Source organism: Phocoena phocoena, chromosome 19 (genome assembly GCF_963924675.1).
Source record: "Phocoena phocoena chromosome 19, mPhoPho1.1, whole genome shotgun sequence".
NCBI lineage: Eukaryota > Metazoa > Chordata > Mammalia > Artiodactyla > Phocoenidae > Phocoena > Phocoena phocoena.
The window spans coordinates 15,714,765-15,853,777 of NC_089237.1; the positions used below are offsets into that span (position 1 = coordinate 15,714,765).

At 39.9% G+C, this 139,013-nt stretch overlaps 2 protein-coding genes across 2 annotated transcripts; both read right to left on the minus strand.

Moving 5' to 3' along the window:
- Positions 1 to 19,982: 19,982 nt before the first annotated feature.
- On the minus strand, positions 19,983 to 29,689 carry METTL2A (methyltransferase 2A, tRNA N3-cytidine). The gene is made up of 9 exons (XM_065896785.1): positions 29,580 to 29,689; positions 29,282 to 29,373; positions 27,205 to 27,563; positions 26,058 to 26,107; positions 25,662 to 25,722; positions 24,064 to 24,203; positions 22,480 to 22,586; positions 20,993 to 21,058; positions 19,983 to 20,137 (listed from the first exon to the last, which is right to left on the minus strand). Exons 1-9 carry the CDS (start codon positions 29,687 to 29,689, stop codon positions 19,983 to 19,985), a joined length of 1,140 nt encoding a protein of 379 aa, XP_065752857.1.
- Positions 29,690 to 34,720: 5,031 nt separating this feature from the next.
- On the minus strand, positions 34,721 to 61,903 carry EFCAB3 (EF-hand calcium binding domain 3). The gene is made up of 10 exons (XM_065897389.1): positions 61,686 to 61,903; positions 60,311 to 60,397; positions 57,787 to 57,863; positions 51,794 to 51,937; positions 50,022 to 50,093; positions 48,819 to 48,939; positions 44,225 to 44,418; positions 43,691 to 43,875; positions 38,580 to 38,702; positions 34,721 to 35,184 (listed from the first exon to the last, which is right to left on the minus strand). The coding sequence occupies exons 1-10, from the start codon at positions 61,757 to 61,759 to the stop codon at positions 34,864 to 34,866; spliced, it is 1,398 nt and encodes a 465-aa protein (XP_065753461.1). The 5' UTR covers positions 61,760 to 61,903; the 3' UTR covers positions 34,721 to 34,863.
- Positions 61,904 to 139,013: the final 77,110 nt, after the last annotated feature.

The following is a 139,013-nucleotide window of genomic DNA, read 5'->3' on the forward strand; positions in this document are numbered from 1 at the left end:
GCCATGGCTCACAGGCCCAGCCACTCCGCGGCATGTGGGATCTTCCCGGACCAGAGCACGAACCTACGTCCCCTGCATCGGCAGGCGGACTCCCAACCACTGCGCCACCAGGGAAGCCCCTTACTCCTGGTTTTTATCCTGAGGACACTGCGAGTAGATAGAGCCAGGTGTGGACCCACACGTGCTTTCCCACCTCTTCTTGCTGGTGGGCATGGAGGAGGCCCCACAGGAGCTCACCAGAGACAGGGAGCAACTTAGTCCTGGGCTGGTGTAACAATGACCCTCCTCTTCCCAATTCCCAGGCCTCTCCGATGCAAGCTTACGTGGGAATTCCTTTTGATCTGTGAAGTTTCAAGGCCATCCATACCTAACCTTCCGTGCCTCACTCTCTCCTTTCCAAACTAACAGACAAACAGGGAGAAAGGACTCCTTCCCCTCCCCATCTTGATGTGCTCTGTGAACACTGCCCAAGGTCCAGACATTTGCTGCTCATCTAGACTGTGGTGCAGAAAGCTATGAGCTATGACCCAGTAACCTGGAGCACGTGAAGTTAGCACGGCAAGGGAGCAGGAGTGACCCAACTGGCTTAGAACTCCTTCTGATATTCCCTGTCCCTGCCACCTCGTTACCCCTGCCTGCCAATCAGTTTTGCATCAATAAACTTTATGTTCCAGGCTTTGCCAGATGAATGAAAGGCGAGCAGCTAAAGACTGATCTCTGACCTCAGCACGTAAACAGCCTACAGATTGGACTTGACAGTTAATAAAGGAAAGGCCTAGCAATTCTCTGATGCCTTTTTGCTTTAATTAGATTGAGCATTCATAAGCTTTGGGGAAATCTTCAATTTGAAGAGGAAGACCCCACAAGACAGGAATTCACATCTCTACCCATTCATCCGTTCAGATTGTCTGCCCCTCAGTCTCTACTCACTGACACTGGTGCCACCCTATTACCTGTGCTCAGGGCTGTGCTAACGGCTGTCGAGCACAGGGGCTGTACGAATTCCAGAAGTCCGCACCATACTCTCCTGGAAGACAGCGTCCAGCTCGGCAGTCAAGCACATGCTTCGCTTCAGACAAATCCAAGCCTGACTCCTGATTCTGCCGGGTGACCTTTGGCAAGTTATTTAACCTGTCTGCCCTCAGTTTCCTCTTGGGGTTAATAATACCAACTGCCAAGGGTTGTCATTAGGACTAAGTGAGACCATCTGTGTGAGGCTTGCAGCACAGAGCCTGGTGCTTTGCAGTGACGCCAGACGTGGAAGTCCCAGCACAGTGCTCATGGTTCGCTGGGCCGGCTCTCAGGGGCTGAGAGGCTCCTCCCCTTGCCCTGGCCTTCTGCCTGCCACTGGGGAGCCAGTGATGATAGGCAAGGTCTCTGCCTTCAGCGGCCTGAGAGGCCTACTGTTGACAATGCTTTTAGTTTCTTCATCTATAAAATGGGGGTAGTGGTGATAATCCTCCTTGGAGGATCAGGGAAGAGCCTAGCACAGAAGCCTGCAAATGCACTTTGCCGAAGGAAACGACTCTGGGAATATTAGATGCCGGTAGCAGTCTCTGGCTTGTCATTGGATGCCACGGCCCCTGCAGGCTGTCTTTAATAATAGATACTTTAAAATTCCTGAACCCGCTTCAAGCTATATTTGCTCACACACGGAGGTTTATTCAGTGTTAATCACATTAACGTGCTGTTTCATTTCATGCTGTGCAATGCCAGCTTCAGCGAGAGCCCAGAGACAGCAGAATTTACGCTCAAAGGGACCTCGTACTGCGTTTATCCAAGCGTCGTCAAGGCATCTCAGCGCCCCAGCAACCTCCGGGCCACCCCCCTGCTCCCCCAGGGGTGCCCTCAAGCCGTAAGCAGTCTTCCTTTCAAGTGTCTCTCTGTATCTCTTGGTTTTTACCCTCAATTAGAAACCTCTTAGGCAAGTGTCCAATTATTACTAGCCATCTTTAATCCTTTAACAACCCAAACACATGCTATTCAGTAAAAGCTCTCCATCAGGTATCATAAGGGACCCTGAGTGAACAGGAGTTTGCAGGGTCCTTTGAGAGCCCCCGGTTCAATCCCCTCATGTTACAGATGGAAAAACTGAGTAGCAGAGGGGTAAGGACTTAAATCTCTCCCCTGTTGGCTCTTTCCCTAAGCTGATGAATAATCGCCATTCAGATCTTAAACACCAAACAAATTTGCCACTTTTTCTTTGGCTCTGTGCCTCAATCTGCTTGAAACAACCACTTGCCCTCCTGACTCTTGTCAGCTGAGAGCCTCAGATCCTACTTCCTGAGGGGTTGGCCCCCCCACACTGATCCCAGGGCCCAGCGCAGCACCTCAGTGCGGTGTCCCCTCCAAGCTCGGGGCCACCCGTTGGCCAGTCTTCCCAAGGACTTTTTCCGGCACCTCTCACCCCTTTCTTACAACATCAATTTCTCCCTTTCCATGGGAACATTCCTGTCAACATACACTCTTGCTCTCATTTTAAACATTTTTGTGTAAAACCCTCCCTTGACCTCACGATCCCCTCCTGGTACTATACCATTTCTCCCCTTGAAAACTTGGCTGTTTCCACTTCCTCTACAGCTGCCATTAACTTCTTTTTTTGTTTGTTTTTTAGAGTAAACGGTGTTTATTTTTTGTTGAATTTTTTCAATCAAATGGAATTGCTTAATTTAAAAAAACTTCTCTCTTTTCTCTTTAAATACTACAGACAATTTCATTTTACCTCAGCAGACACCTAGAAACAAAACACTGGACCCACCAGAGAAAACAGGGCAATAAAAGCATCAGAAATTCAAATCAACTATGGAAGACCTACTGTTAGCTGGCAGCTCTCAATTCTAAACAGAAGTGTCCCAGAACCTATCAGGTTTGACAAAAGTTTCTTAGAACTTGGGATTTGGGAAAGTTGGACTCCAACTGAATTCTATTACAAAGAGGGAAATTAAGGTCGATGCATCAAATGAACACCCGAAGAAACATTTAAAAAACGTGTTTGAGGGACTTCCCTGGCAGTTCAGTGGTTAAGACTCTGTGATTCCACTGCAGCGTACATGGGTTTGATCCCTGGTCGGGGAACTAAGATCCCACAGGCCGTGCGGCCAAAAAAAATAAAATAAAAATATTTTTAACAAGTGTTTGACTAAAATTCAGTACGTGAGATTATTAAGTAATAACGTGTCCTCCTAGTTACTTTGTCCTGGAATATATATAGGTTATTTGTAGCCATCACTGCTACAATATTTTCTGAAAGATGCCAAGCTGTATGCAAGATCTTTTTGCTAAAGTCCAGACTGTCGACACTGATCTCGTCTTTTCTCTGCTTGCCCCTCACGCACACTGCTCAGTTTTAGGATAGCTTGGGGTTTGCTGTTTTCCCTCGAGGCCTCAAGAGTAACATCACACTTGCTATTTCGGTCAAACATCCTGAAGAAGTTGTTGTAGGAGCCTGTTATAATGACACTGTCTGACCCATTCCACACACACTCAAATTTATCAAAAATGCAGTTATTTTTGTAGAGGGAGCACAGCCTGCTGCAGAGGTAGCTGTGAACCAGGTAAGTCTCAGTGGGCCGGTTTCCCATGTTGAGATCCCAAACTTTGATGGTCAGATAGTCTCTGGTCGTGATATACCTCCCACTGTGGCTGAACTTCACATCCAAAATCGGAGAGATAATTTCAGAGAATAACGACCTGTTGCTTGGATCTTCCGGCTCTTCAAAAACTGGTCATGGAGGGTCTCCGGGGAGGCAGGGGGTGTGGGGGGCAGCTGTGGTTCACTGTGGGGGCAAGGACACTGATGGCAGAGGCACTGGGGACCAGTCACCTGCGTGAGCTCTCTTGGAGGCTGCCACCCCCGCACCACCCAACAACCTGCAGGCTCTGGTGCTGGGACGCCTCAAGCCAAACAACAAACAGGGTGGGAACACAGCCCTGCCAGTTCACTCTATTTTTTTTTCCTTTTTTTTATTTTTAAAATTTATTTATTTATTTTATTTTTGCCTGCCTTGGATTTTTCCTGCTGTGCGCGGTCTTTCTCTAGTTGTGGCAAGCAGGGGCTATACTCTTCGTTGCGGTGACTGGCTTTCTCATTGTGGTGTCTTCTCTTGTTGCAGAGCACGGGCTCTAGGCACGCGGGCTTCGGTAGTTGTGGCACGTGGGCTCAGTAGTCGCAGCTTGTGGGCTCTAGAGCGCAGGCTCAGTAGTTGTGGCACACAGGCTTAGTTGCTCCGCGGCATGTTGGATCTTCCCGGAGCGGGGCTTGAACCCGTGTCCCCTGCACTGGCAGGCAGATTCTTAACCACTGCGCCACCAGGGCTTCTGCAGTGGAAGTGTGGAGTCTTAACCATCTGACTGCCAGGGAAGTCCCTAGGAAAAATTTAAGCCTACAGGAAAGTTGAAAAAGTGTTAAAACAGCCCCCCACCTATATTTTTCCAATTAGCATTTTGCCACATATGCTATCTCTCTCTCTCTAATAGATAACGTACCTATATATAAACTATGTATATACCTATATATAACATAAATACAATTTATATAAATATTACATATATTATATGTAACATATACAGATATATATGTATAGTTTGTTATTGTTGAACCACTGGAAAACTTTCAGGCATCTTGCTCCCTCACCCCTAAATACTACAACACTACAACATGTGTCTCCTAAGAACCAGACCTCTCTCACGTAACTGAAACTGCACAACTCAGATGGGACTCGAACCCATGGGCTGGGACTCGAACCCACTGTCTTTTGTTTTTGAACCCACTGTCTTTTAATTGAGATCACACACCTGGTCTCAGGACTTAATGAAGCTCAGATTCTTTATGTTTCAGTGTAGAAGTAATTCAGCAAGAGGCAAAGTGATAGGTAAAAAGTGGATTTATTTAGAGAGATACACATTCCATAGACAGAATGCAGTCTGCCTCAAAAGGCAAGAGCAACCCCAAAATATGGGGTGGTTAGTTTAGGTTGTTGGTTTTTTTTGCCACATGGCTTGCGGGATCTTAGTTACGCGACCAGGTATTGAACCCAGGCCAAGGCAGTGAAAGTGTGGAGTCCTAACCAGTGGACTGCCAGGGAATTCCCTGGGGTGGTTAGTTTTATGGGCTGGATAATTACATAGGCTAATTATGCAATTAACCAGCCCATAAAAGTGGGAGAATTATTCCAACTATTTGGCGGGGGAGGGCAGGGGTTTCCAAGAATTGGGCCACTGCCCACTTTTTAGCCTTTTATGGTTAGCCTCAGAACGATCGTGGTGCCCGTGAGTGTGCCATTTAGATGCTAATGTATTACAATGAGCGTATAATGAGACTCAAGGTCTACTGGAAGTGGAATCTTCCACCATCTTGGGCCTAATCAGTTCTAACCAGTTTTTGTGGTATCTTCAACAGCTATGTCATTCTTTTAAAGTTGTGCCCTGCCTTCTTCCCTCCTGTTTCTTGTTTTTGGCTGCACCACATGACATGTGGAATCTTAGTTCCCCCACCAGGGAATGAAACCCCGCCCCCTGCAGTGGAAGTGTGGAGTCTTAACCACTGGATCGCCAGGGAAGCCCCTTCCCCCTGTTTCATAACCACAGACCATTATCACACCCAAGAAATTAAATGCTGATACAATAATCTAATATAAAGTCCATTTTCATATTTCTTCATTTGCCCCCAAAAGGTCCTCCATAGCTACTTTTTTTTTTTTTTCTTTTTTCGGTACGCGGGCCTCTCACTGTTGTGGCCTCCGCTCCGCGGCATGTGGGATCTTCCCGGACCGGGGCACGAACCCGCGTCCCCTGCATCGGCAGGCGGACTCTCAACCACTGCCCCACCAGGGAAGCCCCGCAGCTACTTTTTTTTTTCTTCTTTTTTGCGGTACGCGGGCCTCTCACTGCTGTAGCCTCTCCCGCCGCAGAGCACAGGCTCCGGACGCACAGGACCAGCGGCCATGGCCGTGGCATGTGGCATCCTCCCGGACCGGGGCACGAACCCACGTCCCCTGCATCGGCAGGCGGACTCCCAACCACCGCGCCACCAGGGAAGCCCCCCATAGCTACTTTTTAATCCAGCTTTCATTCAGGGAAGAGGCCCACCCCAATTTAACTTTCAGATCCACCACTCCACCCAGAGCGTTCAAAGTCGGGTGACTTCTTTACCAAATCTAAAAAGCCCTCTCTGGCCTTGGCAGGGGGGTAACCCAGGGCAGTCTCCAATGTGGGCTTCTGGGTCAAAACACATTCGGTTCCCCCCCTCCCTTCCTTGCTCCGTCCCCTCTACCAGTCCTGTGAATGTTGGGGGACCCCAGGCCTTTGTGCTGGGGCCCTTCTCTCCAGTTCCCAGGTGGTCTCATCTAGGCTGGTGGCTTTAACACCAGCTGCATGCTGATGCCACCCATATTTCCAGCATCCAAGCTCTGACATCCCCCAACTCCAGACTGATGTACCCCACTGCTTTCTTCTCAGCACCTCCCCTGTGACGGGCCATCAACACCTCAAACTTAACAGGTCCAAACTGAGGTCTTAACGTCTCCCCTTCTTTCCCATCTCAATAACAGCATCCCTCTCATCTATCATCTGCCCCGATTCCACCCTTCCCTCACCAGCCCCCCAACCACTGGGTCTTGTCTGGACCCCTGCTCCCTGCATCTTCCCCGCCGCCTCTGACGTCTGGTCCACCCTCAGGGGTCTGCATAGCGTGGGAGCCTCCAAACTGTTCCTTACGCTTGCCCCCCCCCCCCAGCACATTTTCCAGCATTGCTAATCTTTTAAAATTGTAATTCAGGTCAGACCACTCCCTCTTTTAAAACCCTCCAACAGCTTCTCCTTGTAATGAGAAAATTCCCAACTCAGCGGGGTTTCTGAGGCCCCTGGTGGTCTAGTCCTGGCTTTCTCCAACCTACTCCACCATTCTTTCTGGTGACCCTACCCTGGCCTCCACTTAGTTCCTTAAATACCCAGGCTTTACCCCCTTGGGCCTTTTGTTTCTACAGGCTCTCCCCTCTGGCTGCTACGCCCTTACCCTGGGTCTCAAGGTCGGCCTGCCTGTTGGAGATCGGCCCCCCGGCTCTAAGCTCACGCCGCCCTCTCCAGGCAATCTCCTGGGGAGGGCTCTGATTGGCTTAGCTCGTATCACATGAACACCCTTGTCCAATCATCTGTGGCCAAGAACAGGTCACTGGGAGGAAAACACGGCTGACAGGAGTTGCACTGGTTCCCTTGGGGGTTGGAGGTTTGGGGCAGGGGAGCGGTTTTGGGGGAAGAAGGTGGGCAATGTCTCTAAGTCTGCTCAGCCTTCAGTGCGCTCGGCCTCTCAGCAGCGCTTAACCTATTGGGAACTACCCCTTTTATTTTTCCAATAAAATGTCTATTTTAGCCAAAAAGGGCAATATATACTTACTGATAAAAGAGTTTAAAAATACAGAAAATAACAAGGGGGGAAAAAAACAGGATTACACCAGCTGAGGACAACCACTGTTAGCCTCCATCGGCTCTGTTGTCGCCTCCCTGGTCAATCTCCAGCCATGAACCTTGAATGGATCCTCACCTTCCACCGCTTCTGCTTTTTCATTGTATATCTGGATTCTTTCTCCCATTTTTTTTTTTTTTTCCGTCTCTCACTGAGATATCACCCACTGCAATGGCTTCAACCAACCACCACGTTTATGCGGGTGATTCCCTAACTGAAATCCTTTCCCACCAATTTCTTGGTTTCAGATTTGTATCTGGCTGCTGGATGGCCCCACAGGATGGCCCCACAGGATGGCCGTGGGTGGCTCAAACTGGGAGGCTCTCCTTCCATACCCTGAAGTCTCTTCCTTCTTCTCTGGATTGAAGCCCTAATTATGGCATTGATGAAGTAAAATTCATATTCTATGGCAAGACGAGAAAAATTTAAACAAAATTCTTCTTTGCCTGTTTGGGCCTCCTGTCTCCCCTTTAGTGTGTATCCGCATCAACCAGACCTTCTTAAGCAATAACCTTCCTTCTTAATCTTGTAGGGGCCACAATGACCCATGACCCACTACTCACTGTGCATGTGTCGGTCTGGATTGTGTCAACTGTCAATACTACATCATTTGAGGTGGGACCCTTTGTCTCAAAAACTTATATAACTGTGCTTTGACCTCTAACTGATGGAACAGTCCTCAGAGTTTTCTGAAAGACTGTCTCCAGGGTTATAATCTTCAGGTTAGCTCCAATAAAATTTTCCATTTCTTTCTCGGAGAACTGTCCCATGTACCACCCTTCCAGAACAGCCATGATCCTGTCCATTTGCTGCTCTTCCCCCATAAATGGGTCTTTGTGAAATTCCATTTCTTTGTCTGGACACCATCATCCCATCCCCATCCACTTGGTAAACTCATCTTCCAAGACCCTGCCCAAGGGTTACCTGCTCTGTAACATCCTCCCGAGAAGTCCTGCTCTTCTGTGCTCCAGGAAAATGCCATTTATGGAAGTCATTTCCGTACAAATAAATGTAAAAAGCCTGGATTTTTTTCCTCGATGCCACGGATGCCACCGTCCCAAACTCCTGACCCACTGAGACTTTGCTCAACAGTTAGACTGCCCTATATGCATACAGAAATGCTAAAGACTTTACACAACAATTCTCTCCACAGATGTGTCCCTGAGACACAGTGTGGGCTGGGCAGAGGGGGAACGTAGAGTGAGGGGTTCACTCACATCTACCTCCATCAACTCTGCCCCTCCCTCTGGGAGGCTGATGCCACCTGAGGGGCCTAGTCACATTGTGACTTTCATGGGCTCTGGGCACTTTTGATTTCATGAGCCCTTTCCTCCATTCATTAAATTTTTTTTTTTTTTTTTTTGCGGTACGCGGGCCTCTCACTGTTGTGGCCTCTCCCGTTGCAGAGCACAGGCTCCGGACGCACAGGCTCAGCGGCCATGGCTCACGGGCCCAGCCGCTCCGCGGCGTGTGGGATCTTCCCGGACCGGGGCATGAACCCGTGTCCCCTGCATCAGCAGGCAGACTCTCAACCACTGCACCACCAGGGAAGCCCCCAATTTTTTTTTTTAAGAAATGTATTGGTATAAAAACAAACATAACCTAGGCTGCCTTCATTATCATATATTCATTTCCAACTATTCATTTTTTCCTTCTGTTTTTTTTTTTAATTTACTAAAAATTTTTTTTTTAAATCTTTGGCTGCACCAGGCGGCTTGTGGGCTTGTGGGATCTTAGTTCCCCGAGCAGGGATTGAACCTGGGCCCTCCAGTAAAAGCGCGAAGTCCTAACCACTGGAAAACCAGGGAATTCCCCTCTTCTGGTTTTAAAATAAATCAAATTAAAACGTTTTCAAGAGCCCCTAAAAGTATTGTGGGCCCAAGTCAATGCACTGTAAAGGAGATGGTGCCCTGTGCCTCATGAAGAAGCTGACTCTGGCTGAGGGCAACAACCTGAAATTCACTGAAAGCTCGAAGGTTTTATCTCCTCTTAACTGTTCTTTGAGACTTGAGAGAAGATGTAGATTAATGCTTTTTGCTACAATCTTATCAAGACTCAGGGACACATGGTTATTCTCTCTAGGCAAAAGTTGCCAAGGGACATACCATCTATATAACTGCTAAATACACAACATATGACAGAGCGTGCCTCGCGCAAACTAGCCTTATAAATACGTAACAGCCCACAGAGGTTGGCTCTCAATGCTGCCCCTCAAGGAGTTAGGGTGGAGTTACGGGGGCCGCTTGGGCTGCTGGATGATTATTATTGTTCATGCCTGACTGACAGTTGAGGAAACTGAGAATTAGAGGAATCTGGTAACTGAGCCATGATGATGCAGAGCACAAATGCATTAGTGACTCCAGGATTTCAATCCTGGTCTGTGCTCTTATGAGTTGTTTTGGACAGACAGACAGACAGAGTTTGAGGTGCCTGAGGGCCTTCTAGGGGAGAGAGACATCAGGAGGTATTTAGATAAACTAGTTCAAGGATCAAGTGAGATCCTTAGCTGGTGACATAGATTTGGGAATTATCCAAGTGCTGGTGGCATTTAAAGATTCAAAGTGGATCAGCTTGTTCACTCTGCTGCAATCTCTGTACCATGAAACCACCCTGAGTGGGCCCCCTCCCTTGGGGAGATGAGCAGCTTTGCTCTCTTGTGGGCTCTTACTCCCTACCCTTTCCCAGGTATGCCTGGCTCCTGAGAAACATTTACAGGGCAACTTCTGTCCACAGGCCCTGGGCTACCAGCTTGGGCTTCCATCTCCAGCCTCACTATTTCCTGCTGGATTAGATGCCAGAACTTGACTTTCCTCACTCTGATGCCTGATCTCTCTGTGGAACCAGCACCTCTGTGCACTCACCCACACAGTAAGTATTTACTGAGCACCAACTATGTGCAGGACACCATTGTAGGTACTGAGGACACAACTGTGCACAAAGTTGACAAAGTCTCTTGAACCCAAGGAGCTTATAGTCTAGAGGCAGGAGGCAGACAATAAACAAATAATAGTTCCAGGTGTCAGGAATACAATAAAGCCTCATAATGTGGCGTGAGTGAGGGCACGGGAGGGCTCTGAGGAGTGGCGGTGACACTGGGCAAGGTTGTTGGTGGGAAAGGAATCTCAGGGGGGGGAATTGCAGCTGAGCCCTGAATGAGGAGATGGTAGCGGCTGTGAGGAGATAGGGTGCACGCAGGGCCCTTCCAGCAGGAGCAGTGAGCTGTGCGAGTCCAGGCTTGGTATGCCTGGAAGGCCCTCCTGATGGGGGGGAGGGGCTTGGAAAGGCAGAAAGAGCCAAGGCAGGCAGGGGGTCCTGCCCTGGGTGAAAGGCCCAACCTAGGGCCACCAAGGACCAGCTGACGAGATGGGAAGAGAAGACCCCTTTTTCCTGGGGAAGGAGAAAGAGGGAGGAAAAGCAGCAAGGAAGAAGCAGCAGCAGGATCGGGGCCCTTGTTAAAAAATTGTTAAGAATTTCAAGATGGTGACAGCAGAGCACTGAACCTGGTGAGGGCCCTTCTGAGCACCGAGCATGGTGCCACTCAACAGGACACGGTCCATGACACTGGCCCCAACCCAGTGGAGACCCTTGGGAAGATGAGGCACGGAATCCAGGTCCTCCTTTCACCCCAGGCTGAGCCTCACCTCGCAGGCAGGGCCACAGGACACAGGGTAAAGGTGGTGGGTTAAAATTTTCTATTTTGATGAAAATGTTGCAAACTGTACAATGTTGCAAAACCAACATAATTTATGTAGCTGATTTCATGGACTTTTGATTACACTTCTGACAGTTGCAGTGTTCTTCTTTCCCTTGGGAGATTTGGGGCAGATGGGGCCCGGGAATCTCTCCTCCTCACAATAGGGTTAACCTCTGAGCAGGTGTGACATGTTCCCGGGCAGGCACAGTTGGTTGGAGCCAAGAATGTTTAACCCCCTATATTATGTCAAATATCATTTATATCAAACCACCCCTCCTTAATCTTAGGCTAATTACCTTATGATTAACACTAGTCCTCTGACCTTGGTAAACCATTTATTCTCCCCGAACTTCAGATTTCCTCATCTGTAAAAAGGAGATAATTATACTTCACAGGGGTGCTGTGAGGATTAAACATATGAAAAGCCTTTTTAGAGTATTAAGGTCTAAACAAATGCCAGGTAGTGTTACTACAGATCTGCTCAGTGGTTGCCTCACCCGTGCAGACAGGGGATTCGGGACAGCCACGGCTTGACAGAAGCCTCTCTTTGTGCCACTGACTCTGAGGCTCTGGTGTATTCTTAGCAATCAACTTCTGATCTTCAGTTTCTCAAGCAGCTTCCTTTCCTGGGGAGATCCCCTTGGCTTGTCAGGTATGCCTCAGATCACAGATCAATAATCCTGGTTTATATAAGAGACTCTCGTGAGTTGGGCTGCCTTCATAATTTTAATTGTCCCTAAATGAACCGAGAAGAATCCAGACCCTGGGCCTGAGGGTCTGAAGGAGACAAGTAATCATTCTAATTTCTTAGTGCACTTGGGTAATACTCTTAATTAGTTTTTTAAATTAATCGGTAGTTGCGGCAGGCAGGGCTCTCTAGTTGTGGCGCGCGGGCTGTAGAGCAGGCAGGCTTAGTTGCCCTGCAGCATGTGTGATCTTAGTTCCCCGACCAGAGATCGAACCTGAGTCCCCTGCATTGGAAGGTGGAGTCTTAACCACTGGACCACCAGCGAACTCCCAGTAATATGCTTATTAAAAGGTGCTAAAGGCAGATACTTTTATTACAAGAGTGAGCAATGGTCCCCTAAGCTTCTATTTGTGATGCAGTGTTGCCCATGCCGTGGGGTGGAGTCTACCAAGATCCTTAGGCCTTTGCAGTGGCCATTCCTTCTGCCTTGAAGGCCCTGCCTCCACACATCCCATGAAAAATGTCACCTCCTCCAGGAGATCTTCTCTGCCCACCCCACCTCAGAGGGCCCTTTCCCCTGCTCCCTGTCACCTCTCTATCCTCCCTACCCTGCTCGATTCTTCCTGGCATATGCCCACCTGACTCATGTTTTATAGGTTTACTGTTGGAATCGCCCCATTTAAGTGTGAGCTCCGAGAGAGCTGTGACTCTGCTCTGTCCACTGCGGTGTTTCCAGGCCTGGGGCTCAGAGCTTTTGACCAGCAATGGGATCCAAATAGAACTTATATTATTCTCTTGTTATCATTGTATTTATTTTTTAAAAATACTTTTGTTCAGGACAAATACTTATTTTACATTTATCACAGTGATATAAAGTTTCCTTTAAAAATAAATTTAAGAATGTAAGTAATTTTAAAAGAGCAAGTAAATAAATGGTGGTGCCCAGATGTCACATAAAGGGTGCTCTGTGGATGCCTTTTGGGGACTCTGCTTGGTCTGTAAACCCATTCTGGCAACTGCTTACTCCTAAATGTGTGTGCGCGTGTGCACACACGCACGCACGCACACACACACACACACAGAGAAACACACTCATATTACAGAGACATCAAGCCTTAGGGTTGATGGTCGCCTCCTACAAGTGGACCAAGGAGCAGGGAAGGTCCTTGGCCAGACTGGGGAGTGCTAGTGAGTACACACTTCCCAGGGCTCCTGAGGCCCCTCTACCTTTCTGCCTGGGTGTCCATGAGACACTCTGTGTCCTCCCACCTTCTGTTTTCTCCCTTAAGCCAGCTTGAGCTGCTGATACTTGCAACCACAGTCCTGTACACTACGGTCTTCTGAAGTTAAATACAAACTGTGTGCCAATGCATGTCTGTTGTCGGGGGTGGGGGCATGGCAGGAAAAAGCTACTTAGTCATTCAGTCCTCATGCATCGTGCACGACCGTGGGCCAGGTGCTGGCTACTCGGCTAAGTGCTGAGAATACAAAGTTCCCAAGGAATTCATCATTTCCTGAGCTCCACTGAGTGTCAGCCTTCATCACCCAATAAATGCTGAGCAATGGGAAGCAAGGCTGAGCAGGGCATGGGGGGCTCACTGGCGGCACAGGACGCGAGGGCTTTCTCCAGTCCTGCTCCTCCTCGTGGAAGTGTTTAAAGTGTGGCTCCTTCTAAGGATTTTTTTTTTTTTTTTGCTGCGCTGTGGGCTTAGTTCCCCAACTAGGGATTGAACCTGGGACCTCAGCAGTGAAAGCATGGAGTCCTAACCACTGGACCACCAGGGAATTTCTGGATATTTTAAGTTTTAATGGAGAAAGGAAGGTGGGGGATGAATGAATGAATGCAATTTGGGGCTTACCTCAGGGTGAAGATGCCAAATTTGAGCCCTTGGTCAAGGTTACTGGCTACTGTGTCTCAGGGCCCCCATTGGAGCATGGACTCTGACTGTGGCTGTTGGTCCTGTAACTTGGTCATGTAGTACAGTCCACTGACTACAGTCAAGAGACAATCGATATCCAATCTTGCACCTAGAAATTCACTGGAGTAAAGTGAGGTGGCTGTGATACACCATTTTGGTGTTTTTACTTGCAAAATTCATCACCAGCACCCCTCCCACCTCTCAACCCAGGCTCCCAAATCAACCTGCACACCGAATTAAGAAGCATATAAAAATGTGCAACGCATCGATGCAGCCCGGCACTGAAAATAGCAGCTGCAGCCACAAACCAAAAAAAGGCCTTTGTGAACAGAGTGAAAGAAGCGGTTTGTCCTGAGTTCATCTTTTAAGCCACAGATAGAACCCCCTACTATTACTAAAGTAACGTCTTTAATCAAAGATAGGAATCAATTAGAGGAAAGTAGGATGTTTTAGTACATTAGATTTTCCTTTTCCTACTAAGTTTCCAAGGCCCTAATTTCCTAGTCAGAGCCCAAGAGAGTATGAACTCACACGAAGGCAGGTAGTGGACCCACTGCATAGATCTGACAGCATTAGCAGAGGCCAGGTTCAAGATGAAGCACACAAAATCGGGCGATGAATCACTTCTGAGGTGTAAGAACCCATGGTCTCCAGGTGACAGTGTTACTCCCTGACCCTGGGCACCACCTTCAGGAACACGGCTTCTCTCTAATAGCTCTGGTGCACCTGTCTCAAATTAAACTGTCCCTCATGTTTCAAACAACGTTGAATTTATCTCCTCAGCCAAATTAACACCACTTAGGAAGATCAGTTTCAGAAACACTTCTCTACTAGACTCGAATCTAAACCACACTTCCTGAGCAGTTTCACATGTGGAGCTACCTTCCCAGCCAACACAAGCACTTTTCTTGCTTTAAGAGTATTGAGTCAGACAGATGTAGAGAACAAATGTATGGACACCAAGGGGGGAAAGTGGCGGGGTGGGGTGGGGTGGGGGGTAGTGGCATGAATTGGGAGATTGGGATTGACATATATACACTAATATGTGTAAAACAGATAATAAGAACCTGCTGTATAAAAAAGTAAATAAAATAAAATTCAAAAAAAAGAGTATTGAGTCAGACTGGAGTCAGACTTATAATCCAGGCAGTCTGTATTTTTTTGAGTGGCACTGAGGTCATACTTTAATCTACCCTGACCATATTTGTCCTCTGCCCCCCATTAGTGATTCCAAGGCTGAAAAATTATGCAAAGTCCCTTACAGAGTTCAAGTTAGCTTGACAGATAAAGAGTCAGAGAGCTTGGCAGGTGGCAGAGAGGTATAGGGAGCGGGAGAGGGGGAGGAAAAGGCTCAACTTTTATACCTAAGCCCAAAGCACAAGGCAGGTACTAGGATGATGGAATAAAAATTGTTCCTGTTGCTTTGAAATGCTTCAGCGATGCCAAAGGAAGGTTTTCTTGTTCTGTTTTTGAAAGCTACAAATCATTATTCATCAAATGAAGCCAATGATCAGGTGTACCAAATTAAGTGTCCCCAAACCATAACTTTTCTCTTGTGAGGAAAGCTGCCTTTACTGGAGTGCACAGACCAAAAGATAGAAAAGCCTTTTTGTGACTAGTTGAAACTTCTTATAGAAGTCCCACCAATTTTTTCATCTCCTGGCACATGGGATATGCTAATTCTTTGGCTTTTGCTGACCCACCTTGTAAAACCTTCTCTAAGTGGTCTTTGTTCATCTTCAGTTTTTCAATTTCACTCTTAATTGAAGCAAATTTCTCAATCACAGTATCTGCCACCATCAGCTTGTAGCGAGTGGTGTTGATGCCAGCACTGAGGCAGACCACCTCCTCCACTGGGAGTCCCGTCACTGCTGCATGGATGGAGACCTTGTTGGAGATGCCCCTTCAGCTGGCTGGGCGTAGGTGACCTCTGAGGTGAAGTCTATCACAGCCTTGCAGACTTCTGCAAGGAAGGTCTTTAGTGGATCATTTAATAAAGCTGTTCTTCATTTCAAAAGACAAATGAAATACATTCCAGTGACTCAGTGTTTTCATTTTATTTTTAAAATTTATTTTTGGCTGCACTGGGTCTTCGTTGATGCGTGCAGTCTTTCTCTAGTTGCGGCGAGCGGGGGCTACTATTCATTGCGGTGCACAGGCTTCTCATTGCATTGGCTTCTCTTGTTGTGGAGCATGGGCTCTAGGCACATGGGCTTCAGTAGTTGTGGCACGTGGGCTCAGTAGTTGTGGTTCGTGGGCTCTAGAGCACAGGCTCAGTAGTTGTGGCACACGGGCTTAGTTGCTCCGCAACATGTGGGATCTTCCCGGACCATGGCTTGAACCCATGTCCCCTGCACTGGCAGGCAGATTCCTAACCACTGCGCCACCAGGAAAGCCCCAGTGTCTTCATTTTAAATAAATTCATTACAATGGAAAAGATGGGAGCTCCTTTACTCCTACCTTTTAAAAGAGGTGAAACCAAGCAAGGTAGGTGTTAGTGCAGGGGCAGAGGGGTGGTGGTGGCTCTGTGGGGTGCTGAATCCAGGGCAGGAGGGTGTCTGGGTGAGGAGGGTGTCTAGGTGAGGTAATGATGGAAACAGTGGCTTGGAGAGGGTGTCAAAGAGCCCAAGAGGTGAGAGGGCATCCATGTGTGGTGACAAAAGAATGGTTACATATGACTGGATTATCCCAATATGTTGAGGATTGTGGGCATTTGGGATTGTTGGAAAAGAGAACAAGTACAGAGAGAAAGAATAAAAACTAGAATAAATCCTGTGGTGTTGGATTGGAATCAAATGTACTGGTTTGAAGTGGTTTTCTATATATCTATCTATCTATCTATCTATCTATATATATATATTTCTTTTTTTTTTTTTTTGCGGTACGCGGGCCTCTCACTGTCATGGCCTCGCCCGTTGCAGAGCTCAGGCTCCGGACGCGCAGGCTCAGCGGCCATGGCTCACGGGCCCAGCCGCTCCACGGCATGTGGGATCTTCCTGGACCGGGGCACGAACCCGTGTCCCCTGCATCGGCAGGCGGACTCTCAACTACTGCGCCACCAGGGAAGCCCTCAATATATATTTCACCAGGGAACCCTCAATATATATTTAAGTACAGAAATATAGATGTAAGTATGTATACATATACATATATCCCTGAGCTCCATCCACTGAGGGGGCCTGGGAATAGGCAACACAATAGCAATGAGCACCCTTGGCTTGGTTTCTAAATACCTTGCTCTATTAAAAGAAACTAGAACTCCTTGGGGGAAATAGCTGGTTCAGACTGGGGCAGAGAAAGTACAAGGTGAGCCTGGAACAACTTGTGCTTGGAAGTGCTGGAATGGTATTTCATTTGTCCTTTGAAATGAAGAACAGATATATTAAATGATCCACTAAAGACCTTCCCTCAGCATCTCTAAAGCATTCATAACAACAGGAACAGTTTTTTTTCCATCTTCCCAGCACCTACCTTGTGCTTTGCAGTTAGGTATAAAACCTGAGTCTTGGGACTTCCCTGGTGGCGCAGTGGTTAAGAATCTGCCTGCCAATGCAGTGTAAATGGGTTCGAGCCCTGGTCCAGGAAGATCCCACATGCCGCAGAGCAACTAAGCCCATGCACCATAACTACCAAGCCTGCGCTCTACAGAGCCCGTGAGTCACAACTACTGAGCCCACGAGCCACAACTACTGAGCCCGTGTGCCACAACTACTGAAGCCCGTGCACCTAGAGTCCATGCTCTGCAACAAAGAGAAACCGCCACAATGAGTAGCCCCCACGTAGCAACAAAGACCCAATGCAGCCAAAAGTTAAATAAATGAATAAAAAAAAAAAAAAAAAAAGCGGAGTCTTCCTGCTTCCTGCACATATCAAAAGGTCACAGAAGCATTTGAAGGGGCCCCCACTGGCCAAATCTGGGACAACATGAGCATCAATATCATAAAATATCAAAATGATAGTAATATATAATAATCATTGAGTAAAACAAACCCATGAGTCCATAAGCAAATGAATAGAGAAAAGGAAGCCTTCCTTATGGTAGAATGCCAACCAATAAGTACAGGAGGAATGTGGGATTCAAAAACATTACTGGGCTGCCATCATAGTAGTAATTCAGCCAAGAAACAGCAATAGATGCTTAAACTAAGGGGTAGAGTTTAATGAGGAATGGGATGTTTAGTGTCAAAGCACTACCCTACAAAATAGTTATTAGGAACTTTTCAGTGCAGAAACCCAGCAGGCACCATCCCAATTAAGTGATCAAAGTTAACACCACCACCACCAGGGTTCATCAAAATCATGGACCACAATAGCATCACTTCTGATATTCCTGCCCAAAATATGTACTTGAACCAAGTCATGAGGCATTAACAAACCCAATTTGAGGGCAGTCTGCAAAACAGCCTGTAATCTTCAAATGTCAAGATCATGAAAACAAACCTCAAGGATTGTTCCAGACTGAGAGACTGAGAAATGACTACTATATGCAACAGAAGGCCTTTTTTTTTTTTGATGATAAAGGATATTATTGGAACCACTGGGAAAACTTGGTTACCTGTGGATAGTAGGATTTCCATGTTAATTTCTACTTCCATGTTAATTATCCACTTCTGATGGATATATTCGGTGATATAGGAGAACATCTTCAGTTACACAAATTGCACAGTATAAAACATGCAGCAGTGTTGGGATATCACCTTGCAGCTTACTCTTAAAAATGATTCAAGGGGACTTCCCTGGTGGCACAGTGGTTAAGAATCCACCTGCCAATGCAGGGGACACGGGTTCCAGCCCTGGTCTGGAAAGATCCCACATGCCGCGGAGCAACTGAGCCTATGCTCTAGAGACCGTGAACCACAACTGCTGAGCCTGGGTACTGCAACTACTGAAGCCCATGCTCCTAGAGCCTGTGTTCCGCAATAAGAGAAGCCACCACAGGGAGAAGCCCGCGCACTGCAATGAAGAGTAGCCCCCGCTCGCTGCAACTAGAGAAAGCCCGCACGCAGCAACGAAGACCCAACACAGCCAAAAATAACTAAAATTCAATCTTTAAAAAAAAAAATGGTTCAAGGGACCTCCCTGGAGGTCCAGTGGTTAAGACTCCGTGCTTCCACTGCACGGTTCACCGGTTTAATTCCTGATCAGGGAAGTAAGATCCCACATGTCATGTAGTGTGGCCAAAAAAAAAAGAAAAAACAATTCAGAAAAAAGTTGACTATTCTCACAGTATTTCTGGTACTGTACTTCTCTGTAAGTTTGGAATTACTAAAATAAATGCTTATGACTTATATTTTTATAAATAAAATAAACAATTATGAGAATATTAAAGTTTGAGTTAAAAACCAAAAATGTAGGAATGAAGAATTGAAAATTCTTAATTCAGTAAAATGAAGAACACATCATATAGTTTGTGGACCATCAATGGGGGCGATCACATTAAAAAAGTAACAGGGATGAAAGGCTCACATTCAGAAGTGATATGGCTAAAATGTCTCTCAGTCAAACATTTAAGGGCACACACAGAAAGACAATTTGCTAAAAGTGAAGATCCTTTTAATTTTTTTAGATGCAGGTTACTTAGATGGGGAAACAGTACTTAAAATTCCATGGAACTAAGGTCAAGCAGAGACCATGTAACAAGGACACCGTATTTTGATGCTCTTTTTTGGAGTCAGGACAATATCCAAAGACAGGTGATTCTTCCTAATTTGCATCCCTGATGACCACTGAATGAGACCTTTAGTCACCTTTGTATCAATTTCTTAGTCTAGGCATTTGAATCCCCAACTAATTTAATGCAACTCAGTTATTCACTTCATCATATATAATACTTACACATGGAAATAAATTCTTTGATTCCCATGAATAACATTTCAACTATTAAGTTACAAAATGGCAAGAAAGGTTCTTTGAGATCTCCAAGTAAGAAAAAAAAATGAGAGAAGTATATACCACAGGGCTTCACAAATATGAAGCAAAAATGGTTAATCTTTTGTTGTTGTTGTTGTTGTGTTTTTTTAAAAACATCTTTATTGGAGTATAATTGCTTTACAATGGTGTGTTTCTGCTTTATAAAAAATGGTTAGAATCTTGATATAAAATAATTCTTCCTAGGTTCAAATCTGTTGGAATCCTTGAATGGTTTAATACCTAAAAGACACCATTTGTGGGCGTTCTTTTTAAAAAGCCCCAAAGACCTCGCCTGTCAGGAGCAGGTGCCTCTCAGCTGGTGCTGGACAGAAGAGGCTTACGATATTTGCACTGAATCCAAACTCGGTACATTGTCAGTTGTTTCCCTCGATTCACTTGCAACCGGCGATCCACCAGGTTCTGAACCTTTTCCAGTCCAGCAGTAGTGAAAAGTGCGTCCAGTTCATCTAGTTTGGAAAGAGATGTTTATATATTTTCCCCTGAAGAAAAAGCACTGTGCCTACCACTTCCCATGTTAAACGGCACTCTGTGAGATTGCTGTCCTTATTTATAGATTTTAAATGGCTTGAGCAGTATTGTTTAGTTACACATGCAGTAGTGGCTTGGTAGCAGCAAGTCCACATTTAGGTAGGGGAAGGCAAACCATGAGTGAATGGCAGCCTGGAACCCACAGGGAGAACCTCTCTAACAGTTAGCTGATGAGAAAGAATTTTCTAGGGTTCTATGTACACCTTACAATTATATGCAAAAATTGACATATATGGCATGTCGAGGCCATTTTTTTTTTTTTTAGGAGAGAGGTTCCATCACTAACTAAAGGTTCAAAAAAGTATGTGACCTGACAAACGGCCCAGGAATGAAGTATTCATAAGGCACTGGAGGAGGAGGAAACCGGCAGCAGGACAAGCAGCAGAGGAGAGCAGTTCTGAGTTATACCTAGAACCCAGGGGGCCATGAGTTCACCATAACTCAGGTGCTCCTAAGGTACAACCCAGCTTAGAGCCTGAAACAGCTACAGTGGAGTCTTGCAAAATGGGCAGGTTCCTGTTCTGGACAAAGTGATAGAGAGGAAGAGCAGCCAGTAGAAGAGCAAAGGAGGGACAGAAGGATCCGACAAGCTGAGCCTACTTGGAGCAGTGAGTGGTTCAAGGTGGCTGAAGGTAGGCTGAGAGGTGGGGAAGGGCAGAGAAGAGGCTGCGAAAGATAGAAGGGGCCAGATGATTTCACTTCTGAAAGCACACGGAGGAACATGTAATCTGGCCCTGTGGGGGCTGTCAGCATAAAGACGAGTGCTTTCATACCTTGCGTGAAGAAGTACACTCTGGTGCCATCGCCTCTCACATAGAAATTTTCAGACAGACACTGACCTGCAGAGTGATGTGGTAAAGACCAGAGAAACTTTAAAGCACTTTGAATTTCATTGCCAATCAAATGTGCATCAAGATATCGATTTCTTGGGCCAAGAATGGATCCTTTTCTTGGTTACACTCGTACTTTGCAGGAATCTGCAATTTCTCTCCTACAAAGGAATGGTGCTTTGGAGAAGAGCAGCCCAAGGGGAATAATCAAACTTCAGTGTTAGCTAACACATGCAATTCTCAGCCCCCTGTTCTACAGTTCCGTTTCATGATGAAAATAGCTTGTTTTTCCCTCCCTCCCCGATTAAATAGTGCATACACTTTGTTTAAAAACAGAAACAACTTTCTAAACAGCCTTCTGCCCCTCTAAAAACACGTTTAAAAAAACCTCAAGGAATATAGCTAAGTTTAAGGAAATCTGAGACAGCCACTATTCCTGTTTTAGTGACTGTCCTTTTGCATGTCTCTCTACGTATCCACATGCACATTCATAAATATGATCACATATATACTGTTTTTATCAAAGACACACACTTCCCCTCCTGCTGCTAAGCCCCCTGACCGTGTCAATTTAACAACCTGATATGTAATCAATCCTTCTATACCTTTTGAATGTCCAAATAATCTTATTTTTCCCCAGTTACTGTTATACATGGGATTAAGTTTAAAATACCCATGTGCACATTGCTTTTCTCACTTGGTAATATAGCATGGAACTCCCCCCAAGACCAGTGGTATGGGGTCTATCTCATGTGATATGCACAACATTCCCCTATCCAGAGGCAGTCACTTTGTTTCCAAGATTTTGCTTATCATACACATATTATGTGCTGTTTCTTGAATAAATCCCAAAAGGACTGTTGGATTGGATAGATAACACTAGGATGCTTAAAGAAAGGCTGTAACCATTTCTATTTCTACCAATAATGGAAGAGTGTATCTCTTTCTCTGAATCAGCCAGCAATAGGTATCTCATTGTTATTTTTATTTTCTTGAAATTTTGGTTTCAGCCATTTGGATCTGCTCTTTAGTATATCAACTCTAAAACACTTCTTGTCTGTTTTTTGGTGGGTCACTGATCTTTTCCCTTATCAATTTGCCAACAGCCCTGCTTGAAGAGCACTGACATTGTCTTTATCTGTTCCTTTAACTGAAAATATTTGTCCTCAATCTGTCATTTGTCTTTTAACTTTAATGGCATCTTTTGCCATACCACACTTAAAAACTGTTTATGTAATCAAATGCCTTTTTCTAAAAAAGACCTCCCTAACACCTAGATTATACAAGTCTTCAAAAACATACCACCCTTATCATGTATTAAATGGCTTTATGTATGGAGCTATATAATTCAAGAGTCTCTATTTTATTCCACTAATTTGTATGACTATTCTTATGGCAAAACCGTTGTTTTGATTATAGTGGGAAAATACCTTTTTTAAACCGAAGCTGAGCCATGTCATAGCGGCCATAATCTCGCAGAAGCATCATCCCTCCAGGCTTCAGAAGCCTGCTTAGCCTGTTGATAGCCTTCTGCATCCTGTGGGGCAGCAGGGAACGAAGATCAGATCTCCTTAAGGATAGGGTTCCTCTCCCCTGTAGCATATCCCGAAAATCCCTGAAATCTCCTCCGCTCTTGTTTCAGTTATAACCTGAGCACATGCCCAAACCTCTGCTGTGCCTTCTGCTGCCTGCTCACAACTGTGCCTCCAATCCACTGCCTTCAGTATGAAGAGGTCTGAAGAGGCCTGCTTCTTCAGCAGAGGTCCACCGTGGGGGAATTTACATGCTCTCTGCCTGATTCACTTCCCACTCCTCATGGGGAAGCCAATCCTACACCAGGCTCCCACGGATCTGAGAGGACCCCTGACCACCCGGTATGGAGACTGCTAGTTGACCCATCTGCCTGCCCCACTAGGCCCAAGCTCTTTGAATGCAGCCTGCATCCTTCCATCTGTTAAATGAAGACTGAACCTCAAGAACTTACAATTTACATGGTGATACAGTCTATATATGCAAATGAGTACTCTGGGCAGACTGCTTTATACTTCTGACTGCACTTTCCATATACAGAGTCTCAGTGCAGGTTTCAGCTTTAACCACTGCAAAAGTATAAATGCTTAAAACTTACAAAAACCATGTGAAAGTCTATTTAAACACTGAATAATGAATTTTTAATTTTAATGTTTTGTTTCAGTCCATATCAGTTTTTAAAAGTGTACAGCATGTGAGTTTCTGCAATTAATGTTTAAAACCATGCCAGGCTGTTTGGGCTGCCCTCCACCTGCCTTTATTTCTCACTCACAATATCTCTGTCAGGTCAGATGACACAATGCTATCCTAGAGGAAATGTGGGCTAGAGAAAGCCAGTCACCCCCCACCCCCCGCAACTGCCCCGAATGCTACTGCCTCCTTGAGACAGTATTTCACCTTCGTCGGGACAACTGGCTGCCTGTCTAGGAGACTTTAATGGTATCTTTTAGGGTAAACCAACTGACTTTCCTTTTATCTAATCGTGATTTTATGGAATTCTCCTGTACTACAGTTTTCTGAAGAACTTAAACAGAGAACACCTGAGTTAAACTTCACTGTAAATTTTGTGCTGTTAATAAGCTTGTTTTATTGAAAGCATTTAAAAGGCCAATAATGGGATGTTCTCTAATAGCTGTGGCATCCACAGTTCTAAGACATCATGCTATGTGATGGTCAATAGGAAATTTCCACATACCCACTAAGACAGCCCCCTCACTCTCTGGGGATGTTAAACCATAATCATGAGAAGAACCGAGCACTGCAGTCAACAAGCAGAGGTTTAGATGCTAAACCAGAAGTTGGACTCCAAGACAAATTTAGAAAAATAGTTGAGAAGCTCCTACTCCTCCTAGGATGGAGGAGCTTCTCCCTGCCTATCAGAACATTAATAAAATCCTTCTTATTTAGGTTCCAACTCTGACATCCAGGTCCCTGAACAAAGCTTTGTTTTTGCTATGCTACTGGCTAAGGGATCTAAAACTTACTTGTCTGGAATGATTGCTGAGAGAACAAATATGAGGATGATGACATCAAGACTATCCCCAGGCACTGGGTAACTCTTATCTTCATCACACAGGTCGTGAACAAAGGCAAAACACCGAGAAGGATCATATGCTGAATTTGTCTGCAGACAGATGGAAGAGAGGACACAGGCTAGAAAATGTTCACATAGCCTCAAGGAAAGCTATCTTGCTTTAAACGTAATCACCGCCTCTTCCCACTGAGGAGATAGTTCTTGCCATTACGGCAAACATTCTTACTCTTAGGGTAAGAATCAGGAACAACTCTAGGACCCTGTGGAATCTAACTGGTATGCTTAAAATGGAATGTTCCCAACTCCTCTAATTTTAGTCTTTATTCTGATGCGGAGTCAGATCTGAGGACTGGAAAATGACCAGGAAGGTAAGTGACCAAAAGGGCAAAGAGAAACCTCATAAGGAGGAAAACAAAACGTACTGAAAAAGCATGATTTAAACTCCTACTGCAGCGTATTACACAGATCATAGAATTCTCCAGGAAAATCTCTCTCTAGATGTGGAAGATTTAACCTACAATTTATTATCATTAAATTAACTTAGGATAAGCCTCAATATTCGTCTGGTACAGGTTTGCAAGAATAGTTCCAGAAGTGGGAATTCCCTGGCCGATCCAGTTAGGGAATGCTTTCACTGTTAGGGGCCTGGGTTCGATCCCTGGTCAGGGAACTTAGATCCTGCAAGCCAAGCAGTGAAGAAAAAAAAAAAAATCCAGAATTATTACCAATTCCTGAGCTCCTACGCTAGGAGCATCATACATTATTATAACACACACATTTTTAGGGTAACTTGCCTATCCACATCTCTCTTCTCCAAAAATGTGACTTTGTTCCTCATTGGCCACAGCTAATTGAAACAGGGCAAGTAGACTGTCAGCTGGGTTGAGTCAATCAGACTTTCTGGGGACTTTGGAATCAAGACACTGTCATTGAGGGGAGGTTTTGGGAACACGTGAAGAGGGGAGACTTGTAAGGGACTGGGAGGGGCAAGTATGCTGAGGCCAAGGCCATGTGCAAAACCAGGAAAAACTTATTAGAGAAAGCTGGTCTGCAAAGAAAAAACAAAACAAAAGGCAAATGGGCAATGAGAGATAAGACACTGTGAACTTGAGGGAGGTATTGTGATAGGAGGGGGCGGCAACATCTCACCAGCCAGCCAGTTTGCCTTTGGTACCTGACACCTTTTCAGGGCTGAGTTTTAGTCCTGGCTACACTTTACGCCCTTGAGTTCTATGACAATCCCTTTAGCTGAGTTTGTCTAGAAGTTTCTGTAACTTGTAACTCAAAGAATCCTGAATGAAATAATCATCTCATTTTAATCCTTAAAACATGAGTTTGGGTAGGTCAAGAGACCCGCCCAAAGTTTCACAGCAGGCAAGCAACATATTCTGTATTCACATTTGGTCCTTTCCTCTACTCCATGATGTTTCAGTACATCTTTTACTTTCAGACCACAGTACAATAAGAAAATAGCTAGAGACCTTGACTTTTAGCAGACCCTTTCCCCCTTAAGTCAGTGAAAATTAGTGACAGGAGCACTGCACTTACCTGGACCAGTTCTACAGCTGTGGAAGAAAAATCACAACAGTAAACAAAGAGTCTTGGGTCACTGAAATGGGCAGAAAAAACAGCAGAACAATTAGATTACAAACTGTACTATGTCTATCCTCTTTCCTATGTAGCAGAGTTAAAATATGAAGGTACCATATATTAACAATGCAACAGGTTTAATACCCACTAATTTCCCTGATGACAAAGATAACTCATAAATAAAATTAAGTCAAAACAATCCATAAATGGATAATGTAGATATCTAATCTCCTATAACCCACAATTCCCAAGAACCACTATTACCACTTGGATGCAGTAAGAGTTCTAAGAAACAACAACCCCTCACTTTTCTCTTCTTTGCTGTCATGTAGTTAAACTTTACAACAAACTTACTTGTTAGTTTGCAAAATTGGAAAGACTGTGTTTCCCACACCACAACCAACCTGTAGACAGAAATGAACTATTAATCACAGAACTTTCCAAAGAATTAATTCCCTAAAGCTAGATAAATAATCAATAACGGATAATCTTGTCTAATTGTATTAGGGAAGGTGTAGTGACCAGAGCTAAATAGTACTCATGACATTCCCTGCCCTTGACCTTGGGAACCCTTAAAGAGATAGCCATAAAAGATGAGAGCATGGGCTTTCACTAGTGGGAGGGAGATGGTCTGGAAAAAAGGGCATGGGCTGCTTTTACTTTCTGAGTTTTGGCAAATGGTCCTGTAAACAAAACATTTTCTTACTGAGCTCCACTATATCATTATGGGAAAAATGTTTCTAGCAGACTGGGTTGAAAAATTCATGAAGGGAGGACCATGGCAACACTGTCCTAAATTCAGCGCTGGGTGTGGTAATAATAAAAACAGCACCATTTACTAAGGGCTTACTGCGTGCCAGACACTATTCTCAGTCATTTTACATACCTTACTTCAATCAACCCCCGTAACAACTATGAGGCAGAGAGAGGCAGAAGTCCCATTCTGCTGGGTAAGGGACTAGCACAAAGTCATGCCAGAGGACTCAGTCCCAAAACTAGTCAGCTTCTGGTGGAGTGTGTTGTCACTTCTGTGAATATTTGTTACAGTGCCCACCCTAGACACTTTTTCAGGTCTAGCCTAGCCTCTGCCACACATCCAAACTGAGAAAACAAGAATTCTCCCACAATTGAGAGTAGGTACCACCGCAACTAACCTCTCCATCTCATAACTATCTTAGAAGTAACAAAAGCTGTCTTCTGACCTGGGACTCCTTACTAGATGGCAGGTACAGCAGGATGCTACAACTTCTGGATGCAATATAATGCTCCCAGATAGCAGGTGATCTGTCTTTGTTTGGATGACCACCAGGTATCTGGTCTGCATCTAGGGCATTTCATTAGTTCAAACACCTGGAGGTGTTTCCAGGCCAACATAAGGGTCCAGTCTAGTCAGGTTCATCAGTCAGAAGTTACTTTGGTGGTCAGCCTCTCTACTGCCACCCTATGTGCATAGTAAGACAGCCTCATTAACCCCACTACCAGGACAATAAAGGGAGGTTACCTCCAGTATTCGGTAGGTGGCTGAGGATCCAGGAAACTCATCAGCACAGACTTCCAGGTGACGGAGTTTCTGAGTCACATTCTCTTCCACAGGAGGTGGCTGTGTTTTACGTCCAAGGCTGACTGAAGAACAACTGTGCTGTGCTTCTATTATTAAACCAGATCCATCCTCACTGCTTCTACACGCAGGTACTTCACTCCCCTTGTTCTCTGAGAGCAAAGCCTTCAAGTGATTTTGGTTTTGGCTAGGTGCCAGCTCTGGGAATTCAGTAAAAAGCCAATGTCTATCCTTGAAAAACCCATTTTCGTGGATTTTGTAGAAGTCATTCCAGTATTTGTTGGCATTGATCTCATAATCAACTGTAAATAGTTAAGAAGGAATTTTAAGAACCATCTCTCAATATTTTATCTGTATATAGTGTAAATCACCATCCTGCTTCACCAAAATTTGTACTAAAAGTTATACTCAAGTAGAGCCACAGTCTCAGAGCTGGTGGTCATTTAGTCCTACCACCTATCACACTTGAATTTGCTGTGTATCTTGTCCTTCCAGGGAGTTCAACTTCTGCCAGAGAACTTACTACCTATCAAATTTACCCTCACATCTTTGGATGGCTCTTAACTACTAGAAAATCCTAATATTAAGCAAAAAATCTGTCTAATCATTTCTGATCAAAAGGTCCTACTATTTCTCAGGGCCAAAGAGAACAACTCTTTTGTATTTGAGGACAATTATTTCCCCTTCTAAATCCTCTTTTACAAGCTAAATGTCCCAGGTTCTTTAGTTACTCCCCGTGTGAAATCAGTGGTTATGATACAGGTAGCTCTTTACATTATGTTCTTCTGTCAGTGATTCTTTAGAGTGTGGAGCCCAGAAATAAATTCTCTACTACTAATAGAGACTAAAAATGGAAATAGAAAATGCTGACAAAGAGGGGAAAATGTCTTCAGATGAGAAGAGATTTGATGATAGAGTACAGGAGAGACTAAGGTATGGACTATTTAAAAGAAAGCTGCTGTTTAACGTAAGCAGACCTAGATTTCAGTTTTTCCTTTTTACTAATTTATTATCTTTTTGAGATAACACTGGTTTAAAACTAGATTTCAGTTTTCTGCTCTTTGCCAATACAGGGCCTTGACTAGTGTAGTAGGAGAATAAAAACCCGAGAAACTGGATTTCAATTCCACCACTACTAACTGCTTACCTCTGGGCAAGGCACTTAATGTCCTGAGGTCCAAGATTCTTTAACTGTAAAAAGAGGATATTGGACTATATGATTTTCAAAATCCCTTTCAACCTTAACTTGCTTTGATCTAGTCTTTGTCAAACTATGTAGGGTGAATATTTTGTAACCGGAATCTTCTAATTGTTGTTCAGAACTCTTTCAGTGGGTACTACTCTCCCATTCCTAGCGCTACCTTCAATTGTCACTTAGGACACAGGCCCAACCAGTCCTAGTTTTTTAGTATCTAGGGATATGTTGCAGTGAAATCATCCACCTCTGCAGAAGGGGCCTCTTTTTCTTTGGCCAGACTTATTTCCACTCTGCTTCATCCATCTTTCCTTGGCAGAAGCCCTAAATCCTCATAGCCATCACACAAAGAAAAGGCACATAATTCACTACTCATTAGCCATCCCCCCAACAATATTTAGAATCTGACCACTTGAATCTAGCTTTAATGGCAACATTTCCTCAGGCGAAGCGTAAAGATGGAGAAAGTATCGATACACCCTCTAAGACAATCATGTGACCACACGGTTGCCACACGCCAGCCATTTTAACAAGGATCTAGTCAACATAACTAAAGACTTAAATCACTAGAAAATACTATCAAGATGGTTATCTTCTTCCAAACAAAAAACCAAAACCAAACCAAAACACGTTCTACGCCCTAACAAGATTTTAAGGCGCAGCCCTTTCCCATCCTTGCCCATCCCCTCCACTCCCGTTCTACCTCCGAATTCTGTATCAGTCCACTAACAAAGACCCGGCGGCCTCGGTTCTCTGGCCTCTCCGGGAGAGCACGTCCAGCAGTACGCTGGCTGTCTATACCACTGTGGGCCCACCTGGGCGCACCTTGTTTCTCCTGGCACACCCGCTGGGTACTGTTCTCCTGGACTTTCCTCTCCGCCGCCGCGGCCTGCTCTTCTGACCACTCCACACTGTCCCTGAGAAAATCAAACGGGTAGCTTAGGGGCCTCAGGTTCCCGCTGCGGGTAGGTGAGTCCATGGCCCCGGAGCGCCTCTCCCGTGGAAGGAGAGCGCCTCGAGCAGGGCAGCGGGACTCTGGCCGGCGGTCAAGGGTTTCTCGGAGCGCTCCACGGCGCCGGGACAGAGGGCGAACCGCAGGCCGGGCGAGGGGCAGGGCGGTTACCAGGCATTGTGGTGGAAGACGCGCGCCGGGTCGCTCAGAAACCGGCTCCCAAACTGCTGCCTCTTCCCGCAGACGGCAGTATCTACTCCTTCAGTGTAGGAGCCGGCCATGACACCGGAGCCGGAAATTCCTACCTTTCCCTAACGCGAGAACTTCCTGCGAGGTCACGCCCCCTTCCGGAAGGCGAGCGGTCTGGGCGGGAAAAGACGGAGGCGGGACGAGGCGAGGAGGGGCGGGGCGGGGCGGCCCTGGGGGCGGGGCGGCCTTGGAGTCGGGCGTCCAGGCGGCGCTCGGGGTCCGTTGGGTCGCGCGGGGCTCCTTGGGGAAGGAGAGGTGGCGGGGTGTCGCCCCAGAGTCGTTTGTCCCTGAAGAGGCCGGCGAAAAAGTGGGAGACGTTCTACTTGAGCCTCCTTTCTAATGCTGGGATCCTCTAACAGTTTCCCTAGTTTCCCTTAAGTTGTAAGGCTGGAAAAATCTAGAATCACTTTAAGAATTAAGGGTACCTAGTTCCACCATAGAGCTAATGACCAAGATAATTGAGGAAGGTAGCAAGCAGGGTGACGAAATAGGGCAGTTTTCCACCTTCTATAGTCAGATTATCACAGTGTGAAAAAGGAAGAAAAAATGTGTATACATGTATATTAAAAAAGTATATATATAATAGTGTGGGACTATATATATATTTTTTCTGGGGGAGGATATGAAATGAATTCTGAGAACACGAGGTTTATTCGTCAAATGAAATCGAATATCCAAGGACAAGTTTAAAAATATAACTACCTTTTTGGATTATCTGTATGAGAGCTTATTTGCACAGTCAGAATTGTAATACATACACATATGTAGTTATATTAATGCATTTTCAGCCTTACATTTCTATTTTGATAATTACTACAAACATTCTCAGAAGAAGAAAGTGTGCTGTCAACATAAGGTAAGGTTAATTAAGAAGACTTCCAGTAGAAGAGTGATGACTACCATTTGTAAGAAGAGAAGGGAAGAGTTAGTTATTTAAGTAATGTAGTACTAGGTTTAGCATACTGGTAACCAGTGATAGTTTAACTCCACTGCTTAGTCTTTCCATAGGCAAAACCAAGGGGAGCAATGAAAGATTCTATACCTTTCCCACCAAAGAAATGGGAACAAGCTCTAAACCCTCTGTAATCACAAAGAAAAATACAGGAGTGAATCAAAAAGATAAGATAGTAAAGAACTTGTACTACTTTATTTGAAGACAAAATACTTTTGCCATTCTCAAGGTCTTTTGAAGCATTTTGAACAAAAGCTCCTTTCCAAAAAACAAGTACAAGGATTCTTATCTTTTCTCAAGGCCTGCTGTTTGCAGATAAGGTGGTTGGTTTATATTTATTTTTGGCATCTTGTTCCTTCATCTACAGGCTTTTTTTTCCTCCCCACACCAAAAGCTATTTGTGGTCCCAATCAACAGTCCCACTGCGTATCTTCTTGCAGATAGCTCACTCTCTGTCTTCACTTGAAGTTGCTTGCTATATTAGTTCCAATAATTAGAGCCATTAAAAATGTCAAGCAGGTCTTCCTTGATGGCGCAGTGGTTGAGAGTCTGCCTGCCGATGCAGGGGACACGGGTTCGTGCCCCGGTCCGGGAAGATCCCACATGCCACGGAGTGGCTGGGCCCGTGAGCCTGCGTGTCCTGAGCCTGTGCTCCGCCACAGGAGAGGCCACAACAGTGAGAGGCCTGTGTACTGCAAAGAAGGAAAAAGAAAAAAAAAATTAAAATGTCAAGCAACTTGGGCCTTTATAAAATGTGATAGAGTATCCTAAACTTAACTTTTATACAATTATCTTTGGTTAACCTGTACAACTCATTTTTCTCCATCTTTTTTTTTTTTAAATATTTATTTATTTAGTCGCACTGGGTCTTAGTTGTGGCATGTGAGCTCTTAGTTTCGGCATGCGTGTGGTACCTAGTTCCCTGACCAGGGATCAAACAGGGACTCCTGCATTGGGAACGTGGAGTCTTATTCACTGCGACACCAGCGAAGTCCCTTTTTTCCATCTTTTGAAGCACCTAAAATAATATTTCAGAAGGAATTTGGAAGACATGTATCTGTGAGTCCTCCGTGGTATCAACTGGGCTGTAGTGTCAGCAAGCACTACCCTTTCAGAGGAGCTAAGGGTCCCTCTGCTGGTGAGTGTTGAGAACTCTTCCAGCTCAGTGGGTGGCATGGGTTCAAAGCATGGAAAGGTTAAGAACTCTCAGGCTGGATTATTGCTTTGAGTGTTTAACCCTAGACAGGGGTAGTTAATTGTTTCAGGCTTTCATTCAATTCCAGTCAGTGGAAGTTCTGGGCTGTGTAAGCATGTGCTCTGGAACTGAAGGACTGGTGAAGGTATCCTAGTGTCCTAATTTGCTCTCCTTAACAGTTTCATAGAACCTGGACAGCCTTCGTAGCAGCCCTAGATATTGAATAAGCTGGTTTAACAACGTTAATTTTAAAGCAGCTTTTGTGGCTTTTTCCTTATGGCAAAATACATATATGTTTATTGTAGAACATTTAGAAGATATAGATAAGACAAAAAAAAAGAAAATATCCCATCCTACCTTTAATTTAATCCATTAGACACTTTGGTTTATATCCTTCCAGTGTTTTTTTTCTAATTTATTTATAGAAATAATTTTTAAGTTAAACAATTTCAGAACAAACTGCTTTGTGCCCTTCTTTTTTTACAGTTTCATTGAAGTATAATTTACATACAATTAAATTCACCCATTTAAAATGGAAAATTTGATGAGTTTTCATAAAAATCTGTATTTGTGCAACCACCATCATAGTTAAGTTTTAGAACAACCCCATAACGTTCTCTCATGCCTTTTAGCAGTTGTAGTCTGCCTTGTAATTGTGAATGTTATTCTTTTGCTTGAAATATGCTTTTTTGAAAAAGATTATTTAATTAATTTATTTTTAATTTTTGGCTGCATTGGGTCTTCGTTGCTGCGTATGGGCTTTCTCTAGTTATGGTGAGCAGGGTTAATCTTCATTGAGGTGTGAGGGCTTCTCATCACATTGTCTTGTTGCGGAACACGGGCTCTAGGAGCGCGGGCTTCAGTAGTTGCAGCACGTGGGCTCAGTAGTTGTGGCTCATGGGCTCTAGAGTGCAGGCTCAGTAGTTGTGGCGCATGGGCTTAGTTGCTCCGCGGCATGTGGGATCTTCCTGGACCAGGGCTCGAACCTGTGTCCCCTACATTGGCAGGGAGATTTTTAACCCCTGTGCCACCAGGGAAGCCCTGAAATATGCTTTTACGACATAATTTTAATGACCCTTGTATTGTTTTGTATAGCTGTATCATAATATATTGGACAATTAGGCTACTTTAAGTTTCTTACTATTAAAAATTCACCATGAGAAAAATCCTTATAACTAAATCATTTTGTACATTCATAATTCTTTTTTTTAAACGTCTTTATTGGAGTATAATTGCTTTACAATGGTGTGTTAGTTTCTGCTTTATAACAAAGTGAATCAGTTATACATATACATATGTCCCCGTATGTCTTCCCTCTTGCGTCTCCCTCCCTCCCACCCTCATGATTATTTCTTTAGGATTAATTTCTAGAAGTGGAAGTGCTGAATGAATGGTTATAATTAGCTCCGTTATTAAGCTCTGGGAGGTCAGAGCATTTTATCTGTTTGCTCACTGTTAGATATCCAGGTCTGAGAACAGGGTCCACCACACAGTTTGCAACTCAGGAAATAATTGGTGAATGAATGGCTGAGTACCTGTTGCTATACTGTATTCCATCAGAGAGAGGCCAATTTATGCTGTCATCAACAGTGTGATAATTTAATAGAATATATTACTGCACATTTAAAATTTTCCAAGACAGATGTACTTAAAAATATTCTGTCCTGTTATCACATTGACCCAAGGAAATATTCCAGGAATTCTAATATTTTGGCATCCAAGTTAAATCTCTTAGGTTGCCTGTTATACTCACAGCCATACCAAAAAAAAAAAATCTCTTGTCAAACCAGAAATTTTGTCTTTTATTTAGAAAATGTAATCACTTATCTATAATGTTATCTATTTTTGTCCCAAACATAACATTATAAAGACTGGCAAATATACTTAGACAGTTTTGAATATTCAAGGTAACACAAAATTACTTCAAGGTTATTTCATTAAACAGTTTTGGGATCCTTCACTATCTTCATTGTTTCTTCCTGGCATGTTATAATTTTACATTATAAGCCACTGTCTCCATCAATATGGAACATGTATTTTCCTTTTTCTAAAAGGAAAAAAAAGTAATGGATGATATACACTTAAATACAAAATAATAAATTTTATATTATTTATATTTTTCCACAATAAAAAATTGCAACCCCTCAAACTTGTAATACAGTTATACATGTGCTCCTTTATTAAATGCATTAAAGAACAACAACAAGCATAATGGATGAGATCACCTTAAAAAAATTTTTTTTGGTAAATACCTAGGAGTGGGACGGCTGGTTTTCTTGCTTATAAAATTCCTATCTAGCTATCCTTCATTCTGGGAATTTTTCTCCAGGCATACATAGCACTGATCAAAAATAACACTACTTTTGTTTAGCAATGGCCAGAAGTCTGGTCTGGAACCTTTTTTATTGAGTGATAAAACTTGAAAAGAATATTCTTTCCAACCAAAATCCATCTTTAATCACAACTACTACAAAACTGTTACTCACTCATTGACCTTAACAGTGAAGAGGGAGTGAAATCAGCTATTCTTTAGGGTAATCCAAAAGATCAGTCTGAAAGTGTGTGGCTAAGGAGCCTTACGAAAACCCAAATCTAATCAAGGTTTCTTGGGGGATTGCGAAATTATTCCCTGAAACTGAAGGGTCATTGTCATCTGCTGCCTCTGGCTTCTTTCACAAATGATAAAAAAACTAATGCCACTTAAGTCACATAAACTCCGTGCTTATTGCTGAGAGGGCTGTTAGGAGGTCAGAAGGGCAGCCCTGTGCTGAGGTAAGTGCAAGCTTTGCTTTTCTCCTTCCTGCTGAGGCCCAGGCAGTTTTGAACCAGGTAGGGACAGTGGAGTGCAGCTGGTTGCTAGGGAAATAACCGCAAGGCATCTATCTACTAGCAAGAATTAGGAAAGGGAAACCATACTATGACTTAAACTTTTTTACTGGTCAGAATTCCAAAGATGTCAACATTTCCAGCTGCTAAGAATGTATTAGACAAAAGCAAGAATAATTTTGATATCTATGAAAAAGCAGTTTGCGATGAGCTGTTTAGAAAATGTAGAAATTTCATTGTCGAAACCCTTTGAAGCCTTTCCATTTTGTTCTTCTTCCTGTGTCACATTCACTAATATCCGAAGAGGAAGAGAATGCAGAGTTGTGGAAGGAATTTCTATTCACATAGGCATCATATAACCTTAAGTCCTTTGGGGAAAGTAATTCTTGGCAGACATTCCAGGACCATGTATAAGTAGAAAAGGTGTCATAAAAGGACTCATTTTTACTGTCTATCCCAATCAAATCCCCTCGGATCTTCCGCCAGAGGTTTAGCATTTGTTTCCGGTGCTCAAGGGCAATTCCCAAGTTATAGGTATCTGTAGCTCTCTTTACCTGCAGTGAGAGAGCAGAAGTTTACAGTAGTTACCTTAAAATGTCTTTGGTTTGTGGACCACAATTCTAGATATCCTAAGAGTTATGTTCCCAGGTTACTTGAAAGTCACTGAATTTATATATTGGGTAGTGCCTCTTGAGGACATGTGAGTTAGGAGTTGATGGACAATGAAAATGTATTACTTGGGAATAATGAGATTTTAAGAAATTTTATAAGAATTTAAAAACACAGTAGGCTAAAATAGGAGGAAAGTGGGATGGAGATAGGCTCTGGATATAATAGGAGTGCCAAGGATGGCACTCAGTCCAGCCTAGGGCAGGGAGGGAGAAGATGCTGAGCTGAGTAGGTCCTCAAGGACTTGATTAAATCGAGGGAGTGGGTGGTGATGGGAAGGTGTTCCAGGGAGAGGGAATAGCATAAACAACGGCTCAAAGGCAATACATCCTGGAGCTGGTAGGGGGAGTCCAGGCACTTTGGTATTGCTGAAGTGTCAAATTTGAGGAGAGGCAGGCCAGGTGTTGTTGCTGTAATCAGGCCCTGAGACTTGTTCTCAGTGAGGTTGGGCATAGTCCTTTCATCAGTGAAAATCATGCTGTAGTGAGACACTTTTCTGTTGGAAGTGAGATAAACCCCTCAGTTGTATGGAGCAAAAAATATAGTTGAAAAACCCTGTCATCTCTGAGAAGGAAACATTCATTTCCTAAGCAGGACAGTGACAGGCTGGATCTTCTTCGGATTCATTCCTCACAGCAGCTGTGTGGAGGATGGGTGGTGCTCTGAGGAAGGGATAATCATTGCAGGTTGCTGTTTAGGTAAAGCCTAATGAGGACCTCAGCTGAGGCAGTAGTAACAGGATGGAATAAAGGGGACAGATGTGAAAAATCTTTGGGAGAATGAGAGTAGCCAGATTTGGTGATTGGTGGATGTGAGGAGTGAAGAAAAAGTATAAATTAAGGATGGCTCCTGGCCTTCTAGTTTCAGTGCCTGGGTAGATGGTAGTATCAACAACTGAGATATGGAATCCTCAAGAAAGAGCCAGTTTGATATAGAAGATGATGAATTCGGTTTTGGACATGTCCAGTTTGATATGTGGTGAGACAGCAGGGTAGAGATGTTCATCAGGCAATCGGTGAGATGAGGAAGAAGTACTGGAAAGAAGTCTAGGCTAGTGACAGCTAAGAGTTATCAGGTATATAGGTGGCAGCTGAAACAAGGAGGGTAGATTGAGATAGCTCAAAGAATACTCACCCTAGCTGTTCCTTTACTTAATGCAGAGATCCCCAATGTTCTGTTGCGACTGGGTTATAGGGATGCCAAATTACTGGTATTCTCAAGTTTCCTAGCCCTTGAGGCAGCTAGCACCTCAGGGCTGGAGCCCTTTGGCTATAAGCGACCTCCATTTACGCCAGTGTGAATTTATGCCATGATGAGACAGAGGTTGGGAGTCCACTCCTTTGCATTCTTGTGGCATGCTGTACTGACCTCCTGTAGTCCCGTTTATCCCAATGTATTATTACTGCTCCTTTCCTTCTCCGTGTCTCCCACCTTACTGCTAGCTCATTGAGGGTAGGAACTGTGTTTTTTATTCTGTGGTATCTCATAATCTCAGAACTTTGTTAACACTGGATAAATATTTACTGAACAAATGAATGTATATAATAATAAGAGCAGTAGGATGAGACTAGAAAACTAGGAACCATCAGGACTTAAGGAGGGACATCCCTGGTGGCCCAGTGGTTGAGAATCTGCCTGCCAATGCAGGGGACACAGGTTCGAGCCCTGGTCCAGGAAGATCCCACATGCCGTGGAGCAACTAAGCCCGTGCGCCACAACTTCTGAAGCCCACATGCCTAGAGCCCGTGCTCCGCAACAAGAGGAGCCACCACAATGAGAAGCCCGCGCACCGCAAAGAAGGGTAGGCCCCGCTCACCGCAACTAGAGAAAGCCTGCGTGCAGCAACAAAGACCCAACACAGCCAAAAACAAAGACTTAAGGAACCTATATGTCCATCGACAGATGAATGGAAAAAGAAGATGTGATTTATATATATACAATGGGATACTAATCAACCATGAAAAAGAATGAAATAATGCCATTTGCAGCAACATGGATGGACCTAGAGATTATCATACTGAGTGAAGTGAGTCAGACAGAGAAAGACAAATATCATATGATATCCCTTATATGTGGAATCTAAAAATAGATATAAATGAATTTATTTACAAAATAGAAATAGACTCACAGATGTAGAAAACAAACTATGGTTACCAAAGTTTGAAAGAGGAAAAGGGGGAGGGATAAATTAGGAATTTGGGATTAACAGATACATGCTACTATATATAAAATAAACAAGGGCCTACTTTACAGCACAGGGAAATGGAAAAGAATCTGAAAAAGAATATATTTATATGTGTATGTATAACTGAATCACTTTGCTGTACACCTGAAACACTGTAAATCAACTATACTTCAAAAAAAAAAGACTTAAGGGATGAACCTTCAGGAAAGAGAAGAGAGAGGAAAGGACACAGAACTACAAGGAGAATTAAAGATGCAGTATTGTAAATGTTAAGGAAGTAGCAAGTGTCTAGGAGAGCCTGATCATTAGTGTCAAATGCAGAAGGGAGGTGGTATAAAATAAATACACCCCAGTCTGTCTCTAGAGGACAAAAGTTGCTAAGAAGTCAGGGCACAAGAGTAGACAGGTGGCACACAGTTGTGGTTAATCCACAGTTGTGAATTCTGAAGCCAAGCTACCCATGCTTATAATTCTGGCCCTATTACTTCCTAGCTGTGTGCCTTTGGGCAAGTCACTTAACCTCTCTGTGCATATGTGTAAAATGACATATGTATACCCATGCTTATAATTCTGGCCCTATTAGTTCCTAGCTGTGTGCCTTTGGGTAAGTCACTTAACCTCTCTGTGCATATGTGTAAAATGACAAAGAGTAACAGTGCCTACCTCAAAGATTTGTTGTGATAAGTAAATGAATTAGTACCTGTAGAGCACTTGTAGAGTACTTATAGAGCACAGTGCCTGACACCTAGGAAGCATACTTAAACTACTATTATTACAATTATTCTTTTAGCTGCCATAATAAAGATGCATTCACTCATCACAATTCCCTGATTATACCACTCACTGTGACCGTTGGTTTACTACCTTAATTAGTTGCTATTTCCAGCATGAAACAAATGAATGTCCCAGAAATGATGCTGGGTATGACTCCATAGGTGATTAGCAGGATGAATTATAACAGTTAACACTTGAACCCATTTGATTATAGAGCAAGAAATATCATTACAATGGATGAAAATAAGAAATGATCTGGTCTTATTTTAAAGACATAGCTGTCAGTGGTTTCTCTGAAGGTGTTCAACAGAGAATACTCACATGCTGTTTAATAGCAGCTGCATCAGCCACTGTCCAATTCTGCTTTCTCTTGAGTATTTGGTCGATGGCGAGGATGTCAGTTGGGTAGCCTGAGGCACGGTCGATAGGCTTTGTATTTGCTGCCTTTATGAACATTTAAAAAGGAAGGTTAGTAATATATTTTAGTTGAATTATATAACAAAGACAAAAATACACGGAAGTGTATTGTATTATGAAAGGGTGTGTATATGATTTACAAGGTTATTTCTACAGTACTTGTCAGTTGTTTTGGGGTACCTGGTATAGTGCCATGTGTAAATGGGCATCTAGCAAACTCTCTTTCTTAATAGTGAAGCTTACTCATAAGAGGAGTATAGACCACAGGATGGTTTATGTTTGGGATGGATATGGAGGGTAGAGAGGAGTCAACTCCATCCTCACCCAAACTTCCAAAGCACTAAAAATGAATGTGCCCTCCACAAAGTACAACATATACTACTCCCAAAATTCTCACAGGGAACCAGCCATCTGTTATTTTTTTACTGTTCCTGGGCTACTGAACAATGTTGGTGGAAATCATGTAAATATGCAGATTGCTTTCTTTGAAAATGTGTATGACCCAGTGTCATCCAGGCCCTCAGTATTGCTTGACATTACTTTTCTTCATTTGCTGTAAACTCTCTTACAGTCCTCATAGCGGCTGCTGGAAAACCAGACCTTCAAACTCCCTTAGCTGCGCTGCACTGGCTTGTGGGATCTTAGTTCCCCGACCAGGGGTGGAACCCAGGCCCTTGGCAGTTGAAAGCGCAGCGTCCTAACTACTGGACCGCCAGGGAATTCCCCTAATATGAATTCTTTCAGCTCTTCTTTCCACCTTATGATTTTTCCATCCTTTAACCCATTTTTTCCCTCCTTCCCTCTTATATCTGAGAGTTTTTCTTAATTTCCAAGGTCTCCTCCTGTACCTTATCCCTTCAATTTTCCTCTTTCCGTGGCTGGCTTCATGGGTGTGTGATCTGTGCAGTTACACAGGACCTTATACTTAGAAGGGTCCTAAGTTTGGTTTAATGTTTTATCGTTGCTGTCTTTATTTTTATTTAAAAAAAATTTTATTTATTTAGTTGGCTGCACTGGGTCTTAGTTGTGGCATGCGGGATCTTTATTTGCAGCATGCAGACTCTTAGTTGCGGCATGTGGGATCTAGTTCCCTGACCAGGGATTGAACCTGGGCCCCCTGCATTGGGAGCGTGGTCTTAGACACTGGACCACAAGAGAAGTCCCTGTTGCTGTCTTTAAATTCTTAATTATTTTTGGACAAGGGGCCCTACATTTTCATTTTGCACTGGACCTAGCAAGTTATGTAGCCAGTCTTGCCCCTCTCCTACATCTTCAAACATCTTCAGTTTCTCTTCTCTTTGAGCAGTGGTTTTCAGCTTTGGCTGCAGGTTGGAACTTTAAAAAATACTGAGCCCTGGGCCCCGTTCCCAGAGATCTGATTTAACTGGACAGGGTTGTGGCCTGGGCACTAGGATTTTAAAAGCTCTCCCCGGTAGTTCTGTTTTGCAGCCAAGATTGAGAACCGGAGTTCTAAGGGTTTTTCCTCCTGGCTACAAATTGTGCTCATCTCTTATGTCCTGAAACAACTTTTTCTAGACTCTGATTCTACATCAAGCTATAGTTTCATGTTTCTGTTAAACTTAAATTTTTGTAAGAGGATTTGATCCCCCTAACCGCTCCTTTGCATTATCAGTTTCTGAAGATGCATAAAAATCTCCCACTGTACTTAGGGATTTGCTTATTCATTTAGTATTCATTTTTACCATGTATAATGCCTTAAAAAGTCTAAAGCCAAAAAAAAAAAAAAAAAAAAAGTCTAAAGCCAGGGCTTCCCTGGTGGCGCAGTGGTTGAGAGTCTGCCTGCCGATGCAGGGGACACGGGCTCATGCCCCAGTCCGGGAAGATCCCACAGGCCGCGGAGTGGCTGGGCCCGTGAGCCATGGCTGCTGAGCCTGTGCGTCCGGAGCCTGTGCTCCGCAATGGGAGAGGCCACAACAGTGAGAGACCCACGTACCGAAAAAAAAAAAAAAAAGTCTAAAGCCAATCCTTATTATTCTGTTAATTATCACCTTATCTGTTAATTTGCTAGGTGTGTACAGATTCAGAATAGTTATATCTTCCTCATGATTTAAAATTTTTTTTCCAAAAAGAAAAGGGACTCCCCTGGAGATCCAGTGGTTAAGAATCCGCGCTTCCACTGCAGGGGGCATGGGTTGGATCCCTGGTTGGGGAGATAAGATCCCGCATGCTGTATGGTGCAGCCAAAATAAAAAATTAAATTAAAAATACTAAAAATTTAAAAATATGTATTTTTATTTTATTAAAAAAAATTTTTATTGAAGTATAGTTGACTTACAATATTATATTAGTTTCAAGTGTACAAACACTAATTCAATATTTTAATAGATTACACTCCATGCAAAGTTATTATAAAATATTAACTATATTCCCTGTATTGTACATTACATCCTTGTAACTTATTTATTTTATATCTGGTAGTTTGTACCTCTTAATCTCCTTCACCTATTTTGCCCCTGTCCTCATCCTTCTCCCCTCTGGTAACCACTAGTTTGTTCTATGTGAATCTGTGTCTGTTGTCTGTTTTATTGGTTTGTTTCTTTTATTGTTAAGATTCTCCTGATGATTTTTAAAAATCATTAAACAGCATCTTTATCTTTTCCTTAAATTTTCTTTTCCCCACACTAATGTATGGATAACAACTTATTTTGATTTGTATTTGCCTGATATATATTCTTCTGTCCCTTTGAAGTTTCTGTGTAATAATTTAGGTGTCTCCCTTAAAGAATATATATCTTAAAATTAGTTTTTAAAAAATCAGAAATTTTTTTAATTTGAAAATGATCCTTTCTTCCTTCCTCCCTCCCTCCCTTCCTCCCTCCCTCCCTCCCTCCCTTCCTTCCCTTTTATTTTTTTAAACTGGTGTGTTTAATCTTTTATTGTGATTACTGATATATTTGGATTTTTCTGCCTGTTTTGTTTTGCACTTTCTATTTTCTCATGTTTCTCTTTTTTCTTATTTTTTTCTTCCTCTACTGTTTTGGCAGTTATTCATTTTAGTTTTTAGTGATTGTCTTCACATTTTTAATACTTAAAATTAATGTAACAAATTATAGATTTAATCAATATCATAAGCCTCTCCCCAAACAATAAAAGGAATTTTAGAAAGCTTTAATTCTGGGCACTGCCCTCCTCATCTTCCATGTTACCATGGTATTCTATTTTAGTTCTTATTGTCTAATACTCTTCAAACCAGTACTTCTTTTTTTTTTTTTTTGTGGTACGCGGGCCTCTCACTGTTGTGGCCTCTCCCATTGCAGAGCACAGGCTCCGGACGCGCAGGCTCAGCGGCCATGGCTCACGGGCCCAGCCGCTCCGCGGCATGTGGGATCCTCCCGAACCGGGGCACGAACCCGTGTCCCCTGCATCGACAGGTGGACCCTCAACCACTGCGCCACCAGGGAAGTCCAGTACTTCTTTTTTATTTCAGGGTTTTTTTAGAGGGTAAAACATGCACATGGTTCAAAATTCTGAAAGTATGGTGAGTATACACTGCGATCTCCCTGGCACTTTTCTCTCCCAACACCCTAGTTTCCCTTTCTACAGGCAACCAATGTCATAATTTCTTGCGTTTCCTTCCAGGCCATTTTACAAGAAAAAAATGTCCATATTTCATATTGACTTTTCCTCCTTTTACACAAATAGTTGTGTACTATTCATACTGCCTTGTATCTTGCTTCTTCCATTTGGAGATCTTTCACATCATTGCACAAAGAGTTTCTTAGTCATTAACATGGCTGCAGAACCTTTCACTGTGTGTTTGGAGCCTAACTTAACTAGTACCTACTAATGGTTATTTAGTCTCCCCCCCACCCCCCACCAATCTTTTGCTAGCAGAACTGACCCTGTAATGAATTACCCTTTTATGGGTGGCATTTGGAATATGTGCAAGGATATCTGTGTATCTTAGGTGGTATCCCAGGAGTGGAATTGCCAGGTCATGAAGGTGACAGAATATGCCACCCCCAAATATGCCACTTTGGCATAGGATTATTTTGAGCTAAAGGCACTTGAAGAACAGCAGGTGTAAGAAGGGTACACTGAGTTCTCCTTTTTTTTCCCTAAATACAGGAGATAAAGCCCCCACATGGAAGATGTCCTCCCTATACCAGGAGGAAAGTAACATTCATATCATTAGGGACAAGGATTCAAGGCAAAGAGAAAGCTGTACAAACAAATTTTGTTTTTTATTCTGTTTTTTATGATTTTTTACATTCTTATTTATTTTTTGGCCACACTGTGCAGCTTGTGGGATGTGGGATATTAATCCCCCAAACTAACACACCATTGTAAACCAGTTATACTACAATAAAGATGTTAAAAAAAAAGACATGAAGATAAATAAATAAATAAACAAACAAATAAATATTCATTCCCACTGGGAAATAAAAACAAAAACCCCAACCCCTAGCCATCAGGGTCTAGATCCATATGAAGGATCCACATCCATGTGAAGCCCCATGAGGGCTTCACCTCTCACCTCTCCCTCAGCCACTCACAGGGTCATTTATGAACATACCATTCTAGCCTTAGGTTCTCTCTTCTTTCTGAAACAAAGGGGTCCTTTTCTTTTGAATGCATTTTTATATGTCACTTTATTTCATTTGGTATTTTTATGTGGTCACATGAGTCTGTGTGATGGGTTGGGCATGGTGAGTGAGTAGGTTGGGTGGGGTAGTGTTCATGTTAGCTCAGTTACTTTCATTCTGAAACTTCTATTTCTTGGTTTCTAATTGACATTTATTGTATATTAGATTAGATGTTGTAATGGACTAGGTTAGAATGATAATATTATGTATTTTCAGTAAGTTTAACTATTTGTTGAAATTAAATGAAATATTTATACCTGGGCTTTAAATTTAGGAACATGGCTATGGAATCTGGTTTGAAATATCATGACTGAAAATATTTGTCATTAAAAAGCACATTACTAGTTCTGTTAAGTTAGAACTTGAAAACCTAAGTATTTAACTGATATGATGTAATATAAATCTCACCTGTGTTTTCCAGTCTTTTTTATGGAAAAAATAGTTCTCAAAGAAATTCAGAGGCTCCTTTCTCCTTAGCATTTCTAATTTCTGTATGTCTTTGAATGGCTTTCCCATCACCACCCCATCCACATTAGGAAACAGTGGAAAGATGGGTATTTTTGAATATGGGCTATCTGAAGGAGGATTGCATCCTAAGAAGATAAAAACTGGTATCACAAATAATGTAAGAAGAAATTCACATAAAAGACATACATGTGGTACCTATTTTGCTCTTTGTCTATTCATCTCCTCAGGGGCCATGCCACCCCTTCTTCACTCTCCTGCTCCTACCACCCATGCATCCACAGACTTTCAGCTTCATACAGGTGTCTGGGGATTCAGGTACATTTGCTTTCAAATGATATCTGTGTGACAGAGACCAGACACTCAGAATAGGCTGTGGCCCTACTCTTAAAGCACTTCGCATTTAGTATTTAATTCTGACCAGTAATATACAAATAAATCCTTTACAACAGTGGGGAGAGGACAAATGGCTCTTACTCTTGAGCTCTTCAAGAAATTTAAATAAATCCTTTTCTTTCATTATTGCAATCCGGGCAGCATTAGCAAAGGTGGCTGTGCTTGAGCTTGGAGGTGTGCATATGTCTGGCTTAAATCTCCTTTTTCCACAACCTGTAGCATAAGGGGTCCACACCATTTCCGAGGTGGTTTCCTGGAATTTTCTTCGGAAATAGCTAGGAAAAAAAAAGTAATTCAGAGGTGGTTAAAAAGTGCTAGAAAGTCCTACTGAAAAAAAGTGCCATAGTCCTACTGAAAAACAGTGCCTGAGTGTTGGACAGAAAGAATAAAAAGTCAAATTGCAAGTTATATATGCTGAATGCATTCATTTTAATTTGTATATTCATTCAATATTATTTATTGAGGGCTTGTTTCTGTGACATTTATAAAACATCTACTGATATTTTCCACAGGCCACTTAATTACTTTATATATGCAGTCCCTGGGCTTTGCCTTCCTTCCTCTTCCCCAAGATTTCCCAGTCTTGTCTAGAAAAATACCTATCGATTATGATCCATGTTAGGTTGCTTCTATGTCTTGGCTATTGTAAATAGCGCTGCAATGAACACTGGGGTGCATGTATCTTCTTGAACCATGTTTTTCTCTGGATATATGCCCAGGAGTGGGATTGCTGGGTCATATGGTAGCTCTGTTTTTAGTTTCTTTAGGAACCTCCATACTGTTCTCCATAGTGGCTGTATCAGTTTACATTCCCACCAGCAGTATAGGAGGGTTCCTTTTTCCCCACACCCTCTCCAGCATTTATTGTTTGTAGACTTTTTGATGATGGCCATTCTGACTGGTGTGAGGTGATAATTTACTGTAGTTTTGATTCGCATTTCTCTAATAATTAGCGATGTTGAGCATCTTTTCATGTGCCTCTTGGCCATCTGTATGTCTTCTTTGGAAAAACGTCTATTTAGGTCTTCTGCCCATTTTTGGATTGGGTTGTTTGTTTTTTTTTTTAATATTGAGCTGCATGAACTGTTTATATATTTTGGAGATTAATCCTTTGTCCATTGATTCATTTGCAAATATTTTCTCCCATTCTGAGGGTTGTCTTTTCATCTTTTTTTTTTTTTTTTTTTTCGGTACGTGAGCCTCTCACTGATGTGACCTCTCCCGTTGCAGAGCACAGGCTCCGGACGCGCAGGCCTAGCGGCCATGGCTCACGGGCCCAGCCGCTCCACGGCATGTGGGATCTTCCCGGACCGGGACACGAACCCGTGTCCCCTGCATCGGCAGGCGGACTCTCAACCACTGTGCCACCAGGGAAGCCCTGTCTTTTCATCTTGTTTGTAGTTTCCTTTGCTGTTCAAAAGCTTTTAAGTTTCATTAGGTCCCATATGTTTATTTTTGTTCTTATTTCCATTACTCTTGGAGGTGGGTGAAAAAAGATCTTGCTGTGATTTATGTCATAGAGTGTTCTGCCTATGATTTCCTCCAAGAGTTTTATAGTGTCTGGTCTTATGTTTAGGTCTTTAAGCCATTTTGAGTTTATTTTTGTGTATGGTGTTAGGGAGTGTTCTAATTTCATTCTTTTACATGTAGCTGTCCAGTTATCCCAGCACCACTTATTGAAGAGACTGTCTTTTCTCCATTGTATACCCTTGCCTCCTTTGTCGTAGATTCGTTGACCATAGGTGTGTGGGTTTATCTCTGGGCTTTCTATCCTGTCCCATTGACCTATATTTCTGTTTTTGTGCCAGTACCATATTGTCTTGATTACTGTAGCTTGGTAGTATAGTCTGAAGTCAGGCAGTCTGATTCCTCCAGCTCCATTTTTTTTTCCCTCAAGACTGCTTTGGCTATTCGGGGTCTTTCGTGTCTCCATACAAATTTTAAGATTTTTATTCTAGTTCTGTAAAAAATGCCACTGGTAATTTGAGAGGGATTGCATTGAATCTATAGACTGCTTTGGGTAGTATAGTCATTTTCACAATACTGATTCTTCCAATCCAAGAACATGGTATATCTCTCCATCTGTTTGTGTCACCTTTAATTTCTTTCATCAGTGTCTTATAGTTTTCTGAGTACAGGTCTTTTACCTCCTTAGGTAGGTTTATTCCTAGGTATTTTATTCTTTTTGATGCAGTGGTAAATGGGATTATTCCCTTAATTTCTCTTTCTGATCTTTTGTTGTTAGTGTATAGGAATGCAAGAGATTTCTGTGCATTAAATTTTGTATCCTGCTACTCTACCAAATTCATTGATCAGCCCTAGTTGTTTTCTGGTGGCATCTTTAGGATTCTCTATGTATAGTATCATGTTACCTGCAAACAGTGACAGTTTTACTTCTTTTCCAATTTGTATTCATTTCTTTTTCTTCTCTGATTGCTGTGGCTAGGACTTCCAAAACTATGTTGAATAATAGTGGCAAGAGTGGACATCCTTGTCTTGTTCCTGATCTTAGAGGAAATACTTTCAGTTTTTCACCATTGAGAATGATGTTTGCTGTGGGTTTGTCGTATATGGCCTTTATGATGTTGAGATAGGTTCCCTCTATGCCCACTTTCTGGAGAATTTTTATCATAAATGGATGTTGAATTTTGTCAAAAGATTTTTCTGCATCTATTGAGATGATCATATGTTTTTTATTCTTCACTTTGTTAATATGGTGTATCACATTGATTGATTTGCGTATATTGAAGAATCCTTGCATCCCTGGGATAAATCCCACTTGATCATGGTGTATGATCCTTTTAATGTGTTGTTGGATTCTGTTTGCTAGTATTTTGTTGAGGATTTTTGCATCTATATTCATCAGTGATATTGGTCTGTAATTTTCTATGTTTGTAGTATCTCTGTCTGGTTTTGGTATAAGGGTGATGGTGGCCTTGTAGAATGAGTTTGGGAGTGTTCCTTCCTCTGCAGTTTTTTTGAAGATCCTTTGGAGAAGGATGGGTGTTAGCTCTTCTCTAAATGTTTGATAGAATTCACCTGTGAAGCCATCTAGTCCTGGACTTTTGTTTGTTGGAAGATTTTTTAAAATTAATTAATTATTTATTTATTTGGCTGCATTGGGTCTTTGTTGCTGCATATGGGCTTTCTCTAGTTGCAGAGAGTGGGGGCTACTCTTCGTTGTGATGCGCGGGCTTCTCATTGTGGTGGCTTCTCTTTTTGTGGAGCACAGGCTCTAGGTATGCGGGCTTCAGTAGTTGTGGCTTGTGGGCTCTAGAGTGCAGGCTCAGTAGTTGTGGCTCACAGGCTTTGCTGCTCCGCAGCATGTGGGATCTTCCTGGACCAGGGATCGAACCCCTGTCCCCTGCATTGGCAGGAGGATCCTTAACCACTGTGCCACCAGGGAAGTCCCTTCTTTCCATTTATATTTTAAGCTCCTTAAATGCAAATGCCACCTATTAAATACTTCTGATCTCCTTAGGAACCAGGTATATGATAAGTAACTACCACACCATAATAACAATAAAAACACCAACATCTGCTAACATTTCCTGAGCACTTACTGGATATAAGCCGCAATACAAGGAGGTGGAAAAGAGCATAGTTTCTGGAACCAGACAGTTTGTGCTGAAATCTAGGCACTCCTACCCCTTTGGGCAGGTTACTTAACTGACTTGTGCTTTAGCTTTTTTAATCTGTAAAGTGGGGATGATAGGGCATATCAGTAGGTGAGGATTAAAATAAATAACGTGTGTATTCTATGCTTATTCTAGTTACTTTCACATAATAGTAATAGCTAACATTTATTGAGCTCTTATGATTTGCTGAGCACTTTACCTGCATTATCACATCTCCTCACAATTTCCCTGTAATTGTGTTATGGGTATTATTATTCTCATTTTATAGATGAGGAAACTGAGGCTGAATGGTTAAGGAATGTGCCAAATTTGTGTACCAACAGCAGGCATTTAATAAATGTATTTGACTTGGAATGAAACGTAGAATGTTGTGCACCCTCTGTTCCACATCTGACCGAGGTGTAGGATAGTATAAAGAGATTACCTGTTGAGCAGCGGAAGGATATTTTACATTGTTGGTGGCATTCTGTATTTTTAAGTCTCTCTAAGTGGGATAGTAGAATGCTTTGAGAGAGTAAGAGTTGAAAAGATTGATAACAGAAACATTTAATTTTTGTAATACAATGATAGACGTAGATTGAGGAAATGTATCTTTAGTGATATTTGCTGGAATAAACACATTTGGGTGTGAGAATGTTTCCTTATCCTCTATTCTCAAGTCTAATTCTGGCTCTGGTCCAGTTCAAAGACTACTTTGGGAAGTATGAAATTGCTGTACCTCATCCCAAAGGACCTTTTGACAGCCCCTGGTAGATCCAGTGTGAATGGGAGTATCTTGTATTCAAACTAGATTTCCAAGCTCACCCAAAATCATTCCTGGAAAAGTCTTGTTCCTCTGGGATTCTCTAGCCTAGGGTAGGAGAAGCTGAACTTTTGGCTGTCTTATTGTGGCACATGACTATTTATTTGCCTATACACCTTCTCCTTCGTTTTGGAGCAGATCCGTGGAGTAGGATGTTTGGGAGAGGTGGCTGCCTTGTTAATATCCTCATAAATGCTGCCGAGAAGGTCGTTTTTGTTCTTTCTTTGCCACCTACCTTACTATTTCCATTAGAGCCTTTCTGGGTAAGGCTGAAGTCTCTACAAGCTTTGATAGGATTTCAAACAATAGGATCCCTGGGTTGCCAGCTAAATCTAAACAGCTCTCCGTTTCTGGAACTATGGAGGGAAAAAAAAAATTCAAAATGCCTTCTGAAAAAAAATCTATCATAAAAAGGATTAAAGTTACAGTTGTTTTACTGTATATACAGTATTAATACCAAGTCAAGAACTAGAGAATTACAGAAAAACATTCGAAGTGTGTTCTATTTGGTAAAAAGGTCATTTCGATTACTGAACAGACAAAATAATCATGGAATTTTAAATGAAATACTTTTAGTTCAGTGACTTCTAAGTAAATACAGTAATACATTTAACATAAACATGAATTATGTGTTAAGGACTATTGTTCTATTCTTCTATGTAAAGGAATTGTTGATATACATACTTCTGGTGTGCAAGCAAACCCTTGTTACTATAGTGATACTTGAAACAGTAACTTCTGTTTATACTAAAACAGTTCATAGCTTATGAAAGGATGTATTTTTCAAAACTGTATACAATATTTGGAATTTGGAATGCATTTATCCTAGAAGACATGATATGAATAGGGTTAGATTTTCCAAGGCAGCTTGTTAAACTCATAAACAAACCGTTAGAGGACTAACAGCAATAATTTGAGTACCTCCACTTCATTATAACCTTGTGAGAAAACATGCTCTCGAACCTCCAGCAGACTCTCCAGCCCTCACACTGAGGGCAGAGGCTTCACCAGGGTGAGGAAGATATTTTTCAGGAACAGTGAATTATCTATACTCAAATTTGCCTGAGAGAGAGAGAGAATTTTTCTTTTTCTAAAAAGACAATTTTTCTTCTGTAGGAGGAGTACCTCCCAAAGTAGCACAGGTACTGGTAAAGAATTAAAGTACTATAAAAGGTGACCAAAATTTTCTACACCACTGCCTGAGTGTTCTCATTGGAGTCCAAAAAGCAGTGTCTTCTGCAGAAGGACTTGATGCATTTAAGTTAAAATTCTAAAACTGTATCAATTTCCTTAGCAAATTTTGTTTTAGAGAAGCAGTACAAAAGTAAATCACATCCCAGACTACACCTTCCTGATTGGAGACCTAAATGAATAATCTTTACAGTGCCATGAATTGCAACTAACCATCTGCCATCTATTCAGCAATATTTCTACTCACCCACAGCCTTCAGGAAGCGGTTGTTATCTGTTAGCACCTTTATAAAGTCTGAGAAATTCACCTTCCCATCTCCTGCAACAGAGATCTAAAGCTCAGAACAAGGATATATTTACCTTCCCACTTAACTCCCACCTCTATATTTCTATTATTAGAATATGCCAGAGTTTTACCCTGTTTCCTCTAAAATTAAAGGATAGCGAGTGCTATTAGAGTGTTTGTGTTTCAGTGAAAGAATAAAAATTTGGGTAGAGTTAGTGGAAACAAGTGACACTTTAATTAAATGGTGACTGACACACATGGGATGCTGCTGATTGAATGGGGCTCTGGCAGGTGGGTGAGGAGAGGTAAGATGAGGTACTGTGCTGAATATATATTCCACACAACATACCAGTGTGGGCTACTAGTCACTAAACCAGTATATTCAGGGCTTCCCTGGTGGCACAGTGGTTGAGAGTCCGCCTGCTGATGCAGGGGACGCGGGTTCGTGCCCCAGTCTGGGAAGATCCCACATGCCGTGGAGCTGCTGGGCCCGTGAGCCATGGCCGCTGAGCCTGCGCGTCCGGAGCCTGCGCTCCGCAGCGGGAGAGGCCACAGCAGTGAGAGACCCACGTACCGCAAAAAAAAAAAAAAAAAAATCAGTATATTCAAACAAAACATTACCTATATGCTTTAAAAATATCAATAAAAATGCTGTGGCATTTAAGATTCAATATAGGTGGGCTCTAATAATGGAAGGAAGATCTGTACTAAAATGATTCAAACAGAAACAAAGGGCTTGGATTTCCTTGGCAATGTAGTCAGATAGGGTAGGGGGTCCCGGAGGAAGAAAACTAGGCATAACTTTCTTGACATAAGAGAAGCCATTTTAGGCCTAAGCCATTTTGTCATCTAAGCCTGGCCACAGTGCTTGTCCTTGCAGAAGAATACGCCTCATAGTTAATGATTTGAAAGGAACAAAGAATGTAAGAACTGGTATTACCAGGCCAGGAAAATAACTTAACCATATTGTAAACAATATATCAGTTGTAAAGACTCCCAGTTCTGTTTTGAAAGTTGAGATTAGCCTGAAGAGCATTCCTGAGCTGTTTTGCAGGATCCAACCCCCCTTGAGCACTCAACCTTTACCAGAATACCTAGAGCCTAAGGAATGATGCTGCTGACCTTTGCTGACTCTCATAACCTCAATCAACTAGAGCCTGGACTCTGTCGACCTTTGCCCCAAATCTATGCTGAATTCTCCTCTGCTCCAGCCCCTTCATGAATATGCATGCACCCTTAGCTTAAAACCTTCCCATTTTTGCTGTTTGGGGAGACACTGCTTTGGGAAAGATCTCCGGCGTTCTCCTTACTTGTTGCAAGTAATAAAGCCTTCCTTCTGCTCTTTGGCTTGGTTGTGTCTTTTGCCTCAACACCCACCAAGAGGTGAAGCCAGTTTTTGGGTAATAGTAACAGGTAATTTTTGAAATTGCCAATGCCTTTGTATCTGTTATTTCAAGGCACCCTCCAAAATGTACATTAGGACAAGTAATCTGAATTTGATATTAAATACGACAGTCACTTTTCATTTCCACACAGGCTTTTTCAAAGACTAGTCCATTTTGTAGCATTAATTTGATTTCATAACTTGTACACCGATAACTTTAAAGAGAAACACATATATGTGCTTTTGGCAAGTGAATGAGGTTTACTTCTCATGTTTATGTAGTCTGAGAAAAAATATATATTTATAAAAATTTTTTATGAAAAAAATAATGACAAGTCAAAGTACTCACGATCAATATCAGCACATCTTAGTTCATTACAGACATCATGCTTGGTTAGATTCACTCCCAACTTAGCTAACGTGCGCATCATTCCATGTAAATCAATACAGCCAGTTTTATCCTTGTTAAAGAAGTTGTAGGCATCTTGGAAGGCTGGGGAAATGGAATTAGGTTAGGACAGGAATAAATACATATTCTTATGGAACTAGAACAGATATTACCGTTGACTGGAGGTCATGTTCTGAAAAACTAGAGAAATTTGGGTATTTAGTAGACATTTCTTGTAAAGGACAGTGTCCTTCCATGAGATTTGAACTAGAATAAACTAATTGGTGGAAAAGCAAATATGTAGGCAAAATGGCTCTTGAAAGATGTTCATACCCTAATTCCTGGAACCTGTGAATGTATTACTTTACATGACAAAAGGGATTTTGTAGATGTCATTAAGGTAGATTACCCTGGATTATCTGAATGGGTCCCTTATGAAGCAAGAGAGATGTGACAGATGAAGTGAGAGATTCAAAGCAGGAGAAGGACTTGACTCATTGTTGCTGGTTTGAAGATGGAGAGGGCATGTGATGTGGAATGCAGGCAGCCTTAAAGGTCTGAGAGAGGCTCCTGGCTGACAGCCAGCAAGGAAGTGTTTTTGTTTTTTTGTTTGTTTGTTTTTCGTTTTTTTGGCTGGGTTGGGTCTTCGTTGCTGCGCATGTGCTTTCTCTAGTTGCAGCCATCGGGGGCTACTCTTCCTTGAGGTGTGCGGGCTTCTCATTGTGGTGGCTTCTCTTGTTGCGGAGCACGGGCTCTAGGCGCGCGGGCTTCAGTAGTAGTGGTGCACAGGCTCAGCAGTTATGGCTCGCGGGCTTAGTTGCTCCGTGGCATGTGGGATCTTCCCGGACCAGGGCTCTAACCCGTGTGCCCTGCATTGGTAGGAGGATTCTTAGCCACTGCGCCAGCAGGGAAGTCCAACCTTGTCAGTTTTGAGGAGTGTTGTTCAGGTACTTTGCAGAAGTCCTTCAATTTGGGTTTTTCTGATGTTCTTCTCAGGGTTAGCCTGAGATTATGGGTTTTGGGGAGGAAGACCACAGAACTGAAGTGGTGTTATCATCATTTATTAAGGCTATCAACATGACTTATCACTGGTGACGGCAACCTTGATTAACTGGCTGAGGTAGTGTTCATCAGATTTTTCCACTGTAAACTTCCTTCCTTCCTTTTTCATATTCTACTCTTTGGAAGCAAGTTACTAAGGGTAGTCCAGACTCAAGGGACAGAGGGCTCAGGGGAATGGGGAATTAAGCTCTACCTCCTGGAAGAGGTAATATCTACATACATTATTCGGAATTCTCTTGTAAGAGAGGTTTGTCTCTTCTTCATTTAAAAAATTCAATCATGGGACTTCCCTGGTGGCGCGGTGGTTAAGAATCCGCCTGCCAATGCAGGGCACACGGGTTAGAGCCCTGGTCCAGGAAGATCCCACATGCCATGGAGCAGCTAAGCCCGTGCGCCACAACTACTGAGCCCACATGCCACAACTACTGAATCCCGTGTGCCTACAGCCCAAGCTCCACAACAAGAGAAGCCACCGTAATGAAAAGCCCGCGCACCACAACCAAGAGTAGCCCCTGCTTGATGCAACTGGAGAAAGCCCACGTGCAGCAACGAAGACACAACACAGCGAAAAAAAAAAAATTCAATCATTTATTTCTATCACTAGGGGCTTAACGATATTTATTTTATACTTTGAGTTATAATCCAATACTATTCTATTTATTTTTGTTGTTCAAACTGTTCCAGCTTTGGCTGTTGTGTGCTCTTTCAGGTTCATTTCTGTATCTCCTTGACATGCTCTTGTCCTTTTGTATTTTGAGCATCTCCTTACTTTCTGGCACTGCAAGATATTCCAGGTTCATTTTGTATATTCTCTGCCAAAGCCCTAGAATCAGCCATTTATCCAAGGAACTCTGATTCTTTGATAGGAGACTGACATTGGAAGTCAAGATTTGGGTGCTGGGTATGCTTGTTGCTATGGGGGTGTCAGTGCTTTTAAGTCCTCTCAGCAAACAGAGCTAGGAAATATATGCACATACACTAACCCATGTATACACACATATCATATTATTTCTTGATCTATCCATCTGCATCCATTAAGTTAAACATGAGTTCACACTAATGTCTCACTCTAATCCAGTTCCACTGCTTCACTTTAGCCTTCTCCCCTTGTTTATCTGAAACTTCCTACTCCAACAGAGAGCAACCTGGCTCCCACCATCCACCATTGAGTCACTTATTTATTCAATTGTCGTATACATGTACAACAGTTTCAGGATTGTTAATGTATACCCCTATGAGAAACAACTTTACTAACTAGAGTATATTGTGTGTTGTTTATGTATAGCTCCTTCTGTGTTCAGTCTTATAGTTTCTAGTCAAAATGTCGTTTTCAGAGTTACATAGGTCAGCACCTCCCTCTCCCCGACCTGACTTATACTTTAACAGGATCACTGTGGCTATTGTTAGAACAGACTTTTGTAAGGATTTGGGTAGAAGCAGGGAGACTAGCCTCAGGTAGGAGGCTATTGTGGGTGAGCAATAACAGTGCTTTAGACCAGGGTTGTAGCAGTAGAGGTGGTATAAATCTCGATATATTTTAAAGGTAGAGCCAATGAGATTTCCTGATGGATTTATTTATTTATTTATTTTAAAAAATACACATTTCTTCATTCATTCATTCATTTATTTATTTATATTTTTGGCTGCATTGGGTCTTTGTTGCTGCACGCAGGCTTTCTCTAGTTGCTGTGAGTAGGGGCTACTCTTCGTTGTGGTGGGCGGGCTTCTCATTCTGGTGGCTTCTCTTGCTGTGGAGCACGGGCTCTAGGCATGTGGGCTTCAGTAATTGTGGCATGTGGGCTCAGTAGTTGTGGCTTGCGGGCTCTAGAGCGCAGTCTCAGTAGTTGTGGCACACGGGCTTAGTTGCTCCACAGCATGTGGGATCTTCCCTGACCAGGGCTCAAACCCGTGTCCCCTGTGTTGGCAGGCGGATTGTTAACCAGTGTGCCACTAGAGAAGTCCCTCCTGATGGATTTAGAGGTAGGGTGAGAACGAAGAGTCAAGGATGACTCCAGAGTTTTTCCAGAACAAGTGGAAGGATGAAATATCATTATCTGAGATGGGGAAGGCTATGGGTAGGTCAAAGTTTAAAAGTAAGAGGCTGAGGGGAGGGGAGGATGGGGAGTTACTGGTTAATGGGTCTGGAGGTTCAGTTTGGGATGATGAAAAAGTTCTGGAGGTGGATGGTAGTGATGGTTAGAGGACATTGTGAACATATTTAATGCCACTGATCTGTGTGAACTCTTAAAAATTGTAATTTTTATGTTATGTATATTTTACTACAATAAAAAAAAAAGAGTAAGAGGAACATATCAAGAGTTCAGTTGCTTTTGTTTTTTTTTTTTTTGGCCATGCCATGTGGCTTGCAGAATCTTAGTTCCCTGAACCTGGGCCCCCGGCAGCGGCAGCATGGAGTCCTAACCACTGGACGGCCAGGGAATTTCCCAGGAGTTCAGTTTTTGACATGTTGAGTTTGAGGTGTCTATTAGACATACAATTGGAGATGTCAGGTAGGCAGTTAGATATGAGCCTGGAGCTGGGGAGAGAGACCTGGCTGGACATATACATTTGGGAATTGTTGGCATATAGGTATTTAAAGCCTAAGACTAGATGAGATCACCACATGTGTGAGTGGGATGAAGAAGAGAAGAGGATCAAGGACTGAGCTTGATCAGGAATGATATACTAGAGAGTGAAAAAAATTGGTGTTGGAGAGGGGGGCACAGTTTCTTTGGTCGTATCTTTGAATTTGAGAGAGGAGATGTGATCTAGTCCACAATGGAAGGATTGACTTTAGATAAAAGTATAAAGTTCATTTGTGGAAGAGGGAGGAGGGCAGAGTTTGTGGGTACAGATGCTGGTGGGGGTAGATATGGAAGTGGGAGTCTGTGGAAGTTCTATTCTGATTGCAGAATCAGAATTCTCCGATTATAAAGGGGTAGGAAGCAAGGATATCAGTTGAGAGTGAGGATGGTAGCAGATGTTGGGGATTTGGAGGTGTTCAATAAATATTTGTAAAATGAACAAATTAACCTGTCATAGTGCTTAATCCTCACGACAACCACATTTTCTAGTTTCTGTATTTGATGCTTTGATATCTGGGGCCTTGCTGATCCTGGAGGGCCTGCCCCTCCCATAACTAGCCAGTTCCTAGCGATAGTAAAGGACTTGCCTGTGAGTATGTTCTTCATATATATACAAACCAACCAATCCAGAGACCGTATCCCCAGTCACCAACTTTCTTAGGCTCTTAAACTCTGGGCTACTGTTCCTCTGTCCTAATCACTGCAGGGCCAGGTATCAGACAACTAGGGACAGCCCTGAAACCCAGAGCTCACTGAAATGATTTACCTAGCCAATCCTAAACCTGCTTATCCTGCCTTGTCTATTCCTTCCTGCAGAAACCAAACTAAGGCTCTTGCCCACTTCCCTCTACCCTTTGCCTTTTGACTGACCCCGGTGCTTCCCTCTTCATGGTGTGCTGTGTCTCTTACTTTTAGGGATCTCTGAGAATAAAATACTTCTTCCAGGACAGTTGTTTCTATGTCTGTATGTATAACAATACCTGATTAAAACAAATAGTGGGTACCCTTAAAGCACCAATGTATATTAATGTACTTCAGAAACCTTGAAGTTGTATAAAGCCATAAACTGTTACTATTAAGGCATTTAGTTCAGTTTTACAGTGAAAAATGAAGTTCTGATTCTGACAATCTTTTGTGTTTCCCAAACCAGCTTTCCTAGCAATAAAGGTGTTTTTTTGATTCCTGTCTCTTAGAGGAATGTCTTAGTTGGTTCCAAACTTGGAGGGGTGAAGCATTAACCTTCTCAGAACCCAAACACAGCCATGCTTGTTTTTTTTTTTTTTTTTTTTTTTAGTTTTTCTAGTGTGTCATGTTTTCCCTTTTCTCTGGGCCTTTGCAGATTCCACTCTACCCAGAACACTCCCTTCTGTGCTCTTTGTCTGATTTACTCATTATTCAGCTTTCGCTGGGACTTCCCTCCTTTCCTTACTAAGTTAGGACACTTTCTTTTATGCTCCTTTAACTCTATACTTTCCCTATCATTACTTGTGTCATGTTGTAATTTAAATGGTTCAATCAACAAATTCATGGTTTAACTGTCTTCCCTGTAAGACTTCCTATTAGGGCAGGGAACATGTCTGACCTGTGTTTCGTCTAGTACACTGTTGGCTTTAAGTAAGTATTTGTTGTTTGGATGAATGAACTGTAGTGAGGGTAGCTCATTTTATCATTATAATTTTTTTCTATGATAAATCCTGAGACTTTAGTTGTGTTGATACTGCTTTGCTACTTAATTTCTATTTGACCTTGTATTTTTTCTTCTCCACACCACAAGTTCTCCTTGGAATAAAAATATTTGGCCAGGACTGTCTAAATTCTTGAAGATGTCTATTTGAAAGTAATCCCCCAGGACTTGCCTGGTAGTCCAGTGGGTAAGACTCCACGCTCCCAATGCAGGGGGCCCAGGTTCGATCCCTGGTCGGGGAACTAGTTCCTGCATGCATGTGGCAACTAAGAGTCCTCATTCTGCAACTAAGAAGTCCGCATGCTGCAACTAAGAAGTCTGCATGCCACAACTAAAGATCCCACATGCTGCAACTAAAGATCCCGCCTGCCACAATGAAGATCCCACGTGCTGCAACTAAGACTTGGCACAGCCAAAAAATAAATAAATACTAAAAAAAGTAATCCACCTTCCTTCCCACAAATTAGACATTGTATCATAAAATATAGATATTTTTTGTTTTTAAATAACAGAGTACTGTAGACAACCTTTGAAATCCCAGATCTCCCTTAGAGAAAAAAAAAATGCTAAGATATATTAAGGGGCTTTTGTTTATGCTTTTATTTTGGGATGGGTCTCATTACCTCGCATTTGTGAAGGGCTTAACTTCCTTTCTTTGTGCTGTAATTGGCTTGGCAGAGGTCCTGGTAAATCTCTATCCCTGAGAAAAGAGATATTTATTGAAACCAGCAAATATTAGTTCCCTTCATCAGTTTCTGCTGACTGGAGTGACTGTAAGCGTCAAAATATATCCAGAGTCACACCACCTAAGGGCCCTGTTACTGTCAATTGCCAATAGCTACAGGATGGACAGTGATGTTGGCCACTGAGGTCCACCTCTCCCCTATGCTTGCCCATCAACCTTACCCCCTTAAAAAATCTGATTTCTCCTATTTTACAAAAGAGGAAACTGAGGCTCAGAGGGATTAAATAACTTGTCCTGAGTCACACAGCTGATAACTGGAAGCCCTGGGATTCAAATCCAGGTTTATTTGTTGCCAAAGTTGAAGAATATAAGCCTCACACTATTCCTATTGTTAGAAATATAAGTTGTTTCAAACTTTTAACTAGTTTAAATAATCTTATGGTGAATATACTTACAATGAAATTTTGTATTCATATTTATTTTACAACTTTGCCAAATTGTATTTTTACCAGCATATGAGAGAGCGAGAGTGGTAGATCGATCTCTTTCTTTCTCCCTCTCTCTCTCTCTCTGTCTCGATGTCTCTATATCAACCGTATCTATCTATCTCTCATCAAGAGAGAAAAGTTCTGGAAAGTTTGGAACCCTAGGTGACCTTTTATTTCCTCAGGAAAATAAAATCTGGAAAAAGAGGAAAATATTAATACTTTGGGGATATTTTGTATATATTTGCAGCAATTTATTAGTTTTGATACTAGTAGAACTAAAAGCTTTAAGAAATATGTCATCTCTTAGTTTTTGTGCTTTTACAAGAAGCAATTAAAAAAGTAAAACTATAAGAAATACTAAACATGGTAGTTAAATAAAAAAATTATAGTTTATGAATTTAGTATCCTCTACAGTGTCTACTAGATTCAGCCCATTTTTAAAGAGGACCTGGTAAAATAGGAGGTGAAATGCACCATTCTCAATTTTTCTGACATGGAATTTGATCTAATTAGTCTTATTTTTCTCAGCTTTTACTATCATTGATATCTTCTAGCGTTTGCTTTTCATTACCAACTTGATGCTTTACTCAGATTGGTTATTTTATATTTGTTGTATTTCTAAATATAAACAGATTTCTTTTGCATGATATAAAAGATGCAGTGGGGCTTCCCTGGTGGCGCAGTGGTTGAGAGTCTGCCTGCTCATGCAGGGGACACGGGTTCGTGCCCTGGTCCAGGAAGATCCCACATGCCATGGAGCGGCTGGGCCCGTAAGCCATGGCCGCTGAGCCTGCGCGTACGGGGCCTGTGCTCCGCAACGGGAGAGGCCACAACAGTGAGAGGCCCGCGTATCACACACACACACACACACACAGAAGATGTAGTGGATGGAGAAATATGAAGTTCTCAAGAAGCAAGTAGAAGCCCAGGCAATGCAAGTTCTTTATTAGCTACGTTTAAAAAACCATACTCTTGGCGGAATTTCAAATCTTATCTTGGATCAAACATGGGAAATAGATTTTTTATTTTACAGTGTTTCAAAGGTTCAAAGAACTTTAGATTTGGAATGGACCCAGTCTAGCCTCTCATCTCATGTAGGAATTCCCTCTACATGTGGTATTATCTAGTCTTTGCTTGACTACTTTCAGTGACAAGGAAGTCACTACTTCAAAAGACAGCTCGTGATGAAGGGTAAGGGAACAATGAGATCAAGGGATTTGGCTGCTATAAGGTTGTGTTACCCACATCCTGATAAAAAAGTCCGTAATATATTCCTGTAGAATGGCATAGTCAAGGACACTAGGAGAAATACTCTCAAAGTGGCAAAGAAAATGGATAATTGTGAGAGAGGAGAGAGGCTTTTCTTTTTATGATCTGATAAAATTTGCATCAGGCTTTCATTTTCAGTCACTAGTGGCTACTGTTTATTGGAATTTGTAGTTATCAGGTTGAGAAAAAGCTATTGTTAATGTCACAGGCAAACCTGCCTTCCCAATTTTAGCTCAAGGTTAGTCATAGCTAATTTATCAGATTCCATTTTACTGGCCATTTTTGAGCTACATACTCTTTCTCTATATTCTGACGCTTAGGGGTTTATGATCCTCTGAGTTTTTTCTCCTTTAAACTGGCACTTGAAATGTCTTAATGTGTAACTGACAACTCCTTTAGCCTTCTGACAACCTTCTTCTGGGGTATTCTGTCCCCTCACACAAAAATAGCCTCTCATTTGGGAGAATAGGAAGAACTCTTTGTTTCTCTAATCAAAAAGTATATATATATATATCTTTCTTTTTATAAAAAAATCTTTATCTTCAATTCAGATGTTTTGTTTTATAATTAACTTTATCACAGAATAGATATTTGAAGAACATTCTAACTTGTTTCATTATAGCCTTTATGAGTATTTAATATATTCATCACCTTAATAATTCTTTATCTTAATATATTGATCACATTAATAAATTCATTACTTACCTCTCGCCATGGAAGTTGGGTATTTTTGTTGAAGGATTCAGTTTAAGTTTTGCTTTAATATCAGAAACTGCCATGTGGACAGTAACTCTGTCTGGAATTCAGAAGATACAGTTAAGGATCAAATCACAGATTAATTTGTTTATATTCTTTTACAACTTTCCCAGCTCGAGACCTGGAGTTTGAAGTCCAGGGCCTCATGGAATGGAAATATGTGCAAATGCAAGTTAGAGGTATGTGCAAAGTTGGAAGGCCATGTGGACGGGTCCCTTTACTATCCCAAGATCTCTAAGCGAAACTTCTTGCCATTGCTCCTCCTGCAAATAGTATCATTCTGATCCTATATAAAAATAAATGGCAGAGCATTCTGCAAATATGTAGAAAAAGTTATTTAAAGACAAAATTTATTTTTAAAATGTGCTTTTCATCTCATAATTGACAGAGAATAAAATGTTATAGCATTTGCAAAATATTTACCTAATTGTTTATATCTTGGATAGCTGCTGGGTAGTAAGTAGATTTTCCCAGGGTTTCCTTCTGGGAGGTCCACCCCTGCCCTATCAGTTCTTATGAACCCACTGGTCTTTTTAAAAAATAAGAATAGGGGTGGGGTATAACGCTGTTTTGTTACCTTAGATCCCCCTGAATGGACTATTAACCACAAAGGACTCCCTAGTCCTTCCTTTCTACTTCTGCATAGTTTAAGAATCAGAACCTATGGACCAGAAGCTGGGTTGGTAGGGCTTCTCCCTTTTATTGTTGGTCTTATCTAATTATCTTTTTTTAATATAAATTTATTTATTTATATTTATTTATTTTTGGCTGCATTGGGGTCACGGGCTTTCTCTAGTTGCGGTGAGCAGGGGTTACTCTTTGTTGCGGTGAGCAGGGGCTACTCTTTGTTGCGGTGAACGGGCTTCTCATTGCGGTGGCTTCTCTTGCTGCAGAGCACGGGCTCTAAGCACATGGGCTTAAGCAGTTGTGGCACATGGGCTCAGTAGTTGTGGCTTGCGGGCTCTAGAGCGCAGGCTCAGTAGTTGTGGCACACAGGCTTAGTTGCTCTGCAGCATGTAGGATCTTCCCGGCCCAGGGCTCAAACCCATTTCTCCTGCACTGGCAGGCAGGTTCTTAACCACTGCACCACCAGGGAAGTCCTCTAATTATCTTTTTAATATATAGAGTGTATTAAGTAGTTCACTGACAAGAAAACTGGGTTGCTGACTTAGGAACAGCAGACAATCATACACTATTAAACCATGAAGAAAAAGTCTCTGAATGTTTGGTTAGAGTTCAGTCAATTTTCCTAAGTCTTTACCTCAGACTCTGGAAAACTGTTGCTTCTAAACAACTCAATTACATGTGTTCAAAATCTGGAAACCTATCACAGAGCTGAGAACTCCGGAGAGGCTTGACAATGTAGGCAGTTGAAAGGTGCTGTGAAATCATCCTCATGGCTTAAAATAATCATTACTTTAAAAAAACTACCTTCAATCTCTCACTGAGATGATAGATTAAAAAAAAAAAAAGGTCTCCTTGTAGATTCCTACAAAATTTGGATATTTACCTACTTCTAAGTGGTGCTACTTTACAACTTCTGGGCTTCAGTCAGATCAAGAATCCATAAAGGGTTTGTTCCATCACACAACTGTGACCTCATTCACTTCTCAGGCTCAGGTCCAGGTAAGAATGACCCACAAGCTCCTTCCAGCTTTAGAGCAACTGTGATTTCAATGTGGTTCATTCGGCACCCTCAGGGTATGTGTGGGTATGAGTTACAGAATCAGAATATTTTGACACTGATTGGATTTTGGGGAAGGGGAGGTTTTAAAAAAAATTCTGTATTAATATATTTTCATGTTAAACATTGGTGAATTGAAAGTTGTTGAAGTAAAAAATTTTACCCAGTTCCCTTGGTTGAATGCTGATTAGGAACCATTTCATTGTTTACATCCAGAAAGAGGGAAAAATCAAACTCTCACAGGTTTTAGTCTATAGTGTTATCGAAAAGAGTGATTTTAAAAGAGCAATTAAGGAAAGTATTATGATTGTTTTAATCAGAAATTTTCAAGATCTGACAGGTCTCACGGTATTTAAATCATCTAAGCACAGAAGTTAGGAGTGTCTCTAGTCTTCATGATGGCTAAGCACAGATACCTCTGGCAGCAAAGTCTTAGCTTGAGCCCCCCAAGTTGTTTCAGGCTTCACTTGTTAGCTGCAATTCTAGAGATTTTCTATTCCTGCTCTGGGGGATTTATTTATTATGTGCATAATTTGACTTTTCCTTAGTCTGTCCAAACTTGTTATATTACCTTTCATTCTGGCTAGGGATACAGAGGAAAGAAAGGGAAGGTTTAATTTACAAATTACACAAATATTTAATTAGGGCCTACTATGTTAGGGGCTACCAAGACATAAAATGAAGTTAATGACCACCATTCTACTTTCTGTTTCTATGAATCTGACTACTCTAGGAATCTCATATAAGTAGAATCATACAGTATTTGTGACTTGCATATTTCACCTAGCATAGTATCCTCAAGGTTCATCCATGTTGTATCATGTATCAGAATTTCCTTCCTTTTTAAGGATGAATAATATTGCATTATATGGACCACATTTTAAGATAAAGCACTTATTTATCTGTTGATGGACAGTTGGGTTGCTTCTACCTTTTGGCTATCATAAATAATGTTGCTGTGACACATTGGTGTACAAATATCTCTTCAAGACCCTGCTTTCAATCTTTTGAATATACATCAGAAGTGGAATTGCTGGATCACATGGTAATTCTATTTTTAATGTTTTGAAGAAATATTGTTTTCCATAGTGGCCAACATTTTACATTCCAACCAACAGTGCATAAGAGTTCTAATTTCTCCACATCCTTACCAATACTTGTTGTTTTCTGTTTGATAGTAGCCACCCTGATGGGTATGAGGTGATATATCATTGTGGTTTTGATTTGCGTTTTCCTAATGATTAGTGATTTTGAGTGTCTTTTTATAAGCTTGTTGGTTATTGTATATCTACTGTAGAAACATGTCTATTCAAGTCTATCGCCCAAGTCAAGTCTTTTTATCACTTGTTGTTGTTGTTATTGAGTTATGGGAGTTCTTTATATATTCTGGATATTAATCCCTTATTAGATATGTGATTTGCAAATGTTTTCTTTCTGTAAGTTGCCTTTTCACTCTGTTGATTGTGTTCTTTGTTGACTATGCTTTTGGTGTCATTTCCAAGATATCATTGCCAAACCCAATGTCATGAAGCTTTTCTCCTATGTTTTCTTCTAATAGTTTTAGGTTTTGTGTGTAGGGAGAAGTAGAATTTTAACACTAGCATGTAGCTCCTAGGGAAGAGTAGTCTAGAGTCAAAGAAGAGCAAAAGCACGTAGAGTAATCATGGGAGCTTAGGAGACAAGGAACTGTTCAAGACTGCATAAAGTGAGATAATGGGAGCAAAAATGATTAGGTATTTGGGCTAGGGTTGGTTATTAAACAGAGATTGCAAATTTGATCCCCATACACGTTTTATTTGGCTTAAATAACATTAAAATTTTTTTTGAATTTCATAAATGAAAACATGGGTAATTTAAAAGTTATCAGTTTATGACTTCTGAAAAGCCCAAAGATCAGAGAACACATGGCGCCCATTCCTGCTTAGCAATTATTGGCAGGAGCAGAAAAACTGTTACCCTTTTAACTGGAACCCAAGGTTTCCTGATTGCCACAGTCTCCCTCATTTTTTCTAGTCTCTTATACCCAGCATGTCACTCATTTAACATGTTTTTTTTAAATAAACTTATTTATTTATTTATTTATTGGCTGTGTTGGGTCTTTGTTGCTGCACGCGGGCTCTCTCTAGTTGCAGTGAGCGGGGGCTACTCTTTGTTGTGGTGCGTGGGCTTCTCGTTGTCGTGGCTTCTCTTGTTGCAGAGCATGGGCTCTAGGTGCGCAGGCTTCAGTAGTTGTGGCATGTGGGCTCAGTAGTTGTGGCTTGCGGGCTCTAGAGCTCAGGCTCAGTAGTTGTGGCGCATGGGCTTAGCTGCTCGGCGGCATGTGGGATCTTCCCCGGCCAGGGCTCAAACCCGTGTCCCCTGCATTGGCAGGCAGATTCTCAACCACTGCACCACCAGGGAAGCCCTTAACATGTTTTTTGTGTATACATATACATCTTGATTGTTAAGCTAAGGGAGTCTAGACTTTAGCATTAGCATTGGGGAATTCTGAAGATATTTAAGTAGGGATGTTGCATAAATATAGCTGTTTTCTATAGGAATTAATTCAACCATATCAATCTAAGAATCGCCTAGGCTCATATTCCCTTCTGATTTTACGAAGAATAAAAAGGAAGTGACTATTAGATGAGGGAGAACATCTAGTATTAGGCTTCTTCCTATGCAGTACCGTTCACCAAAGGAGAAAGGGGTTTTATGGGAAAAGGTTATATCTCAATGTGATTTATAATTTGTGGACTCTGAAAACCTAACATTTCAGGGTAATGCCTAATTCATCCTGTATAGTTAAAGATATATGAGCCTGGGCTTCCCTGGTGGCGCAGTGGTTGAGAATCTGCCTGCCAATGCAGGGGACACGGGTTCGAGCCCTGGTCTGGGAAGATCCTACATGCCGCAGAGCAACTAAGCCTGTGAGCCACAACTACTGAGCCTGCGCTCCGCAACAGAAGAGGCCGCGACAGTGAGAGGCCCGCGCACCGCGATGAAGAGTGGCCCCCGCTCACCGCAACTGGAGAAAGCCCTCGCACAGAAATGGAGACCCAACACAGCTAAAAATAAATAAATAAATAAATAATTTTTAAAAAAAGATATATGAGCCTTAAGGAGAAGAGAATCTCACCAGTTACTTCAGTTACCAGAGCAATGGGAACTGGATTTTTCAGGGGGAAAAAAAGTAGCTACCTCCCTCTTAGAGATGCTGCCCCTGTAGGCGAATCAGGCTTTACAGGCAGATGCCCTTCACTTCTCTCCCTGGCTCTTTTGCTTTCACTAAGTGTGTAAGTACCTTGAGGTGAGAAGCTCAATATTCTATTTTCCCAACATTGGCTCTGTCCATTGAACATAGGTAGTCAATGAATGACTAGGGAAAGGCAAGATGTTCCTTCCTTTTGGGGCAGAGATTTTTGTGCTTCACCATTTCTCTCTCCTCTTAGGCTTTTCTCAAACTCCATCACCCACTTCAAGTCTGGTAACCTGGGTAGGCAAAATTCTCTGGGTTGGCCTAATCCTGATGAGCCCCACTTCCTCTCTTGCTCCCTCCTGACTAGTCTAGATTAATGATGGAGATATTTGCAGAAATTAGAAGGCTTACTCCTGGGACTTCCCTGGCGGTCCAGTGGGTAAGACTCTATGCTCCCAATGCAGGGGGCCTGAGTTCGATCCCTGGTTGGGGAATGAGATCCTGCATGTATGCTGCAACTAAGAGTCTGCATGCCACAACTAAGAGTCCACATGCTTCAACTAAGAAGTCCACATGCTGCAACTAAGAAGTCTGCATGCCACAACGAAGATCCCATGTGCCACAATAAGACCCGGTGCAGTCAAAAATAAATAAATTTGAAAAAAGAAGGCTTACTCCTCTTTACACAATACCATTTAAGTTATTATGCATGCAAACCAACTAGTTATACTTTTTAAATTTAGTGTACACCAACATGGATGGTTTTTGGAGCAGCAACTATGTAAATGTACAGCAAAAACCCCTTACTCCCATACCACCCAACCAAGTCAGGGAAAGCGAGGACGTGAGAGGGCTTACAAAGTCACATGTAGAGGCAAGAAGAGGAAAAGACAGAGAAATGTGTGGCAACCACTTGCTCATCCTCATTGAATTTTTCTTGAGAGTCAACCCAGAATGTCAGAAAATTTTCCTAGCATCAACTTAATAGCAAGTTATAATAATAGATTGTTTAAGCCATGTTCTGCAGATCACTAAATACTCGGATTTTTAATATCTCCGCTTTATATAATATTTGAATCCATATGGATCTCATTTAGTTTCTTCACTAGTTCAATAAACATAATAGCATTTAGCCAGTCTCTTATTCATTCATCTGTTCATCTCAGGAAATGATAACTGCATCTTTCCAGGCCTATGCTCCATCCTCTGTTGAAGCCAAAATGCTTGGAATATGCTTCAATCCTCTTCTTTTGTGTTCTACATCTAATCCAATTCATCCATTTCATAAGTACATTTTTAGTGCCTATTATGTTCTCGGCCCTGGGATATCTATCAGGAAGTACTGTTGATTCCATCTTCAAAATATATATGTAACTCAACCACTCTCACCACCTCCACCTCTACTTCCTGCTCTGGGTTACTGCAAAGACCTCCTAACTGGTCTCCCTTCTTCTGCTCTTGCTGTATTCACCCCTGCCAAGTCTCTTCTACACAGGAACCAGGACAGTCCTTTAAAAACTTAAGTCAGATCATGTCCTATCTCTGTTCAAATCCTCATTTTCCTGTGTTACTCAGGAAAAAAACCCAATCTTTACAATAGCCTTCAGGGTTTATATGATCAGCTACTCCCCACACCTGCACCACCCCCTTCCCCCAAAAGGAACATCTCACTGCACAGTCCTGGAATTGTACAGTGCATAGCTTATGTAGCTCAGTGTGGTGGCCCCGTCCCCTACCTCTATGACCTTATGCCTTCCTACATTGCCCTCGCTCACTCTGTTCAGCCACAGTGGCCTCTGTGCTCTTTCTCAAATGTTATGAGCACGCTCTTGTATAAGGGCTTTTGCACTTGCTCTTCCCTCTGCTTGGAGTGCCCTTGCTCCAGATTTCTACTCCCTGGTCTCCTTAGCTTTTTGCTTAAATGCCCTTCATCAGTGAGTCTTTTCTTGATTAACTTCCTCCACCTACAGTATCCCCTATACCCATTTTCTTTGCTTTATTTTCTCTGTAATCTCTGTCATACTATTATTTGTTTATTGTGTATATCTCTTCACTAGAAAGTAAGCTCCACGAGAGTAGTGAGCTTTGTCCCAAGCATGTACAGTAATACTTGGCACACGGTAGACTATGATTGTTAAGTGAATGGATACACGCATCCCTTCATTGCTTCAGCAGACACCTACTAACTGCAGGTACAGAGAACAAAAAGACTTACAAGATGGCATGTCTGTGTAGGGGATTAAGAGGTACAAACTACTGTATAAAATAAATAAGGATACATTATACAGCACACGGAATATAGCCAATACTTTATAATAAATATAAATGGAGTATAATCTATAAAAAAAATTTGAATCACTGTGCTGTGCACTTGAAACTAATATAATATTGTAAATCAACTATACATTGGGGCTTCCCTGGTGGCGCAGTGGTTGAGAGTCAACCTGCCGATGCAGGGTACACGGGTTCGTGCCCCGGTCTGGGGGGATCCCACATGCCGCGGAGCAGCTGGGCCCGTGAGCCATGGCCGCTGAACCTGTACTCCGCAGCGGGAGAGGCCACAACAGTGAGAGGCCCGTGTACTGCAAAAAAAAAAAAAAAAAAAAGATGGTATGCCTACCCTAAAGTAACTGACAGGGAAGTGGGACAAGTTCATCCAAATTCAGGTTTCTATAATCTGTGAGTGAATAGTGGTGACAAAAATCATCAAAATTAATAGGGTAGAATACATAAGGAACTAAACTATCCTGGGGAGTAGGTATGTATTATAATTTAGCTACATCAATACTCATCTATTCAGAACCAAATGGGATGAAGGGCTGGTTTCACTTAATTTATTGGTGGGCATATCCTAGGTAGTTTAGAATTGGTGGACTGGTATTATACTTATCTGTAGGGCTGATGGTCCCAGGACATAAGTTGGGTTCCACAGCTTGGTGCACTGGATAGATGGAAGGTGCTTTGGGGTTAGGAACTTAAGTTTGGGGCCAGCCTGTTGTTTATTATTTCCACTCATAGAGCTTGACAAGCAAATGGGCATGGATTCTGAGTCCTTGTGCTTTTCTTTTCTTTTTTTTTTAGCAGATATGTTTTTGGGTCAGTCCTGCAATTAAAAAAAATTAAAATATAATTCACATAACATAAAATTCACACTTTTGAAAGTATACAATTCAGTGGTTTTTAGTATATTTACAAAGTTGCATAACCATTACCACGATCTAATTCCAGAACAGTTCCATCACCCAAAAACAAACCCTGTACCCACTAGCTGCTACTCCCCATTCCCCCTTCCCACAGTGGCTGTCTCCTGGCAACCACTAATCTATCTTTTGACTGTATGACTTTGCCTATTCCGGACATTTAATAAAAGTAGAATTATGCAATTTGTAGCTTTTTGTGTCTGGCTTCTTTCTCTTAGCATAATGTTTTCAAAAGGCATCGATGTTGCGGCACGTATCAGTACTTCATTCCTTTTTATGGCTGAATAATATTCCATTGTATGGGTATACCACATTTTGTTTATCCATTCATCATTTGATGGACATTTGGATTGTCTTTGCTTTTTGACTATTATGAATTATGCAGTTATGAACATTTTTGTATAAGTTCTTATGTGGACATATGTTTTCACTTCTCTTTGGTATATCCCTAGGAGTGGAATTGCTTGGTCATATGGTAACTATGTTTCACATTTTGGGGACTACCAAACTCTTTCCCACAGCAGCTGCACCATTTTATATTCCCATCAGCACTACACGAGGACTCCAATTTCTCCATATCCTTATCAACATTTGTTACTGTCTTTTTCAAATTATAATCGTCCTAGTGGGTGTGAAGTAATTATCTCATGGTTTTGATTTTCATTTCTCTAATGATTAATGGTGCTGAACATCTTTTAATGTGCTTACTAGTCATTTTTATATCTTCTTTTGAGAAATTTCTATTTAGATCTTTTGCCCATTATTAAAATTGGGTTACTTGTCTTTTTCTTGTTGAGTTAACAAGGTTTCTTTATGTTTTGGATACTAGACCCTTAACAGATATATCATTTACAAATATTTTCTCCTATGCTGTGGGTTGTTTTTTTACTTTCTTGACAGTGAAGACCTTTCAAGCACAAAAGTTAGTCCTAGAATTTTAAAGCTGAAAGAGAACCGATAGATCATCTAATTCACTTTTTTCATTTTATTGATAAGGACACTAAAGCCCAATGAGTTGAATTAATTTCTTTAGAGGCAGAGTTAGGAACAACTGCTTTGTATAACTGCACTGTAAACTGCACCAAATACAGATACAGTGTAGAGATGAAAACAATTCATCACAGTTGAAACCATTGGAAAACAATATGAAATACCTAATAATCACATGTGATGCAGCATTATGTGTACTATAAAGGCAAAAGGAACTCAGAAAAACAATCGGAGAGATAATGGTGTTCAAACACATGTCAACAAGTAGATAGAAGGTAGTAACTGATAAAACAATTAGGGAAAATAACTATGGGATTAAGAAATATAAGTCAAAGTATTAAACCCCATCATTACAAAGTCTTCACATCAGGTTTCACTCACCTTAAGTATCATTTGTGATTTTCATCAACTTCTGTAGAGGCACCATTCCTTTTGGTTAAAGACAAGATTCAGAGTCAAAATTATATAAATTTCTTAAGTTATGAAAAGTAGAATAGGAGGATGTAATTTTATATTAATTTTTCCTTAGATGAGTGGGAAACTGAAGAAAATGTTAGTTATATCTGATATACATCTTAATTAAAATTGCTTCTTTTCATGCCTTACTGTCTCAAACTCCAAAAAAAATTTTTTTGGAAAGCGTTATAGAGTCAGCATTGACGTCAAGAGCGTTCATTTATCATCTTTTAGGATGTGAGGAAGTGAAGTAACTTTGGAAACCTGTTGACTCAAGAGCAGAATGCTCTGCTACCCATTTAATTTTCTTTAGTGCATTGGTTATGAACTGTTGACTAATTACATACCTTTTAATGATACAGATATTTCTTTCTAGTGAATTCTCCTGTGAAATGTGTGGGTACAATATATGTCATAATATTAACTGTAGAGTCTCCTCCCCTCAGTCCACTCCACCCCATAGCCAGAAAAACAACAGCCAAACAAATACCTTAAAAGTACTAATTCAACTCTTTTCTCAAAACATGGGGTAATTTGGTTTTCTAAATGTGAGGAGATTAACTCTCAGAAAAAAAAATTGCTCAGTTACCTAGGTTTGGTTTAGTTTGGTTAGATAAAGCCAATAATGTACTGTTTTTAATATCAGGAAAGGTCAGTGGCAGGTTATGGAAACCTGGAAATTCTGTGGTAACTTTAGGCTGTGAAGGTGGTAAAGGGCAATGTATTACACAGAAAGCAGTACACATAAAGTATATATATTTTCTTTATGGGAGGGGAGATAGTAGTAGTAATATTAATATAAAACACATAATGTGTAGAATTAAGAAAAACTGATCAAACTGCTTTTATTTCTTCTCCCTCCTTCCTCCTCTACCCCATTCTCTCTCTCATTCTTCTCTTCTTTATTGCTCGGCTCTTCTCCCTGCCTAAACATTAGTTTGCTAAAGGCATCCTATGCCATTTTTGGATATTGTATGGGGCACCACCCTGCCCAACTCTGGTTGGGAATGTGACTTGGAAGATATCTGTTCCTGACAAGAAGCAGACTTTATTTTTATACAGTATTTTTTTTCTAAATATGTAGTAGAGTTTCTCTATATTCCTAATGAGTGTGATTTTAAAAATTTTCATGTAGAACCCCACAACCCAAGCAAAATTGAAGGTCAGAGTGGAATTTTGAATGTTCACCATCAAATGACATAAATATTAGCAGGTCTTAAAGTTGTTCATATAAATGTGTCATTTTCATGTTTGTGCCTAGGTAACTGAAATCTACCTTTATTCCTTAGAAAAACAGAAATGGTGAAATAGGAATTGGGGAAAAAGATTTTTGTGTGAAAAATGTTACTGTCTATAAAGTGACTGTCTAGTCATCTGAAATTTGAGTGTGAAAACTTAAATCACAGTAGTACATGTTTGAATGCACAAAAAAGTCAATATAGTATTCAGAAATAAAATCTGTTCCCCTAATACCTATATCTACACAGAAAACTTAATAAGTGGAAATTGAGTATTATTTGGTGAGTTTGTGGAATAGACACTACTGTTTGTAATTTCTAAAATTATGAAACATACTTTTAAATGTCTAACTTTTCTTTAATGCACTGTAGATTTCACAGAATAAAATATATTTTGATGACAGCAAGTGGAATGGGGCTTTTACAGCGATGAAAGCAAGAGGGCGAGCAGGGTGGGCATGTGAAATGTATATGTTTGATAGAGACTGGAAGGAAAAGAAACAAAAAAAAAAGCAACACCACTAGGAAAACCAGGGAAGCAGGAGTGAAAGAAAAATAATCGATTAATAGAGACATGGAAAAGTTAAGAAAAATAGGGAAAAAGAAGAAATGGAGAGGAGAAAGAAGAGTGATGGAAAGGTAAGCAGGCAAGACTGTGAAGTTGTGCTTTCTCAGCTTTGTAAATGGTTTTTTAACAATTGATTCTGATTTGGGTGACTCACTTAGGACTCACATAACTGTTTCTTCTGAGTGGCCTGGATTGGGAGGGTTATCTCAAGAATGACCTCAGTACAGCTGCTTGGGTTAGTGAATGTTTAATTATGTGAAAGCAGGAAACTAGAACCTCTAATAGTCAGTCAATCAATAAGCATTTATTGAGCATCTACTATGTATTCAAAAACTAAGCCTTGCTGAAAAGCAGGAACTTTGCTTGCCTCTTTTTCATCTTTGAACTTTCTTTTTTTACAGTGGTTGGGTACTCAGTAAACGCTTATTAATGAACTCAGATCTTACACATGACTGCGGAGGATTACTTCCAGTATCCCTAAATTCAGCAGCATGGTTTTAAATGCTGGGGTTAAAGCCTACCAAAGAGACATTTCTGAAAGTTTTCTGGCACCAGCAACAGAAGCAGCAGTAGATGAGATAGAATGGACCTATTCAATGAGATCTTTTTCCTTTTACAAATAATAAAATAAAACAGCACTCACTTGGAAAGGTTAAGTGTGGGTACCCAGAATTTAAATTTATTTTCTCTTACCAAGATTCATTTTGTAGATACTTGCACAAAGTACCTTAAGTTATTTTTAAATTCTTCTTTTTGAAACACAATCAGGCTTTCAGAGACACATCAATTTTTTTTTTTTATCATACTCACTGGAAAACACTGGTGCAGAGAGCAAATTAAAATTACTTAAGAATGAAGTACAGACTGAGGTTGTGTGTGTGTTGGGGGAAAGAGGGCAGAAGACAAGTTTAAGTTGCCTCTACTGATCAATTTCACATTATAATTTTCAAACCTTCCATTCATTCTTTTCTATGTAAGTACAGAACATAGTATTCTGGCCCTGGGAAAATTATTTTAGACATAAATGTGATAAGAAGCCTGCAAACAAAAAGTACTGAGATTATGTATCCAGAAGTATCCAAAAAAAGAAATTTTAGGTCATTAGACATACTTATCAACAGGTAAGATTTTAATATTAATAAGAAAATGGGAAAGTACATTGCAAGTGGGACTTTAAAGCTAAATGCACAAAAATTGTGTATGCATAAGGAAAAAAATCTGGGGTGATGAAATTACAGATTATCACTGGTGATAAAAGTAAGGATTATTCAAATTTTTTTCATTCTTTCATTTTGTGAATATAGAAATTTTCTGTAATGAATATGTATTAATTTTATAACCAAGAAAACACATATAAAATATGTGTTTTTAAAAAGAATTTTAAAATAAAATATAAAAATAAGTGCATAGCATCAAATTATCAATTTTATATTATATAAAAAATTTCTACTCACATTTAAACTTCTTCAGGCCCTCCATTATTGAATGCACTTTAACGTTCCCATGTTCTATAAAACATTTTGAATCAGATACAGAAGAAATCATATAAAAACCCATAAAAGCAGATAAAAGTTATAAAACTATTAAAATAACATGGCAGGCTGGAACTTCTTCCACGAGTTAGAAGAACTAGATATAATATACTGGTTTGCTTTGGAATTGGATTAATTTTTCTCTCAGGTGAGTATGATGGAAAAAAGGATAAATCAATGATGGAACTATCTCAACTTCTTTAATGCAGTGTTTCTCTTCTGTGTTTCAAGGTATTACACTTCAAAGGTGACACATGGGAAAGGGATATTACACAAAGAACCAGGGCTTGAGTCTGGCAGCATCTTTTCCAAACTCAGATCAATGACATTTTAAGAAAAGATACGAAGAGACTTTGGTGGCAAATGCTCAGAGTTGGAATAGGGAGAGAAGGACTTGCTCTGTTTTTTTGTTCTGACAGGTTTTTCTTGAGAATCAACCCATTTGAGATGGCATGTTTGTCACCACTGAGCATAGAGTATGCTTCTCTGACTGGAATGATCTTCTCACACTTGTTCAACTTAGGGTCTTCTCCAGGAAACCCCAGTCTTGACTAAACGCTCCTTTAGCACCTTCTGCATACATTTATCACATTATATCAAAATTATTTTATATGCCTATCTCTTCTGTTGGACCATAAGCTCTTTGAGGACAAGGGCTGTGACTCATTCACCTTGGTACTTTGCATAGAGCCTAGCACATGGGATCCCTTCTTTTAACGACTTAACAATCTGTTGGGAGATAGTATAAGTTTGACCTAAGGAAGAGCACTAAGGGGGATCAGTCTGAGTACTGGAGAACACTGATGGGGAGGTGGAGCGGAACAGGACCAGAAAAAACAGGAAGAGAGTGGTTGATACCTGAGAACTTAATGTGAATGAATGAGAAACCCAGAGATTTAAATACTGTACGTAGGACGGAATAGCACTTGCAGGAGAAAAGACTAAAGAGTAGGCTAGAAGAAGAGCAGCTGCGAGACAAGTGGGACTGAATGTTTCTTCCATGATGCCACCCAGTAAGAGAAGGGGCAGAAAGGAACCCTGGGTGGCACCTTCAAGAATTCTGATAAAGAAGTAATTTTTTTGGTCTATAAAATGTCACACACTCTTGTTTCAAGACTAACAGCATACATCTCTTTCTCCCTTCATCTCTCCAAAACTCTGAATATATTTCTAATGTTTCCTCCTCAGCAACAAAATGGGAGGCTGGAACTTGAAGAACAGAAACAAAAATGAAAACCCCCTTAAAGGAGGAATAGTGGCAGAATCTATGAGAATAAGGACATCTATTATTTAATTTTAAGCAGTTGGAATAAAATAAGCTACCAACCCAGGCTTGAGTTGAGAAATGATGGAATTAGGCAGCGTCCAGGGGAGTAACAGAATAAAAAAAAGACAACAGCATAGTAGAGGAATGCAAACCAGAAAATTCAAAGTAGAAAGTCAGAACCATTGGTGAGTAGGAGAAATATATGTCTCCCCTAACCTACCCAAGAGTCCCCAGATATTGGAGAGTTGCTGGGTTTCGTCTATACATGATAGTATGACAAATCAGTTCAGTGTTGGGAAATTTGTTTGCTATGTGGGAAAAAAAACCCAAGTGCGATCCCTGTCTTACCATATGCAGAGGGGGTATACAGTTGAATTAAAGACCTAAATGTGAAAGGTAAAGTTATATAGTTAGTAGAAGTAGTAAAGAACAAGAAAATGAAGCGTTGGCAAATCTGGTGTTCATTACTGGGGCAGTGAATAGGCAAATTATGGTCATTGTATTGAAGGGATATTATGCAGCAGCCAGAATTAGATTGATTTATAGAAACATGGGTAAGTCTAAAAAATATAGTGTTGATTCACATCCACTAGGATGGCTAGAATCAAAAAGTCAGATAGTAACAAATGTTGATGTGGGAGTGGAGGAATCAGAACCTTTATACATTGCTGGTGGGAATGCAAGATGCAGCCACTTTGGAAAACAGTCTGGCAGTTCCTCAAATGGTTAAATGTAGAGTTACCTTATGACCCAGCAATTTCACTCCTAGGTATATACCCAAGAGAAATGAAATATGTCCACATGAAAAGTTGCATACAAATGTTTATATCAGCATTATTCATAACAGCCCAAAGGTGGAAACAATCCTAATATCCATCAACTGATGAGTGGATAAATGAAATGAGATATATCCATACAACAGAATATTATTTGGCCATTAAAAGGAATGAAGTACTGACACATGCTACAACATGGATGAATTTTGAAAACATGCTAAGTCAAAGAAGCCAGTCACAAAAGACCACACATTTTATGACTCCATTTATATGAAATGTCCAGAAAAGGCAAATCTATAGACATAGAATATAGACTAATGATTGCTTAGGGGTGGGAGGGTAGGGAGTGAAAGCTAAAGTATACGGTGCTCCTTTTTCAGGTGATGAAGATGTTTGAGAATGACTGTGGTGATAATTGCACATATCTGTGAATATTAAAAACCATTGGATTGTACACTTTTAGTGAATGAGTTGTCTGGTATGTGAACTATATCTCAATAAAGCTATTAAAAATAATGTTGAGTGAAAAAAAGAAATAGGAGTTTTATAGCACAATACCCTTTAAGTAATTAAATACCACACACACTGAATTTTTAAAGGGATATGTGTATATCTAAATAAACATAAGGAAGATAGGTTGGAAGGACAAATATTAGATATAATAGAGAATGGACTTATGATGGGAGAAAGGAAATAGGAGTGGAAATAGGAGGTAAAGAGGAAAAATACAGTAAGTCCTCTAAATATGAACCTTCAAGTTGCAAATGTGCGTTCACATGTCCAATCACATAAGTTAGTTTACGTGTCTGGTGTACATTGTCACATGTGTGCATCCTCTACAAGTGGTTGTGCTTTTGTGTACTTTACTGTACAGTAGGGTATAGAGTACAGTAGTATAGTATCTTTATTACAGGCCTAGGATGTCTGGAAGCAAGTGTAAAAGCAGCAGTGATGTGACTGGTACTGTACTGTACTTTTCAAGGTACTGTACTGTAAGAATAAAAATGTTTTCTTTAGTTTTTGTGTTTGTTTGTTTTTTATGTATTATTTGTGTGAAAAGTATTATAAACCTATAAACAGTACTATATAGCCAATTGTGTTAGTTGGGTACCTAGGCTAACTTTGTTGGACTTGTAAACAATTGGACTTAACAAATGTGCTCTTGGAATGGAAATTGTTTGTATGTAGGGGACTTACTGTAATAAAATAAAACACAAAGGGTCTTTGCATGGACCAATGGTGATAGTGTGCCATACTGATGAGTCTGATTAACTCAACTGTGTGCATCTGATATTTAAGAAAAAGTTCACCCTTCCCCTGCAAAAGAAGTTTAAGGTGTTGGTGAGATATAAAGGGAGAATTATCTAGCAGGCAGCTAGAAACACAGTAGTGACAACAAATAATCCAGAGAGCAAAGGTTCTCAAATATTTTGGTCTCAGGACCTCTTTATATTCTTAAAAAATTTTAAGGACCTCCAAGAGTTGCAACTATGGATAATTACCCTATTAGATAATAAAACTGAGGAATAAAAAAATAATAATTCATTTAAAAATAGTAATAGGGGCTTCCCTGGTGGCGCAGTGGTTGAGAGTCCACCTGCCGATGCAGGGGACATGGGTTCGTGCCCCAATCCGGGAAGATCCCACATGCCGCGGAGCGGCTGGGCCCGTGAGCCATGGCCGCTGAGCCTGCGTGTCTGGAGCCTGTGCTCTGCAACGGGAGAGGCCACAACAGTGAGAGGCCCGCGTACCACAAAAGAAAAAAAAGTGGGAGATGATCAGGTCAAGAGGAATGGATTTGGAAGGGTGAAAAGAACCTTTTCAACTGAAGAGAGGAGAGGGACATAGTATATATTCCTGAATAAGAAGAAATGATTAACTGGAGAAAACAGAAAATGGAGATGTTTGCAATGAATAGGTTCAAATTTATTAAAACCATGATTTGAGAACATAATGGTTGTGTTTTATTTCCTACTTTCTGTTGGGTTTAGCAGAGAAAGTCAAGTATGTATTCCCTTCTTCATCCCTTAGTATAGTTCCTGGACATATTCAGTGATCAATAAATATTTGTTGTTTGAATAAATCAATACAATCTTTTCTTTCAAGGCCAGAGCTGTACAGAAGCTTTCTAGAAACATCATTATAGTAAGAATTGATAATCCCCAAATGCTCCTAGATCATCTTTTTTTGTATCAGAACAACAAAGAGGGTAATAGAAATAAAAAGACGAGTCTAATCTAAAGTAGTTATATAACACAAGAGCCAGCAGATAAGTCATGTAACTAGACTCAATAAGCAATAATAAAAATCTCAATAAGCAAACAAATCAGTCAATCAATCCCTAACTCCTTCTGCTTTCCCTGTGTGTCTCTCCCTAATACTCATTTTTATTTGCTAATTTTAATTACTCTAATATTTTTCCTTCTTATTTTGGGGATGGAATCATGCCCTCAGGCCCATAATATATTGGTTGTACTTGTGGCTTAAGAAATGAAAGGCCAGGCACAATCTTAATATATCATTTCTTCATCTTTTAGGTCTTAGATAGGTGAAGTGTGGACCTGGGACCAGCAGCATTGCCACCATCTGGAAGCTTGTTAGAAATGCAGAATTTCTTAGGCTCTACTCCAGACCTGAATCATAATCTGCATTTTAACAAGATGCCCAGGTGATTCATACGCACATTCAAGTTTGAGAAGCATTGTTCTTGGTGACACAAGAAAGATAAGGATCATTTCTGAGAAGCTTATATACAAGATAACAAAGGTAACTTCTAGGAAGACAACAGAATTTAACAAAAAACTCACCATTGGATGTCAAATGAGGTATTAGTTTCTTCATTTCTTCTTCTGTGAGCTCAACCCCTTCACTTGCTAGAAAGTTGTCTAAGTCCTGGATATCAATCACCTCTCCTTAGAAAAGGTGAGAAATAAATTGCAGAAATATTATATAACTGTCTACAAAGGATGAAAAACACTATTTGTGCTTATATATAACATTACCCATGTACACCCAGAATTAACAGAAGGATCAGAAAAAAATCCTCTGTTTCAAATTCTGGTTCAGAAAATCAGAAAGTGGCTACAAAAAAAAAAATTCACTGGTGGGTTATTGCAACCCATAGCAAATTAAGCTACATATAGGTATTTGGCTTTATTTTTTTCTCTTCCTCCGACCCCACTGGAAAATTCAGTTTTTTCTATAGACCACTTTTTGAAATTTTATTTTTATTTATTTAAAAAAAATGTTTGCTTAGTTTGCTTCTCTGAGCACTACGCATTCCAAGAATTTCGTTCATCTCAACACGGTCAGAAGTAATTTTTCCTCATTCATTGTAAAAATAATATAACAACATTTAAGATTATTATAAAGTGGGAAAAATATAATTCCACCACCCTACCACAAAAACCATTTTTAGGTTTTCATATACCAGCTTTCCATTATGAAAGGTGTACTTTCATAATGTAGAAATTTAATATACACAAAATTTTGTATTCTGCTTTTCCAGCCTAATATAATTACTTCATAAACTTGCTTCCAAGTTGCTACATAATTTTTACAGTTAACATTTCAACAGATGATATCCCATAAGCCTGACTTACCATGATTTATTTGGTATTCCCATACTGTTAGATATTTAGGCTGTTTCAAATTTCCCTGAAGGTCTTTAGGAAGAGATTTTTTTCTTTTATTCAATTAAGTTATTTCCACAGGATAAATTTCCAGGATTGGGGTTAATGGGGAAAATGAATAGTTCTGTGGCTCTTGAGATCTGTAACTATGTTGAAGAATTCTTTTGGGGAAAACGTCAGAGAATATTATGGGTATTGATATATAAGTACAGATTAATTACTGTTTACCCAATTTCAGTAGCATCCACAAAACTGGAACATATATGAAAGAATTTAAACATTTATAAGGGGATATATTTTTCTCCACCAACTGCAAAATATTAAGACGCTATTTATAACATCTTTTCATCATAGCTCGCAACTCACCCTTGATATAACTGAGAGCATCCATCAAATCATTCAGACCAACTGTATTATCACCTGTAAGGAAAGGGAAATAAACCTCAGAATCAGATAAGCAAATATTACTGAGACTCACAAAATTTAGGACGCACAAAGTTCTGAAAACCATAAGAATTCACTAATTTTTTTCTTAGAATTTTATGATCTTATCCTTAGAGATAACAGTATTATCTTAGAAACAAAGCTTTCAATCTGTAATGAATCATTCCTGTATCTTCCTTTTTTCTTTCCTTTTATAGACTACTAGAATAAGATTAAATTAAAAAGTGATTGGTTACAGGTAAGTGTAGGGAGACAGGAAAAATAAACCTGACCCTGAGTATTTTTATTTAGTAATTAATCAACAAATACTTAGGAGTACCTTCTATGTGCCCGGCACTTTGTTAGGCTTTGGGGATACAAAAGTAAACATGCTGGCAGTGTTCTTGCTATTAATGAGTGTACAATCTGGTAGAGGGAAACAGACAACGAGCATGTAAACAAATGAGCAAAAAGGTACTGTTGTTTTGAGGTATTGTTAAGATGCTATCAAAGATGAAATAGGGCAATAAAATAAAGAGTAATAGTGGGTGGGATTTCTTTAGACAGGGAGCTGAGGGAAGGCCTCTCTGAAGTGGCTCTATTTGGGTTGAGGTCTGAATGATGACAAGAGCCATGTAAAGAATGGAGAGAAGAACATTCCAAGTAGAAAAATAGTATGTGTGATAGGCCTAAAATGGGAATGAATTTGACATGACTGAGAGATGGAGAAAAGGCCAGTGTGAAAGGGGCCAAATTATGCAGGGCCTTGTAGGCCACAGTGATAAAGTTTGGATATTATTCTGGTTGCAATGGAATGTCACTGGAGGTCTTGAAGAAGGGAGTAATTTGACTTGATTTCAGCTTTCAAAAGATCACTCTGGCTGGTGTATGCAGGATGGGGAAATTGGAGGAATGAGGACTAGATAGTAGACTGTTTCAGTGGCCCAGGAAAGAAATGATAGTGGCTAGGGCTATGGCTACAGCAGTGGAGATGGTGATAATGGATGGATTCGGGACCTATTTTTCAAGTAGAGCCTAGATTTGAATGTGGGATATGAGGGAAAGAAGAAATGAAACCTAGTCTCTTCTCCCCACCCTCCCCCTCAAAACCCCCAACAGGGTAGAGGGGATGCCATTACTGAGATGGGGAAGGCTTGAGACATTTTAGGGAATTAAATCAATAATTCCATTAAATTTGTGATGCCTTTTGGACATCTAAGTGGAGATACCAAATAACTAGTTCAATATACCATTCTTGACTTAGGGAGGTTTCCCTGGAAATACAAATTTGCTTTTACCAACTCAAAGACAGTACCTGGCCCAATGAAACTGGATGCAATCTCATAAAAGGAGGATGTAGATTTAAGAAAAAAGACAGCTAAGGGTCTAGCCCTGGGGCGCTTCATTATTCAGAGATCTTGAAGGGAGGAAGAGTCAGAAAAGGAAACTGAGAAGAAGCTGTGAGGGAAAAAAGAAGAAAATCAGATGGATATGGAGCTTCAGAAGTCTGAAGAAAAATATGTTTCAATACACAACATTGTAAAGCAACTATACTCCAATAAAAATTAAAAACGTTTCAATAAAGAGGGGATAGTCACTATGTCAAATGCTGCTGAGATATCAAGTAGAACAAGAACAGAGAATTGATCATGGAGTTTGGCAAGCGATAGACCACTGATGATGGAGAGCTGGTTCAGTTCCATGGCAGGGAAGCAAGCACTGAAGAGTGAATAGGAGGTTAGGAAGTAGAGACAATGAGTAATGACAACTTTTTGAGAGGTTTTTCTGTGAAGAGGAACTGATCGAGTAGTGGCTGGCAGGGGACAAGGGGAATAGAAGACATAGCTGCTTGTCAATGGAATATATACAGAGATACAGAAGAAAGGGAGAAATCGAAGATGCAGGAGAGAAAGAGGAAAATTAAAGAGGAAAGAGAAAGAGTTAAATCTTTGAAAAGGCAAGTGGAAATGAGATTCAGGGCACAAGTGGAAGGGCTGGCCCACAATGGGAGCAGAGATTCCTTTATGACAAGACGAGAGGCAGGGTATATGGGCATAAGTATTGGTAGGTTCATAGAAATTAAGGAGGAAAATGAGGTTAGTCTTATCTAATTGCATCTTTTTCCTCTATGAAATCTGAGATGAGGAAGTGTTGGAAATTTGAAGAGAGAAGGTGTGAAATTGTCTCTGAGAGTGAGAAAGTGAATTTATTTGGAAAAGGTAGTACGCACTTTGGCCGCAGTAAGGGCTGACTTGATATTCGTGGCCATTATGTGGAAGTGAGTTCTATTAGTGTAGTTTTGTGATTTTCTTCAGCAATGTTAAAGCTGTTCAGGGGCAAGCCTAGAGTAAGGTGATGGCTTGGTTTTTGCCAAGCAAGTCTGGTAGGAGTTTTGAGAGTTTGTAAGGTTATATGATGCTGAAGTATTGAATTTAATTTAAGGAAGGAAGTGAGGACATTCGGAGAGGAGTTGTTGAATAATGAAACAATGGTTGAGTTAAAGACATTGAAGGTGTCCTTGTGGCTGGAGAGTTGGAGTTCTATATTCTGTTCTGTTACAGCCTATGTTTAATAGCACCGATTCATCATATTCAATCGGTGAGTGAAATAATGTCACAATAATGTGGAAGTTGTATTGGTTCATACATAATTTTCCCTAAGTAAGAGAATTAGAATTATAAACCTCAGCAGGAAAAGAAAAAATCCTGGGTTGGCTATAGCAGGGGCCCTCTCAGCTCTATTTTAATAAAATTAAACAATAAGTGCATACAATGCATGAGGGGGAATCAGGTTCACTCTCTCAGAATTCTACTTCCATCTATATTATTTCAGCTGCATGTCAGCTTTTCAACTCCTTTTTGGGTTGTGTGTATGTGTGCATTTTTAAATGGCTTCCAACCATTCTGAGCTGGTTATTTGGGCTTTTCCAACTTCCTCACACAGTATCAATTTCTGCTTTTGTTAGTGCTCTGGTTACAAAGTGGCATAGATTTTGAGTGGGATTCCCCAGTTTTCCCCATAAGCTCAGTTACTTTGGTGGGCAATTTTACAGAATGGGAGATTTCCAGGCATTCCTACATTGTGTTATGGAAGAAAAGTCTGCATAGTAAATGAACTGGAAGGATAAAGGGCAGACAGTGGTTATATGAAATAAAGATTTTGGGGGTGATCAAGTATTAGGCGAGGACAAGGTTTAGGTCATCACCATGTGAGTGGTAGTTAAGGGAGGGGAGGAAAAGATGACTGAAGTTAAAGAGGTCAAGGAGCAGGAGGTCAGGATGTTGGATGGGTGACCTATATCAGGAGTTCTTATCTAGGGTCCATGGACCCTGTATCTATAGATTTATAAATACAGGGAGTCCTTGAGCTCAAATGGAAAAAAATACATCTTTATTTTCACTAATCACTAACTTAAATTTAGCATTTTCTTCAATTACTCATGTAGTCCACAAACCACAGTAGTACTAGGAGAATCTGTGATGTTGTTACTAATATAAATCACTAACATTTTCATTTTATTTCAATACACTGAAAAGTTGCTTATGCTCATCACTACTCTAAAATGACAATAATTATTAGACCTGATACTAGAACTTGTTAAATGTATTAATAAGTACTAATTTATATCTTTAATGTTTTGATAAATTATATTTTAATATAATTAGCTTCTCAGTAATCTTATGTATTTTATGCATTTAAAAATATTCAACATTATATTCAGACGTGGTCCAATTCATCAGACTGTCTAAGGGGTCTGTGGCACAGTAAAGTCAAAAGCCTCTGATCTGTGTGGAAGGTATTGAACTTGCCAAGAATAAGGACAGGAGAAGTGGAGGAGGAACCCAGTGAGCCCGGTGCTATTTCTTGTAAAATATTCTAAGTTGTATTTTACCTCATTTATTTATATAAAGGTCATAATTAGTAATAAGTATTTATTCTACTAGGATATATTTTTATAACAGGCAAAATTGATTCCTAGATCATAGAATTTCCTTTTCTTTTTCCTTTGTTCTTCAACATTTTCTCCATCTTCCCCATCATCTTCACCACTACCACTGTCATCATGACTAACATTTACTGAGTATTCTAAACACTGCATTAAGACCTTTATGTGTATTATCTATATTAACTTCAGGGCAAGAAGTGACCACAGAGAATCATTTAATTCAACTCCCTATTTTTCATGTGAAGACACTTAGATTCAGTAGGGTTAAATTGTTGGCAAGTTAGTGATAGAATAGGGACCAGGCCTCAGCATAAAGAAATACTAAATACTACAGATGAAGCATGTAGGCTAGATTCACCAGGGAAAAGGGAAGATTTTTTTCCCCCCAAAATACTGCCAAATGATTTTTCCAAGAGCAATGGCAACTCTCACCCAAAATGTATCAGTAAGTTCCTTTCCCCTTACTCTCACCAGAACTAAGTGTTGTCAGTCCTGTTAATTTTTGCCTGTCTGAGAACTGAAAATATTTCTGTATCTTGTTTTATTTTGTATTTTCATGATTATTGGTGAGGTTAAATATCTTTTCATATGTTATTGGGCATTTACATTTCATCTTTTATGAATGATCTATTTGTATATTTGCCTATTTTTCTACTGTCAGTATGTTTTAATCAATGTATGAGGGCTTTTTCTACCTTAGGGATCTTGCAACCATTCTCTCCTAGTGCATCATCTGACTTTTGACTTTCTTAAATGTTCCCTTATTAACATGCTCCCTTATGAATGAAATTTTTTTTAAAAATTCATTTTTCTTTTAGCTCCTTAAGTGTATGGTATTCCCAGGCATGGCTGAGTCCTGAAAGCAACATTCCCAACATTTCTTTTTTTTTAAATTACTTTAAAAATAATTAATTAATTAATTTGGCTGCATTAAGGGGGAAAGCTGTGGGTGGTGGTGGTGATGGTGTGATGAATTGGGCGATTGGGATTGACATGTATACACTGATGTGTATAAAATTGATGACTAATAAGAACCTGCTGTATAAAAAAAAAAGAAAAAAAAATTCCAATGTAAAAACAAGAGTTAACCTTATTTTAGTGTACGGTATGACTTATAAATCTGACTTAAGGTTTTGCAAATAGTCACTCATTTCAACACTATTTTTGACTAGTTCATTCTTTTCCCACTTGTATAAATTGCTAATTTTATCACAAAATAAATCTTCATATATTCATGAAAACAAAAATTGGCTGCATCAGGTCTTAGTTGTGGCATGGGGGATCTTCGTTGCCACGTACGGGATCTTCATTGTGGCGTGTAGGATCTTAGTTGCGGCATGCAAACTCTTAGTTGTGGCATGTGGGATCTAGTTCCCTCACCAGGGATCAAACCCAGGCCCGCTGCATTGGGAGCGCAGAGTCTTAACTGCTGGACCACCAGGGAAGTCCACCAACACATCTTTTTTTTTTCCAACATATCTTTTTTAAAGTGTTTTTGGAGATAAAATTTCTTCATGAGTCAGGATTAAGTCTTTCTATTTACATTTACTTCATTATGCTACTAAAAAGGCTGCTTTCAGCAGTTCCAATAGAAGGGCTTAATGTTTCTCTGAAGAGCATAATGATGTCTGTGACACTCACCATCAGCTGACAGTTGGGTCATTAGTTCCTCAAATTCCTCATCCTTGAGTCTAATTCCCATGTTTTCCACAAAGGAGTCCAGTTTTTTGATTTTGACCCTTGGTCCTTAGGAAAGAAGGGCATGGAATAAGAACAAGAGTACTGGAAAAAAAAAAAAAGAAGAACAAGAGTACTGATGCTTAAGAGTGAAAGGTGCTAATCATGATCATGCAACAGAAACCACAACTGGAGGGTAAAAGCACAAGGGCACAAAGAAACTATAACATATATATATGTCCCTAGATTTAATCTGTCTATTGAAAGTAGGAAAAACTTGAGAAATATAACCATTGAGACAAAGGTAAACAGTAAACAGTATTTATCTTTATGGGGGGGATTAGATCAGTGGGAAGTAGGGGACTTTCACTTTTTTAAAAAATTGAGATATAATTGACATATAACATTAATTTCAGGTGTACAATGTAATTATTCATTATTTGTATATATTGCAAAATGATCACCACAATAAATCTAGTTAACCTCCATCACCACACATAGTTACACTTTTTTTTTCTTGTGGTGAGAACTTTTAAGATCTACCTTCTTAGCAGCTTTTAAATATAAAATAAGGTATTATTCACCATATTCACCATGCTGTACATCACATCCTCATGACTTGACTTTTACTTCTTTATATCAGTTTTTGTAAGTGGTAGAATCAGATAAGTTTCTTATAGTATTTTCTGTTTTAAAATATTTTTTTCTAATTAAAAATTAAAAATATAATTGTCTACATAGAATTAGTATAGAAAGTGAAAATAGGATAACTTCCTTAATGTCTATCCAGGAGATTCTGTTTCAGTTTTCCATGAGAGGTCATTAGAGAGGAATAGGTAACTCTAATGATTCATGATTAAAATAACCACCAATTTATACAGTTCTAGCCAGAAAACAGTGTTAGAAACTTCCTATGGTCATATACTTTAACTTATATTCTAATTGATTTTTTAAAAATTAATTAATTAATTTTTTGCTGCGTTGGGTCTTCGTTGCTGCATGCGGGCTACTCTTTGTTGCAGTGTGCGGGCTTCTCACGCAGTGGCTTCTCTTGTTGCGGAGCATGGGCTCTAGGCCCATGGGCTTCAGCACTGTGGCACGTGGGCTTCAGTAGTTGTGCCTCGTGGGCTCTAGAGCACAGGCTCAGTAGTTGTGGCGCACGGCTTAGTTGCTCCGTGGCACGTGGGATCTTCCCGGACCAGGGATTGAACTTGTGTCCCCTGCATCGGCAGGTGATTCTTAATCACTGCGCCACCAGGGAAGTCCCTAACTTATATTCTAAAGGCCAATGTACCCAAAGAAGGATGATAGGTTAGGAGTCATAACAATGGATCAATAAATTGGCAGGAAGCAAACTTGGAATATTTAAAAGAAAATGCTAAGGATTTTATCTTTTACTTGCTCTTTCACCATGCTTTTCACTCACCTTTGAGGGCTTTCACACCTTGCAGCAATCTATTCTTATATATTTTTCCATCAGCTGTCATATAAGATACAATTAAGAATATAGGTTAAATGATGGCAAGGTTAACAAAGACAGCACAAAGACAACCTAACATCCATAATTTCAGTGGAAAAAAAACCCTTCAGATTTGTTAGAAGTTATTCTATTTTACCCTCAAGTAAGAATGAAACCAAAGCTGAAGAAAGCTTTCACTGATATAGATCCACCTATTGGTTGAATTTAAAATAGTCTTATTTCCTTGTTTCTTCCTTTTTCCTTACTTCTGTTACTCCCTTGGTTTCCCTTTTTGCCTTGGCCATGATTTAGGTTAGGCAATGTTCCCACAGGATAATTTAGCCTTTATGGTGGGAGATCAGTGAAAGATGTTGTCAGTTTTCAGTACAAAAATGTAAGCAACAAGAACAGAGTTTTTTTCTTGTGTGAGAACTGTGTTTTCCAAATAGGATTTATTGGGTATACACATATATAATTTCATCACACACAAGCCCATGACTCCAAGCTTCAAAGAATGTGCTAAATCCTCACCGTGAGTTGGCAGAGTTTTCAGCAGCTCCTCATGCCCCTCAGCAGTGAGCACTAGCCCCACTGTCCTCAGCACATTGTCCAGATTACTGACATTAACTTTCTCTCCTTTGGAAAAATGGGAATTGTTAACATGTAATAATTTTAGGAATGGAATAATTATTTCAAATTATGAAAAAGATTACCTATGTGGCATCATCTTTAATTAGAAGAGCAAACTGACAATGGAACTTGTTAAACTATGTAGACTAAAAGGACATGTGGGTGGGTAGATTGAGTCAGAAATAGAATTCATACTTTTAATTCAAGCAAAAGAAGAGCTTATATAATTCCAGATACAAGTCAAATGCTATTAACTTTCCTGAACTATTGGGTCTTCTGACACAGTAATAGTATTTCCTAGCTACCCCACAAAAACTTCACCTTGCGATTGGACAGTGTTGACCTATATTTTGGTTGTTTAAACAATGGTGAAGTGGAAAACATCATTGGTAAAAACTCCACAGAATATAGGTCCATTCAGGAAAAATCCCAAATCAAACAGTAAGATTATAAAACAAACATTTAACCATTATATTTGGAGGGACTCAACTTAGCATGTTAGTAATAGCCCAAACAGAAAACTACCATTTAAACACATCTTTTAAAAAAAGCATTAAGGCCTTAGTTAATAATGAATTCCCTTTCACCACAGCTTCTTACTCACCTGTGAAAGCTTTTGCATCATCCATTGCCACATCCAAATCAACCATTTTATTCTCTGTAAGAAAAGACAATTCAGGCACAGAAAAAAATATTAGACTTAGAGAAAAATGATATGAAACATTTAAGTTGTAAAGAGAAAAATGATATGAAACATTTAAGTTGTAATATAAAGTGTTGGAATTCAGCTATTTTTCATGATTTTCTTTAGTAACTCTTTTAACTCAAAATAAGCAAGAAACAGGAAAGAAGATCAAAATGTTATTTAAAGTGAGCATCCACTTAATATCACTTTTTGTATAGTATCAAATGACCCTTAATGTAAAGATGAAGCAAGTTTAAAAGCAGTGCCTTCTAATAGGCCTCTCCCTTTCTTCACACCCAATAATGGGAACATATTTCAATAGACAAGATAGAATTTGGAAGTCATTTATTTACATAAGCATCTGACCCTTAAACCTTAACAGTATGCTATCTTCCCACTCTCTAAATTTTGCTTATGTTCCCCACTGCCACCCCCCAGGACTGTAAACTATTTGAGAGCAGGGATCATGCCTTATTTTTCTTTATACTACCAGGTATAACTTTTCCACTCTATAGTTCAGTGTTTTGCATATAGTTTGTGCTAGCTAAATGAATAAATTTCAGTGGTACAGAAATAGGCACACTGTTGGATTAGAAAAAACTATTCTGTCTTTGTTTTTGAATCAAGGATTCTAAAAATACTTTATTGGTAACAATATCTTTTCCTGTAGGAAGCATTTTGAGGACCCCTAGCTAATACGTGGGGACCATGATTCCCAGCATTATTAAACCCAGGGAGAGTGACGTTTTAAACTACAAGCTAGGCCAAAACTGTTTTCTACATTAAGGCCAGATACAGGTAAGAGTAGCGCAAAAGATGTTTCACTTTGATTGGCATATACTGGCTCTGCTGAAAGATGTGCTGTCTGGCTTTCTGATGGAAGCTTGTTTTTCATCAGGTTTTTATTCAAAGCCACTGGATCTGCATTTGAATCCAATAAGGAAATCTTAGACTGGGGCTCATCCCTTAGCAATTTCTTCCTAATGAATTATCCTAACTTTGCCTCTTTGACATTTTTATCAAGCTTAATTGATCTTATTGGGTCATTAACGAAACCTTATCTTATTAAAAAAAAGGTATACATGGGAGGGAGAGAAGGAGGGAAGGAAGATGTATGAAGCAAATATGGCAAAATGATAATACTTTGTAACTCTAGCCAGTGTTTGTTATATTGTCCTCTATTTTATATATTTTTCAAAGAGATTAAAAAAGAAGTTTACTTTCAGAAGCCCTCACATAGAAACCTAAGATCCCCCCTAGGTACAGTGGTATCTGAAATACCTACCATCAGCTGGCAGATGGGTCAGTAAGTCTTCATAGTCCTCTTTCTCAAGCTGAATTTCCATGTTCTCCATTAGCGTGTCTAGGTTATTGACACTGACTTTTTTCCCTTAGGAAAGAAGAAGATATACCTAAGAAATACAAGCAGGTCCAAGAAGTGGAAGATGCTATCTTTGAGTATGCATTCACCCTAAACGGGGAGGGAAACAGTGGCCATTTAAGTGAACCCAGAGTTAGTGTTGCAGTCAAGAAGAGAAAATGCTCTCTCAACACTGTGCTGTAGCTTTTAACTGAAGTAATCATGGATGAAAAAGAATTAGACAAGTATGATGAATTGTGATAAAGATACCCAACCTAAATGAAATCAAAATTTTAAACTTGCTACATATTCCTAACAATGACTTCTTCAAATGCAGTTATACCCAAAGAAGAACAGTAGGTTACAAGGCATAAATTCAGTATCAGTAAACCAGTGGAATATTGAAGTAGCAAGATTCTAATCAGAAATTTTAAAAAGCAAATGCAAAGCACCTACAATAAATTTTAGGTACTGTTCTCATGATTCTTACCTTTGAGAGGCTTCACGCTATCCAGCAATCTTTTCTTATATACCTTTCCATCTCCTGGAAGATATGGTAAAATTCAAGTCAAAAGAAAAAGGCTAAGAAACTCTATCATTTTATAAGACATTTTACACAATTCACCTAGAAATTTATTGTATTTCACCTTCAAATTATAACAAAAGGTAAGGACTGTTCTCAATGTGGTCAATCTAGCCTCTATTTGGAATACCTGGCAGTAGCTGATGCAGGCTACACACTCACACTCACACACATCTTTCTTCTCATTCTTCTCTTCTTTAGCTGCACTTTGACTCCTTTGCCTTTTTCTTTTTTCCTTGCCTATGCTCTAAGCCCATGAGGTATTCCCATAAGTATATGTTTATATCTAATGGTAGATCCTATAAAGTGGTGATATTAAAGATAGATATCAACCCAAACAGTAACACAAAATAATATTGAAATGAGAAAAAAAAATTGTTTTCTAAACAAAATCTTTTCATAAATGGAGGTGAAATTCAACAGAGACAGAGAACAAGGGACACCTACCAGCCTAACCCAACCCCACAGGTGCTATCTGTCCCCAGAGTCCTCCATTCTGTGGTAGGAGTGTCTGCAGAGTTGACATAACCCTCAGAACCTGGCATGTGCCTGCAGTCATCTCCATTACAGTCCATCTGCTTCTTTCTGTGTCTCTGTCCTGCTCTCTCAAAGCCAATATCCTAAGAATGCTGCATTTCTCACAACTGGCCCCTTGAAAGCAATCTGGGGACAATGCTAGACATAGTGAGTGGCCACAGCCTCAGGTGTATGTGGGGAGGATTCAAATAGGCATTGAGCATTTGCTGCCCAGGGTGCTAATTCTGCCACCAGGGGCGCTAGCCCCCTTAGTGATGTGTAGGCTCTCTCTTGCCTGGGGAACGATTAGGGACAGGAACTATTGGGGCAGGAGACAGAATATCTATGTGTCGGGGTCTCTGAGATTGGGCAGGAGGTACAGGTGAAGCACAGGTTGGCCTCTAGGGTCTTTGTGGGTGAGCCTACGTAGGTGCCCAGGATGTAAAACTTCTGAGGAACTGGCTGGGGGGCCACTGACCAATCAGAATGGACATTGACAATATAAGCACATGGTCCTAGAGGTCCTCTGCTCTTAGGTGTTTACAATTTAGTTGCTGGATTGTGGGGAGATGGGAGGGCTACTGGGGGAGGGACTGAGGATGTAGGGTGCATTTAGGGGGCTACTGAAGAATTTAGCTGTGTAGCTGCTAAAATAAAAAAAAAAGTTTATCCATTGGCTGAATAGAAAAGAGAGAAGTTTCTCACTTCTAAATAAAAACACAAGTAACAATAACAAAGTTTCTTATGTCTGAACTGCATTTTTCTTAGGGGGTTTCTTGGGGCACTGGACAATTCTCACCCAGAAGCCCACAGTACCACATTTCCCTGAGCACCATGATGGTATGTTAACTACTCACTAGAGATTGGCAGAGTTTTTGACAGCATCAACTGTTCTTTTTCAGTGAGCTCGATTCCCATGTTTCCCAGCATATTTTTAAAGTCACTGGCTTCAACCTTTTCTCCTTTGAATAGATGGGAATTGTTTCAGGTGATAATATTAAGAGATTTTATTATTCTAAATTATGAAAATCTAAATCCAGTACATTATTTTTCAACTGCAGGATGAAGTTTAAATATATGAGCTGACTTCACTTACATAGAGTTATTGTGAAATTCAGTACTTGAGAAGGTTTTTAGTTCAAATAAGAAGGTAACATTTTTATCCTGTGTATGGGTCAATATGGCATGGAGTAACAGGGGGGCAGTATAACTACCCAATGACTTATGATGGTAAGTAGAATCTACGTAATTCTACAGGCAAGTAATATCTCTGTAACTACTTCGTAACCTGAATTATGGAACTGACTGTTCATAGAGATCATATTTCCTGATGCAAAAACTTCATGTTGAGATTGATTGTGGTCACCTATATTTTGATTCTTTAAACACTAGAGAAATGAGAGCACATTACTGGTCAAAATATTAGACAAGTTAATACTCCTTTTGGAGAGTGCCCAAACTTTCCCTAAATCTCTAATAATCTAAACTGTTGTCAATAGGACAAAATTACCAATAAATAGGTAAAAGAGCAGAGTGAATTTACTAATGATGACTGGAGGGAGTAAACTACTGCTTTAAGAAGGTAATCCTCTATAAAGCATCAAAATCTCAATTTTATAACATCTTATACAAATTCTCACTCACCTGTAAAAGTGCTGCATCCATCAACACATCCAAGTCAACCTTTTCATCTTCTGTAAGAAAATTCAGAATTTAGACTCAGGTGAAGATAATAAGATTTGAAAATTTAAATACACGAAGGGAAAAGAGAGTCTCTTCAGTCAATAAGTGGTTTGGGAAAACTGGACCACTTTCTTAAACCATATACCAAAATAAACGCAAAATGGATTAAAGACTTAAGTATAAGGCCTGAAACCATGAAACACAGGCAGTAAGCTCTTCGACATTGGTCTTAGAAATTTTTTTTTTGGATCTGTGTCCTTAGGCAAGGGAAACAAAAGCAAAAATATTAAAATGGAACTACGTAAAACTGAAATGGTTTGTACAGCAAAAGAAACCATCAACAAAATGAAAAGGCAACCTACTGAATGGGAGAAGATATTTGCAAATGATATATCAGTAAGGGGTTGATATCCAAAATATATAAAGAGGGACTTCCCTGGTGGTCCAGTGGTTAAGACTCCACGCTCCCAATGCAGGGGGCATGGGTTCGATCCCTGGGCGGGGAACTAAGGTCCTGCAAACCACCCGGTGCAGCCAAAAATAAATAAATAAAAATAATCAATAAATTAAAAGTATGAGCTATTTGTTGAAAAAAAGCAGTTACATTAAAAAAACAAAACCCCCCCAAAATATATAAAGAACTCATACAACTCGATATAAAAAAAAATCTGATTAAAAAATGGGCAGAGGACCTGAATAGACATTTTTCCAAAGAAGACATACACACAGCCAGCAGGCACATGAAAAGATGTTCAACATCTCTAATTATCAGGGAAATGCAAATCAAGACCACACTGAGATACCACCTCACACTTGTCAGAAAAACTATTATCAAAAAGACTAGAAATAACAAGTGTCCGCCAGGATGTAGGGAAAGGGGAACACTCGTGCCTATTGGTGGGAATGTAAATTGGTGCAGCTACTATGAAAAACAGTATGGAGGGTCCTCAAAAAGTTAAAAATAGGGCTTCTCTGGTGGCGCAGTGGTTGAGAGTCCGCCTGCCAATGCAGGGCACACAGGTTCGTGCCCCGGTCCGGGAAGATCCCACATGCCGCGGAGTGGCTGGGCGCATGAGCCGTGGCCGCTGAGCCTGCGCGTCCGGAGCCTGTGCTCTGCAATGGGAGAGGCCACAACAGTGAGAGGCCCGCATACAGCAAAAAAAAAAAAAAAAAAAAAAAAAAAAAGTTATGAAAGGGTTTAAAAACCCAGAAATAATGTCATTTTTGGAAAAACTGCTTACCTCTCACTAAGGCAAAGGCCCCAAGGGCCTAGAACAGTGCCTGACACATCATAGGCATTCAATTAAAGTTTTTCTTTATTTTTTTTTAACATCTTTAAGAATGAAAGAATGAAAGGTACTGGGGAGAGGGATGGGGGAGGGGCACTGTAGGGGTGGGGGGAAAAGGGTTTTTGTGGGATTATATGAAATCATGTGTGTGAAACTTCTGAAAATTGTAAAGCACTACAGAATTTAAAGAAACTTTCATTAAGTAAACAAAAGAAAGAAAAAAGAATGAAGGTACTACTAATTTGGAAAAACCCAGATTCATTGACTTGTGTAAATTTTCCATCTTTACTACTTCCTCAAGGGGGCAAGTGTCCCTCAAAATTTCCTGATAAAATTTTCTCAGTTCTACTAGCATGAGAACAGTCTTACATATACCAAATTTAATTAATCCAGTTGGTAACTTCACTATACATCTTCTTAAGTTCACTAATTCTTCAGTCCATGGCAGTATAGCACAGTGGTTAAGAGATAGTTTCTGGAGCCAGATTGCCTGTCCACCACTTACTAGCTTTCTGACTTTAGGTAAGCTACTTGTTTTCTCTGTGCCTTAGTTTCATGATATGTAAATTTAGGGTTAAAATGGAACTTACCTTATAAAGTTGTTTGGAAGATTAAATAAGATTATATATGTAAAGTGCTTAGAACAGTGCCTTGCACATGTCAGGACTATATAAGTGTTGGTCATGGCTATCTAATGCTGGATTAGCAGTAGGGACACTGGATCATATGATTTTGTGAGTTCTTAATGCTCTGAAATCTGCAAAATCTCTAGTCTAATAAATCCTCCATATTCTTTAAAAAAAAAAACCCAAAACCCAAAGATTACAGTCTTGAGTATTCTCGTTAGACCTTGGCATTTCCTATGGAGAGTGACACTTGCCATCTATATTGGGCAGCATTCTTGGTGATCCTTCTCAAGTGATAGCTATTTGGTTTCAGCTATGCTGAAGGCCTCACTCTTCCTTTTTTCTTCTTTTCATATACATCCTATCTTTAGTCTTTCCAGCCCTGATACTGGCCTCATGTGCAAAGTTTTGCTAAGCGGTATATTGATATTCAAAACTCTCACCATCAACTGGTAGGTGGTCCTTCAATTCCTGGATTTCTTTCTCCTTGAGGTCAATTCCCATGTTTTTAATGAAAGTGTCTACCTTATCTAAAGATACCTTTGTCCCTTAGGAAAGAAAGGGGTAGATATGAGAAATATTTGTAATGATGTAAAGAGTGGGTCATTGTAGCTCATGCCTAGGCATCAATACTGTATAGAGAATAAAGAGCAAAGAACAAACTGTTCAAGTAAATATGGTTTGGTGTCTAAGTCAGGAATTCCTAACCCTGATCTCTGGGACTTGGAAAACTTTTAAGAGATGAAAGTGAGGGGTTAGAGGTATGTGGTAAGTCATGGCAAAGACTAAAATCAACCTTTTTGTATGTCTGCATAGTAGGATTTGAAACTTGCTAAATTAATGGAGAACTATCCATCCAATCCATGGATTTACACTATCATAATCCTATACATTTAATAACATATGTTTCTAGGTGCTATCTCCGGAAATTGACTGAAAGGGGCCCAGTAATCTGAATGCTAAATTCCGCCCCCCCTCCCAGTGACTCTGATGTACAACTTTATTTGGGAACCACTGCTTTTGGGCTTACTGTGGTTAAACAATTTTTGGTGACTGTAGAGTACCTAAAGCTTATAAAGAATAAATACTGAATAATTGGGACAGCGGGATTAATCATCTGAAATATGTGAAATAGAAAGAGTTTTTGAAAACAAGAACAAAGCTCCATGACCTCAGTTTTAACTGCCTTTTCATCATACTTCTCACTCACCTTTAAAAGACTGCAATTCTTTCATCAATCTGTTCATATACACCTTTCTTTTGGCTCCAAGAAAGGGAAAAATCCATGTCTCAGACAGCAGTGCAGGTATTTTAAAATAGAATAAAACATGCATAATTTTAGAAACATAAAGACTTAAATGTTTTATTCTAGACATTTATATTATTTCACTTAAAAGAATAAAACTCAGGAACAGAAACAGCTCTCAATTTGGTGAAATCATTTTGGTGGGGAAGGGGTGCATGAAAGATTCCTTAAATAGGGAGTATTAGTCACCTAAGTCCGTATACTCAAGTCTCCTTGAAGGCCACTGCGACTGTTTACCCCACTGTGATATTTTTAATGCTCACCATCAACTGGAAGATTGTTCAGTAATTCTATGCCTTTATCTTCTGTGAACTCTATCCCCATATTTTGCAGAAAAATTTCCAGGTCACTAGTATCAACCTTCTCACCTTTAAAAAGTAAAACATGGTAATGGTTGAAAATTTGAAGAACGATGATTCTTTATTACTAAAAAAATGTCTGCATGGCATTTGTTGATTAAGCAATGAAGTAAACCTGGCAAGAATGCAAGCTATTGCTAAGATGTAATCTTAGAGCTTTTTGGCTAAAACAATGATGATCAAAGTGAGGCTGTGAGTCAGTAGATGGAAACATTCATCAGAGTGAGAGAATACATCAATAAGGAAAACACTGCTATTAAAATATAATTCTGTGCACACATTAAAATCTTGGTGTTTTTAGAGTCTGCTTAATCACGTATCATAGAACTACACCGGGCTTTTCTCCAGGGCCTTCTTTCTTAACCCAGCCTGGCTCTCTGTCACATCTCAAAGATTTCGTGGTCTTGTCGTCCTCTGTTCTTAGCAGCTACCACCACCTAGTATATTTTTGGGCAGTTAGAAAGTTAGATGCAGTCTTCCAACCTCGCCTCTTTTTTTGTGTCCCAGGAAAACGAGCACATAGAGATGTTTTATTTTTAGTGTTTTAATGTAAAGTGGTAGAGTGAAATAGACAGGGATCACCAAACTATCACAAGCATGGGTAAGGCACAAAGCTAACAAATTTGTTTGGTAACTAATTTGTTTTTTGGTTCCTGGTTATGAGGGTGGAAAGCCCCACTTACCCTTGCCCCCTGCAACTGTTTCCCCATCTGCTTGTAGGATGGCTATGTGTAAACTTTCCTTTACATGGCTCTTCTCTTTAGTTTGGAGATACAGTTTAGCAACAAAACAACAAAATGGTAATTGTGTGAGGTGAAGGATGTGTCAACTAACCTTATTGTGGTAAAAATACACGTATCAAATAATCACAGTGTATACCTTAACCTTAAACAATGTTATACATCAACTACAGCTCAATAAACCTAGAAAAAAAAAAAGAGATGCAGTTTAGGCAGACAATTTGGACATCCTAATCATTTCCAGTTCCTGCAAAAGAAAACTCTGCAGTGCTACTATTGGTAGGAGAGTATCTGGGGAGTTAGCGAGCTTCTGTACAAGGGCCTGGGAGGAAATGTTCACAAGGGTTGTTTTCCCCAAGCTGCTTCAGAACACTTTTGTGAAGCCTTGGACCACAGGAGTTCTAACATTCCCCTGTAACCAGACAAAGGAATGGCTCTTCAGACACACAGAGCATCTTACCAGTCTGCTAACTTGATCAGGCTTTTGACAGACATGGGTCTTCTGCCTCAAGGTTATTATTCTAACCATATCTTTTATTTGTATCATTTCCACTCTCTAAAATGTAAGCACCTCAAAAATTTCTACCCTCTCTCTAATCTATTCTGTGTTTTACCACTCAAAATTTTCTTTCCATTGATAGCTTTCTTTTCTACCCTTCCTATAGTGCCCTCTTGGACTCTGAATTTCTCTGTATCATCAGTCTCCTTGAACACTCTTACCTTCTTTCTTAACTGAACTTCACCTCCTCCTAATAGACTTTTCTATTATTATTTTTAAATTTAAAATTTTAATTAATTTATTTATTTTTAGAGAAAGGTACTCATTATTCTATATCCCATTGCCTTAGGCTTGGTATTCTCCTAGATTCCAATTGCTGCTTTCCAACAATACTCAAACCTTTCTTCTTTTGAGATTTATGGCTTTCTTTTTATTGTCACTTATTGACTTGGTCATTTCAGGAGTTTGTCCTATTACTCACAGTCTTCCTCTGCACTGAAACTCCTGGCAGCATTACAGGGAATTCCTGTCTTTTTTTTTTTTTTTTTTTTCGGTACACGGGCCTCTCACTGTTGTGGCCTCTCCCGCTGCGGAGCACAGGCTCTGGACGCGCAGGCTCAGCGGTTGTGGCTCACGGGTCCAGCCGCTCTGCGGCATGTGGGATTCTCCCGGACTGGGGCATGAACCCGTGTCCCCTGCATCGGCAGGCCCACTCTCAACCACTGCACCACCAGGGAAGCCCGAGAAGCCCTATTTTAATAACTTTTTATTTTATTTTTCTTTCTTTTTTTTCTTCCTTTTCTTCTGAGCTGTGTGGCTGAGAGGGTCATGGTGCTCTGGCTGGCTGTCAGGTCTGAGCCTCTGAGGTGAGAGAGCTGAATTCAGGACATTGGACCACCAGAGACCAACTGGCCCCACGTAATATCAATCGGCGAGAGCTCTTCCAGAGATCTCTGTCTCAACACTAAGACCCAGCTCTACTCAACAACCAGCACGCTCCAGTGCAGGACACCCCATGCCAAACAACTAGCAAGACAGGAACACAAACCCACCCAATAGCAGAGAGGCTGCCTAAAATCATAATAAGGTAAAGGATACGCCAAAACACACCACCAGATGTGGTCCTGCTCACCAAAAAGACAAGATCCAGACTCATCCAGCAGAACACAGGCACCAGTCCCCTCCACCAGGAAGCCTACACAACCTACTGAACCAACATTACCCACTGGGGGCAGACACCAAAAACAACGGAAACTATGACCCTGCAGCCTGCAAAAAGCAGACCCCAAACACAGTAAGTTAAGCAAAGTGAGAAGACAGAGAAATACACAGCAGATGAAGAAGGAAGGTAAAAACCCAGACCAAACAAATGAAGAGGAAATAGGCAGTCTACTTGAAAAAGAATTCAGAGAAATGGTAGTAAAGATGATCCAAAATCTTGGAAATAGAACGGAGAAAACACAAGAAAAGTTTAACAAGGACCTAGAAGAACTAAAGAGCAAACAAACATTGATGAACAACACAATAAATGAAATTAAAAATTCTCTAGAAGGAATCAATAGCAGAACTGAGGCAGAAGAATGGATAAGTGACCTGGAAGATAAAATAGTGGAAATAACTACCACAGAGCAGAATAAAGAAAAAAGAATGAAAAGAATTGAAGACAGCCTCAGAGACCTCTGGGACAACATTAAATGCACCAACATTCAAATTATAAGGGTTCCAAAAGAAGAAGAGAAAAAGAAAGGGACTGAGAAAATATTTGAAGAGATTATAGTTGAAAATTTCCCTAATATGGGAAAGGAAATAGTGAATCAAGTCCAGGAAGCACAGAGAGTCCCAGACAGGATAAATCCAAGGAGAAACAAGCCAAGACATATTAATCAAACTATCAAAAATTAAACACAAAGAAAAAATATTAAAAGCAGCAAGGGAAAAGCAACAAATAACATACAAGGGAATCCCCATAAGGTTAACAGCTAATCTTTCAGCAAAAACTCTGCAATCCAGAAGGGAGTGGCAGGACATATTTAAAGCGATGAAAGGGAAAAACCTACAACCAAGATTACTCTACCCAGCAAGGATCTCATTCAGATTTGACGGAGAAATTAAAATCTTTACAGACAAGCAAAAGCTAAGAGAATTCAGCACCACCACACCAGTTTACAACAAATGCTAAAGGAACTTCTCTGTGCAGCAACACAAGAGAAGGAAAGACCTACACTAACAAACCCAAATCAATTAAGAAAATGGTAACAGGAACATACATATCGATAATTACCTTAAATGTAAATGGATTAAATGCTCCAACCAAAAGACATAGACTGGCTGAATGGATAGAAAAACAAGACCCATATATATGCTGTCTACAAGAGACCGACTTCAGACCTAGGGACACATATAGACTGAAAGTGAGGGCATGGAAAAAGATATTCCATGCAAATGGAAATCAAAAGAAACCTGGAGTAGCAATTCTCATATCAGATAAAATAGACTTTAAAATAAAGACTGACGAGACAAAGAAGGACACTACATAATGATCAAAGGATCAATCCAAGAAGAAGATATAACAATTGTAAATATTTATGCACCCAACTTACGAGCACCTCAACACATAAGGCAAATGCTAACAGCCATAAAAGGGGAAATCAACAATAACACAATAGCAGTAGGGGACTTTAACACCCCACTTTCACCAGTGGACAGAACAACCAAAATGAAAATAAATAAGGAAACACAAGCTTTAAATGACACATTAAACAAGATGGACTTAATTGATATTTATAGGACATTCCATCTAAAAACAAAGAATACACTTTCTTCTCAAGCGCTCCTGGAACATTCTCCAGGATAGATTTGTGATTTGGGTCACAAATCAAGCCTTGGTAAATTTAAGAAAATTGAAATCATATCAAGTATCTTTTCCGACCACAACACTATGAGTCTAGATATTAATTACAGCAAAAAAACTGCAAAAAATACAAACACATGGAGGCGAAACAATACACTACTAAATAACCAAGAGATCACTGAGGAAATCAAAGAGGAAATCAAAAAATACCTAGAAACAAATGACAATTAAAACAGGATGGCCCAAAACCTATGGGATGCAGCAAAAGCAGTTCTAAGAGGGAAGTTTACAGCAATACAATCTTACCTCAAGAAACAAGAAAAATCTCAAATAAACAACCTAACCTTACACCTAAAGCAATTAGAGAAAGAAGAACAAAAAAACCCCAAAGTTAGTAGAAGGAAAGAAATCATAAAGGTTGGATCAGAAATAAATGAAAAAGAAATGCAGGAAATGATAGCAAAGATCAATAAAACTAAAAGCTGGTTCTTTGAGAAGATACACAAAATTGATAAACCATTAGCCAGACTCATCACGAAAAAATGGGAGAAGACTCAAATCAACAGAATTAGAAATGAAAAAGGAGAAGTAACAACTGACACTGCAGAAATACAAAGGATCATGAGAGATTACTACAAGCAACTATATGCCAATAAAATGGACAACCTGGAAGAAATAGACAAATTCTTAGAAAAGCACAACCTTCCGAGACCGAACCAGGAAGAAATAGAAAATAGAAACAGACCAATCACAAGCACTGAAATTGAAACTGTGATTAAAAATCTTCTAACAAACAAAAGCCCAGGACCAGATGGCTTCACAGGTGAATTCTATCAAACATTTAGAGAAGAGCTAACACTCATCCTTCTCAAACTCTTCCAAAATATAACAGAGGGAGGAATACTCCCAAACTCATTCTATGAGGCCACCATCACTCCAATACCAAAACCAGACAAAAATGTCACAAAAAAGAAAAATACAGGCTAATATCACTGATGAACATAGATGCAAAAATCCTCAACAAAATACTAGCAAACAGAATCCAACAGCACATTAAAAGGATCATACGCCATGACCAAGTGGGGTTTATCCCAGGAATGCAAGAATTCTTCAATATATGCAAATCAATCAATGTGATACACCATATTAACAAACTGAAGGAGAAAAACCATATGATCATCTCAATAGATGCAGAAAAAGCTTTCGACAAAATTCAACACCTATTTATGATAAAAACTCTCCAGAAAGTAGGCATAGAGGGAGCTTACATCAACATAATACAGGCCATATATGACAAACCCACAGCCAACATCATTCTCAATGGTGAAAAACTGAAACCATTTCCTCTAAGATCAGGAACAAGACAAGGCTGCCCACTCTCACCACTATTATTCAACATAGTTTTGGAAGTGTTAGCCACAGCAATCAGAGAAGAAAAAGAAATAAAAGGAATTCAAATCGTAAGAGAAGAAGTAAAACTGACTCAAAATAACTCAAAATTGAGTTATTTATAGTGAGGTGAATAGACCTAGAATCTGTCATACAGAGTGAAGTAAGTCACATAGAGAAAAGTAAATATCATATGCTAACACATATATATGGAATCTTAAAAAAAAATGGTTCTGAAGAACCTAGGGGCAGGATAGGAATAAAGAGGCAGATGTAGAGAATGGACTTAAGGACACTGGGAGGGGGAAGGGTAAGCTGGGACGAAGTGAGAGAGTGGCATGGTCATATATACACTATCAAATGTAAAATAGATAGCTAGTGGGAAGCAGCCGCATAGCACAGGGAGATCAGCTCGGTGCTTTGTGTCTACCTAGAGGGGTGCGATAGGGAGGGTGGGAGGGAGGGAGACACAAGAGGGAAGAGATATGGGAACATATGTATATGTATAACTGATTCACTTTGTTGTAAAGCAGAAACTAACACACCATTGTAAAGCAATTATACTCCAATAAAGATGTTAAAAAAAAAGTTAATGATTATGAAATGTGAAGATGTAAAAACAAAGAATAGCTATCTGTTGGGCCAGGAAACTGGTAATAATTTAGACTACCAACCAGCCACATAGCAGAGTCACTGAGCTCCCAGTTCCCTGAAGATATTGATAAAGGCCTAACACATATTCCTCAGTTGCTTTTACAGGAAGCAGACCCCCCTCAGATGAAAACTGCTATGCAAGCACATAGAACCCAAGCCAATTAAAGCCAGAGGATTGGTGTTGCCTGAAACTTTACCTTGATACCAACCAATCCGAGATTGTGCACAAGCCATTCACACACCCTGCAGCCCCCTCCCCCACGCTGATTGTAAAACCTTTGTCTCCTAACCAACAACTTGGAGATGGTCCTAGGACATTGGTCCACCATCTTCCCAGGTTGCTGGCCTCCCAAATAAAACAACTTTTCCTTTTCTACCAACATTTGTCTCTTGAGTATTGGCCTTTCAATCATCAAGAAGCCAAACTTGCTGGGCTCATCCGGTTACAGTCAATACATATTTGATCAATGTAGAGTAATAATATATTAGATATTAATATTTTTCTATAGGACAATCTGAGCTTTCTTTATATTTCCTAAATATATATATTGGCATATCAATCAAATACAAGATATAAGGACAAATAAAGATTGATAAAAGAATAAAACCATATATCTTTTAATTTTAGTATTTGGAATACTCACCATCAACTGTTGCTAATTTCAGTGCAGCTAGGAATTCGTCTTTTTTTAAATTACTTTTCAAACTAGACAGAGTATTCCACAGGTCAGGAGCACTCATCTTCTCTTTGCTAAGATTGTGGAGGTTTTCAATAGCATCAGGCAATACTAAAGGGTACATAAAACACAAGTTTTACAACATACTTGTCCAAGAAGTTAATACAGCAAACTATTATCTGGAATAGTTAGGAATTGAGATTTTTATGGTTAAGAAGAATAACAAATACAGTATAAATTAATTGCCAATTTTCAAATATTAAAGCAGAATAAAATAACACAAAATTAAGTAGATCTTTGAAGATTCTAAAATATTTCAAGAACTTATAATGTCTGCACCCCTAAATAATCATTATAAAGAATAACTTTCATTGAACTATAGATTTACAAAAGGCTGAATTCACAAACATGTCCAACTGATAAAACCATGAATTAAATAGCTTTTGCTATTCCCCAAAAAATTCTTTCCTGGATAACTACTTCCTCTTTAATATACCACCGCAGACCATGGAAGGAAATTTTGTTTGATTAAAATTTCAATAGAAAACCTTTGGAAAGTTTTAACAGGGGAGTGAAGTTATCATATTACAAAAGTATAAAAGATCACTCTGTTGCAATGTAGACAATGAACTTTCTGAAGATCAAGCAGTTAGGAAGCTATTGTAGTAGCTCACACACACAAAAGTGATAATGGTTTCAACAAGGGTGAAAGTGATAGAGATAAGGAGAAGTGGACAAATACAGGATACATTTTGAGCATGAAGCTGAGAGTATTTAATGATGAATTGAATAACAGTCTAAGGGGGTGGGGGCCATGAAGAACTTACAGGTTTGAGACCTGAGCAACTAGGTGGAGAGTGGTATCAACAGCTGATATAGGGAAGACCAGGGAAAGAATAAGAATTTTTTTTCATACACATTAAGTTTGAGATAAATAAATAGGCTGTCAAAAGGATACAGATATTATTTTAAATCAATAAGATCACTCAGGAAAAGCCTTAGAGAATGGGACTCAGAATGGAATCTGGGATCACACTAATATTTAAAAGTCATCCAGAAAAGAAGCAGCCAGCAAACAAGACCAAAAAGGAAGGGGTATATATACAATGGGATATTATTTAGCCACGAGAAAGAAGGAAATTTTGCCATTTGCGGACTTGAGGGTATTACTTTAAGTGAGATAAGTCAGACAGAGAAAGACAAATACTATAAGAGCTCACTTATATGTAGAATCTAAAAAAGCAGAACTCATAGAAACAGAGAATAGAATGGTGGTTACCAGGGGTTGGGGAGTGGGGGAACTGGGGAGATGTTGGTCAAAGGATACTAACTTGCAATTAGAAGATTAATGAGCCCTGGGGATCTAATGCACAGCATTGTGATTATAGTTAATACTGTATTATACACTTGAAAGTTGCTAAGAGACTAAATCTTAAATGTTCTCACCACAAAAAAGAAATAATATTTATGTGATGTGATGGGGGTGTTAGTTAAACACTACGGCGGTAATCATACTGCAATGTATAAGTGTATCGAATCAACAGATTGCACACCTTAAACTTACACAATGTCAATTATATCTCTTTTTTTTTTAAAAGAAAGAGCCAATAAGATGAGAGGGACATTAGGAGACTACAGTGTCACAGAAGACAGAAGAAGAGAAATTTTTAAGAAGAAACATATTAAAACCTGCTAGAGGTAAACAAGATGAAGACAGAAAATTGACCACTGGATTTAACAAGATGAGATTTAACTTTTCGTAAAAAGCTAGTATGAAGTGGCAAGGTCAAAAACCTGAATGAGTGCTTTTAAAGAGAGAACTGGCAATATGGTAGACTGAGAATAGCCAGATTCCCCTTCAACCTCAAAAATAAAACATATTCTAATACTAAATAAAAAAAGAATATCAATAAATATAATATTTGCTGGTGCTTACACAAGCAACACATCAGGAACAGTCCAATTCTTTGAGGGTGGCCACTCTACCACAGCTCACCCCCAATACACCCTGAGAGTCCACACAGGCCCCGCCTGCCCTGTGGTGTGGCTCCACAACAGGGTGGGGGCAGTGGAGGCTGGGGGCAGTGATCGGATGTGAAGTCCAAAGTAGACTTGCACCCAATACTGCATCTGAGTGGAGTGACGGAAACAATTGCTGGCCCCTGCACAGGTAGCATATTGGAGATACCTCAGACCTCTGTCTGCGATCGATACAAGCCGAGAACCTGCATGGACCCCACTTGCTTCAGCTCTCCTCCCCTTTCAGGCAAGGGTCCCGGAGCAGGAAGAAGGGAAAGCACACACTTAAAGCGAACAGAGCCAGGCCTGGCCCAACCCTCAGGGCTTCTGCTTCAGCAACTTGGGATCAAACCCCGCCCTGATAGGGCAGGAATGGCCACTGAGCAGAGAAGTCCTACCTCACACCTCACTCCATCTCTAGCCCCTCCATCTCTAGCCCCACCCCTACCAGGTGATAGCTGCCAGCACACTCTGAGAAAAGATGTGACCTGTGTCCATGCCAAATCCAGCTCTCCCACCAAAGGTATTGTGCACACCCTGTCTGTATAGGGATGCCCCCACATAAGAAAACCCCTTCAAGACCACAGTAGGTAACTGTTTTACCTAAACAGAGGCAGAGAAAGTTAAGCAAAATGAAAAGGCAGAGGAATTGCTCTCAATTGAAAGAACCAAAGAAAACCCATGAAAAAAATTAATAATGAAACAAATAAACAATTTACCAGATAAAGAATTCAAAGCATTGGTAATAAAAATGTTAACTGAATTAGGGAAAAGAATAGATGAACAGTGAAAGTTTTAACAAGGAACTAGAAAATATAAAAAAGACTTAATCAGAAATGAAGAATTCAATAGTTGAAATAAAAAAAAATACTAGAAGAAATGATTGGCAGACTAAAGTGATACAGAAGAATACCACCTGGAAAAAAATGTAATAGCAACTGTAAGTACAATAAACAGTTGAGAGATAAACATGAAGATGCAAAATATGACATCAAAAACACAAAATGTGGGGGAGGTGAGTAAAAACTGTAGACCTTTTAGAATGTGTTTGAACTTAAATGACTACCAGTTTAAAACAACCCAATCAAAAATTGGGCAGAAGCCCTGGATAGAGGTTTTTCCAAAGAAGACATATAGATGGCTAAAAGGCACGTGAAAAGAAGCTCAATATCACTAATTATTAAAGAAATGCAAATCAAAACCACAGTGAGATATCACCTCACACCTGTCAGAATGGCTATCATCAAAAAGTCCACAAATAACAAATATCGGCAAGGATATAGAGAAATGGGAACCCTTGTACACTGTTGGTGGGGATGTAATTTGTTGCAGCCACTGAGGAAAACAGCATGGAGGTTCCTCAAAAAGCTAAAATAGAACTACCATATGTCCAGCAATTTCACTCCTGGGTATATATTTGGAAAAACAGAAAACACTAATTTCAAAATATAGATGCACCCCAATGTTCATAGCAGCACTATTCACAATAGCCAAGATATGGAAGCAACCTAAGTGTCCATCAACAAATAAATGGATAAAGAGGAAACGGTATGTGTGTATACACACACACACACACACACACACACAAACACACACACACACACACACACACAATGGAATATTACTCAGTCATAAAAAAGAACAAAATTCTGCCATTTGCAGCAATTTGGATGGATCTAGAGAATATGATGCTTAGTGAAATAAGTCAGACAGAGAAAAACAAATACTGTATGAAATCACTTTTGTGTGGAATCTGAAAAAATAAAACAAATGAATGTATACAGAAGAACAAAACCAGACTCACAGTTATAGAAAACAAACTAGTGGTTATCAGTGGGGAAAGGCAAGAGGGAAGAGGGGATGGGACAAAACAGCTGTATGGGATTAAGAGATACAAACTAGTATGTATAAAATAGATAAGCAACAGATATATTGTATAGCACAAGGAATTATAGCCATTATCTTGTAAACTACAAAAAATAAAAGTAAATGAATAAAAACCAAGATAAAAGAATAAAAACTAAAATTCTATGACAGCCACATGGAATGATCAAGTGGTTTACATAAAATCTGAATAAGTACACGATGTAAAAATATATGTCCAGTCATTGGATGTGCTTGAAATGGTTTTATTAAAATTATTTTCTATTGGCATTTACTTTAATTTAAAAAGTACTTGAAGAAAAAGAGTGAGAAAGGAAATACAAATACAGATATGAATAAGATATTATACAACCCTGTGCCAATAAAATTTTTTATCTCCATGAAACTGAAATTCCTAGGAAAAGTGCCTGACAATGCAAATAATCCTTTCATCCAATTAATCAATTGTGTTTCCTTGTATAGGAGACAAATTAAATTGATACAAAGGTAAAAATAGTTGTTACTTAAAGTGCACTATTACCTAATATGTGGCACAAAACAACGCATTCCTACTTTTAGCCCCAATCTTCAAAGTACTAATTTCACTCCAATATACATATATGACCTTACATTTTTTTACAGTGAGCTTCTTAGTGACAAAGACTGTCTTTTTCATTTTAGCACTCTCACAGCTTAACATATAATCTGGTACATAGTAATGGCTCAATAAATGTTATTGAATAAAGTGGAAGATGAAAAAAATATGAACAGCTGAAACCAGAAATTCTGCATTATAGTACTCAACTATGGTCACTAGATGGCATCACATTCCCAAAGTAAGAAAACATTTTAAACCTTCCCAAAATATGAATTTCATATATGTGGTTCTAGCTCTTTATAATAAAGTATGAGGTTGAACAGTAAGATTATGATAGCTTTCAATTCATTTGCATGTGGAAGTTCTAGATTTAGGAATCAGTAATGGAGAAGATTAAGATCAAACATAGCACGAAGCCAGGCATTTACCTGCCTGATGATCTTTAGGATGGCTAGCTCTTTTAATACATTATACTCTTCTAAAATCTGTCAAACCATTTAGTCGACAAAAAGCACAAGATACAATGTTCTAACATAATTTTTCAGAGAAGCGTTCCGTGTTGCTCATCATAGTATCAACGAATTCTTTAAAATTCACTTTTTTTGTTTCTGAAGGGAAAAGAACACATTTTCTTCGGTATCTTCAAATATTAAATTATTATGATAAATACTGAATTATATAAAATAAGTTATATATTCAGGGAGATAACATAATAATATCCAACAGCTAATACTAACCACTAAAGATATATGGGTATAAGGGGGAAAAGCAATTCAATTTACAGGCAAAAGCTAAACCCTGAAAATACCAAGAAAATTTATCAAAATCCTTCTAGCCACAAGTGTACAACATTTTTAACTTTAAACTTATCTTGTCTTGGTCTTGCAACAACTCAGTAAAATATGTAGGTAAAGAATTAGTATGTTATTTTACATGTTTTAAAAAAAACACATACGTGATATGATTTTTTTTTCTACGTTCACAGTAGAAAATGCAAGATCAGGAATTAGAAGCGAGCTCTCTTGACTCTCTGTTTCTTCTACATCAGGCTAACATTCACATTGATATCCTTAGTATACTGTTGAAACCACTAAACATCTTAATAGTCATTTTATACCTAGACAATGGCTTTCCTTGATTATGTATAACTCTTCATAATATCCCAATGGATAAAATATTTCTAAGAATTTTCTGAGGCCAGATATAAAGGTTTTATATAAATATAATGAGCTTTTGATAACCCTAGTCCTTGCTTACCCCACTGAGAAAAAAATCCTAATGCACTGTAAAAAATACAGCACAATATACTTCCTATTCCCAATATTAAAAATCTTTGAGCGTTTACTTCAAAGAGCACCAAATCACTTTGTATTCTTAGTCAAATTTTTGGAGACAAAAAAAAAGAGACCTTGAAAAATTCTGGGGGAATTATAGAGTTAGTTAAGATTTACATTCCTTAACAGGAACATATAACTTTCTAAATATTTGCAACATATATTCGTTTTGAAGCGTGATTATACACCAAACCACTGGGAAGCCACCACCCAGCTGAAGAAGATTATTAATACCACTGCCTCTGTGCTTTTCCCATTCCATTATCCTGCTTCCCCCACAAAGAGAATATTACTGAATTTTTTAAATTTACCAGTCTTTTGCTCTTTTACATATAATTTGTAACTGGATAAATAAATTATTTTTAATTTTGTTTTCAAGCTTTTGTTACACTATAGCGATCTGAGACTTGCTTTTTTCGTTCAATATTATATATCAAACAATCATCCATATGCTATATTGCTATGTTCATTTTCACTAATGTGTACACCATTAACATTCCATTATACCACAAAGGTATATACCACAATTTATACGTTCTGTCACTGATCATGTTGTTTCTTTTTTTGTTGTTATTATTAAGATCAGTGTTGCCATGAACATTCTTGAATATGACTCCTTGTAGATCAGTGCAAGAGATTTCCTTGAATTTATAGCTAAAAATGGATTTTTCTAAGCCACAGGGATATGAAAACCTTACAAAACACTACATGTTTTTCAAAGTTGTTTTATCACTTTCACCATATTTACCAACACTTAGATTAACAGACATCTTAATTTTTACCAGTTTAGTGGGTATAAAAAGATATCTCACTGTGACCTAAATTTTGCATTTCCCTGATTACTAATGATGTTGAGAAGCTTTTCATATGATTATTAGCAATTTGTGTTTCTTCACCTGGAAATGACTGTTCTTGAAATTTAGCCATTTTTCTATTGGGTTGTTAATTTATAGGGGTTCCCTATATATTCTCTACAACAATTCTTTGCTGTTATAAGTGTTGCAAATAATCTTTACTCAGTTTGTGGTTTGTTCTCCTTGTATTATGTTTTAGTAAAGAGAAGTTCTTAATTTTAATGTAACCAAATTTATCAATCTTTTCTCTTCTGCTTAGTGATTTTGTATCTTTTAAAAAATCCCTCCTAACTCTAAGTCAGAAAAGTTTTCTTCTTTTTTTCCTAAAACTTTTACTGTTCACATCTGGAAATTATTACTGAATATGGTATATAGATAAGGATCCAATTCCATTTTTTTCATTTGAATAGTTAATTATTCCAGCACCATTTATTAAGTGGTGCTTCTTTCCCCTGCTGTGATCTAACACCTCATTATATATGTTGCCATATATGTATGTAGATAGATTTGGAAGTTCCTTATCTTGTCCTATTGATCAATTTCTCTATCCCTGTGCCATTCTCACACTGTTTAAATTACTATAGCTTTATAATGAGACTTGACATCCAGGAAAGCTGGTCTCCTTCAACACCACACACACACACACACACACACACACACACACACACACCCCTACTTTTTATTATGAAAAATTGTAAATATATACAAAATAGAAGGTATATGGTGGACTTCACTGGTGGCGCAGTGGTTAAGAATCCACCTGCCAATACAGGGGACACGGGTTCGAGCCCTGGTCTGGGAAGATCCCACATGCCACGGAGCAACTAAGCCCATGTGCCACAACTACTGAGCCTGTGCTCTAGAGCCTGCGTACAACAACTACTGAGGCCATGTGCCACAACTACGGAAGCGCATGTGCCTACAGCCTGTGCTCCACAACAAGAGAAGCCACCACAATGAGAAGCCCAAGCACTGCAACAAAGAGTAGCCCCCGCTCGCCACAACTAGAGAAAGCCTGCGTGCAGCAACAAAGACCCAACACAGCCAAAAAAATAAATTAATAAAATAAATTAATTTTTTAAAAAAAGAAAGTATATGGCAATGCACATTCATATACTCTCCCTAGTTGCAAATATTATCAACTTATGACCATTATTATTTCATCTATAACTTCACCCACCCCTCTACCTTACTCTCACCCTTTCTCTTTAGGAAAGTTGCTGCTATGTTCTATGGGCACCTAAAAAAATCGGTACCTTTATTATGAATTGTCAGCTTTGACAAAATAAACAGTCCTTCTTTGTCCCACTTAATACCTTTTGTCCTAACTTCTGTCAATCAGAAAGCAAAATCACAAACCCTACTTTCTTTTTGTTTGCATTTTTGCCTAGGAAAAAAAGGTTTGAAAAGACTATTAAAACTGCTTATTTCTGGACAATGAGATTTTGAGTGTCTTGCTGTACTTTTGAGTATTTTTGTACTTTTCAGTATTGGCTTAATTTTAATGGACTCTTTTTCTAACAAAGATTATAAAGTCATCATTCTGAGGAAAAGAATAGCAAACTGATCCTCTTTTCACATGCATCAACCCAATTTTCCTGAAAATATATCACTTACCGCCAGCTTTAGTCAACTCTGTGATCTTCTGAAATTCTGGCTTAGAAAGGTAAACTCCAAAATTTTGAAGACAAGTATTCAGATCCTCATAATCAATATTTTCATCTTTATCAATAGCTTTGATGACATCAGTCAATGCTGAAAATAAAGCAGTATGCTAATAAGCATTAAATATAAGTCAAAAGCAAAACACCAATAGTAAGATGAATTTTAGTTCTAACACACTAACAAAATATTAAAAACTTCAGAAATGTTATATGTGAGAAGCATTACCAGAATCTTTAATAATATGAAAATTAAGGGCTTCCCTGGTGGTGCAGTGGATAAGAATCTGCCTGCAAATGCAGGGGACACAGGTTGAATCCCTGGTCCAGGAAGATCCCACATGCCATGGAGCAACTAAGTCCATGAGCCACAACTACTGAGCCTGCACTGTAGTGCCTGCAAGCCACAACTACTGAACCCCATGTACCTAGAGCCCATGCTCCACAATAAGAGAAGCCACCGTAGTGAGAAGCCCGTGCACAACAACGAAGAGTAGCCCCTGCTCACCACAACTAGAGAAAGCTCACATGCAGCAACAAAGACCCAACACAGCCAAAAATAAATAAATAAAATAAAAATATTTTAAAAATTAAAAAAAAGAAAATTAATAAGTTATAAAATCAGAGTATGAAATATATTATTCCACTCTCCTACAGCATTTGTATCTAAGCAAGTGCCAATTTAATTGCACTAACAATACCACAACTAAAAATACATAGGATCAAAAATATTATATAATTTCCCCCATTTAATTCTCTAACAATTTAAAATTCCCTAGCAGTCTGTTTCTTAGTAGCAGAAACAGAAGTAGAAAACCTTCACTCTCAAATGATAAATTGGAATAAGCTTTTGTAACAATACATGGTTCAGTCATCAGTAAATTTATCTTAGTTTAACTTCTGTAAACATAAATTATTACTTGAAAACAGCTATGCTACATGTCTTTTTACAATGCTTTAGAATGTATGCTTCACAAATTTGGGCAGTATTTCCTCCATTAAATTTAAACTGATAAATTTTTACTGCACCGAAAACTTTCTTAAAAGAAATTACTTATAAATATGTGGATTAAGGAAGTAGACAGATGTGTGTATGTGAACTCTGGAACAAATTAAACTCAAATAAGTTTTCTCTAGTAGATTAGGATAGGTAAAGTGAGGAGCTGGGCAGTGGAGAGCATTAAAGTCATTATCAGTAGTTAATCTTCTTCAAGCAATCACTGGAAGTCATTATGGATTGCAAAACAAAGAAAGAATGATCAAAATGATTATTGAACTAGATGATCCTTAAAACGATGCTTAAAAAGATGATTCTTATGTGTAAAAACATGGAATAAGACACCATGTTCCTATTTTGTGAAAGTTTCAGGTGAAAGTAATTCTCATTTAAAAGTTAACAACAGAGGAGTGACATCAGCAAGACAGTTGAGTAGGAAGCGCTGGACTCCCCTTCTCCCCTCACACACACTGATTCAGCAAAAATTCACGGATAAATTCCTTTTGTGAGAAATGAGAAACTAACTGAAAGGCTCTAACTTCCCAGGAGAATGCAAAACCAGATTCATTGAAGCTAGTAGGGAGATGTGGGACACCCTTTTGCTGGAGACCCTGTCCCCACTGCAGCACCATATGATCTGAAAGAGACCCCTTAGCTCCCAGATTCACTCAGGGGAAAATAGAAATTGGTTCACACGTCCAGCAGTCCAACTTTTCTAAAAGGCCTCCCCAGAAGACTGGCTTCTGTCTTGCCAATCTTGGGGCTCTGATAGGTCTAGTATAGACTAGTAGTCTGGGATAGAACAGAGGTGGTGACATAAGCCAGTCAATGCCAATGATCCTTGCTCAGCACAGAGTGAGTAGATATAAAATGCCAATTCTCAGCTTCCCCCTGGATAGCAAAAGAATTGATTCATGCATCCAACACCCCAACTCCTTCAGGGCCTCCCAAAGGACCAGCATCTGTCTCACCAGTCCTAGAGCCTGGGGAAGGAAAGAGTTGGTAGAGGTCCCAAGAATATTGGCTAAGCTAATTGGTAGGGGTATTCTCCTGTATAAGGCCAGTCTATGAAGACTAAGAGAGGTGCTTGCTTTGTGTAATGCACAGACTCCAACACAGAGAATCTCATAACTCTAATAAAAAAGACAGTAACTCTCATAAAGATGCTCATCAAAATCAAGAGAACAATGCAAGAACACAGTGAGAACTTCAACACAGAGATGGAAAATATTCAAAAGTGCCAAATAGAAATCATAGAGGTGAAGAACACAATAACTGAAAATTTCACTAGAGGTGCTAAACAGCAGACTAGATCAAGCAGAAGAATGGAACAGTGAACTAAAAGACAGGTCACTGGAAAGAATTCTGCAAACAAACACTGATGAATAACACAATAAATGAAATTTAAAATTCTCTAGAAGGAATGAATAGCAGAATAACTGAGGCAGAAGAACGGATAAGTTACCTGGAAGATAAAATATTGGAAATAATTACTGCAGAGCAGAATAAAGAAAAAAGAATGAAAAGAATTAAGGAGAGTCTCAGAGACCTCTGGGACAACATTAAACACACCAACATTTGAATTATTGGGGTTCCAGAAGAAGAAGAGAAAAAGAAAGGGACTGAGAAAATATTTGAAGAGATTATAGTTGAAAACTTCCCTAATATGGGAAAGGAAATAGTTAATCAAGTCCAGGAAGCACAGAGAGTCCCAGACAGGATAAATCCAAGGAGAAACACGCCAAGACACATATTAATCAAAGTATCAAAAATTAAATACAAAGAAAAAACATTAAAAGCAGCAAGGGAAAAAACAACAAATAACACACAAGGGAATCCCCATAAGGTTAACAGCTGATCTTTCAGCAGAAACTCTGCAAGCCAGAAGGGAGTGGGAAGACATATTTAAAGTGATGAAGGGGAAAAACCTACAACCAAGATTATTCTATCCAGCAAGTATCTCATTCAGATTTGACAGAGAAATTAAAACCTTTACAGACAAGCAAAAGCTAAGAGAATTCAGCACCACCAAACCAGCTTTACAAATGCTAAAAGAACGTCTCTAGGCAGGAAACACAAGGGAAGGAAAAGACCTAGAATAAGAAACTCAAAATAATTAAGAAAATGGTAATAGGAACATACATATCGATAATTACCTTAAATATAAATGGATTAAATGCTCCAACCAAAAGACATAGACTGGCTGAATAGATACAAAAACAAGACCTGCATATATGCTGTCTACAAGAGACCCACCTCAGACCTAGGGACACATACAGACTGAAAGTGAGGTGATAGAGAGATATTCCATGCAAATGGAAATCAAAAGAAACCTGGAGTAGCAATTCTCATATCATATCAGATAAAATAGACTTTAAAACAAAGACTATTAAAAGAGACAAAGAAGGACACTACATAATGATCAAGGGATCAATCCAAGAAGAAGATATAACAATTGTAAATATTTATGCATGCAACATAGGAGCACCTCAATACATAAGGCAAATGCTAACAGCCATAAAAGGGGAAATCGACAGTAACACAATAATAGTAGGGGGCTTTAACACGCCACTTTCACCAATGGACAGATCATCCAAAAGGAAAATAAATAAGGAAACACAAGCTTTAAATGACACATTAAAGAAGATGGACTTAATTGATATTTATAGGACGTTCCATCCCAAAACAACAGAATACACTTTCTTTTCAAGTGCTCATGGATCATTCTCCAGGATAGATCATATCTTGGGTCACAAATCAAGCCTTGGTAAATTTAAGAAAATTGAAATCATATCAAGTATCTTTTCCGACCACAACGTTATGAGAATAGATATTAATTACAGCAAAAAAACTGCAAAAAATACAAACACATGGAGGCTAAAGAATACACTACTTAATAACCAAGAGATCACTGAAGAAATCAAAGGGGAAATCAAAAAATACCTAGAAACAAATGACTATGAAAACACGACGACCCAAAACCTATGGGAGGCAGCAAAAGCAGTTCTAAGAGGGAAGTTTATAGCAATACAATCCTACCTTAAGAAACAAGAAACAGCTCAAATAACCAACCTAACTTTACACCTAAAGCAATTAGAGAAAGAAGAACAAAAAAACCCCAAAGTTAGCAGAAGGAAAAAAATCATAAAGGTCAGATCAAAAATAAATGAAAAAGAAATGAAGGAAACGATAGCAAAGGTCAATAAAACTAAAAGCTGAGAAGATAAACAAAATTGATAAACCATTTGCCAGACTCATCAAGAAAAAAAAGGGAGATGACTTTTAGAAATGAAAAAGGAGAAGTAACAACTGACACTGCAGAAATACAAAGGATCATGAGAGATTACTACAAGCAACTATATGCCAATAAAATGGACAACCTGGAAGAAATGGACAAATTCTTAGAAAAGCACAACCTTCCGAGACCGAACCAGGAAGAAATAGAAAATAGAAACAGACCAATCACAAGCACTGAAATTGAAACTGTGATTAAAAATCTTCTAACAAACAAAAGCCCAGGACCAGATGGCTTCACAGGTGAATTCTATCAAACATTTAGAGAAGAGCTAACACCCATCCTTCTCAAACTCTTCCAAAATATAACAGAGGGAGGAACACTCCCAAACTCATTCTATGAGGCCACCATCACCCCGATACCAAAACCAGACAAAGATGCCACAAAAAAAGAAAAATACAGGCCAATATCACTGATGACATAGATGCAAAAATCCTCAACAAAATACTAGCAGAGTCCAACAGCAAATTAAAAGGATAATACACCACGATCAAGTGGGGTTTATCCCAGGAATGCAAGAATTCTTCAATATATGCAAATCAATCAACGTGCTACACCATATTAACAAATTGAAGGAGAAAAACCATATGATCATCTCAATAGATGCAGAAAAAGCTTTTGACAAAAGTCAACTCCCATTTACGATAAAAACCCTCCAGAAAGTAGGCACAGAAGGAACTTACCTCAACATAATAAAGACCAAATATGACAAACCCACAGCCAACATCATTCTCAATGGTGAAAAACTGAAACCATTTCCACTAAGATCAGGAACAAGACAAGGTTGCCCACTCTCACCACTAGTATTCAACATAGTTCTGGAAATGTTAGCCACAGCAATCAGAGAAGAAAAAGAAATAAAAGTAAGCCACATCAGAAAAGAAGTAAAGCTGTCACTGTTTGCAGATGACATGATACTATACGTAGAGAATCGTAAATATGCTACCAGAAAACTACTAGAGCTAATCAATGAATTTGATAAAGTAGCAGGATACAAAATTAATGCACAGAAATCTCTTGCACTCCTAATGATGAAAAACCTGAAAGTGAAATTAAGAAAACACTCCCATTTACCATTGCAAAAAATAAAATAAAATATCTAGGAATAAACCTACCTAAGGAGACAAAAGACCTGTATGCAGAAAATTATAAGACACTGATGAAAGAAATTAAAGATGATACACACAGATGGAGAGATATACCACGTTCTTGGATTGGAAGAATCAACATTGTGAAAATGACTATACTACCCAAAGCAATCTACAGATTCAATGCAATCCCTATGAAACTACCACGGGCATTTTTCACAGAACTAGAAAGAAAAATTTCATGAAACACAAAAGACCCCAAATAGCCAAAGCAATCTTGAGAAAGAAAAACGGAGCTTGAGGAATCAGGCTCCCTGACTTCAGACAATAGTACAAAGCTACAGTCATCAAGACAGTATGGTACTGGCAAAAGAACAGAAATATAGATCAATGGAACAGGACGGAAAGCCCAGAGATAAACCCATGCACATATGGTCACCTTATCTTTGATAAAGGGGGCAAGAATATACAGTGGAGAAAAGACAGCCTCTTCAATAAGTGGTGCTGGGAAACTGGACAGCTACATATAAAAGAATGAAATTAGAACACTCCCTAACACCATACACAAAAATAAACTCAAAATGGATGAAAGACCTAAATGTAAGTCCAGACACTATCAAACTCTCAGAGGAAAACATAGGCAGAACACTCTATGACATAAATCACAGCAAGATCCTTTTTGACCCACCTCCTAGAGAAATGGAAATAAAAACAAAAATAAACAAATGGGACCTAATAAAACTTAAAAGCTTTTGCACAGCAAAGGAAACCATAAACAAGATGAAAAGACAGCCCTCAGAATGGGAGAAAATATTTGCAAATGAAGCAACTGACAAAGGATTAATCTCCAAAATTTACAAGCAGCTCATGCAGCTCAATAACAAAAAAACAAACAACCCAATCCAAAAATGGGCAGAAGACCTAAATAGACATTTCTCCAAAGAAGATATACAGATTGCCAACAAACACATGAAAGGATGCTCAACATCATTAATCATTAGAGAAATGCAAACCAAAACTACAATGAGATATCATCTCACATGAGTCAGAATGGCCATCATCAAAAAATCTACAAACAATAAATGCTGAAGAGGGTGTGGAGAAAAGGGAACCCCCTTGCACTGTTGGTGGGAATGTAAATTGATACAGCCACTATGGAGAACAGTATGGAGGTTCCTTAAAAAACTAAAAATAGAACTACCATACGACCCAGCAATCCCACTACTGGGCATATACCCTGAGAAAACCATAATTCAAAAAGAGTCAAGTACCACAATGTTCATTGCAGCTCTATTTACAATAGCCAGGACATGGAAGCAATCTAAGTGTCCATCAACAGATGAATGGATAAAGAAGATGTGGCACATATATACAATGGAATATTACTCAGCCATAAAAAGAAATGAAATTGAGTTACTTGTAGTGAGGTGGATGGACTTAGAGTCTGTCATACAGAGCGAAGTAAGTCAGAAAGAGAAAAACAAATACCGTATGCTAACACATATATATGGAATCTAAAAAACAAAAAAAAAAAGATCATGAAGAACCTAGGGGCAAGACAGGAATAAAGACACAGACCTACTAGAGAATGGACTTGAGGATATGGGGAGGGGGAAGGGTAAGCTGGGACAAAGTGAGAGAGTGGCATGGCCATATATACACTACCAAATGTAAAATAGATAGCTAGTGGGAAAGAGCCGCATAGCACAAGGAGATCAGCTCGATGTTTTGTGACCACCTAGAGGGATGGGATAGGGAGGGTGGGAGGGAGGGAGACGCAAGAGGGAAGAGATATGGGGATATATGTATATGTATAACTGATTCACTTTGTTATAAAGCAGAAACTAACACACCATTGTAAAGCAATTATACTCTAATAAAGATGTTAAAAAAAAAAAGAAGACAGGAGATAACAAGTGTTGGCAAGAATGTGGAGAAACGAGAACTCTCATACACTGTTGGTGGGAATATAAGTTGGTACAGTCACCATGGAAAACCGTAGGGAGAGGTTCCTGAAAACAATTAAAAACAACTACCATATGATCCAGGAATTCCACTTCTGGGTATATATCCAAGGAAACGAAAACAGGATCTCAAAGAGCTATCTGCACTGCCATGTTCATTGCAGCATTATTCACAATAGCCAAGATATGGAAACTATATAAGTGTCTGTCAACAGATGAATAGTTAAAGAAGATGTGGTAAATATATACAATGGAATACAATATATTTAGCCATGACAAAGAAGGGAACAACATGGATGGACCTTGATAGCATTATGCAAAGTGAAATAAGTCAAACAGAGAAAGACAAATACTATAGAATATCACTTATACGTGATTTTTTTAAAAAAGCCAAGTCACAAAAAAAAAAAAAAAAAGCCAAGTCACAAGGTGACTATAGTTAATAATCCTGTATTGTATAACTGAAATTTGCTGAGAGTAGAATTTGTGTTGTCACCAAAAGAATAATAATGATGATGATGTAAATATGTGAGGTGATGAATATGTTACTTAACTCGATGGTGGTAATTATTTCTCAGGGAATACATACATCAAATCACCACACTGTACATTTAAATAAATTACAATTTTATTTGTCAAAAACAAAAAAAGGACAAACAGACATATGGATAATGACTTTCTTATAACTGGAAACCTATGATAACTTATAGGCTTCCACATGGCTGTGAGAGAAGTGAGAAAAATATGAGAATGGCTATCTAGGAATTAAAACCATGCCCCTAAAAGAATGGCCACCAATATGCATGATCCACTATACTTAGTACATTATAAGAACACATGAGTTACATTTTTGGTTCTCTTAAACTGGCAAAAGCATAATTCAATTAAGTAACCTCACAGTTTAACTTACTTTTTTGTGTGATCTGGGCTCAAACCCCTAACTTCAGGTGAAATTCTCTTCTCTGTTGTTTTAGAAAACTTGATGTATTTCTTGCTGTCAATATTTCTTGATGGCAAGTCAGTTGCAAAAAATTATAGCCATCATCTGATAAATCAGTATTTTCTTCTCCCTGGGGAGCAATCAAAAGCCACAGTCAGCCATGTTCTCTTTGCACACATAAATTAAATATGACATTCTGGGTCAAATCATTCATTTTAGATCAATATTCTCTCTAAAATGGTGCTATCGAAAAGAATTTTGTTGAAAAGAGTTAGTTAATGCATTAGTCTGGATTACGTATATATTCTAAATGACTCCAACTTTCCTTAGTGCATTATGCAGCCACAAATGCACAGCATTCGTGAATGTATCTAACACTTATTAAATCTAGTTCTTAAGGCATCATTAAACTTAACTTCATAATTAAAATTTTCTGTTTTGTGAAAGACACTGTCAAGCAGATGAGAGGACAACTCATAGACTGGGAGGAAATATTTGCAAAAGACATATCTGATAAGGGACTGTAATCAAAGTATCTTTATTTTGTATATTCAAAACTATACAAAGAACTCTTAAAACTCAACAATAAGAAAAAGAACAACCTAATTAAAAAATGGGCAAAAGATCTTAACAGACACCTCACCAAAGAAGATACACAAATGGCAAACAAGCACATGAAAAGATGTTCAACATCATGTCACTAGGGAATTACAAATTAAAATATCAAGATACCATCACACATCTATTAGAATAGCTGAAATCAAAACACAGACAACACCAAATGCTGGCAAGAATGTGAAGCAAGAGGAACTCTCATTCATTGCTGGGAATGCAAAATGGTATAGCTGTTTTGAAAGACAATTTCACAGCCTCTTACAAAACTAAACATACTCTTACCATACAATCCAGCAACTGCACTTCTCCATGTTTACCCAAAGGAGTTGAAAAAGTATATCCACACAAAAATCTGAACACAGACGTTTATAGCTTTATTCATGATTGCCAAAACTTGTAAAAAACCAAGATGTTCTTCAGTAGATCAGGGGATAAACTGTGATACATTCAGACCATGGAATACTATTCAGTGCTAAAAAGGAATGAGCTATCAAGCCATGAAAAGACATGGAGGAAACTTAAATGTATACTGCTAAGTGAAAGCAGCCAATCTGTAAAAGCTACACACTGTATGATTCCATCTATATGGCATTCTGGAAAAGGCAAAACTATGGAGACAATAAAAAGATCAGTGGTTACTAGTGGTGGGTGGGGGCTGAGAAGAGATGAATAGGCAGAGCACAGAGGATTTTAGGGCAGTGAAACTATTCTATATAACATTTTAATAGTGGCTACATGTCATCACATATTTGTCCAAACCCATAGAATGTACAACATCAAGAGTCAACTCTAATACAAACTATGGACTTTGGGTGATAATGATGTGTCAATACAGGTTCATCAGTTATAACAAATGGACCACAGTGACAAAGGGTATTGATAGTGAAGGAGGCTGTGGGGCACAGGGTATATAGGAACTCTCTGTACTATCCACTCAATTTGGCTGTGAATCTAAAACTGCTCTTAAAGAATAAAGTCTATTAAAAAAAATCTATATTCCTTTTAAATAGAACCCCCCCCCAAAAAAACCCAAACAAACAACTAGAGCCCAAGAGCAATTAACATGTTTAGAAAAAGAGGAATGAAGTTGGAAATATTCTCTTTCTTGAAATACGGCAGTTTGCAGTTTGGACTGCATCTAGTTCATCAAAGGTACATTAGTTTTTAATCCCTGAAGAGATTACACGGGCAATTTATAATGCAGATTACCATGGGAGTCTAGAGAGACCTTTATTTCCGCATTAGATAGAAATTAAGAGAATTATTTCAGTGACTTTTAGAATTTGCACACATTTATCTTACAACAGAGACACACCTTTAAAAACTTGTTTCAAAAAGGCAGTCTGATTTGCTGCCCTAATGAGATGTTTATTACAAATGATGAAAGGATTAGCAGAGAGGTTAAGAAAAATGACCCAAAATCGAAACCATTAAAAAAAAAAAGAAGGGGATCTAAAAAGACAGAGGGGCACAAAAACCTGTTATCAAAGGCCTGATGAACAGAAACAAATAGTGAATAGAAACTTTAACAACACAGAAAAGGAAGAAAAGAATTTCTAAAACTCTACAGATAAAGGTGAACCATCTGTAAAATACAAACTATATAGTTTAAGGGAATAAATTGGTATGATATATTAATATTGTTAATGTTTTTAATATTTAAGAATTCAAAATCAGTTTATAAGGGTACAATCAATAAAGTATTACATATAAAAGGATGGAACAGGTTAATATATACATATATATTACATGTCTCAGTACTTAGCAAGAAGCCCCTGAAATTGTTTTTTGGAATTACAGTATAGGTACATGTCTCATATGGTGGCACCAGATCCACTGAAAGAATAAATTTAAAAGATTAAGACTCTCATGGAATATTACTCAGCCATAAAAAGAAACAAAATTGAGTTACTTGTAGTGAGGTGGATGGACCTAGAGTCTGTCATACAGAGTGAAGTAAGTCAGAAAGAGAAAAATAAATACCGTATGCTAACACATATATATATGGAATCTAAAAAAAAAAAAAAGGTTCTGAAGAACCTAGGGGCAGGACAGGAATAAAGACGCAGAAGTAGAGAATGGACTTGAGGACACAGGGAGGGGGAAGGGTAAGCTGGGACAAAAGTGAGAGAGTGGTATGGACTTACATATACTACCAAATGTAAAGTAGCTAGCTAGTGGGAAGCAGCCGCATAGCACAGGGAGATCAGCTCGGTGCTTTGTGTCTACCTAGAGGGGTGGGATAGAGACGCAGAGGGAGGAGATATGGGGATATATGTATATGTATAGCTGATTCACTTTGTTATAAAGCAGAAACTAACACACCATTGTAAAGCAATTATGTTCCAATAAAGATGTTAAAAAATAAAATAATTTAAAAAGTCCATATTCAGATATGAAAAAAAAAAAGATTAAGACTCTCAACTGACAATGTTAAATTCTACCTGAGTCTTGTGCTCCTGAAAAACAGTGAAAGAAGAATTCCCTCACCCTTTTGTGTTCTGGATAATGGCTGACTGGAAAGAACCACCCCTCCTCAAAAGATTTAGAAAAAACTTACCACATACCCCTCTTGTTTACCTATGACAAGGCCAAGCACCTTCAAATTTTCCTTTCTTTGCCTCATAAATGGTTAGCTGAATTGTTTTATCCTCACCAATTAATCAGGACAAAATGCTTATTAACTAGACTTCGGTTAAGCTTCTCTCCTTCTCCAAGCCCCTGAACTTTGGCCCACCCTCAGCCTGAGCCAGTCAGCATGCAACCCCTCCAGAAAATAGGGCTGGCCTCTCGGTAAAATATTCTCTGATCTATTTATCCGATCATGCCACTCTAACATCCCATTTCCCCATATCCAGTTCTTCCTAGCCTTGTTTACTCCTCTCTATAAAAGAAAACCCTTTTAATCACTTTGCTGTACACCTGAAACTAACACAACATTGTTAATCAACTATACTCCAATATAAAATAAAAATTAAAAAATAATAATACAATAAAATAAAAAAAAAAAAAAAAAAGAAAGAAAAGAAAACCCTTCTTCCCTAAACCTTGGAGATGCTTGCAGATCTTATGGTCACAGCGTTCTCCCTATTGCAATAGTCCCCCCCCCCCCCCCCCCCCCCGCTCCTTTTTCAATAGTCTCTTTCCTCCCTTACAATAATCCTTTTGAATAAAGTCTCTCCATACTAAGTCCTGATTTGTTTTTATTGACACAATACTGGCCAATACATAAGAATGTCCCCTGAATCACAGATAAGAGGGCTAGAGAAACTTATCTTTTAAATTACCTTTTGATTAGACTGCCATGTTATTAATTACATTATCTACAACCTCTCATGTAGGTTTAAATCCTTTGGTCTCCTGGAAAATTGTCCCTGTCCCTTTCCCAAAAAATACTCTCATCACACATCACAGATCTCTTGATACTGCATGGGTTGCTGGGATGAGAGTTCAACATATATCCACTAAAAGAGTGCAAAGGTCACCTCAGTTATTAAGCAAGATCATATGACTATGTTGCTATGAATCTGCTTACTGATTATGGGTGTGAGATAATGTAAACTAATTTTTAAGAAAGAAAAGGAAGGAATCTTTAGAAACTGTTTTGAAAAATACCTGGCAAAATAAATGTACTTTAGTTTCCATCTTTCTGTTTAGAGGTAAATTCTGCCCTTAAGGCCTCAAAGAACTTGATGAACAAGTGTGAATGAACAGTAGCACAAAATGATTTCCTGCAGGGACTTCCCTGGTGGCGCAGTGGTTAAGAATCCGCCTGCCAATGCAGGGGACATGGGTTTGAGCCCTGGTCCCGGAAGATCACACATGCCGTGGAGCAGCTAAGCCCGTGTGCCACAACTACTGAGCCTGCACTCTACAGCCCACGAGCCACAACTACTGAGCCCACGTGCCACAACTACTGAAGCCCGCACACTTAGAGCTCGGGCTCCACAACAAGAGAAGCCACTGCAATGAGAAGCCTGCACACAGCAACAAAGAGTAGCCCCCGCTCGCCACAACTAGAGAAAGCCCACGCAGCAATGAAGACCCAACGTGGCCAAAAATAAATAAACAAATTAATTAATTAATTAATTAATTTAAAAAATGATTTCCTGCAAAAAAGAGAAAAGTAAAAAATCATATCCCTGTTTAGGAGACATAAGTAATTATATTTAACTACCTTAAGTTATTCTTTCAATGTAACACTCACTTATAGTACGATACCTAATAGACATTTCCCAACTCAGATATATATACAAAAGCTAGAAAAGGCAGTTAATAGATCATAAATCACAGGAGATCATCCAGTCCCTTAACTTCACCTTTGTAGTATAAGGAGGAGAATAGAAATCCAAATTCAAATGTCGTGAAAAGCAGTAAGTTGTTATATGTATTTATTCAAATAAGCCCAGTTAAGCAGAACTACTAACAGCCAGTAATTGCTAATGCTATTAAATACTTACTGTGAGACATTATGATAAACACTCTGACCTGCATTATTTCATTTATTCCCGAAAACTACCTTTCAAGGAATTATCATTCTCTCTATTTTACAGATGAGGAAAATAAAAACTTAGATCAAATTGCCCAAGATTCCACAGCCAACAAACAGTGCAGTCAGATTTTGAATTCAGGCAGCCTAACTCAAGAGCCTGTGGTCTTCAGCACCACACAACATTGCCTCTCAAAACAATACTATTGCAAACAAAAAATGTTTTAGCCAGTTCTACACTATGTAAATGTGATAACCAACTTTAGAAATTTAGAATTTCCCAAAGTTTTCACAATATCTTTTACTTATATCTGAGTCACATTTGATGAGTGGTTTATTACGTTGGTAGTGACATTCCATTGTTAGTCGCAATTATTAGTATCTTTTTCATATTGTGAAGTTGAACTGCAAATATTAATATTCTAATAGAGAGATAGTACTTTAAAATAATTTATTTCTGTAAATGTTATTGTAATTACTGTTGAATGTGGTATGCCCAACATTCCTAGAATTCAAAACATGTTAAAAATAAAATGAAACCACATCAGAAATACCTATCTCAGAAAACATTAGAAGGCTGTACAGGTTTCCCTAGCAACCCACTCTATGTAACCTCTTCTAAAGCTTCTCTAACCAGTTCAATCTTCACCTCTAAACTTCCTGGCATAGCACTTACTGTCTTCATTTTTCTTATTGTCTTCATTATTCAACTGGCATTAATCATTTGCCTTGTATTTTTATTTAATTATCACATGTATAGCTCTTACACCAATTAAAGCCTAAATTTCTAAGGAATGGGCTGGTATCTCATCATTCTTTGAATTATTTCTCACAGAACCAAGCACAGTGCTATAGACATATTGTAAAAGAAGGAAAGAAAGAAGGGAGGGAAGGAGAGAGGCAGAGAAGGAGGGAGGGAAGGGGAGGGAAGAGGGAGGAAGGGAGGAAGGAATTCTGTCCCTACTGAGCTTACTCACCAAGAGCTCTTAGGTCATTAAAGGACTTAATTAAGCAGATGAAGCACGATTTAAATAAATTTTGAAAGGAAGAACTGTTTCATAATTATTGATCAGATTATCAAAAAGTTGGCAGGGCTCAATCTGCTGGATAAATCAGATACCACATAAGTCTCTCCAAGGTAAGAGAAAAAATAGCACAGGAAGTCTCTTTCCCATAACTCTGACAACAGAATTGTTTCTTAACTCTTTTAATCCTACGACATATATGTGAACTTGCAAGGGAAAACCAAGGAAAGTAAAAAGAGTTGTATCCCTTTTCTCCAATCCATTCATCCCTCCATCCATGAATTCAACACATATATATTGCAACATGGAGGACACCAACTACCCTAAGAGGAGCCATTTGGGTGTTATGATACGGAAATAATGTCCTTGGAGTGAGTTCAAGGGAGAATGGGGGACAGAAATTGGAGACAGCCAGAAGAGATGACTTAAGGAGTTATTCTATAAAGGGAAAGAGAAATGAGGTAGTAGCTGAGGGGTCAGAGCGGTTATGAGGCTTTAAGATGGGGAAAGATAAAGAAATGTTCATATGCTAATAGAAATAATCTAGTGGAGGAGCAAAAATTAATCATATAGGAGGGGAGAGTTACTGGAACAATATTCTCAAGTAGGAGAAAGGAAATGGGATTTAGGGCAGAAGGGGAGGCTCTGGCCTTAGCTTAGCACATATTCACAGTAGTAGGAGACATGGCGGAGTAACTGGGCGTAATTACATGTAGAGTAGGTGAGTAGGTGTGGTCGTGGGAGCTTGTGGAAATCATCTCTGATTGCGTCAGTCTCCTTAGTGAAACAGGAAGCAAAGTAATCAACAGAGAATGAGGATGTGAGAGGAGGAGCTGGAGGTTTGAGGAAAGAGGCATTGTTATAAAATAGTCATCTAGGAGAGTGGAAGAAGTAATATAGTCCAATCAACTCACACTTGTCGGAATGGCTATCATCAAAAAGTCTACAAATAACAAGTGTTGGCGAGGATGTAGAGAAAAGGGAACCCAAGTACACTGTTGGTAGGACTGTAAATCGGTGCAGCAACTATGGAAAACAGTATGGAGGCTCCTTAAAAAAACTAAAAATAGAACATGATCCAGCAATTCCACTGCTGGGTTTGTATCCTAAGAAAATGAAAACACTAATTCAAAAAGATACATGCACCCCCATGTTCATAGCAGCTCTACTTACAATAGCTAAGACATGGAAGCAACCTAAGTGCCCATCAAAAGACGAATGGATAGGGCTTCCCTGGTGGTGCAGTGGTTAAGAATCCGCCTGCCAATGCAGGGGACACGGGTTCGATCCCTGGTCCGGGAAGATCCCATATGCTGCAGAGCAACTAAGCCCATATGCCACAACTACTGAGCCTGTGCTCTACAGCCTGTGAACCATAACTACTGAAGCCAGCGAGCCACAACTACTGAAGCCCATACGCCTAGAGCCCGTGCTCTGCAACAAGAGAAGCCACCACAAGGAGGAAACTGTGCACAGCACAAAGACCCAATGCAGCCAAAAATAAATAAAAAAAAAAAAAAAAAAAAAAAAAGATGAATGGATAAAGATGATGTGATATGTGTGTGTGTGTGTGTGTGTGTGTGTGTGTGTGTGAGATGGAATATTACTGAGCCATAAAAAAGAATGATATTCTGACATTTGCAACAACATGGATGAACCTAGAGGGTATTATGCTTAGTGAAGTAAGTCAGACAGAGAAACACAAAGACTTTATATTATCACCTATATGTGGAATCTAAAAAGAAAACAAATGAATGTATGTAACAAAACAGAGAACAAACTCCTGGTTACCAGTAGGGAGAGGGAAGTGGGGAGGGGTAAAATAGAGTTATGGGATTAAGAGACACAAACAACTATGTATAAAATAAATAAGCAACAAGGATATATTGTGCAGTACAGGGAAATATAGCCATTATTTTGTAGTAACTTTAAATGGAGTATAACCTATAAAAATATTGAATTGCTATGTTGTACACCTGAAACTAATATTGTCATATAATCAACTATACTTCAACAAATACTAAAATAAAAAAATTTAAAGAATGGGCAAAACTAATAAATGGTAATATAAATTTTTAAAAAATAGAATTAATAGCCCAGGGGAATCTGATATGATCGCTGGACAGCTTGAAGGGTCCCTTTAGGTAAGTGATCATGAATTTAAAGTGAACAGTAATCATGGTTGTGTGTTTTCCTCCAACCATGTTCATTGCAAAAATGCTGAAACTCAGTAGGCGGAGATCTAGATTAAATCTAGGGTTATGATTTAGCCAAGAAAGTAAAATGAACTGAAAAGGTGGTAAGGGAACTGGGGGCAAATGCAAGGGAGTGGTTTTAATTACTGACCATGAAACAAACTGAGTAGGTGGGTGGGAAGTAAGGACAACAGAGAATGGGTGACATTTAAAAAAATTTTTTTTAACTAAAGGTAGGAATGTGATGGCTGGAGAATGCGGCATATTGAGATAACAGAGTTGCAGTTATTGGTAATATAGGACAGAAGCTATGAAGGGAGCAAGTGACTGAGGAAAGGTGAAATTATTGTAGGAGAGGAGGGCAAGAACTGAGAGACCAGATATTCAAAGGATCGTCTATGTGAGTACTAAAATCACAAGAATTATGACGGAAGTATTGCTAGAGTGGTAGAGAGCCTGGAGCTGAAATTTGCAACAAGGAGTAGTAGTGCATGGTATAATCTGATGTGAGGTACAAAACTGAAAGTTTTGAGAATGGGAGGAAGAAAAGTCTAGAAACAGCTATGAGAAGCACGAAGGGCATCTATTCTGGCAAAGGTCCCAGTGGTACTAGGAGAGTAAGAGACAAAAGAGCCACCAGCAGCCATATCCTGTATTCTGCCCACCACACTCCCCACCACACACCATCCTTTCTCATTTTCCTTTGCTTCTTGGTTGTCATCATCTGACTCATCAAAAACTACCAAAAAGAAGTGAGAAAATTCAAAACTCTCTGATACATCAAAGGTATTTTTTTAATATCATGATTGATTCATTCCCTATGTAGATCAAGCTGTTGTATTGTTACTAAATGCTTTTCCAGTCCTTGGCAAAGTATAGAATTTTCAAAATTTTGTAACTTAAAAGATATATGTTAGGGACTTCCCTGGTGGTCCAGTGGCAAAGAATCCGCCTTACAATGCAGGGGACGGGGGTTCGATTCCTGGTCAGGGAACTAAGATCCCACATGCCACGGTGGGATCTAAGCCCGCGTGTCACAACTACTGAGTTCACGTACCTCAATTAGAGAGCCCGCATGCCGCAAACTACAGAGCCTACGCGACCTGGAGCCCACGCGCCACAACTAGAGAGAGAAAACCCACAGACCACAAATAGAGAGAAGCCCGCGTGCGGCAACTAGAGAGAAGCTCACGCGTTACGACGAAGAGCCCGCATACCCCAACGAAGATCCCAAGTGCTGCAACTAATACCCGACGCAACCAAACGTAAATAAATTAATTAATAATAATAAATCTTAAAAAATATATATATGTTAAGGGCTGGGGTGGGGGGTACTCCTTGTTTGATGTTACATGACATCACAGAATCCATAACAGAGCTAGAATGATCTTAGAAATCTTTCCAGTCTAATCCCTTATTAATTACACATGAGGAAACGGATGCACAAAGAGACTGTGATTTGCCCACACAAAGTACACAAGAAAATACACAGTAGCAAAATTCAGGTCTCTGACTCCTGAATTCAGGGATAGTTCAGTAAAACTCCGTTGCTTCCTAGTAAACCGAGAGGCAGAGCTGAGGCAGAAAACAAAGAGCTTCTGACTCCAAAAGCCCAAAATAAGACCTAATTTTGTTTAGGGCCTTAAGGTTTACATTGTGCTTCCACAGTTGTACCTTCTCCCTTGATGAATTATCATCACCTCCACAGAATAACTGACTGCTTCCCAGAGTGACATCCCCTCACAAAGTACCTTCCACACCGCTTCCCTCACGAGCTGCCTCACTCACTCACTCTCCTCCACTTTTGTTGACGGCACACGTCCATTAAATGCAACTGTATAACCACGTCACTGCATCTACTGATCACCCCCAATCGCCACCTTTGTTTAACAAATATTAAGTGAACATCCCCTTCATGCAAAACCCCGCGCGGTGGAAGATTCCAAGGGGCCCTGCTCTTGTGAACCTTATGACTTTTTTGGGAAGAAAAGCAAGTAGACAAGTAGACAAGAAAACCACCTGCGAAGGTGGCAACAAGTGCTCTAACGGAGGTCTAATTGTATGCGAAGGAGCAGGGAGGCCTCCCCGCCACAGTGACCGCCACCCTCCGAGAACCACCACCATTTCTGAGGGACTGCCAGCTCCGGCCCAGTCATCCCTCACTCTGCCCCTTGACTGTCCGCCTCGTCACCTCACTGCCCTTTCTGGAACCTTCACTCATCTCCGGAACTGTTCCACTTTGTACCTCACACCGCGTGGCCGTCTTCTCTCCCTCAGCCTCAGAGGCTGTTCCTCCCCATCGCCTTAGCGGGTCTCCCCTCCCCATCTCTGTCCCCTGAAGGTCCCACCGTCGGCCCCCTACGACTCCCCAATCTGTTCCTCGCTCCCTCAGGTGTCTGCCGGTCCTCACGCAGGTGCTTCAGCCCCTCGGCCCCTCGCTCGGCGCGACGCTCTCGCTCCACCTCCTTCCCGGGCTCCGGCGCAACGAGGCCCCGCCCCCGGGTCACCTGACCGCCCTGATGCTCCGCCCACTGAGCACCCGGCGCTGGGTGATCGCGGGACCCAGGCTTCCTCGGATGCCGCCGCCACGGCCGCCTTGCAGGGACTCCGGGGCTCCGGGCAGCGGCTGAGGTCGCCGTCGCCGCCGCCTCCGCCCGGACTAGAGAGCGCTGCGGCCGCATCCGTCTGCCTCACCTCATAAGGGCCTGTGACCTCACCCGGCCGGGGGTCGGCGGCCTGGACACGAGTGGCGGGGCTCATCTCCGAGCTTTCCCTCCTGCACCCTGGACCTCGATTTCTCCCTCCATCCTACACGCTCTCTGCTCTTCTGGTAGCTGTGCTCATTTTCTGGTCCGCTGTCCTCCCCCATCTGATCCCATTTCAATGTTATCTTCTATCCATCCTTTGAATACCTCCCGCCCTCCCTTTCTTCTAAAGCATTCCATCCTCCTTCGCTTCTATTACTTAGTAATGGACAGTGGCTCCAAGCCGTTTGTCCCACAACCTTACTGAGATTTGTTCTAGGCTCCCCCTTCCGAGGACTAACTCTACTTTTGGAACAGATACTTTGTTTTTTTGCTGAAAATCAACTTTTCTTTTCATGCAGATGAACTGATATTGGTGAAAGAAAATACACAAAGCAATTGTTCATGGCTTTCCGCAGGAGTCCCTAAAACGTCGTATAAATCCAATTCGATGAAATTAATCGTCTTTAAGGTTTGTTAAAGTTGTAAATGCTCTGTCAAGCAGAGTGTTTTGAAAATAGACCACGATTTAAAGTATCTTTTCTTTACAAACATATAGGTAAAATTGTTCACATTGATCGATCCAACGTGAGCTCTCCATTATTTACATGTGGCGAACAGCATGTACTTTAGAGACAGATGTATCCAAATTCAAATCCTGTTTATTCATTGCACCTGGTGGGGCAAATTACCCATGCTATCTAAGCCTCAATTTTCCCTGGATTGTGATAATTCAAAACTGTATGTGTAGTGCCTAATATGTTACCATAGTTAATTCCTTCAGGGATACTGCTATGATCATTTGTACCTTAAACCCTGCTCTGTAGGCATTCTTTAGTACGTTCAAAATGTATACAGTTTATCTCCCTAAATAGTCCATATGTAATCTGAGTGCTGAGACCATGTCTTTTATTTCTGTAAATACCCCACTCTCCATTCCCTACTTCCCCACCCCCCCACCTTGTTTACAGTCACCTCTATTAATGACTCATCCCATTTTCCACCAATTCATACAGCATCAGTTCCAAATGTGTAAGGACTCTAATGGCTGCAGTCTGCATGCTGATCAACAGACTATGAATGCTTTAAAAATCTTGAACGCTTGTAGTTTTTTTAGCACTACATCTATTCATGAGCTAGTTAGGTACTGTATTAGTTTCATAGACCCCCCCACAAGAGCACCAACTATATATTAGTTAGGATTAGATTCTTTTGCCAGTAACAGAAAATTCCTAAATAATAGTTGACTAAGCAAGACACAATTTTGTTTCTCTCTCACATTCAAGAGGTTCAGAGATAGTCACTCCAGGGCTAATGTGTACCATAGTTGCAGGTACATAGGCTTCTTCTATTGTACTGTTCCACTGGCTTCTGTTCCAGGGGTGATTTAATGGAGCTACCTCAGGGTATCTTTCAATCAAACTAAAAACTCTAAAAATTTTAAGGTTATGCTTCTCAGATCTTCTCATTTAAACAATAGGGCTTCTAAAAAGCTTAAGGCTTTTTTCCTTCGGCAGAAGCTCAAGGTAGAGAAAAATTTATCTCAAAGATACTTATGGATATGGCTTTTATCTCATGGACTGAACCCCAGTAAGATTCACAGGAAATTCACAATTTTTGAAGAGAATTGTACTGTCAGAAACACTGCCAGCTTGGCCTCAAAGAGACAGAGAGAGTACAGAAAGAAAAGAGGCCTTTGGACCCTCATGTTCTATGAGCAGGGAGCAGGCTGAGAAAACTATTTAGGTGCAAACCATGGGCTACCTTTCATGAAAAACGGATGACTTAGAGGGTGTAACAAAGAGCCTACAGGGTAGAACCTAGAGCCAAGGAGAATTATTCTGAGGCCTTGAAGGTGGAACTGCAAACCTGTACCTGAGTGAATTTGAGAATTGCAATGGACCAGGAACTTCTGCGCACCTCCTGTTTTCTGTCTGTTAGAACAGGAGTGTCTGTAGTAGTTATCCAATCTATCCCACCATTTTACATTGGTTGTTGTAGGAAGGAAGCATATAGCTTCTTTAGTTCACAGGACTTCAGATTGAGAGGTACTCAAGTAGCTGTATATAAGGAATTCACCCAAGAAGCCTATCTACCCCTGGATGTATTTAGAGGATAAGACTCTGGACTTTGAGCAGATGCTTGTTAGTCTGCGACCTTGGGAGCTTCCTGGGGTGAAATCTGAAACCAGCCCCCCACATGAAGGGCAGGGAGAGACCAAAGAAAGAGGCAGACCACTCCACATTGGTAGGTGGCAGGTTTAATAAGCAAGGGAACTTACATACGAGGCTTGTCTTGGGAGGCTGCAAGACAGGTAGATTTCTGCACCCACCCACCGGAACCCTGAAAGTTTATATAGAGGCTCTGGGAAGCAGGGAGGGGCAGTATAGCAGTAGAGGATTAAGAAATACAAACTATTATGTATAAAGTAAGCTAAAAGTACAGCACAGGGAATATAGCCAATATTTTAAAATAACTATAAATGGAGTATAACCTTTAAAAATTGTGAATCACTCTATTGTAACTTATATAATATTGTACATCAACTATATTTCAACAAAAAAATTTTTTTTAATTTTAAGTTTATATAGAGGCTTTAACAAGGTTCAGTCATATATAACATCCGGACAGTCTCAACAACACCTTACTGTCTCAAGGCTACGTCCTTGAAAAAGTTCCCACTGTGGAAACAGTAGGCAAAATGTACATTCCAAGGACAGGCGAGGAAGTGAGGAAGCTCCAGTTGGCCAGGTTCAGCTTGTGGGCCATCCAGCAGTCTCATCTTCTTGATTACCTCCTCCAACAATGCTGTAATAGGGTAAGACTTGGGGGGCTTGGGAGGGGTGAGTTTATTTTGCATGTGGGAGGACTATAAATTTGTGACCATGGGACTTCCCTGGTGGACGAGTGCCTAAGACTCCGCACTCCCAATCCAGGGGGCCCAGGTTTGATCCCTGGTCGGGGAACTAGATCCCACATGCATGCCACAACTAAGAGACCACATGCCACAACTAAGAAGTCCACATGAACAACTAAGAAGTCTGCATGCTGCTGCAGCAAAGAGCCCGAATGCTGCAGCTAAGACCCAGCACAGCCAAAATAAATAAATAATGTTTTTAAAAAATAATAATTTGTGACCAGAGGGTGGACTGTGATGATTTTTAAAATATGTCCACAAATACTTTGATGCTTGTATTAGTTTTCCATCGCTACTGTCACAAATTACCACAAACATCATGGTTCGTGGTAAAAAAACAGCAATTTTGTACCTTACATTTATGGAGGTCAGAAGTCCTAAATGGGGCTTCCCTGGTGGCACAGTGGTTGAGAGTCCACCTGCTGATGCAGGGGACACGGGTTCGTGCCCCGGTCCGGGAGGATCCCACATGCCGCGGAGCGGCTGGGCCCGTGAGCCATGGCCACTGAGCCTGCGCGTCCGGAGCCTGTGCTCCACTACGGGAGAGGCCACAACAGTGAGAGGCCCGCGTACCGCAAAAAAAGAAGTCCTAAATGGGTCTTACACGGCTAAAATCAAAGGCTGCATTCTTTCTGGAGGCTCTAGAGGAAAATCCATTCCTACCTTTGCCAGCATCCAAGGGCTGTGTTCATTCCTTGACACATGGCCATATCACTCTGACCTGCTTCCATCATTACATTTACTACTCTCACTCTGATCCTCTTGCCTTCCTCTTATAAGGACTCTTGTGATTAAATTAATCCTACCCAGATAATCCATGATAATTTCCCTATCTCAAGATACTTAATTACATCAACAAAGTTCTTTATTCCATGTAAGGTAGCATATTCACTGGTTCTGGGGATTAAGATATGGATATTTTTGGCTGGGGGTGGGAGTGGTCACAGGCAATGATTTTGTCTACCACAAAGTTCTTCTTTTCAAGAAGTGGCATCTAGTTCCCTCCCCTTGAATGTGGGCTAGATTTAGTGAGCTATCTATAACAAAGAGTATGGCAGAAGTGATGATGTGACACTTAAAAAAACTAAGTAATAAATGACATGGCAGCTTTCTCCTTGCTCTCTCTTGGATTACTCACTTGTGGAAAAGCCAGATGACATGCCACGTGAACACTCAAGCAGTCCTATGGAAATGTCCTATTGTCGATAGCCAGCATGGAACTGATGCCTCCTGCCAACAGCCATATGAATAAACCATCCTGGGAGAGGATCCTCCAGCCCCTTTGAACCTTCCGTTGACTGCAGCTCTGGCCAACAGCTTGACTACAACCTCTCGAGAGACTCTGAGACAGAACCACCCAGCTAAGCCATTCTTGAATTCCTGAACACAGAAACTGCAAGATAGTGTTTGTTGTTTTAAGCTGCTAAATTTGTTATACAGTAGTAATCCCCTAGGGTCACATCTTGATCCATGATGTCTGCTTACAGTCTAGCCATCATCTCTACATTCCAGCCTGCAGGAAGAAGGAAGGGGAGAAGAAAGTCATGCTCCCTCCCTTAAGTGGCACTTTCTGGAAGTTGTGTGCACCTCTTTCATTAACATCTGTCAACAGACGGCCATCACACACCTAGCTTCAAGAGAGGCTAGGAAACAGTATTTATTCTGAGCAGCCATGTGTCCAGCTAAAACTTAGGAGTTCTAGTACTATGTGAGAAGGTGAAAACAGATACTGGAGCACAATTAGCAGTCTCTGTCACAGTGGGTGATTATAAGGGTACGGAAAAGTCAAGTCTGGCATAGACCCATCAACATTTTTCCTTTTTCTTAACAAAATATTTCCATCGGCCATCACATGATATTTATACAGGCATCACTCTGACCTCTCCAAAGAATCATGCCTATTGTGCTTGAGTCACAAAAAAACTAATATATTAGGTAAAACACAATGAATTGTGAAACTTTTTCCTTTCAAAGATATTTTCAGGGACACTGTTAAAGAATAATTTACAATGGGGGTTTTGCCTAAAGTCTCTTAAATTTCCTAAATTTTGCTTTCTAGATACTTATATTCCGTGTGCATTCTTTGGTGTACTGTCAGAAAATACACAGCTAATGAAAAATATTTCCTCTATGCAAGAGGCTGGAGAGACATCACTATGACATTAGCAGCTGCAAGGAACACAGTCATGTTCCTGGTCTATAATTTTCCTTTCACACACAATCCATTCTTGGATACCCACAGTAAGAGGATTTTAAAAATTTTATTTAACAGTATGGTTAACCCCGATCAAAAGATTTAAAACTGCCTCCTTGTGTGCTTTAATCAAACTAAAACAAATTAGGAAAATGTATTTCCAGAATATATTATATTACAAAACCAAGTAGAAATTATTTTTCAGCAAGTATTAAATAGCTTATCTGCAAAGCATATATTATTGTTTCCTTACATCATTGTGAAAAATGATGGCATTGTAATTCCAAGGGAATCTGCTTATAATTGGTCCCAGTGGTCATTAGATGTCTATTATAATAGAATTCAAACTACAGAGGTCAAGAGTTAAAGGATTACACATATACTTGACATATTGCTTTCCATTTCATTTTCACATAAAGTCCTCCATTTTCATCCATTTAGTCATCAGTTACCATGACGTAAATAAAACAATGAATCTTACAAAATTTCACCATATAAGGACTCAGTCTAGGTTCACATAATCTTTTTATGATGACATGTACTGTACTGTGTTTTTAAAAATGTACATTACGTAAGGAATGTAAGACTCAAAGGCAAAGATAATAAATGTTCTATAAAGTACTTCAATGCCACACTGTCCGTGCTTAATAAATTTTAAATAGCAAAAAGTGAAGTTACAAATTCTAAAGTCTTATTCTGGCATCCTATTGGATGATACTGTTAATAATTAAGATTTTGATCCTATCTCCTGTGAATTAATGCAGTAAGAGTATTTTCTTGCTTCAGCTTGGTACACACAAAAGGTTCTTCTATGCCAGCCAAGTATCCTGTTAGCGGTTTTTTTCCCGTGATTCTGATCTATTACTTCTTTTAGTTTTTCATGGGAATTTGTGGCTGTGAGTGAACCCAATAAGCCTGTGATTACTTAACTTGGAAAATGGATTGAAAGTAGACTTTCATTTTGTGTGGGTAGATATTTGGTTTTCTTAATCTATCAGCCAAGGTATGTTCTTAATCTTTTAGTAACTGAGCTGACTTATTGTAAACTTCTTTCTAAGCCAGAAAGGATAGGTATGTGATTCCTTAAATCAGTGGTTCTCAAACTTGAGCATGCAAAAAAATCACCAGGGGGACTTAGATCATCTGGTCCTAGGGCCGACACTTTGAAACCCACTGCCTTAAATAAAAGTTGGAGTTTGGAAGAAGTTGATTCCAAGTTTCATGGATGACTTTGAGGGGTTCAAGACTTCAGTGGAGGAAGTCATTACAGGCGTGCTGGAAATAGTGAGAGAACTAGAATTAGAAATGGAGCCTGAAGATGGGACTGAATTGCTGCAATCTCATGATAAAACTTGAACAATGAGGAGTTGCTCCTTATAGATGAGCAAAGAAAGTGGTTTCTTGCGATGGAATCTACTCTGGGTGAAGATGCTGTGAAAATTGTTGAAATGACAACAAAGTCTTTAGAATATTACACAAACTAAGCTGATGAGAAAGAAGCAGCAAGGTTTGAGAGGACTGACTCATTTTGAAAGTTCTACTGTGGGTAAAATGCTATCAAACAGTATTGCATACTACAGAAACATCATTTGTAAAAGGAAGAGTCAATCAATGTGGTGAACTTCATTGTTGTCTTATTTTAAGAACTTGTCACACCCTCCCCAGTCTTCAGCAGCCACCACCCTGAACAATCAGCAGCCATCAGTATTGAGACAAGACCCTCCACCCGCAGAAAGATTAGGACTCGCTGAAGGCTCAGATGATGGTTAGCAGTTTTTAGCAATAAAGCATTTTTTAATTAAAAAATAAAAAAATAAAAGTTGGGCATTTAAATGGTCTTGTAAGTAATTTGCCATTAAGCCTTTATTTTACTAATTTATGCTTCCTGCAGACAAAACCTAGACTAAATTGACAGTTCTGTTGAGATTATACAAGTTCCTAAAAAATCTCCAATTAAAAAAACAAAACTCTGACTCTCGTAACAGTAAAAATGTACTCATTTTGTTACTAAAGTCTAAAGAAAAGCTCTAGGTTCCAAAACTAACTTCAGTTCCCGGAATCGTCATCATTCTGTTACATTTGGAAGCACACTTGTTCTAAAATAATCATTTGTGAGGCAATGACACTCTTATTCACCCAAAGGAAACAGAAACAACAACACAGGAAGCACTGGGCAGCCTTAAGCCAATTCTTTTTGGAAAGCACATTTAATTCACCGTTGCACAACTCAAACAGAGGAGGTGGTTAGGAAGTCAGGAAGTCAGGTAGGTAATTTCAACCAGGAATATTTAACAAAGAGAAATATCTTGAAATCATGGATGGTCTAGGAATATCTGAGAGGTAAAGAACCGACTTCTTATGTGACAACTTGTCAGGAATGTTCAAAATTTCCCATTATTGTCCACAGACCCTGAGATTGAACATAAAATATCTCCAAAAGAGCTAGGCACAAATAACTTCTTCGGGCTGTTTTGTCTGAGGCTAAAACACTATTTTGATGTTCACCCTACACAATGCCAAAACTGACTGCTCTTTGCTATCTCGGGAGCACAGCTCAGCTTCTCCCCACATACAAACAGTACTGATCTTCAAAGACTGTGAGCCTCATTCCAGAAACTCAGACAAGATTCTTACTGTTTTTTTCATCCTTTGAATACATGTTCCTCCTCCTTTGATACAGTTTCTTCATATAAACCATTTTATCTAAAGAAAGTGACCAACTGTTACTCCAGTGGAGTCTCTTCTCAGTAGCCAAAGGTTATAGTTAGATTCTAAACTTCTTGGATTCATGATCACCCCTCCCCGTTTATCCCTCTACAACATTACCATCCTCAACAGGAAGGTGTAATCCACGAGTGAGGCAGGGCTCGGTGATCTGTCCTGTTCCTAATCCCAAGGCTTATTCTCAGTGTTAACACATGGATACAGAAGACACATTGCAGCTACTTCTTATGGAGTCCTCTTCCCCAATTCGTGGATGAAACCATGTGCAAAGTGAACAAAGAAATAATAACTAAGTGGAGCTTAAGTGCTACACCAGGAGATGTAACTACCAACAACAGTTGGAAAAGGGGTTCTGTGAGACGACAGAATGAAGCTTTTTCATTGAGAAAGGTGATATGGGATGACATCTGCTCTTGCCAGAGCCAGGTCTCCCAACTGAAAAAACAAACAGCATCAACATCCCACAGAATCCTGACTGCATGTTTGATGCCACAGTAAGTCCCAGCATCACAGACTGTTGATACGGAAAGAGACCGCCTAGACTGGCTGGTCCAAACCCATCATTTTTCAAACTAGAAAACTGAGCCCCAGGAAAAAGAAAGTAACTTGCCTTAGTTAAGGTTAAAGTTCCTTAGCTGCAACACTGAGGCCAGGACTTAGATTTTCTGACCATCAGACCACTGTTTTTAGGCCCTTCCCTTTTTCTTGGGGAGTGGTGGCGGTGGTTAACGTTGAACGAATGTAAACACCAATGGAGTTTTTCTGCTTTTGCTAGAAAAAAAGAACAGCCCATTTACCTCCTCCTGCTTGGGAAAGGTCCAGCATGTCCATGTGTCCATCCCCGCAGGCTTCAGGGATGAGAGAGCCCTTACAGACCCAGCAACTGGGCAGCAACTTGCTATGAATGATGCCAAGTGGGAGTGTCTGCATCCAGCCCAGGTCTGTGTGGCTTTTCACCCTTTTCTTCTTCATCATCAAATAAAATTACAAATATAATGCAAGTGTGTTTATATCTATGCTCCTTTAGATTAAACAAGCCTCATCATGGTTTCAGGTGCCCCAATGAGAAAAATAAAACAAAATTGCACTTGTGGCCTCTCAGATTAAAGACTGAGTTAAAATGAGGTTGCCCGGCCCATAGGAGAATGGGCCACACACGCTGATACGACTGGCCCATCATTCCACCCTGGCACTTATGCCCAGCAGACTCAAAGACCCGTGGGAATGACTCCTTCACAAGACACCCAAGAGGTAGATAAATGC

What these genes read in the sequence shown, in the direction of transcription:
- METTL2A (XM_065896785.1), bottom strand. Translation starts at nt 29,689, where the DNA reads ATGGCCGGCTCCTACACTGAAGGAGTAGATACTGCCGTCTGCGGGAAG. An exon ending in GTCTTCCACCACAATGCCTG is followed by an intron (nt 29,374 to 29,579) that starts GTAACCGCCCTG and finishes TGATTTTCTCAG; the next exon opens with GGACAGTGTGGAGTGGTCAG. An exon ending in AGTGTACTTCTTCACGCAAG is followed by an intron (nt 20,138 to 20,992) that starts GTATGAAAGCAC and finishes TTTCCAAACTAG; the next exon opens with ATGAACTGGACGCACTTTTC.
- EFCAB3 (XM_065897389.1), bottom strand. Translation starts at nt 61,759, where the DNA reads ATGAGGATGATTTCACAGCACCTTTCAACTGCCTACATTGTCAAGCCT. An exon ending in AAGCCCTTCACAAATGCGAG is followed by an intron (nt 51,938 to 57,786) that starts GTAATGAGACCC and finishes CCATTTCCCCAG; the next exon opens with CCTTCCAAGATGCCTACAAC. An exon ending in CAGCTGCTATTAAACAGCAT is followed by an intron (nt 35,185 to 38,579) that starts GTGAGTATTCTC and finishes CTCTCACTGCAG; the next exon opens with GTAAAGAGAGCTACAGATAC.